Genomic DNA, 144,179 nt, shown 5'->3' on the forward strand with positions numbered 1-144,179 from the left:
AGGCCCAAATCAATCTAGGGCTAAGGTTTAAGACAAGGATGCTTCACCAACAAACCAAGGGCTGATACTTTGTGAGTTTCTGGACCAAGATAAGTCTAGGTATGAAGTAGCAACCTCAGACCTAGACCCCTAACCCGAAATAGATCCTTAACATGCCAAAATGGCCCCAAATCTCATTCTTGAATAGATATAAATGCAATAGAGTCAAGGTAACAGCTTGTTACCTCCACTGAAGTAGATTCTGGATCTATACCAATCCCTTGATGCTAGCCTCTTGATCTTCAAGCTCCCTTCTCAATATTCCTCCTCCAAAGCTCAAATCTCTTTAACAATGGAAGCTCACATGATTTTAGGGTTTACTGACTCTCAAGGGCAATAAGGAGGCTGAAGGGAGGACATATGGTCCTTTAAATAGGGTGCAACCCTTAAGATTAGGGTTTTCTCTTTTCAGCACCAACTCGTCGAGTCCAGCTACCGACTAGGCGAGTTGGTCACTTAACTCGCGACCAGAACCCGCTCCGACTCGACGAGTAAGCATACCTACTCGTCGAGTACCTTCTTCAATTTACACTTAAGTCCTTCAATCATACTTCTAAATTTTGGGATGTTACAACAACCCATGCGGATATAAAACTCCCCTGGCACTTCCGATGACCAACAACTGCTCAAGCAACTGACCCACCATCTTCCTGCTACCGCTCCCTTCCTAGCAGCGGCAGTGTTTGTGACATCCCCAATTTCACGGCCAGAAAAGACCGATTTGTTTATGCTTTGTTTGAAAAATCAGAGTAATCTTTTAAAGAAAACGGTTGCGGAATTTGTTCCCAAAGAAGATATGATAAAACTTTATCAAAACATTTCTCAAAGAGAATGTACTTTTCATTAAATAATAAAATCTCGGGATGTCATGTTCCGATACAGACCAAAAGCATAAACATTATAAAATAGACCTTACAACAGTTATTTATAACTACTGATCTATAATCCAAAATCTCTCGTCAAGTCCACCAACTTATACTCTTGTGTCATTACCTGTAATGCAAAGAAAACTGAGTGGGTCAGGCTTGGGAGCCTGGTGAGCATGTAGGGTTTTCAACCCACAGTAATATAATTATTATATTTAATCATCAAACAATTAATCCAATTACCCATCCCCATTATCTTCTTTGTTTCTTAAGGTCTTACCCTAAGAATCCACTATCCTTCATTCATTCGTTCCTAAGGATTGACCTAAGGAATTGGCACAATGTCCATTGTTGCCTGAGGTTCATCTACACAGTACTAAATCCATAGCTACCATGGTTCATCTACACAGTACTAAATCCATAGCTACCAAGGTTCGTCTACACAGTACTAATTCCATAGCTACCATTGTTCATCTACACAATACTAATTCCGTAGCTACCATTGTATTTATATAAGGCACTAAATCCATAGCAGCCAGGGTTTTTAGAGTTCACCGGTGAACATCAAGTCCACAACACCTACAAGTTGCGAGCTTGCTAGTGTTCCACTGGACTGTCTAGAATAGTCCGTGGTTGTCATCCCTACTCTGCTGAATGACGGGGGGCATCGTTTGGGTAAAGGTTTCACTCATTTTTCACCTGTCACCCTCATCTCACGACCTATATCATCTTTCGTCTCATCCTCAAACTCATCTTTCCTTACACACCAACTATTCCATCTACCCATGTTCTACCCAACATATTTGTAGATATAAATTACATATATAGTTTAAATCATTTAAAAACCTGTATAAAACATTCATTCAACAACCATCTCAAGTAAACAAACAACGTATAAACACATAACACATATTTCATAGCAAATACTTCATATCTATGCGGTAGAAGAAAGTAACTACACACTCACTTGATACGACGATTGTCGGACAGCACTACGGCTCTCCAAGTAGTAACTCTTCGGTGAAACCGGGATATCTTCTCACACCGGGTTTCTCGCGGGCAGAGCTTCGGCTTGAAACTCTTTTCTTCTCGGGATCTTCGGAGCTTCGGGACTCGCTTCGGGTCTCGGGATAATATCAGGGCTTCGGGAGGGCTTCCAGAAGGCTTAGAGAGGGTATAGAGAGTGGGAGAGTAAGAAAATAGCAACCAAAACCGGCTGCCCTTCGATTTCTATTTATAGGGTCATTTTTTATGGATTCACGTCGTGAATCTCAAAAATTCACGTCGTGAGTTCAATAGTCATCAGGTGCGTCATCGCCACTTACGTCTGTCAGGCTCCAGAAGTCATAAATACTGAGTTCACGTCGTGAACTCTGACACAGTATCGGGGTTCGCGTCCCGAACTTCAGAAATTCATATCTTTCTCATACGAGCTCCATTTTCGACGTTCTTTATATCCACGTGTAGGTGAGATCATGCTCTACAACTCTCGTTTAGACTCCATTGGCTAATTTTGACTTTATTTTTATTATATTATTTTTAGTAGGCCGGGATAGGAAAACTCCGTTACAAATCCATAACTTCTTCATCTGACATCCGTTTTCGTCTGTCTTTTTACCGTTGCACTACTATTGACGAGATCTTCGATTCCCGTTTAGATTGTTTCGGCTAAAAATCAACCGATCTCAAAACCGAACTTCGGACTGCATACTGTTAAGCTGAAACTTAGAAAAATCATAACTTCCTCATACGAAGTCAGATTTTGACGTTCTTTTTATGTACGCTATCGGTTTAACGTATTCTACAACTTTCGTTTAGATCACTAAGGCTAAAAATCGCTCTATCGTAAACTCACATTTTACGTCGTGCTGTGTCGTGCCGGTTCTGTCGCGAAACTTCGACAGGTCATAACTTCTTTGTTATAACTCGGATTTCGGCGTTCTTTATATGTACAGAATCCTTGTAACATATACTACAACTTAGTTAAGATTAATCCTTCTAAATAATCTTCCATCAAAAAGTCATTTTTGATGTTTATCGTCTCTAAATTGACTAGCCCGGATCTACGGGCGTTACAGTGGTTGAACCCTGCAACTCTTCCATAGGCAACTGCCGCTCCTACCAGAACAAATGCTGAAATCATTGAACCCTGGCGATACTAGAGAAGTAACCCGCTGAATCCTGACCAAAGATTTTCCACACCAAAACCCCTGAACCGATCTTGACCAAACCCAAAATAACAATCAAACACATTGGAACCCGCTACACAAGATACAACCCCTCAATGACCCACTAATGATTCATGGCATGCAAGAGACATGAAACAATTCCCGAAGATATAACCCAACAATAACAGATCAATAACCCGAAGATAACGCTTACCCAAATCAATATAAAATTCCAAGCAATAAGAAAACTAATAACAACCGAAGAAAAGAAAAAGACAACATACCCGCAATATAACCTGCTGGAGCAGTGGCCTCTCCCGGTCCGACACTAAAATAACTGGCTACTCTTTGCTGGGGATCCTGCCCCACCCTCATGGCTATCAGAAATCTGCAAATAGCCGGATCAGGTGCACTCACTGCTCCTCCCCTCCTCCTCGGACAGACGGCCCCCTTCTCTCGGGCTCTAGAAATCATATCATTCAGGGTCTTACACCCTGAAATACTCTCAAACTCCCTGATATCATCCCGCCACATATCATGATACGTCACCTTCTTAATTTCCTCGTCTACCGCATACTGTGGAACCAATAAAGTCCTCTCCCGGAGCTCGACAGTAATCTCTGCCTTGGTCTCAATAGTCTGGAGGAGATCCTGAAACTCTCGCGTCAACTCCTGCACCTCAATCTCTAATGCAACTCAACTTGGAACATGGTCAAGAAATCATCCCATGACATAGCATCAACAACATAATCTCTTATCTTACGACCAATCTCTTCCCGCCAATCCCGCGCCCTAACCTTCAATAGGCAGGGAGCATATCTGACCCTCGCGTTCCTCGAGCAGAAACTCGTCCTGAACGCGGTAGCCATATCCGCTAACCACCTCCTACTCGCAACGGGTGTTGGATTAGGTGTCTAAGCCCATAACTATTTTTGGTATGTACTTGATTTGATTATGAGCACGGTCCTTTTGGGTTGCCTTCACTCATGCAACTTGATAGGATGACAAGAGGAGAGAGAGAGTAGAATTTATTATATGAATAATAAATTGGTACTCAAAATGGTTTTATTAATATATTACAAGATTAATTTATTATTTGGAAATCATATTATTTAATTAGTATTGATCAGAAATTAATTTGAAATTAATTTAGTGGTCTGATTAAATAATTGGGGGACTCGTCCTGAACGCGGTAGCCATATCCGCTAACCACCTCCTACTCGCAACGGGTGTTGGATTAGGTGTCTAAGCCCATAACTATTTTTGGTATGTACTTGATTTGATTATGAGCACGGTCCTTTTGGGTTGCCTTCACTCATGCAACTTGATAGGATGACAAGAGGAGAGAGAGAGTAGAATTTATTATATGAATAATAAATTGGTACTCAAAATGGTTTTATTAATATATTACAAGATTAATTTATTATTTGGAAATCATATTATTTAATTAGTATTGATCAGAAATTAATTTGAAATTAATTTAGTGGTCTGATTAAATAATTGGGGGACTGTTAGGCAAATCATTGATAGTTGCATAAATGTGCTGATTGACTCCATAGAGTGGAGTGGACGGAATTTATGGGGAAGCCCATAAGATTTCGTCCATGGGCTCTAAGGAAGGAGTTCATGGGCTGCTTGTTGCCTAAGTTAGGTATTAGGGTTTCCACCTGAAAACCCTAGCAGCCACAACTATATATAAGACCCTATACAAGGGGATTTTCGGCCTAAGCATTCAAGAAAAAAACCCTAGCCGAAATCCTTCTCTGCTATGTCATCCTCCTTGCATTGGGTCTTTGTGACTCCATTAGAGGTGCAACACTTGGGGCACTAGGCTTTCAGAAGTCAAGATCAAGAAGGATTAAACTTGTTATTGCTACATAACAAGAGAGGTAAAGATTCTAACCCTAATCATATGTGATTTTCGATATATGTATGCTAGTCATATGGTTATTGCTTTGGTATTCATAGTTGTATGTTCAAATAAGAAAAACGTAGATCCAAAGCAATTAGGGTTGCATGTACACCATAGGAATGATGTTATGCTAAAAACTTTATAGTGGTATCAGAGCCTAGGTCGTTTTTCCATTGTATAGATACAAAAGTGAACTGCCAAAGGATCAAAAAGTCAAAATTTTGCTGTCAGACAGGTCTACTCGACGAGTTCATGTATGGACTCGACGATTTGCATGAACTCGACGAGTTCCAGAGTGGACTCGACGAGTTGAGTGATCTGTTGCCGGATTTTTCGATTTTTTGGCCAGATTTTGATTATGATAATTACCAAAACTCGTTTTTATTCCCTAAAATCGATTTTTATGATTGGTATGTGATATCCTTATCAAAATTGATGGATTTGGTTAAATATGGATAATATAGGAATATTATGATTCAAATATTTAACCTAGTAATTTTCAAAAAGTTTTAAATTACACCCTTTTGGTTTTATAGTTTAAATTTGAAATTAAAAGTTTTAGGTTTTGAAAAATTTAAATAGTTAAACCATAATATTTTGAAAAGTTTCAAAATTTTGTCCTCAAGTTTTGGAATTTAAAATTTGATTAAAAAGTCTTAATTTTGAAATATTAAATTCTAAAACCCTAGTGTTTTGAATAGTTCAAATTACACCATTATGAATTTTATTAAATTAATTAAGTGTTTAATTAAAAGAGAGAATTAATAAATCCATAATAATATGGTTTAAATTTAATTAAATTAAAAGTCTAATTTATAGTTTAAACCACCTAGTATTATAAAAGTGTAAAATATACCTTATACTATATAAAATTAAAAGTCTAACATATTATATATGTATAAGTAAAAGTCAGTCTTACCGTTAGTAGGCCTCATTCACGAAGCTGGTCTATAAGAGGTGTTTAAGGAAGCGGCCTGTAAAATGACCGTCACTGGGTATCCACTCTTACCCACCGCACCCTTGACTAGTGGAGGGTCGTTAGTCGAACGGGTAGGATAGGACACAACCTTCCATTAAAAGTATAATGAAATACGAAGTAACTAAACACTTTTATAAATTCCTAAATCTTAGTTACTATAGGAAAAAATGTGAATTTGGTGCTAATCCATGAAATTGCACATTGCACCTTGTTGGTTGTTAGTGGAGCGTGTGTGGTTAACCAACACACTAATATGGGACTAATGAAGGATGACAATGGGTAGCTCGTAGATTATCATAGATCAATGGAGCGTGTGTGGTTAACCGACACATTGATTAGGTGATAAACGTCTTCGAGAGTACCAAGCAAATTTGCATGGTTATTCACACCATGTTTGCGATCCTCGGCATCTCAGTCACAAACTTGAAGGGCATAATCGAGATTAAACATGCCATTGAAAGGTTCAATGAATCTCAAAAGATCTAGGAATTTCAATTCATTTAAAAACTAATGTTCATTTTCGTTTTTCATGGTGGAAATTGGTAAATCGTCATTTACCTACCTTCAAATATTTTGCAACTGGATTACGGCATCCCTCTTTCGAGTTGTAGAATATTGTGTTGAGTCATAGCCTTAATATTTCATTTGGGTGATATATTAAGGACTTAAATCAACTAACTTGAATTTCTCCCGTTTTGTAGATGTCAAATTCTAACAACTATGGTCTTCCTGAATCCTTTGGAAAAAGCTTTCCACATGAAGACGATGTTCCACGATTGGGTCGTGGAAATGGAAATCATGCTTCACTTCCTCCGCCTCCTCCAATAATTCTCCCTAACCCACGTGTCCGTCGACTTGAAAAGTTCAAGGTCACTCAAGCCCTGTTGGCAAGCAAACACGAAGATGGAAAGTCTATATGTGCTTACGTCTTGGACATGAAGTTGTATATTGATAAGTTGGGAATGATGGGTGTCGTTGTTTCAAGGAAGCTGGCTGTTGACTTGGTTCTTCAATCACTTCCTAAGTCATATAGCGGGTTCATTAAGGACTACTATATGAAAGACCACGACGTGACCCTTATCGATCTCACCTATTGTGAAAAAGGAAGTGAGCGGACGGAATTCCCCTCCCCAATCGGGTTGTACACTTTTGAGTTTGGTGTTGAATTGTCGTTCAACCATAGTAGTGAAATTTGTAAATGTAGAGTAAACATCAGATTTCTGTGCAAGTGGGTAAAACCACATGTATCTAGTGTAATGATTAACACATAAGAGAAAATATTTATGACCATCAGAAGAGATTGTGGGAGAGGGTCCCCAAACATCACAATAAACCAAATCTAAAATTTTATTACTACGAAAAGTAGAGTTATGTAATGAAAGCTTAGAAGATTTTCCCAACTGACAAGAAGTACATAAAGAGGAATTGAGTTTTGTAGAAACTGGCAAAGAACAACTAAAAACAATAGAATTAAAAACTCGTTCGTGTGGATGACCGAGACGTTGATGCCAAATGATAGACGAAGCTTTGATGGCTGTGAAGGCGAGCTTGGGATGGGGTTGGAGTTGAGGAAGACGAAGCGAGTAGAGCCCGTTATTGCTTAGACCCGAAAGAAGGATAGTGTGGGTAGCCTTGTCCTTCACAACGAAGAAAGAAGTGTGAAACTCAAAATAAACATCATTATCTTGACAAAATTGTTGGACATATAAAAGATTCTTGTGAAGTTGAGGAACATGGAGAACATTTGTAAGATTAAAGATTTTGTTAGGAGAAAAATATTTTGATGAACCAATATGAAGAATGGAAAGAGGGTTACCGTCACCAACAGAGAGTGAGTCATTACCATGATATGCTTCAGAGTTGTCTAGGTTTGATAAGTCAGGAGTAGCATGACTGTTTGCACCAGTATCTGTGAACCATGTGGCTGCTGATGTAGATGCAAAATCAGAACAAGTGGCGATATTAGCTTGAGAGTTGGACCTATTAGGCTAATTTGGGCACTGAGATGGTAGGTGACCTATACCACAACGGTTGCAGTGACCATACACAGTGTTCTGAGTGGATGCCCACTGAAATTGGCGAGTGTTGGAGTTGGTGTCACGACTTCAGTAATGCTGGTTACCTCGTGAGTTACCACGAAAAGTGCCTCGGCGGTTTTGGTTACCTCGGTTGTTTGATGGCCGGGAGGCATAGTAAGCCTGGGGCTGGGTGTTTTGTGAGCCCATAGGATTTAGTTGACACCCTAATTGAGAGGCTAACAGCTGCAGGTTGTTAAGTTGAGACTGAATAACAGCAAGATCAGGTAAAGAAGTAATAGAAGTACCTCCGGTTGTGGCAGCATAGACCTGTGGTGAAGTGATACTAGATAAGGAGGCTGATTTGTTAATCATGTAGTCATGGTCAGACAAGAGGGCATGCAGATCATTAAAAGTGACCGGTGGTTGACGTGCCAAGAGGTTTGATTTCAAACGATTGTACTCATCTCGTAAACCTGAGATGGTGAGCATAACTAAGTCTTTTTCCTTCATAGGTTCGCCAATGTTGGCGAGAGCTAATGCATATTCCATTGCACGACTGAGATATTTAAGTGAAGTTTCGTCTCCTTTCATCTCTATGCGAAGTAGTTGTGTCTTTAACGTGTATTCACGAGAGGCAGAATTTGGTGCATATGCACGTTCTAAGGAAAGCCAAAGATCTCTAGAAGTTGTACCTTGAACATGTTGGAAGGATGCTTCTGAAATTGTCGACAGAATGATCATTCTAACATGTGCATCGTTAGCAATCCAAGGGAGATAACTAGGGTTATCAGTTATTGCATCTCCTGTTTTAACTTTCTGTTCAGGGCGTTGAATGGTGCCATCTACATAGCCAATTAGATGGTTACTAGTTAAGAATGGACTATATTGACATTATTATGAATAGATAGGATTCTATTAAGAATGAGTTGCCATATGGCAAATATGGAAAAGTTTCCATAATGGGAGTTGGATATTAAGAATCTATGTGTAGGTTAGAAACTTTTATGCGAGAAGGATGTTCAAAGGAATGTACTTTGAATATGAGACTTCATATCTATGGAGTTGTCTTGCAACAATCTCCAATAGAGCACTTTGTAATATCATTGACAAAGTCTTTGTGACTTTGGTGCTATGACGTTACAAAAGGATCATTGTGTATAATGTTAGAATCTAACACATTCTAATAGTGGCAATAATTTGGTATTCTTACACTTATAATAAGGATTAGGAATTGTGAAATGAGTGTCATCGGAAGTGTGTTCAATTGATCTGTTTCACAAAGTAAGGACCATAGGTAAACATAGTGTGCATGCTTGGAGCATGGGATGACTATTGTTTCAATTCAAGTATTAAGTTGATTATCTGAAACATTATACAATGAATAATGTGTAATCAATATGATGACTAAATAATAAGTGTTTTATTTATACTCAAGAGTTTGAGGCCATATTGGATTCGATTATTCGTGTGTTTCACTTCGCATGTTTTGACTTCCCGAATAACTAGGTTATTCAAACATCCACGGTCAATCATACTTTGGAAGTAGGTAATGAGGTAAGACTGTCATGAATCCGACTATAGATTGTCTAAAGTGTTTAGACATAACAAAAGTATGCTACAATATTCATGAGTGCTCATGAAATAAGATTTGAGTATTGGATTAAACCCACGCTCACGTGAATCACTTCATGGATTTTATCACGAGTGATTGTGAGACGATAATATCTTATATTCTTGAAACGAAGAGATATGAGTTATTGTTTACAAGTCAGTTGCACATTGATAATACGTAAACGCACCAGTAACTTGATGTTATAAAACGTATTGTTGTGTGTGATTTGATGAGTAAATAGTGCAAGCATATGAGTCGAAGTTTATCCGTTCCTTTTACCAAAAGTGGGATAAAAGCGATATATGTGGGCCCCTCGATGATTTAGTGATGACCCCTTAAGCGCTTGGCCAAGCCTTGACTAAGTTGATGTGTTCAACTGAAGTCTATTGTCAGTCGTCTTAAATCGGAAATTGGGAAACAACAGATAGACAGAGAGAATGATTATAATCCATGTCTTATGTCTATACGATATGGGGAAGCCCATAAGATTTCGTCCATGGGCTCTAAGGAAGGAGTTCATGGGCTGCTTGTTGCTTAAGGTAGGTATTAGGGTTTCCACTTGAAAACCCTAGCAGCCACAACTATATATAGGACCCCATACAAGGGGATTTTCAGCCTAAGCATTCAAGAAAGAAACCCTAGCTGAAATCCTTCTCTGCTATGTCATCCTCCTTGCATTGGGTGTTTGTGACTCCATTAGAGGTGCAACACTTGGGGCACTAGGCTTTCAGAAGTCAAGATTAAGAAGGATTAAACTTGTTATTGCTACACTATCTAATTATAACATTGAGTTTAAAAAGTTTTCACCATCTAAACAAACATAAATGTGAATATAAACTACTTTTCACAATTATATATTTTTATGTTTGTCCTTGTGGGTGGTTTTATATGAACCGATAAGTTGACAATGTTGACTTTCAGCTTTATATTGAATAATATTTGAGTTTTTGACTCTTCAATTGACTGCCTTTTTATGTTATATTATGTATGCAACACAATTATAAATATTATTTCAAGATATGAAAGATAATTGGATAGATTTGTCATGTATATTGCTAATATAGGAACAAATGAAAGAAATATGCTATAAAACCAACTAAAAACAATATATTGTTTATATATTTGTCAACCTGTCCACCGGACGGGTATAACACTAGTTATATAATGTTGTAAAACATGGCGGCAGCATCTCACGAGGACAAATAGACAAAAACCTAGCCAAAGTATTATCTGATGTTTAGAAAATTATTATTTAATTATTATTATTTTTGTTGCCAACAAACCATATTTAGGCTCCTATAAAGTTATCGGTCTTATCATTATCAAGGAGGAAGAAGGAGAAATGATATGTAAGGAGGGTGTTTTTTGTCAAATGCAACCTATTATAACTTGTTCCACCCTTTTGGGTAGGACTAAAATTTTATAAAATAGTCTCATTTGACTTGGCAATAACGGATATTGTTTTTTGTTCTAGGCATGCCAAATGCTACTCAAAAGGACATTGTTCTATCTTATCTCGTTTAGTCTCACCCGCCAAACGCTACCTTAAGGTCCAACAATATTTGTATGAGTCTCCAAACAAATCAAGTCATTAATTAATTAAAATTCGAGGATGTCAATATCCCACCACGAAACAATTTGTCTCCAATTCGCAAGAGCTATGCGATTAGGGCCAGCCCAATACATAACGTAAGCCTTGTGGAAAAAAAAAGAGACCAAAACTATTACTCTCTCCGTCCCAAAATTATTGTCCACAGACAAAAAACACAAAGATTAAGAAAACATTAATTACCACTACTTTATTAAATGAAATGACAATTATACTATTTTTTTGCATTTAATTTCATCATTTCGTTGCATTTAATTATATAGTAAGTTAACTAATAATGAAGGATATTTTGGTAAAAAATATATTTATTTTTAGAAGTAGACTATTATTTTGGAAAAAAAAACATGAACTATTAATATGGGATGGAGGGGATATGAAATAGTAATTGGGTAGAATTTTTTTAGAAAAACTAACTTATATACCCATGTAAATAGTAATTTGCTAGATTATTCTATTTAAATTAAAAGAAGTCCATTAAACAATAATTTGAAAGGATTCGAACAAAGTTTCCAATGGTAAGGAGACTTCATTTCCTAGTACCACTGCGAGACCTAATCCCATCACATATGGCAAAAGTACAAGTCAAAGTATTTTGTAGAGCTGACAAAAATCGATCCAACCAACCAATCCAACCCAAAATTAGTAGGTTGGGTTGAGATTTTCAACTCATTTAAGTTAAATGAGTCAACCCATCTAACCCATTTAATAAAATAGGCTGGGCCATGTAAAAATTATCAATTTGTTTTCAACCCATCAACTCATTTAACTTTAATTTATAATTAATTTAATAATTATTTATATATTATCATGTATTAATCTAAGTATTAGTTTATAAATTACAATGTTCCTATTATTATTTATGTTTTTAAAAAATGGAATCCTAATTCCTATATTTTTTCTTGGCACCGACAACATTAGTCACTTTCCAAAATAACACTAGTCACTCTCCAAAATACTTAGAAATTACATATCTTTAATTGAGATTGTGCTTTTGTCATACTTTGAAATTTTTTTTAAATCTATAACTAATTTAAATGGTGTAATCTTTAGTTAATTTATTTATTTATTTCTATTTTAAATGGATCAACCCAAGTTTAACCCATTACTTAATAGGTTGGATTGAAAACTACATAAACAGATCAACCCGATGACAACCCATTTATCTGAAAGATTGGATTGGATTGAAAATATCAACCCATTTAAATAAACAGGTTGGGTTAGATTGAAATCTTTAACCCAATTAATAAATGGGTTAAACCCGAACCCAACCCATTTTGACCCATTGCCAACTCTAGTATTTTGTAGTGGACATGTATTTCGCAACACTTAGCACTACGAAATACTTTGTTGGAAAAAATCATTTCACATCAAAAGGCATCTCACAATATAATACAACAAAACAAACAACTTGTGATCTAGTTTAAATTATATTGATTTCTCTTAAACCTAAGTTAACTTCATCACCCTAAAACCAAACAAAACTAACAACTTATGATCTAGTTTGAATCATATATACGCCACACACGGTTGCAATAGACTTCAATTCCTAGAATTGATTGGTTTGTTCAAGTCACATACAAATTTTCTTTTACTTACAAATACATGAGCTATACATATGTGTGTGTGTTCTTTTACTTCAATACATAAAAGAAATCAACATATATAGTTGAGGAAATGTGGGTTTTTCCTGTTAATGTAAAGCTTTTTACTTGGATATTTTTCATACATCATTTATCAAACAACACTTAATGGGAAAAGAAAAGACTGTTATGGATGTGTAAGGTTACATACATGTCTATTTCTAGAGCATAAACGAGAATGTTGTTGAAAAGTTGAAATAGACAATATTCCTATTCGAATAATATATATGAAGACTAACCAGCAAGAGGGTTAGCATGGATTGTGATACGGTTGATCCTAATCTCTGCCAAAGGTCGATCCCCAGCTCCTGTTGGAGTCTACACAAAATAAAATAAAAATCAAATTTGTATATATGTATCTATGAGTATTTAGATTTTAGATATAATAATACAGAAAAATACAATGTACTTTTTACTATTAAATCAATTTAGCAACTTAACTATTCTTTTGCTGGGATTAAAAACATTAGGCTTTCATAAATGTTTTTTAGAAACATTTTTCTCTGTTACTCGTTTGGAAAAAAGGTTGAAATATTGAAAAACAAAATGTATTTTTGCAATTATATCAATTTCGCCACTAAACTATTCTTTTATTTTTTTTAAGATAAGATTATTATTAACAATTCAATGTATAAAAAATAATGGTTTCGTAGCTAGATTGATGTATATACCTATGTGTGTTGTGTATTTAAGTGTGTATGTATATGGCAAAATACAGAAAAACACAACGTGCTTTTAGTTTTACTATTCTATTGATTTAGCCACTTAACTAATTTTTCTAGGGATTAAAACATTATACTTCCTTTACCTTTTTTTTTTTTAGAAAAAAACATTTTTCTATGTTGCTTGGTTTTGGAAAATGTTGAAATATTATCGATTTAGCCATTGAACTATATATATATATATATATATATATATATATATATATATATATATATATATATATATATATATATATTTTATGATTATTATTAATAGTTCAATGGAAAAACCTACAAAAAATAATAGTTTAGTAGCTAAATCGATATATAGACCCATGTGTGTTATGTATTTAAGTGTGTATATATGGCAAAACACAAAAAAATAATAATAATAATTGTAGTAACACACATGGAAAAATACAAAAAAATAAATAATTTATCGATTAAACCAATGTAATTTCTTTACCTTTTTATAAATAAAAAAAAATTTCTTGGTTACCAGGTTTTGAGAAAGATTAAAATTTAGAAAACAACAATGTGCTTTCACCAATTATCGATTTAGCCACTAGACTAATCTTTTTTCCATGATTATTGTTAAGGAGTTTAATGGCTAAATAAATTATAAAGTAATAGTTTAGTGGCCAAATTGATACAATGATGAATGCATGTTGTGCGTTTCTGTATTTTGCCCTTTGCCCTTAATGCGATATCAGGTAACTTAGTAAAAATAAAATTCATGATCAAAAAATGTATGATGGATTAATCACTACAAAACTTTAAGTGAATTTACCTTTTCCATAAGATCAAGAACTTCAAATCCATGAATCACTTTGCCAAAAATGGTATACAATCCATTCAGATGCGGTTGCTTAGCGTAAGTGATGAAAAACTGGCTCCCATTAGTGTTTGGCCCGCTATTGGCCATTGATAGCATACCTCTTGCATTGTGCTGAAGTAAGCACAAAAAGAATAAAAAAAAAAAAGTCAAAGGCATTAAAAAGATTACTGAAGATTGCTAATAACACTTCAAATTTTGCAAGTGGAGTGTATGTTTATAATAAAAGCAATTTTCAAGCTATAGTCTATATATACTTAGATAGATTTTTCCTAATATAATGTTCTTTGTAATAAAATAAATTGAAAAAGTACAATGGTATAATTGGGTAGACTTTTCAAATTACATTGCTTTAATAAGAAAAAAAAGCTGAAAGTCAGATGCTATAATGCACAAATAAATGAAACTATGATGCTATTTTTAGCAATTAGCCCTTTATAATATCAGTACTTAATGTCAACTCAAATAATCATCAATATATCACTATGAGGCTGCATTTGTTATATGATTCAGAATTGAATGATACGAGCTTTATAAGGCTATTTCCATTAATGAGGATGAGAAAGGGTGTTCCTTTTGACTTAACGCAAAAAGAATGACTTAATAAAGAAAGTCAGAAAAATGAGGGTTTCCCTGACTTTTCACAAATTTGTTCTCATTTACTTTTTCCTTCCATTTCCCCAAAAGTGCATCATTTTCTTAAACATTACTTACAACACTTAATAGAAATATTAAAGAAACATGGACTTTTTAATAAAGATGAATAGATCCAACATTGAAATTTTACCTTGAGAGAGTCACGTATCTCGTCATTGAACTTTTTACCCCAAATACTTGTCCCTCCTTTGCCTGTTCCTGTGGGATCTCCGCCTTGGATCATAAACCCCTTTATGTTTCTGTGAAAAATGGTGCCATCATAGTATCCACTTGCACATAATGCAAGAAAATTCTGTTCACATCAAGTATTACAATTCCATTAACAAGGATGCATGTTATCTGTTATGTCAGAATTCCTACTGCAAGTAGTATTAAATACGACAAAGAGTAAGTTGTCATTCAATACTATCAATAAGTCACACGTTGGGATTGTTAATAAGCGTAACCTAACAATCAAGTCTACTCAGGGTTGAAGAAATAGGGTTTTGAAAAGAAGTGTTGAGGGATTTGGTTATAGAAATTCGAGATTTTAGTGAAGAGAAAAAAATCGAGAGTGTACGTCTACCACAGAACTAACCTCTGATGCTTTAGGTACTTCATCACAAGCGATTTCGCACTTGATGTCGCCGAGATTAGTGTGAAGCGTAACTGACTACAGAAATAGAAACACAAAAAGATTACACAGAGAACGAAGCTTCTTTTAAACGCAATGTAATGATGCAGATTATTTGTTCGACGAAATGCTCAAAATGAAAAAAGAAGTTCAACAAACCATTTAGGTCTTCGCGTGCGATTCTGTGGTATTCGAACGTTTAATCGTTAGCTTCCTTTGCTTGAAGCGTCGATTTCGTTGGGTGGGTTTTACGGGGGTTCGTCGTTCGTAAAGCTATTGTCGAATGGTTGGGTAGACTCTTCTGGACCTAATAAACTGCGTGTAACAAAAAGATTTACAGGTTAATATTTACACTTCACCCCCTCGTGATTTTGGAAAGTGACTAAATACCACCCCAACAAGCAAGCAAGCATTCTTTTACTCTCAACAACAACATATTTACATTTTTTGCCGATAGTTCTAACACGAGACTCACAAAATGTACTTTTTTTTTACTCATAATAACAAAAGGTATGAATTAAACTAAAGATATTTTCGAATAGAAGTATTATATGAAATTGGAGTTAAGTTGTAAAAAAAAAAAAAAAAAAAAACTAACCATTATAAATTTGAGGTTTTTTAAAACAACTTATTTTTGGGTTATTTTCTTTAATATTAACTTAAAATGTGGTTAGTTTGGTTAATATCCCTAATAACAATGTATTTACATTAATATTTACATACTTAAATTTTTCACCCATAATAGCAACATACTTAAAATTATCTACCAATATATATCAAATATCAATATGAAATCTAATACAGGTGGCATTTTACAAGTTTTAGGCTACATATTGCTGTTATCATATTAGAAATGAAAGTACTTCAAAAAAAAACCTAACCTTGGTGTATGCTGACGTGGCATTATTCCAATTGATCAAATGGCTGCTGTTAGTCTCCTCTTACCAGATCTTTCTAGTTCTTCCTGCAATTATGGAAAAAATGTTTGTTAAGGTAAAAACTAGTTCCAAATTTATTGGAATAAAAGCCAAGAAGTTTGTCTTCTAGAAGGGCACCCACAACAATTTCCGGAAACAACAACACCACCTACCTCTGCCCATTTGACCAAAGGCAACCATCATCAGACTTCCGATCACCAAAACCAAAACTCCGGCAACCCTGCCGGAGATCCGGTGAGTTCCCTGGCTGGAGTTTTGGGCATCTTCCTGAGAAATTTTAGCAGACTGTTGGTTTATTTTAGCAATCAAAAGTTTTTTTTTTTTCTAGTTTAACCACTGAGTTTTTTTAAAAAAAAAAAAAAAAAAGACACTCTGAGTTTTTTCCATTAATGAGTTGCGAAAAGCAAAAGGAAGATTATTTTTTAGGTTAAAGATGTTTTTTTTAAATCAAACTTTCAATGGTTAAATCGAAAAGAAAATTTTCTTTGAGTGGTTAAACCGAAAAAATACTAAAATATAGTGGTTTTTTATAGAATTCAAAGTTTTATGTAGTAGTTTTTTAGGAAAAAAAAAAAACTCAGTGGTCAAAGCAGGATTTTTTTTTCTGTGCTTAAACCAAAAAAAAAAAAAACTACAGTGGTTTTTATGGAATTTGCCATTATAATAAAATAATAAACCGGTAAGCTTTAAGATGATGAAGAATAAAAACCTGAGCCTTTTTTTCTCTAGATTTGCGTAGTAGCTTCAGTTCTTTCATTCTTGCTTTCCTTTTGGCGTCTTTCTTTGCCTAAAAAAAATTGAATAAGTGTGTGGATTAGTTATAACCACAAGAGACACATATAGCTTGTAACTTATGTTCAAATAATTCATGTATTTTGTGTTTTAAAGGGTATTTAGATGTTTAATAAACAGTTGTTGAGTTGAATATTGCAATTCTCGTTGAAGGAAGAGAACACAAAAAGTTATGTTCCACCACATCTAGAATAAAGACAACATAGGTGGATCACCAATAAAGGTGATAATTAGGACAATAAGGAGTTGTTTATATTTGCTGATTGAGACAGTTATCTGACTGAGTCAAGGTCTAACTGAGTAAGACTTAGCCCTAAATCTGACTGAGTAAGAGACATTTTAGAGGAGTCAGAGGCTTCTAAGTGTGGTATCAAACAGTCTGTCTGAATCTGACTGAGTCAGACCCAACCTCTTACCAGACTCAATAAGAGGCATATCAAAAAGCCCCTTATCTACATTTGTAATAGTTAGATGTGGATATTGATATTGTCATGTATGCATATGTAGATATCTCATATTTCATGTAATATATTCAAGTAATAAACTTCATTTTGTTATAATAATCCGATTATAGAAATAAAGGCTAAATACAAGAAATAGCAATATACTTTCATTTATTTATTTTTATTAAAGCATCCTACTTTCATTAACTAGATCAATAGCTTTTTTGGAAACTCATCTCTTGCTTGCTTCTTTCTATTAAATCATTGTAATTTCAACTCTCTTATTAAAGCATTATCATTTGGAAAATCCACCCAACTATAGCATTGTACTTTCAATTTTTTTTTCTTATTAGGGCAATACACTTTGAAAATCTACCCATTTATAGCATTGTGCATTTGTGCTTTCATTTGTTTTTCTTATTAGGGCATTATACTTTGAAAAATCCACCCAATAATAGCATTGTACTTCCATTTTTTCTTATTAGAACATTATACTTTGAAAACAACAACACTACTACAATCAAGTAAATTTTTCACAAAACAACATTATCAATATCATAACATAAGAAAGAAACAAAAGTAGGTGCTATAAATATAATAAATAAATCAATGAAAGTAGGTTGCTAATCCATGCATAAAACTAACCTGCTTAGCATTCTGAGATTCTTCCATTTCTTTTGTCAGAGGACATGGCACTTTAGCAGCCTCCCAATCCCACTTATCAAAATTCATTGCCATAAAACGTCTAAATGCATTCCTAACTTCCTTATTAACTGCAACCTTATAAGGAGTTTTCCCCCTTTCATCCAACACACAAGGATCCAAACCTTGTTCTAATAATTCCATAACTTTATCCACATTTCCAGACTTTGCAGCTTCATGTAAAGGTGATAACATAACAAAAACATCTTCAGAGATATCACCATTTTTTGAATTATCCATCAATTTTTCCTTTTCAAGTGTGAAGGTTGAATCTTTTTTGATGATTGGGAGGACTTTTTCTTGATTTGGTTCTGTGGAGATTTGTGTTAAGATGTTGTAGAGTCGTTGGGCTTCCTTGAATGATGGTTTTCTAACAGTTAATGGGATGTGTTTGATGATATTTTTTTGACAAATGAAGAGTGGATTTTCACCATTGAATAGTAGTTTGTGGTTGTGTGAGGGGGCGTGAATGAAAATAGAAACAGAAGAATTGAAATAAGGCTTCCATGCATCGAGTAGCTCTTGGATGTCCTGAATTTAAGTGAAAATTAGTCGAATGATTAAAGAAACAAGAAATATAAAATATGTGATAAAATGTAGAAACTAGAAAATACTATGCAATTGTCAAATCCTACATCTTTGCTCTTTTAATTGTACTACCATTTCATTTTGAATTTGATAATATATATTCAAAATTTCAGGAAGAACAATAATTGTGTCAAAGGATAATTAGGTATTATAAATAAATAAAAGAAAAAAAGAAACGGTGATATACTTGTTTTAGATAACAATATGAAAATAGTTCATGTCATGTCGAAGAAAATAGTACTTTTGATGGACCCTGGATAAACAATATCTAAAAATATTTAAGTAAATGACAACACACTTAGCGAAATGGAAGGAAAAATAAAAGGAGGGAATTTTTAAAAAAAAGTTATGACTTAACAGGGAAAGCCTCATTTTCCTGACTTTATGTATAAAGTCTTTTTTTTTTAATGCAATAAGTCAAAAAGCAACACCCATATATAGTGTATCAGATTAAGTAATGTCCCCATTGAGTCCATTAAGTGAAATAGAAATAACAGTTTAGTGATATTGCAAACAAAGTACAAACATTGGTTATTCCTGTTTAATACCTTCTTTAAGGCATGTTCATTGTGTCGCCTAATAGAAGCTCCTGCAGAATTTGAAAATTTGCCAATACCATCTTCTGATGATTGTTTTTTACCAGACTTTGCCCTTGTAACATATCTACATGAAACAAGTGGGCATTTTTAGCATTTTACCCAAGATAACTCTGACTGTTTGATAAGCAAAAAGGTTAGTGAAGGCATTAAACCAAGAATTTTAAGTAGAAGTAAAACTATCTGTTTGGTTGGATGAAATGAAATGAAATGGCAAAGGAATGGGTGAATAAGTCATTATTCCTTGATCATATAACTTTCTCTTCTGTAAGCATGAAAATATCATTGATCCTTCTAATTACAAATTCCTAACTAGATATACTAATTATTTAATGATTGTGGTGTTGACAAGGATTAATTCGTTTCAAGCATATACAAATGAGGATATTATATGCAACTAAATTACATGAACTATATTTACAATCATGGAGGTAAATAAGGTACATATTTAGTTCTGGGCAAGGATGTATTAATTTTAAGCTCAATTATTTTTTGGAGGAAATTAAATAGATAAAGAACAGACCTGTGGAATGTTTTGTGGGCAACAATGGAGTTTCCATCAAAGACACACCCAACAAAATGCCCACCAGTAGCAAGCAACATAACTCTGAAACGGGTGTTGTTTCTAGGTTCATGGACCACATTCAGCAGTCTCTCAGTCACTTCCTTCACTGTCACACAAGGGGTATTATCGTCCTTTGTAAACCCATGTAAATCATGTTCAAAGAGAATTTTCTCAGAGTCACCAAGAAGCAAGCACTTCCAGAATGAAATCGTTTCTCCATTGGATAACTGCATAAAAATCTTCTGCTTCATACTTCCCAACAATCCCTTAGTTGAATCACTGAGGCTGTCAAATTCTCTGTTTTCTTCATTTTCTGAACCTGATATGCTTGATATATCATAATCTTTAACTATGGAATTGGAACTCAATTCATCAAAATCATCCTCCCTAACAGTATCCTTTCCAGCAATGCTTGACTTTATCTGAGATAATAAACATTATGCATATAGAAACAAAGTAAAATATCAGAGACTCTAGGAGAGGCACTATACTGAATTTTTTTTTTGTTGTATTCAAGTAAATCTTAAAGGAAAACTTATAGAATTTTAACCAGTAACACAATATTTGGCTTTAAATTCTTATACAGTTCAAATATGCAGTGGACAGTCTTTATAAATTGTTGAAAATCACAAACCTATAATAATTAATTAATCATACTTCATGAAGCATATGAAATTTCAATAATATGATATATACGAACTGCACACTTAATTAAGTTAGGTCAAGAGAATTTACATTGAAAAGATGAAAATCGGACTTGAAGTGAGACCGTTGATCATGAAGCGACTCAAAACTGGATTTACAAGTATTACACGTCAATCTCTCACTAGGACTAGCATTCTTCTCCGGCGCCACCTCTGTTTCTTCTACGGTTTTTCCCCGAGCAGTAGCGGGGTTGTTGGTGAGTTCAGGGGTTGAAAGCCATTCAACGAAACCGCAGGAATCAAAGAAATTCGACGGGAGTTCAAAAATTGAATAGTTTCTTCTTTTATATTCATTTTGTTTGCCTGAATTGGCGTCGGCGATACGGCGGCCGGAAGTAAGCTCCATTTCCATCTCAAACGCGATATCAGCCTGTGATGAGTGTTATCAATGTGGAAGGAATATCAACTCGTTTGATTCAGTGGTGTTTGGTTGTGAGTTTTAAAATGATTATGTTCAAAAATGGAAACAAAAACAAAACACAAATATCTTTTTATAATAATTATCTATCAATATTATTTCGGTAATCTTTCTTCGGCTTAATAGTAAAATTAATTTTTGGATGTGAGTTTTAAAATGATTATCTTCACACCTGGTCACAACAGTAATATTAATTTTTGGATGGTTCAGAGTTTAGATAGTAAAATCATATGGAACCGATTAAAAAAAAATACAAATTGCATGTATAGATCTGAACAAGGTTTGGCAAGCAAACGAAGTTGATACAGAATACCACATGTATGGATCGGATCGAAGCTTGGAGAAGCAATCGACGTTGAGACTGAATATGGTTCACGATTATTGTTTTTTTTTTAATTTAATTTGTATTGGGCTATTCATATTGGATTATATCTTAAACAAATTTGGACTATTAAAATATAAAATATGGGCTGTATCTTTTTTTTTTGCCAAAAATATTAGGGTAGTTCACCATAAATATTTAAGATAGGTCACAAATTTAATTTTATTTAATATTTTATAAAAAAATGTATAGGTGGGTCAAGTAACCCCCCTTGGTTACATTTACCCTCGCCAATGAATGAGTTGGAGGGAAACACCCATGTATGGATCTTATAGAGTTTCCCTCTCATAGATTTGAGGAGTGAGGTTTCACTCTGAGATATGTTGCTTTAAAAGTTACATCATCCAAGGTCACAAATCACAAGGAAACGTGTATGAAAAATCAATATGTGTTTGTACCATTCGTGTTTGATATTTTTGCTTTCCTTGCACGAAATCCCTTAATAGAGCCCAACAAGCTATGTATACTAATGCTATGACCCTTAGATTTTTACATGTAGCTTTCAAAAGAATTAGTTTTGCAATCCATAAAAGAATAGCAACAAAGTTTGTTGTCCATTTACCTTTCAGGTCGATGTAAAAACTTTTAGTTTAAATATAAATAAAATATAGATGTAAAAACTTTTAGTTTAAATATAAATAATATATAAATTATTTTAACGTGGCAGCTAAGAGGGGAAATAGGCTAACCCCTTCACATTTGAAAAAGTGGCTTCCCTAACACAAGCCATGACAATTTAAGCACCTAGACTACATACAAAAATTAAATGAAGAACCTTTTAACAAAAAACCTAATAGGTGGCATTAACGCTATTTTAAAATATATTATTTCATCGAAATTTATTAATATTTCATCGGACCTAAGTTGAGACTCGAGACCAACAAGCATGCGAGATATGGGAAGCAATCTTGCACATTTCAATTAATTTACTGCATTCACTTGTCTACTACATCATTAGGCTATTCTTTATTTATTAATCATTTAATGAATGAATTAACACAAACAACTTTAAGATCATGGCCGCTTCAATGAAAGGGGAAAAAGAGCAATCATCTGTATGCCAATGCGAGACATATGAACAGAATTGATAATTTCCCATGCATATTTTCCTATCTGCAAAGTAATGCAAAAACGTTTAAGATGCGTTTGGTTGTAGAAAATTGTTCTCATTTTCCAAGAAAATGTTTTCAGAAAATAGAGTTTAGTTTTCATTTTCAGTTTTCAAAGAAAATTTTAGAAAACATGTTTGGTTGGAACCGGTGGAGTTTATATTTTCCATTTTAGAAATTTAGAAAACTTTGAAAACTGTAAAAATCACTTTTCTAATTTACATACAATTTGGAAAATAGAAAATTTTTATTTTCTGGGAAAAAATTAAAAAACTGAATCAACCAAAGGCGTTTTCAAAATTTTCATTTTCATTTGAAATTTTTTATGGAAAACTAGAAAATATTCCCCAACCAAATGCACTCTTAGCTTCTATTTGTTGATATGAAAACTCAAATTTTGGAGAATCAGAGAACTCGATCTCGATCCTTGGATGAAAACAATCAGTGGATGAGATAACATGGACGGTTACAAAATGGTTAGCCCTTTACAAATCACATTTATTGGATGAATTTGATCTGAGGGTCGTGATTGAATTCCTTGGTTCTCTCCATTTAATGTACTTTACCCTCAAAAAATATGTATTCTTGTGACAACTCCTCAAGGGTTCCTGAAAATTTGATTATTATGGCCTAAAAACCAGAAAATTAAAATGAGAATTAGGTTTACTAAACAAGGTTACAGAAATTATTACTTTTATGGTAAATACAAAACCTTGTTTTATCGATTTAGCTCCTTTAACTATCTTTTGTAGTGATTAAACTATTATTATTTTTGACTGTTGAAAATAACTATTTTTCATAGTTACTGCCCTACTGGGTTTTGAAAAGGGATAAAATACAAAAAACAACATGAATTAGAAAATTACTTTCACCATTTAATCGATTTAGGCACTAAACTATTTAACTTTTATGATTATTCTAATAAGAGTTGGGTGGCTAAATCGATAAATATAAATTAGGGCTAAATTCAAGAAATAGCAACATACCTTCATTTATTTGTGTATTATAGTATGTCAAACTTTCATCTTTTTCTATTACAACACTGTACTTGCAATTTTTTTTCTTATTATGGCATTGTACTTTGAAAATTCTATCCACCCATAACATTGTACTTCCAATTTATTTTATTTTATTATAGCAGAAAGAATTGTTTTGCATTTGGTTTTACTCCATAGATTTTTCATAGTATGTTGTAATAGGAAGAAATGAATGTGAAATGCTATTATTACCAATTCAATGAAAGTAAGTTGCTATTTCTTGCAGTTAACCCTAAAAAAATAATAGTTCAATAGCTAAATTGCTAAAATGGTGAAAGTACATTATGTATTTTATATTTTTTTTTTTTTTTTTGTATTTTGCCTTGATATCAAAGTTAGGGAAAAAAGATTTTCTATAAACCGTCAAAAAAGCATAATGGTTTAATCACTACAAACAATAGTTAAATGGCTAAATCAGTAAGCAATGTGCTCATCCCCTAGGGGGCGTTTGGTTCCCAGAATGTTTTTGGAAGGAATGGATTGGGATTCAATAATAAAAAAGTTAATAATTATTAAATTATTATTTTATTCAAATATTTTTGTTCGTTACAAATATATATTGAACTATTTTATATTTTAATTTATTTCAACATATATAACAGTGGTATTTTAAAGATCGGAACCAAATCCCTTCCACCCTCCCCCTCGGTGAAATCCATAAAACATGGAATTTGAAGGATTCCAACGAAACTGAATTTCGTCCATTTAACAACCAGACATGCCACGGAATGGAATCTCAAATTCCAATTCCACCGGTATCCATGAACCAAACAAGTCATGGAATGGAATCTCGAATTCCGATTCCGTCGGAATCCCGAAACCAAACGCACCCTTACTTGTTCACTATTTTGCGTTCATGGGCCCATAAAATGAAAAACGTAACGAAAGAATAAAACCTGGAATTGCAACGATTAAGTGCGGAAATTAAGGATTGAAAAGTTTACGGAAGGGTCCATCTTTGCGGTCTTTTGCTGCTTCAGTCAAAGCAAGAAACCTTTTGAATCCAGTTGTGGCGGCACCTCTTCCAAGTGCCGCTGCTCTAGTAAGCACATCTTCTCTTGATGCGATACCTGCAGCTGAAGGTGGACCCGCCATGGGTGGTGGCACAGGAGTTGCCACCGCATGTGCCACCTGGACTGCTTGTGTGCCCATTGGTGATTCCGAAATCCCGGACCCGCGTTTGTTGAAATCATCCAGTATTGTTTGTTGGTCGGCCTTTTTTAGCCCCTTTGAAGTAAAAATGATTGTCAATGATATTGTATTAGTGTGTTTGTGATAGAGAATGTGTTATGGGCCTTATATAAATATATGGGTAAACATGGGGGACTTAATTGTAATATCTATTATTATCTATTTTGCACCCTATCTAGAATTATCTCAAGAATAGCATAAATAGAGTAGTGATAGGAGTAATGAGGCATTCAGTATTTTGTAAGCTTTGAGTATCGGCATTAGCTTGGGCAGGAGGTTTCTCTTGAGAGAACTTTTCTGATTAGGGCAGGAGGACAATCATTTGGATTTCCTTTCTGATTGTTTGAATCATTTGCTTAGATAGTTTCCAATTAATACAAAGGTCTCTTTTCAATTCCATTTACTGTTTTATAAGTTGTTGAGAATTCAAGTTATCAGTTTCTATCAATTTGGTTAGATGTTTAGTTTTAACTTTTAACTCTACTTTATAGATTATTTGATTATAATTTGGTTAGCCCCTGTGCAATAAAAATGTTGGTCAATGATTCTATATTTGATTGGCCTATAGGAATGGAATTAATTTTTTTTATGTATGTTTAGTTTTAACTTTTAAATCTACTTTATAGATTATTTGATTATACTTAATAAATTTCTTCTTTACAAAATGAATAAAAGCTCATTAAAACACCAATAAGATTATAATAATAAAGAAATTAGTAACTTTTAGAAAACAAGATTGTAATTTATTTAAATTACACAAATAAAAATAGGTTATATTATAATTTATAATTCCATTCCATGAGAACACAAAACACCCTTTGGCTAAGAAATGAAAATTTAAAAAATGTAAGGATTTCTTCAAAAATTGTCCCTTCCCTTCCAGAGAAAACAAATAGTTTTTGTTCATTCCAATGGAATGAACCATTCCATTCCTTCTCCAATTTCGCCATTACCAAACGTTACTTGAGAGTAGCAGTTGGTGAAAGGGAGTACAGCCTCGAGCTTTAGGATACCCTCCCTCGTCTCCAATTTGTGGGTCCCATTTCCATTTCTAGTCATGAAATGGGACCCATAAAATGAAAAATAGGAAATGAAAGAAAAAAACCATAATAAATGAGGAAAATTTTGTAAACCGTTAGGACTGAAGGGGAAAATCTCATTTTCCTGACTTTCTTTATTAAGTCGCTTTTTGTTTTTTTTAAGTAAAAAAACAACCATATATAAGCTTACGTGATTAAGTTTTGTCCTCATTAATTCCATTTAGTAAAAAAAAAAACAGAATCTTAGAGTAGAAATTAGTGATGAATGACTACAAACCTTGAGCTCTAGAATTCTCTGAAACTCGGAAGGTGTTCCCTCGGGTAGAAGTGCTCCATATGTATCTGCTACAGAATCAATAGGTGACAATATAACCTGTATATAAACATATACAACAGAATAAGTACACATGTCAACCATAATGTTCTTGAGGCTGCGTTTGTAACACAGGGCTATTTTCAATGATGAGGGTACTCACGTCTTTTGCAAAGATGAGAACAAAAATTCTTATTTTCTTTTTCCATTGATATCAGTCCAATGCATGCCAAACATACTACAAAGTCGTTTTGTTTTGTTTTGTTCTGTATTTATTGTTGTGTTACTCACCTTCAAGAGTGCTTCCGCTTTGCTCATTTCACGGCTTACAAATTTTGAATAGCCAGCAGCTCCTATTGCCTGTTAACAAAAAACACTTTCTAATTAGTAACATGACAATCTTATATAAAATGTGACAAATGAGATAAAAAAACAGCTTCAGATTTGCATTTTCTCCATCTAATTCTATCACACGAACAAAAATCGTTGAACCAACTGTTAGTTTATTAAATTGCAATATTCATTCTGACTAGGATTTAATGGCCAACCATGAAATTCCCAAAATACCCTTTCAACTTATGAACATGCATGATTCATATTTGGGTCCTACATGCCACTAGATTCAAAGGTGGGTAAAGTGAAAAGAAGCCTAACAACTAATGGAGGGCATTCATGTCTTTTTGTATTGGGCAAAACAATTGCAGTTGGATGGCAAATAAAGTTTACCTGTCTTCCAAGGGATGGAATATCTAAAAGAATTGTCTTTACGGCTTGAGTATCCAATAACATCTGCACAAGAATCACATGTTAAATTTCATATATTGATTTATTTGCAAAATGCTAATAGGAAGAAAAAAGAAGAAGTTTAAGATGATTGATACTTGTTGAGCTCCGGTTTCTGATATCTGCTTGCATTTGAAGATATTGAGGTAGAAACGTGGACCTAGAGATGAAGCCAGCTGCACCATATAATGAGATGATGATTTAAGTGATGAGCACTTTGAAGTTACAGTTTTTTTTTTTTTCATGAAAACATAATCGAACTGAAAAACCCAAAACGCTGTTGTTCTGTGCATAATTAATTGATTAAGTATTTCTAAAACTAAAATACTGAACATGCATTTATTGTTTCCTTTGAAAATTAAAATATGAGTATATTACATTTTTGGTCCCGAGTATAGCTGTTTTTTTTCAATTTGGTCCTAACAAGTTTTCTTGCAGTTTTGGTCCTTATTTGAGATATTTTTAATGTTTTGTCCTTATTCCAAGTAAAATGACTATACTCTGGGGAGTTGGGACCACAATTGCAAAAAATCTGCTATACTCAGGGACCAAAAATAGTCATTTTACCAGGTACAGAGACCAAAAACGTTACAAGATCCTCAAATAAGGAGCAAAGAAAACTTTTTGGGACCAAATTTGCAAAAATCAGCTATGCTCAGGGACTGAAAATATAGTTACCATGTCTTTACGATCCTCTTGCATTATTTTTAGTAGATTACTTGTTTTTTTTGCTAAATACTATTCCAATGGTTAATAAAAAAACATAAAACTGTTAAAAAACCAAAAAGAAAAAACAACCACTTAGTAAAACTTTTAAGAGTATATTACATTTTCTGTCCCTGATTATAGCTGATTTTTGCAATTTTGCTCCCAAAGATAGTCATTTTACTTGAAATGGGGATCAGAAACCTCAGGGACCAAAATTGTAATTTACTTGACTTCTATTGACTTGGAAGTAAAAAAAACAAATACAATTGTCTGTTTTAAAAAACCAAACTCTAGGAAAAATTTAGTAAAACTTTTAAGTAGGAAGTGTCATCAGGGAAATAAATAATGCATGGAATAGAAATCATTCACCTTATCCAAGAAGAACTGAAAGTAAACTGGAGAAAGAAGGCTTCCAAGTACAGGAACACAGCCACTAAGAATCATATTTATGCTATTGACATATCTGCAACACAGTGAATAGATCATATCATATTCATGCATTTGGTGTTATAAAATATTGAGAAATTAAAACTCCCTTGTAAAAACCCAAGGGTAAAATGGTAATTTACTCACTCAATCCAAAAAAGAAATAGAAACAGGCCCTTACCCTGATTGGTCACCCACACTTTCAAGCATACCCCAAGGAACACGTGTCATTGCAGCCATTTCAACCTCAAATTTGGTCTCTACGCCATGCACTAACGTGACTAATGCTTTTGTTATAACTGATGAGAATTCATCCTGCATAAATAAAATGATCATTCTGAAAAAGGGTATTTACATCTTTTCAAACCTAAAGCAAGTCTCTGTCCCACCTTCAAAAATTGCAATGGTTGTTCCATTGACATGAGTCCCATCCAATGCAAGTCAAACATAGTACAAGGTGGTCATGTCATGTCAAGAAAAGACTTATATACCCTTGGTTTGTAATATTACCTGGACTTCTGACATATCCACTGAATCAGCCAATTGGGCATCTATAATTTTTGAGACATTTTCAGCCAACTCACCAGCCTGTATAAGTAATGAACTCAAAGTTACTGCTATATAGATTAGAGTAAATTACACGAATGGTCCCTATGGTTTAGGGTAATTTGCACGTTTGGTCCCTAACTTATTTTTTTAACTCGGATGGTCCCTACTGTTTGCTTTTGTTACGTGCATGGTCCCTATCTTAGCTAAAAAGACTATTTTTGCCCTTGATTTTTTAATCTATTTAAATAAACACACCTCCAACCCCACCCCTCACATTACCTTACATAACCTACTATTTTTCTCTATTTAAATAATAGTCTTTTTAGGTAAGACAGGGACCAAGCGCGTAACAAAAACAAACAATAGGGACCAAACGAGTAACAAAAACAAACAGTAGGGACCTTCCGAGTTAAAAAAATAAGTTAGGGACCAAACCCGCAAATTACCCCAAACCATAGGGACCATTCATGTAATTTACTCTATAGATTACTCAGGAAAGGCTTTCTAACAAGGATAAAACATTTGTATCCTTATAATGGGGGTATTTTAGTCTTTTAAAAAAACACTGTACTTTTTTTTTACAGTTTAATCATGGAAGAATTTTTTTCTGACCGAGAGTTTTTTTTTTTTTTTTTTTTCTTCCATAAAACCACTTCACAAAACATTGAATTCTGTAAAAAGTAAAAACCACTATAGCATTGGAATTTGTTCATTAACCATTTGAAGAATTTTTTTTTTACGATTTAACCATTTAAACTTTAAATAAATAAAAACTTTAACTAGCAAAATATTCTTCCGATTGTTTTGCGAAATTCATTACCAGAAAAAACTCTTTCAGTGGTTTTTTAAGAAACAAACTCTCAGTGGTTAAACCAGGAAAAAAAAACGTCTTTAGGTGGTTAAACCAAAATAAAGAAAACAAAGTACAGTGGTTTTTATGGAATTTGGCCAACAAAAAGGGAAGGGTTCCTCCAAACTTGGAAGGAATGGTGAATTCCATGAAGGATGGAATGTGAAGGATTCCGACGGAATCGAGTTCTCTCTATTTGGCCACCAAACATGCCATGGAACAGCATCTCGGATTCCAATTCCGTCAATCCACAAACCAAACTCCCCCTTAGAGTAAAACTCTATAACATTTTGAACAATTACAGAGTTGGGCTACATATTATTCTTAAGATTTTCATCACAAAGTCAAACCGATCAACTTTTGTTTTTTGACAAACATACCCTGATGACACCTAATCGAAACCCACAAACGAATTTGTGAACTAACCGTTTTATGACAATATTCAGCAGTGTTGACTATATAGCATATCAGCCTTTCGTCTTTATCAGATGTCTGTATTTAGAGGCATATAATATGTTGGCATAATAGCAGAAAAAACAGAAAGCAACAAGATAAAGTGGTAAAAAAAAAATAATAAAAATAGTGAATTATACCTTGATGTGTCCATCCATACCGGTGGCAGCTGCAACAATCCCCAGACCACCTTTTGGCAGCTTCATGAAAAGCTTTGTAGCATAGGCTCTAAGAACTCTCTTGAAGACCTGCCACCCAAAAACCATACATTTTTCAGTTATTAGAATAAAAAAAACACAATTTAAATCCCCAAAATAAAAATCTTTAATACGCGTAAAAGAAGATATAGTAATAGCACCAAGTAAGAAAATTTAAGAAAGAAAATGTAATGTACAATAAGTGTTTTCCCCATGCAGCCCACATTTTTCCCCATTACACCCCTGTATAATATTTCAATTACCTCTATATTTATCACTTGAAAATTCATAATTTTTTTTATACTAAAACACAATTATAAATTCATTATATTTTTCATTATATATAAAATCTAGATGTTCTATTTAAATAAATGTATTAAATGCTTATTCCTTTATCATTATGTTAGGCATTTGGTAGTTGATATTAATTTACTAATTTGTTGTCATTAATATTATATTAACAAAACTTTTCTCATATGCTTAATAACATATGATGTATATCAGTTTTCACTGTTTTAATTTTATAAGAGGTTTTTCTAATATGTGAATATAACTTATATATTAATATGATTTTCTTGTCTATATCTGAATATTATTCTTAAGTTTTCATTTAGGAATTAGATACTAGAGACTTAGAGTTTATGGTTTTTTGTTAGTTTGACGTGTACTGAATCAGCGTTTCAATATTTATTTTAATAATTTAAAGTTGTAACTATTTATCAAAAGGAGATTATTAGGTATAGCATTATAATGAATACATAATTTTATAAATTGCATATTTAATTAAACCAAATACTAAAGCAAATTCTAAGACCCGGAAATCCAAACCGATAATTCCTGATATATTCGGATAATAGGTAAGAGCATAAAAATAAAATTTATATTCTATAAACTAAATGTGTGATTAACAAACAAATGGGTTCACATTAACTAGATGTTGATAATTTGCAGCCCTCACTATCCTTGATATATGACTATGAACAACATTCAAACAATTTATCCATATTCATAAATACCTTGAACAAATTTAGGAGTGTCTGGTTTCTTGTCAAGGCACAACAGCGTTTCAAACTCCTTCTGATGATTAAAAAGACCTTTAGCAAGAAAAAAATTGACCAGGTTAGCAATTTGTCAGAAATACTGAATTTGTGAGACTACAGAATATTATAGATGTTGGAAAATGTCACTGCATCAGTGTCAAATAGGTGGGAAAAGTTAATTCTTTAATAAACTTCCATACAGTGGGAGATTTAACAAAAGCATAACGGAAATTCATTCATAGATTGATCGAAAAAGAAAATGAACTATCCAAATCTTGAAAACTCCTCAGGGAAAAATATATCTTAAGAACTTAATGTTACCTGCATGCTACTGGATAATATATTAGTCTGACTTCCATCATCCATATGCCATGTTTCATCCTGTAATTAATGCACACGTGTCAGCAAGCAAAAGCAAAAGACCAAAAGCTTCCGAATGAAAAGGGAGAGTGATATAATGTAATATAATACCTGAACAAGCTTCTCCAGATGCTCCATAAGAGTTCTCTCTTCTAATTCTACATATACCATCAAGTGTGGTTCAAAGCAAGACGATATAATACCACGAAAATTAAACTGCAATAACCATGGAAAGAAACTAATAATTAGCAGCAAATACTTGAAGAGTTGTGTCACAAATTATTATAGATGTTGGAAGATTATAATTTCTTCAAATATCTTCATTTTTTTAAAATCATTTGCCTGATGCCATGAGAAAACACGTTCACTGAGCCCATACTTAAAAACAGCATATGATAAGAGAAAATTGCATGGATGAAAAAAAACTTCATTTTGTTTTTGTTTTCAATGTCATTTCGGTATTTTCATTCGGTTCAGTTTTTTCAGTTTATATATTCTAAAAAAAAAACAATTTGAACCTATCAACCTAAAAAATCGGTTTTTTGAAATACCAAAAACAAATTGTTGTTTTTCTGTATCGGTTTTTTTACACACCCCTAGAAATTTGTGTCTAAATGGATAACACCTTTTTTCTGTAAGTACAAGTTCACATCAAACACATAATAATAATAATAATAATAATAATAATAATAATAATAATAATAATAATAATAACAGTTATAATATATAATAAAAAGAAAATGTACCCCAGCTCCAGGTACAGCCAAATCTTTATTTGCATCTTTATCCTGACATCAAAGAGGTAGCATGTAAAATATGATCCTAATTAGAACTAAAATTTGAAAAAATGAAAATGTAATTAGTAAAAAGGAACTAGTGTCACATACATCATCCTGGTTTCCTTGATGTGCAGCAAGTTTTCTCTCATATTTCTTTCGAATATCCATCACAATTTGGGTACTGTTTTCCCCTTTATCTACTTCCTCAATGTCGCTCATAACACTTTTGGTACTACTGCTACCGAATTTTTCTGCTAACTCTTCCTCAAACTCTATTGTCCGTTGCAATGCCTGTATGCATGTTCAACCAAAATAAACACAAGGAATTAAATAACACATGATTTTTTCAATCATTTTGGCTTAAGGAAGTAACAATATATAAATCTTGTATCCTGAACTTGTTGGATAGGCTAAAAGCAAGAAAAAATGTCATACAGTACAAGGCTTAGCAGAATCCCAGAACGACTCTAGAAAATGATGAAAAACTCTTGTGGATAAAGAGATTATTAACCCAATAACATGTCAGGATGAAAATGTGGAATCAGAAAACTAATCATCTCTTCATATAAACAAATACCATTTCCATTGCAATAGTGAGCATCAAAACAGAATAAGGGTCCACTTGGTATGATGGAACAGAATGAATGACAAAGGAATGGAATGAGCGATGTAATGGAATGGAACATTGATTTCCATTGACATGTTTGCTTGGCTTGAAGGAATGGAATGAATCAGTCGAACGTGTACGTATAATTAAAAAACTGCATAAAATTAAACTGATAAATAGAGAAAAAATATTATTTTTGAAAAAAATTAATCAAGTAAAGATATATTGTTTAATAAATTGCATATGAACATATTTTATGTCGTTTGAGATATATAGTATGTGTATATTAAATAGCCAAAAAATTATTTGTTTACAAAAATAAAAAAGTAAATACCATGCATGAAATCAGAAACTAGAATTATAAAAATACTTTCAGTTATTTTTTAGAAAAAAAAAACATAATAATTTGATTGAAGTTTTGCAATTTTATAGAAACATTAGTGTTATTGAAGATTATATAAATAAAATTAAGTAATTCAGAAGAAAAGGACCTTCATATTGTAGATGAAAACGTACAAGAAAAGCATTCTCAAATATTGAACAATCCATCAAATGCCACACAAAAGAATGCAGAGCTGAAATGAAGTTCAGTAAATAAAGATAACAGTCAGATAATGTGAACTTAATTATTAGTATTTACCAGAAGTAGTGTTCCAACATCCGGCTTCTCTTTCAAATTTTGAAAGATCTCAATAAGTTGTGTCCTGAAATCAAGGAAAATCTGGTATAGCAATTTATATAGAAGAAATAATATGAGCAATGATGCATGAGATTGATAAATACAGTATAAAACAGCATATGTCCTGAAAGGAAAAGAATTTTTTAGGTACTCCAAGTTTATAAAAATGGACAAATAACAGCACTAAATTTAAGAACCTATATATTATTTATGCAGACATATTGAACATATGCATACAAATGTCCTTGTAAAACCATTAGCAAATCATAATTGTTAAAATAATCCAAGACAAATCATATATACATTATATCTTTGGACATAAAGACACAATGACCTTTCTTCACTTCTAACTTGTTAACTATTTCACATTTTATATTGTATAGGTTTAGGTTATATGCACTAAGTCTAAACCTAATATAGGTTTAGACAAACACTTATTTTGTACACAAGAATATACGATTCACGCAGATTAAGAAGTAATAAACCTGTCCTTACATCTGGGAAGAAAAAAGGGAAAATTGCAGGAAATAGCAATGTACTTTACTCTGTTTACTAATATAATAGCAATATACTTGCATTTATTTACCCATAATAGCAACATATTTACATTTCTTACCGATAGTAGCAAATATATAACTCATAACAGCAATGTACTTGCATTTTTTAACATATAAAAAGCAATGTATTTACTCGTATTAGCAACACACTTACATTTGTTTATGATAATAGCAATATGTAACAAAAAAGTACAATGCTCATATTGGTATCAAAATGCAAGTACATTGCTATTATAGGAGGGAATAAAAAAATACATTGTTAGTATGAATACAAAGAAAGTAAATTGCCCATATTGGTAGTGAGAGTAAAGTATGTTGCTATTCTCTGCAATTTTCCCAAGAAAAAACAAAAACAACAAACCTTGTCAATTTGCAGAACTGAATACAAATCAAGTAATCGACATGCCATGAAGCAGGAAAAGTTTTCCATATTTCTTCATTTGTACGTAGTCGGCGTTTGATCCAAGCATATCTCCTCTCTGTTTTATCTAACTTTGCCAGCTCTGATAAAATGCAACAAGTCTTCAGTTGAATGTATATCAATCTAAGAGCATCCACACTGGTTAACCCTTTAAAAAAGCTTATTTTATTTGCCACAACAACTTCCCACTAACTTTTTTTAACAAAATCCTATCTTTATAAATCTTCGCCCCCTGTTATTAAACAGTTATCCTCAAATGTTTTACAGGATCCCCTCATTAATTTTGTCGTTTTTTAAGCACATGTCATATTTGAAATTGGTGTCATTTTGATAAAAATATGTTGTCATATAAATAAAAGACTCTACAATATTATATGTTTTTTCGTATTTGATATTGGTGTCATTCTGATCGTCTTGACAAATGCCTTTTATTGACATTTTTTCGATAAAAAGATGTTCATTTTCAAAAGATAATAAAGATTTACAATAGAAATATGATTAAAAGTGACAAAAGGATAAAAACAAAATAAGCGCTTACGAAGAAATAATTGTTTTTTTTTAATAAAAGTTTTCTTCTGCATTGTTAATAGGCTTTTGAAAAGCTTGTAATAGTAAAAATCTTAAAAAAAAAAAAAAGTATATAAACTTGAAATGGCAGTAGGAAGATAAATAGTTAGAAGTACAAACCAGCTCCTTCAAATATCTGTTTGTAAGAAATAAGCTCCCAGTTGCAAAAGTTCTTCACCAACTCTTCCCTCACTGATGGCTCCAATGCATCAACAACCAAACAAGCATCTGATAATTGCTGCAGCAAATTACTTTCCTCAGCATCTTTTCCTGTACCTAAGCTGGGATATAGGAAATAAGGTGCTTATAAGTTCAACAATATACACACTAACTTAATATAATATGAATACTAATGCTCTGAATATGATATAGAAAGAGTGTTTGAACTTTGAAGGGGTAAAAACTAAAAGCAGGCTAGTGTTTCCTATGATGGAATCAGGAAAGCAATTCCATAGGAATGGAAAAAAAAAAAAAAAAAAAAAAAACCTTGTTTGCTATGCTTACACCTGATGAAATGAAATGGACCAATCTTTCCATTTTGTTAATGTTCTTTCCTTAGTCCTTTTTTTTTCATTCCAACATGGATAGGAATGAAAAAAATGCAATATAACCCATTTTTAGTGACACAACTACTTTTAATTATCTAAATCAAATTACAATTTTATGTTTATTATAACTTCTTTGGGGTTTAATGAGTTTTACTATGCTTAAAACTTTTCTTTTTGTAAATAAAAATTGTTTGATTATATTTATAATGATGTATATAATAGAGATCAAATTATATATATATATATATATATATATATATATATATATATATATATATATATATATATATATAACGAAACATGATCATGGAATGTAATGACTCATTCCATCACCTAGCTTCCTCATTCCATTCCATCCAACCAAACTCACCCCTATAGTCTACATGTACAGACGATTAGCAATTTTTTCCAAGAAAACTTAAAATGAAAATAGATCAAGTCAAAACCTATTCCACAAAATTTCAAATTCACAGACCTGGAGAAATCAGAGAACACGTGAGACTTGAGAATTTGTTTGATGTTCTTGAACTTGTCTCTTAGCTCAGTGATCTTGGGAATATCTCTGTAGGCATCAAAATGACTACATAACTGATTGACAGCCTAAAACAAATTAAAGCATATATATATATTAGACAATTAACACACTTTCTTTTGGCAAAAAGTAAAACAACATAAGGTAAGCTAGCAACTTAAATACACTAAACTTAATAAACTAATGGAAAAGATAAATCAAATACCAAAGCTAACTAGAAGAGTTCTTTTTTCCATGTTTTTTGCATTTTAGGCAACCGACTATTCTTCTGCCACTAAAGGTAACTAACAAGATAGTTGGTTTCCTAAGATGGAAAAAACATGGAAAGTTGGTTGCTATTACAAGTAATTTATCCTATTTATAATGCTATCTAGTGGCTAACATGGTAGCATTATACTTTGAATCCTTAAGGGTGCGTTTAGTTGCGGAAAAATGGGCCGTTTTCCGGAAAAATTTTCCAAGAAAAATGAAAATTTTGAAAACGCGTTTAGTTCGTCTATTTTTCTAAATTTTTCACGGAAAATGAAAATTTTCCGTTTTCTAAAATTACAAAGAAGTTGGAAATTTTTTGAAAAACGATAATCATTGTTTTCCACATTTTACTAATTCCAAAATTTTTCCAAAATATAAACACACACTCACTCTCATCTCTACCTACCCCCACCTCTACACCTCCAACCCACCACACCCCTACCTACCCACACCCACCCACTCCCTAGCCCACCCCTACAAACACACCTACCCCAACCCCCACCCATACCCCCCCCCCTCCCCCAACACACACACACACACTCACACAAACACAAAGCCACCCCCACCCCCACAAACAGACACACACACACACACACATAAACAAACACTCACCCCTACCCCCAAACACACACACACACACCCATCCCACCCCCACCCAATCCCCCACAAACACACACACACACAGACACACAAACCCACACCCACCCCACCCCCACAAACACACACACACCCACACCCACACCCACACCCACCCCCACCCCCACAAACACACACACACACCCACAAACACACACAGACACACCTACCCACCCAACACCACTACCACAATCACCGACATACCATCACCACCACCACCACCACTACCCCATCAACACCACCACCACCACCGCCTGTCATCACCACCACCGCCGCCGACCCGCTACCACCGCCGCCCTCACCCCCACCCTACCACCACAACTGTTTTCTAAAAATGAAAACCAATAGAAAAATACACATCTAAACACGTTTTCTAATTTTCTAAAACTGAAAATGAAAAATGAATAAGTTTTAACTAAACGCGTTTTCTAAAATTTTCAATGTAAAATGAAAACGGAAAATGAAAACTGAAAAAGGAAAACGAAAAATAGAAAATGAAAACTGTTTTTTCGTAACTAAACGCAACATAAATATTTGAATGTCTATGTGATACAAGTGATTCTTATGTAATTATTCTATTGGAACTAATGTATAACCAGCTTACATACCTCTACCTGTGCAGCAGCCTCTTTATATTGTCGTTTTGAAGCCATTACTTGAAGTTGCTCGATTGCAGAGACTGTCACAATTAGCACAGGATATTGCAGTAAGAGCATGCAGACTCAAAATCAGTCTCTGTATTGATAAAACACCTTCTGAAGGAATACTTACTTACAAGTAAAAAACATTAAAGCACTTTGTCAAAATAGTGATTTAACCAACATTACTTGGAAGTTACATCTAGACTAAATAATTTGCAGCTAATCCGACTTTTTTTCTTTTTCTTCTGTCACTACCTAACTTGTAAAAAATCAAGAAAAGATGCAGTAAACATTTTATTTCTGGAAGTGGTTGAAAGAGATATGTTAACACGGTGGATATATATCAAGTGACTAGTTAGTTTTGTCAAGTAAATACAATGGAAAGGTAGCTTAAGCAGAATCAGGTCATTCCTACAATAAAAATACATATTGACAAGATGAGGAAAGCAAAAGCAGATAGAAGAATCCACATTGCATGTTGAGGATTAGGAGTCAAAGGGTAACTTTTTTTTTTTTTTTTTTTCCTTTTCTTATATTGAATTTTAGAATCAGAGTTCACTTCTCCTTTGACCAAGAATGTAAATTTTTTGTTTGTTTATTTTCTTCAAGTGATTTCCACTTTCATTGTGATGATAACAATTTAAAACTTAATCATCAAAAGGTGTTTTTTTTACCAGGATTATACATATTTAACCATGGAACCAAAGAAACCAAAAAGACACTGTGTTTTCATCATACACAAATTTCTAGTCACTTGATGTTTTGCCTAATAAAATATAATTATGCATGATGATCACATAGAAACAAAAATGTCAATAAAGTTGCAAAACTTATATAGAGTCTTCATACAGAAAAACCAACCTAGCATAGTAAGACGATGGAGTGCTGTGATGGTGGTTGTTATGTGCTTTTTTGCAAAATCCAGTTTTTTAATGTCACGACATATTTCTTGAACCATTGTTTCACTTTGCTCAGCTTTGGTTTTAATTTCTCTTACTTTAAACATGAGTTCCTGCAACAAAACCCAAGGTAGCACATGAAATATAACTCACTAAAACAAATGAAAAACAATTCTTGATTGCCAACAAAACACTGAATGCTGACAGACCTTCACAGCACTTGTAGCTGCAGCAAGATCCTCCTTTGCTTTGGTTCCTGATGTACTCTGCAAATGAAAAGTTTAGCAATCACATTACTTAGGTCACCCCAATCAAGTAAATGAATGGAGACATTATCATATATTCAGTTTAATAGTAACCGAAACTTTAGGGTGTAACTATCTTAAACTCTCAAGTGTAATATATGTTTATAACTTTGAGAAAAAGAATCTAAATGGAAATGTTATATAACCTGTTGACGAACAGCTCCTAGAATTTCAGCATCCACAACACGGATTTCATTGTGTATTTTCTTCATCAGTGGCTCGACTCCCGATAAAGATGCTTCTGGATATGACCAAATGTTAGTCAAAGAACAATAACTTGAATATAAGAAAAGACATAAAGAAGATCAAAACAAGATGGAAGATAGGAGATTATGGTACAGCTTAGTAGCAGTAGCTTCAAATAATATTAAAATGATATATACTAGCAATTGTAAGTGAACTGTAACATAAAACAAAACAGGTCTAATACTATAATTTTTGATTTTCTTTTTGGAGTCTTCAAATTTATTATATGTTTAATGATATAGAGGTTTTCATCTGTCTATGCTGTTAAGCTTGACATAACTAGGTGCTGATGACACATGGTCTAAAGCACTTTCCACTCTCCATCATACTAACTGAGGCAATCTGGGTGATTTGTGGCAATCTGTTGACTAGTCCATTGCTGATGTGGCAATGGCAGCTAGTTTGTTGTTCAATCCTTGCAATTAGTTGGTTCATCAATTAGTTCAAGGAGTTATTATCTTTTCATATGAATGATAGGTCATTTATGCTGGTGGATGGTCATTGGAATCGCATATGAAAACTCATATTCTCTGAACCATTGTCATCTCTATATTCTCATGTTGTTAATGGAAGATTGCTAGCTCTCCTTCCTATTCTCCATTAATTCAGGCAATTACCTGTAAATCTTGATTACTATCTTTCTAGAATTTCCTTCCTGTGTCACTGAATGTGTTCAGAAGCGAGCAATGATAACAGAAGGGAAAGAACGCTCATACACAGTGAAAGTAAGGTAACAAAAAAGTACGTTACTATTCCTCCACGGTAAATCATAGTAATAATAGTCTCAATTTACCAATTATCCGGTCCATCTACTACGTGAAGCGTTTCATTGACCAAAGAAACGAAACTAAATTCACGTCGTTCAGGTAGGTTCAAGTGTGAAATAGCTAGGTTCACTGCGTTATGTCCTTCGAGTACACTATGTTTTATGGATATTGCGGAAACAGTATCTCCGTATGATCTGATTTCGAAACATACACGCAAACAGGAGCATACAGAAGGTGAAATAAACTAACCCGTAGGAAACATCTTGTTAATGTACTCCACAGTACCACTACCAGCCTTCTCCATTTCGCTGCCTATCCGATTCCAAAATTCTATTTCTGCCAAATTCAGAACAGCAAATACAAAATCAAGACGAATTTATCAATGATGAAGAGCGAAGTAATTGAGCTTCAAAAACAACACATCAGATAATGCAAGTGATGTCTGGGTTGATGCACCGGGTTTTATACCCATGTGGGGCGTGAGGTCGGGAGTTCTATTCCCTTAAACTACCGTGCCACATGTGGGGAATTTTTCCCTGAAAATCCCTATGGGACTGGGTTTGCCCGAGCTCGAACCCGGTGCTCGTGCTCCACTTAATTCCTTTGCCGTTTCCAACAAAAAAAGATAATGCAATAATGTCGATGAAATTTAACACGATCACACGTATACATATACGAAATTGACGCCCATAGTAGCAGAGATCTAAATCACCTAATTCGCCAAAAAGAAATGCATGCAGTCGTTGAATCGCAATTGAGGACGAAAACGTTGGAATCCGGTGGCCGGTGTGGGAGATTTCGGAATACAAGTGAAACATGATATTAAGAAATAGGGCAAATGCCATAATAAAACCCTAAACTATTTGATCATTATCAAATTTTGTCACAAACTTTGAATTATTTCTCAATTGGACCTTGTACTTTGATTTCTTTCCGGTTTTCCCACAATCTAAAACTTCAAAAAGAGGGAGAATTTCATATATACCCTTATATATTAAAATCTTCAAAAATAAAAATATAACAAAATGGACCATAATACCCTTCACTTCTAAATCAGATCCATTACCTGCTTGTGATTTAGAACCACGATCGATATCTTAACCCTGCGTCTTTTTTTTTTTCGCGCCTTCTGCTAATTCTTTGCTGCAACCGGATAATCATCAAGTAATTTTATGTTTTGTATTTGTTAATTGATTATTCAATTCGTGACTCCAACTATGTACAACTTCAAAAATCGCAGGAACTCATAACACAATCAGCTATAAAACTGTAGGTGATTGTAATTCCATCGTCCTCCTTCTTTCCCTTTCTCAATCTTCAATTTCCGTTTGGTTGATGTGGTGAATTCAGAAGAATTCAGGGATATTGTTGATGTTCGTTTGGTTGTTGTACTATAATTTTGATTTCTACTTTTGGTGAATGATTGATTCCCATTCATGTTATTTGTTTTGCCAAAATTAAACAATTTTGTTATCTCCACGGCTTTCTGGGCGTATAAGGTAAAGAATCTCATGTACTTCTTCTTACTTTCTTTATAGATTTATTCGACTAGTACTATAAAGTGGTTATTGTGTGTCAAAAAACATAATCATATTCAGGTGAGGGTACTAAAATAGTGATTAAACGTGATTATTTATAATATTTTGCAGATCATTTCGCCTTAAAATCTGCCGATTGATCCCCAATGTCCTTTATTTTTGCAAGATGGGTAAGCATTCATACACGTAATTTTGACTTTTCAAGCCATAATTATCATATGGAAGCTAAAAATTAGGTTTTACAAAATACAAAATGTGTTTATCTTTCATTTTCTTGGAATAAAGTAATGATTAACATCTTTGTTCTATAAGATAATTCTTTTAGAGGAAAGACTGTTGATTTCTTTTATATGATCTTATTTGGTGCCACTATTTTGATCACGTTTGTACTTGTTGGAGGGATTTCTTTTAAGATATCGATCGTGATTCCAAATCTCACAGGTAATGGATTGTTGTGATTTAGAAGTCAAGGGTATTACGGTCCATTTGATTATTTTTTATTTTTGATGATTTTGATATATAAAAAACTCTCCTTAAATAATAAAAATTGTTTAAAAAATAGATTTGGGCAAATCCGATATTTTAACACATTAAGAAGGGCAAATACGATATTTAGAGTTTAGGTCGGATAAATACGATTTTAGATGTTTAATAAGGGTATATATGAAATTCTCCCTTAAAAAGATAATAAGAGGACATTTGGTTTGCTGTATTTCATAAGATTTCACTGGAAGGCGTATTCATTTCTCATCAATTTTTGTGTTTGGTTCAAAAAGTGCAAGAAGTTCAATTTTTTTTTTAAAAAAGTGAATAAAATAACTTAGAACCCGTTTGATAGGCATCTTTCCAAGTCCAAATAAATCTTTCTGGCTGAATAGACCGAAAAAACTATTTGATTTGCACAAAAAATAGGTATTTCTCGGTAAGATATGTCTTTCCCAGAAAGCTCCAAAATCATATCTTTTTGGCTGAATGGGCTGGAAATACAATTATGTCCCAAACTTCGCATCTTTCTTTCTTTCTCGGATTATTAAATTTTTTTAAATAACTTTTTTTAAATTGATTTTTTATTGAATTATTACTTTTTTAATGTATTATTTTATATTAAGAAATATTATTTTAATATATAATATTTATGTATTAATAAATATTATTTTATTGGATTATTAATTTCTTTTAAATAATTCTTTTTTTTTTAATTTCCTTTTTATAGATTAATTCTTTTTATTGGATTATTATATATTCATAAATAATATTTTATAATATATAATATTTATATATTAATAAATATTACTTTATTGGATTATTAATTTCTTTTACTTAATTTTTTTAATTCATTTTATTGGATTAGTTCTTTTTTTGGACAACACCACCACCATCCTAATTTATTTTAAAAAATCTCATCCATCCCACCACTATCGGACATAAACCAAGTCATTTTTCATCATTTAGCACAGTCAGTCAGATGTACAATCAAACAACATGATTTCTTTCCCAGTCAGAAAACTTTCCCAGACAGAAACTATCAAACTGGACCTTACTCCAAAAACAATTTAACAATCCACCGTAACATGGATAAAAATTTAATTCCTACAACATTCTAAGTCATAAGATATTAGAGTAAACTAGAGTGATATTACCCCTGTTTTGCGGGGCCGTAATCTCTTTTATTAGGCAAGGGCTATTTTTTATTTTTTGAAATATATAAACCGTTTCTGTAAAAAAATATGCACATGGATCCTTTCTGTAATACAAAGACAATTTTTGTAATTTATTTTTTACACAGAGACCAAACCTATCAACATACGTAGGGGTGGGAATCGATTCGATTTTTTGGTTTTTCGGTTTCCTTGGTTTGAAAACTTTTTTTGTCCAATTCGAAAACCAAACCAAATCGAATTCAAATTCGCTAGACCAAACCGAAAACCAAATTCTAATTCGGTTTGGTTCGGTTTGAAAACCGAAGAAACCAAATATTAACTTAAAAAAATTTAAAACATAAATTAAAATGTTTTTAACATAAAAACCTAAGGTTGCAAACAGAAAGATCTAAAGTTTCATACAAAATGATCCAAAGAGTAAATGGGTTAAAATGAATTTTACTTTATAATTAATACTTTTATTTAATATAAAATATAAAATATATATTTTAATTAATTGATTTATGAAATTCGGTTTTTCGGTTCGGTTTTGTTTAAACTTCATGAGACCGAAACTCGAACAAAAAACCAAATTCACAATTCGGTTTGGTCTCAAACCAAACCAAAAACCGAATTTGAATATGGTTCGGTCTGAAATTGATTTCGGTTCGATTTGGCTTTCCGGTTTTTCGGTTCTGGACCAAATAATTCTCACCCCTAAACATACGAAAGTCTTAAACATATGAACCGTTTCTGTAAAATAAATTGCATACCTTTTCTATAAATTAGTATATATTCATTTCCCGATTGTAATTAATATATATAATAATTACATAAATGGTCATTGTGCTTGTCAAGTAATTGTATTGTCAAGTCAAATATTTTCTCTTCTAACCATATGATTCGTATATTTGTCATTTGTTACAAAGAAGGTCGGTAAATTAACTATGGCATAAAAATGATTGAAGTATGTTTATTTATTTTCTTTTAATATATTTTTACTATTTTTTTTAAATGATATTAAATGTAACCCCCCCACCACCCCACTCACTCTTACCCTCCCTCCATCACATATCTTTCTCTCCTCAACTAATCACCATCATCTCTTGCTCTCTCATCATTCTCAAACACATTATCTCTCGCTTTCTACATATTATAGAAACGGTTAAGCTGAGGTGCAACTATAAGGTTGTGGAAAACACGTATAATAATTGGATTGAACTGGTTAAGTAAGTTGGAGGTGAAGTCATTTCGTAAGTTTGTGTGTGTAAGTTTAAGTGTAAGTGAGTGTGCGCGTATGTGTTTTTTAGTTGTAAGCAATTACACTGAAATTGAAGAAGTCGAATGTAACAACAAAGTATTACTTATTGTACTCTTTTACATCAAGTTTAGTGGTTGAACCTCGAATGGTCCACGCTGTAGGTTGAAACATGGTTAAATTTTTGTCCAACAATGCTCGTTTGATCGGTTGTAGGAAGCAATGAGGAAGACGCTTTGAATACAAAAAAGAAAGAGGGTTAAAACTAATAGGCATAGTTACAAAGACTATTGGCAAAATGACGTTGTCCTCACATAAGTGAGACTCAGGGTCGACCCTAAGCATATGTCGGGTGTGCAACCGCACAAGCCAGTGTTGTTTAGGGGCCTAATTTTGTATTTTCTATACTATATATTTTATATATAAACATTTTTTAGAATCATATAATAAAGACCTAGTTATGGAGTTGGATAAAACGTCTGGCTTTCAAAGCTTGTGGTGCAAGTTAGAAACTTGGTGGTAACGATTGTGGTTTTTTATTTTACGTTTTTATTCCACCTCCATCCCTGAAATTGAACCATACATTAGCATATTAGTTTAGATTTTTTATTTTTTATTTTCTAATTATTACTTATAATTCATGAATCATAATTCTTATGTATTAATGAATTCAAATGAAAAAATATATATATTTAGGGGTTATTTTTTAGTCTTTGTATAGGGACCCTAAACTCAACGGACCAGACCTAATGGGACTAGAAATGATAGATTTGCACTCGTTTGGTAGGCAGACGAACATCAAAAATCAACAACATTAAAACCCATTTGGATTTCAAAAAAGAGTCTAAAAAAGGCAGAAGAATGTATCGAACCTGAACAACATTAGTAACAAACACCTAAGTTTTTAAACGATTTGTGAACTACCTTGTACTTATCTCTGGCGGTGAATGAAGCATGCGTGAGTCGCACTATCGTAGGGCAGAGTCCCAAAAAAATTATACTACCATTTTTTAAGGGGTATCCCAGGCTACCCCGGGCTCCAAGGTGGATCCACCTATGTTGGTGGGTATACAGTAACGCCTAGTTTCCGAGTTGTAGCAGAGAAAAGAAAGTAAGGAGGAAAAAGAAAAGAAAGTAAAAGAAAAAAAAAATCCGAAAGAAGTGGAAATAAAAATTAAAGATTTTGTTATTTCTCTCCAAATTCTTTAAAATCGGAAGGAAAGTGATCATTCCATTTCCTTACACTTTCTTCACACTTCCACCAATTTTGTTTTATTTTTTATTTTTTTTCCTTTGTTAACTGCCAAAGCCGAAAGAGATGTGAAGTGTGGTGTGCTCATGTGGAGTGATGTGAGGCAAGGTGAACACTGCCCCTTTTTTTTTTCCTAACCAGGGTAAGAATCACTACACTCCGCCACAATTTCCCTCTACTTTTCCATTTGTACCATATAAGAGATTTTAATATATAAAAATTAATAGATATTGAAGTAACAGAAAAAACGTAAAAATGATACAAGATTTTACACCCCACAACATTAGAAAACATAAGGGTATTAAAGACTACACCCAATAGCATTACAAGTTTCTTTTATTTTGTGATATTTGTCATCCTCTCCCATAAAATATAAATATCATTTAAGGGTTAAGTTATTCTTAAATGGTCCTATATTTGCATTTGCATGTTAACTTTTTTCTGTCTAAAATCTTTCACTCCAAACACCTAGACATTTCGTCTATATATAATATGTACATTTTAACATTCATATATACATATTTACTCTTATGCATGTTAAAAAACAATTTTTTTTCTTTTGTGTTGCCGAGTTGAAGAGAAGTGGAAGGAAAGTTAAACATTTTGTTCTTTCTTTCAAAATCCTTCCAAATCGGAAGAAAAGTTAGGAGGGAAAGTGATCATTCTATTTCCTTCCACTTCCTTATAGAACTCGGAAACACAAATTTCTTTACTTTCCTCTTACTTCCACCAATTTTCTTTCTTTTCTCTCCTTAAATTGAACTCGGGAACAGGGTAAATGCTATTTATCGAAACAACTTTTAGGGGGTGTTTGGGTGAGCTTTTTCTCTTTAAAAGTCATTTTCACAAAAGATCTTATTGACTTTTAACTTTTGCCAAAAAGAAGTTTTAAAAATATGTTTGGAATAACTTTTAACCTTTTACCTTTTAAAACCCCAAAAGTCAACAAAAGTTAGCATTTCGTGACTTTTAGAAAAGGAGTATTTTCTTCTTGGCCAAAAGCTATTCTAAAAGAACTTTTAAAGTTCTCAAACATTTTATTAAACTTTTTAACTTTTTAAAAAAGAAAAAGATAAAAAGTCATTTTAAAAGCCAACCCAAACACCCTCTTAGTGATTTTATTTTTATAAATCTCTTTTTACGAATTTACCCTCAGTTCTTCTCCCATCTCGCAGACAGCAGACTCCCACCCTGGCCTTCTTTCCCTTTCTTTCAGCCGCATCCCTTCTCCCCAGTTCTTCGCCGTCGTCTCCATACATCATTCCCGTTCTCCGCCGTCTCCATTCATCACTCTATTCATCGCCTTCACCATTACATCGCTTCCCTTCATCGCCGTCGCCATCATAGTTGATGCAGATGGAAACCTGGCCATAGTTGCATATGATCGATCAGTCCGTTGAGTTTTTCTCCAATATTCTCACCATCGGCAATTTCTTTTCATCATCACATATGCACAATAGTTCTGCAAGTTACAATTTACCAAATAGAATTGAAATTTCAGAGAGGGAGACTAGGGTTTCAAGTTAAATCAATTAATTTTCAGGTATGAATTCTGTAGTCTTCGGTTTAGTTTTGTTGAATCAAATAATAAACTTTGTCACTGTAGTATACCAGAATCCTTTTTTTAGGATATTCCTAGTCCACTTGTAAATTTAGAGTTGGACATCAACGAAACAATTGCTCTGTTGTGGAGTAGTTTTCATGTACTTTAGTACTCTTATTGATGCATGACATGTTGTAACATGAGACTCTTTGAAGATTTGGCTTTAGCTTCTAAGCAACAAATTACAAAAAATATCTAACCAACATTGGTTGCAATTGGAGATGATGAAATAAATGATCATGATCTCAACTACGATTAATGTGTAGAGGTAATGTCATTAAAATAATGATCGATATATTTAAAATGGAACAATTTAGGATGTAAATACTTAGTATGCTTTGTTTAGTTTTACCCATTTGACGCTTTATTAATAACATATACAAGAAAGAGCAAACATACTTCCATTGCTTTGTTCATTATAGCATCTTACATTCATTTCTTTCTATTAGATTATTACAACTGTGTACTTTATTTTTCTTCTTATACAAATCTATCCAGTTAAAGCATCATGCTTTTAATTTTATCGAACTATAAATACTTTGTATATGGATGACACTGCTGTAATTAGGTAGTTTTGTCAAAGTACAATGCTGTAACAGGAAGAAACGAAAGCAGGATGCTATAATAAACAAATAAATAAAAGCACATTGCTATTTCTTGCATTTAACCCTAAATTGTAACCCAAATCTTTCTGTTTTCACCTAAACATGGTTGAAATTTCCATCAGTTATCATTGAAGGGATATTGTTATTAACACAGGATCAATGGAGGAGTCAGCACAGAGAAAAGAAAGACTAAAAGCCATGCGAATGGAAGCTTCTTCTCAGGAGGGGCCCACTTACAATGAAGGGGGTGAGCCATCAGCGGTTAGCCTCTCGAACCCACTTCTTGAACCCATGGCTAACCCCAATAGTCAGGTGCACCCATCGGGTCAGAGTTTTAATTATTACACTAACCCAATGGCTGCATACTCTGGGAACAAACAGAAGACCAAGGTCAACCCTCAGATATCACACGACTATTCATCAACACTGCCAAGTAATACCATTTTCTAATCTTTTTTTTTGGTATCTTTCTTATGCGTGACTTATCTTGACTTAATGGACTTAGTGGAGACATGACTTGATCTGATAAGCACTTAAGCTATGTGAAGGTGTTTCTTTTGACTTAATTCAAAAAGAACGACTTAATATCAGAAAGCCATGAAGTCCCAACTTTTTACAAATTTACCCTCATTTATTTTTTCTTCCATTTCCTTTCCCAATGTGTGTCGTCTTTTTCTTAAGTAGTTTTTAGACATTATTTGTTCAATTAACTTTTTTATGGGGAGAAAATATTCGAGAAAATGACTGCACTTAAGGAGCACATAAATGGGGGCAAATATAATTTTTTTTAAACAAGTTGATTTAAAAGAACACCAAACTATGCAGTGTTTCATTTATTTTTAAACGCAAGGGTAAATGATTTTTTATTTATATTCAGACGGTTTATTCAGCCCAAAAATGAAACATATTTTATAAAGATTTTAGTTGATAAAGAACAGCCCCTAAGTCTTGTCTCCATTAACTAAAAAAGAAACAACACTTTATTACACTTTGACATAACATTTTATATTTTTACTCTCATTTATATTTTTCCTTCTATTTCCCTGAGCATGTCATCATTTTCTTAAATATATTTTCAAACAAAATGGTGCCCATAATTTTAAAATATTATATATTCAAAACATAATAGTCGTAGCTTACTTACAATGATAGTGAATTGTTCTTGTTAATACTATTAAAATTATATATATTTTTTCAACAGGGCCACAAACGAATGACATGTTTCCTTCACCTTCCTTCCAAGCCCGTTTAAATCACTCACCAATTCCCAGAATGCAGCCACCACCACATGGACAATATCAAAACCCTAATTTTTCTTATACACCCAATACCCCACAACCACAAGGTGGGTACCCTAGCCCTGGACCCTACCGTGGTCCCCACTTCACCAGTGGGCCAGACCATGGCAACTACCCTAGTCCAGGGCCAAGGTACCCTTTTCCTGGCCCTAGTCCAGGAAGAGGGTACAGATACCCTAGTCCTGGACCCCACCTCAACCATGGTCCAGGTCCAGGACCAGGGTACCCTACCTCTACCTATGGTCCTAACCAAGGACGAGGTCAATGGTTTGGGAATAACATGAGCTCGGGCAGGGGTATGGGCAGGGGTAGGTGGTCAGGACAAGGACAGGGTGGAGGGCGTGGGGCCCACAATAATGTGACGGCAGAAAATCGGCCGGATCTTTTTTACAACAAGTCAATGGTGGAAGACCCATGGAAGTTTCTAGAACCTGTGGTTTGGAAGTCACAAAAGAAACCAAAGCCTTGGCTTCTCTATTCTTCTAACACAAAAAAACAGAGAGTCTCACCTTCAAGACATCAGCAACAGCAGTCTGGTTCTCAACCAAGCCTTGCAGAAATCTTGGCTGCATCGTTTAATGAAGCTGCAACTGGTGAACAGGATGCTGCTCAATGATTTTTTTAGGGTTGTGAATATTTGAATTTTTGGTTGAATTTGTTTTTGGGAAATTAAAGTAATCCAGTAAACTTGTATGGATTTTTTTTTTAGTTTGTAAGTTTTGTTGTTTAGGAAATAGTTTAACTGTGACAAGAGTATGTAGAAGTTTATTTGAGCGAGCCTATGCAATCATTATGAAGTCAATAGACTTATGTTAAGATGATGTTAATTTTGTTTAGTTTGTCAGATAAATATCTTTGTTCAGAATGTGATAATATTTTTATATATTTTCTTTCCATATGTTTTTAAAGAGACATAATATATGATTTAATCCTAAAACAAACAACTTTAACGGGTATGAGAGGACATATATCAAGCTTTAGTAATATTTAGATATTTCTTTTAAAATATATATTAGTAATCATCGGCATAATAAAAAAAACTCTCTCATACCCGTTAAAGTTGTTTTCCAAAAACTTCAAAGGTCTTAATGTGTTTTAGGGTTAAATCATATTTTTTTTTTCATGTAGTTAAAGATGTTAAATTCTATTTTATATAAATTTCATGCTAAATGATATTAAAGATGTTAAATTAATTACATATATGTTGCATTTCATACATGGGGTTCATGACTGAGATGAATTTGTATGGGTTCGGATACTTTACAAGGTGTTTATACTTTACAAGGTGTTTGAGTGTGATCACTCATGCACCTTCTATGTTCATATGCCTGTTGCATCCCTCATGTTTGTTAATCTCCATGATTTTGTTTGTGTTTGAGTGGTCATGACATTTTTATGAAGTTGAAAGTTTATCGAGGTCGTTGACGATTCTACATAAGTTTACGTTGGAGATGCGGTATATGAGGACGAAACATGCATATGGATATGTAAGCATACATAGGATGAAACATGTTTAGTAACACGTAATGGGAATATGGATGAAATAAGCCCAACATGCAATAACTCAGAGTACTGATATCTAAGCATACATCATCCTAAGTATCTACGTATACAAACCAAATCCTATTAGTTGCAATCACTTGTATACCATGGGCATGTCTTATCCCATATATTATATAACAGATCCCTAGCAAAAACTTATCTAGAATAGTTAACATCTCAATAAACTTCAAAATCGTCATAAAGTCGCCATTAAGTGTTTAGATATCACAAAACCTGTCTAATGATGTGTATGAGGCATGAGGGACGAAACATGTCTAGGAACATTCAAAATGCATAAATGATGAACCTCAAAACCTCATAAAATAAATGTCCCGACCATACAAAATCATTTCACCCATGAACCTTATGCATAAGATGCAACTTATATATAATTGACTTGACACCTTTGACACCGTTTATCATGCAATTTCATAATATATAAATTTACCATTTAAGCGTGCCAAACATCATAATCATCATAGTCATTACAAACTCATCATCAAATCATCATATAATAGTGTCTAGGTTTAAACTGAAAAATGTCAAAATGTTAGATTTTTTGTGAAGAAAATATTGGATCTTTTATTAAAAAAAAAAGATCCAAAATGATTATTAACTTGGAAACTAGCTAAATTTGCCAAGCTGAAAAGGTTCCCTACTTTTGAAGGCCTTTTTGAAAATACTGAACATTTATTTTTAATCGAAAATTCACAAATTGTTGGATTTTTCAATGTAATTAACCTTAAAAAAAATGACACTGTAGCACAACAAAGTTTCGACTTCGTCCCGGATTGGTCACTAAAGTTATTTTTTGTGCAATTAGTCTCTAAATTTTCAAATTACTTGTCAATTACACCATTTTGAGCAAGGCAACTGGATGATCCGTTTAGATTGCTTACGTGTAAATTAGAAATACGAATAAAAAGAAATTTATAGGCCATGTTGTAATGTCACGTAATTATCAGCGTAAATGAGAGGAACTTTGTAACATCCGAAATCTTGAAGAGAAATTGTTGAGAATAACCCTATTTCTAGGTCAACTCGACGAGTTGGAGGGACCAACTCGACGTGTTGAAGATGGATGGATCGCGAGGGTTTAATGAACCAACTCGACGAGTTGGCAGCTGGGAAGGAAACCCTAATTTTTAGGGTCTTGCACCCTATTTAAAGTCCTTAAGTCCTTTTTCTGGCCTCATCAGCCTCTATTGTTATCCAAACCCTAAAACGAGTTGTAGCCTCCATTATCAAGTTTTTGGAGCCTTGGAAGGAAGTTTGGAGTTCATTTTGTGCATTATGAAGGAATTAGAAGATCTTGAAGTTGCTAGCTTGGAGAAGGAAGTCTTGGATCCAGAATCACTCCATTTCTTGCAGTCACTTTAAAGTATCAAGTTCATACATTGACTTATAGATGATTAGATCTCTCTCTCTCTTTTTTTTTTTTTTTTCTTTTTTTTTGTGTTTTGGCCTCTTTTTGGGGATGATTATGGAGTAAAGTCATTTTAAGGGTTGTTCCTTCATATCTAAGTTGGTTTTGGTACCCTTGAGCTTAAAGGTGCAAACTTTATGAGGATTTTGGTGTCATGCATGCATTAAGTCAATTATTAAGTCCATTCCAAGCTTAAGAGTTTCATTTAGACATACATGAACTTAAAGTTGGCAACTTTATGTGGCTTTCCAGCTTAAGGAAGTCAGGTCTATGTTTTGGAGTCATGTCCTTATGGATTAAGTGTTTAATGTATTAAGAGGTGGGTTTTTGACAAACTCGGCGAGTTGGCTCGGTTTTCCCTAACATTTACAGATTTATAGAGGAACTCGACGAGTTGACTTGGTTTTCCCGATATGTGCAGATTGATGGAGAAACTCGACGAGTTGAAGGACAACTCGGCGAGTTGGGTCAACTTGGACCGTTGACTTTGACTTTCGATTTATGTATTTGACCAAGTTTGTCCCAAGGGATGCTTGATGGTAATCTGAATTGTAATAAGGAAAATTATGGGCTTTGGATAAGGCCCATATGGGGTTGGGTAGTGAGCCTTGTGGATCTTTTGGTTTTGGGGCTCAATTTTGGTTTATGTTGGGTCAGCGTGGAACCCAATTGCTAATTGGGTGTGTTGTTGGTTTTGATAGCTCGGGAAGCCGACAGGGTAGCATTTAAGGATTTCTTTCGGGGAGTTTCTGCATTCGAGGTGAGTTCTTCTCACTGTACTTTTGGGTCGAAGGCACCAAGGTCGGCCCATTGGATTAGATATCCTGTTATGTGATAGTATGTTATTGTTCAGTAGTGATCTGTTAGATCGGTATCCTGTTTTATAGGATGATGCTATGAGTAGTGATCTGTAGATCTACCTGTCTGCCTGTAGACAGTTTATATGTTTATCTGTTATATGTCGGCATGTTGCGTTGGGTTGAGGTTGTACTGCTCCGTGCTGTAGCCAACAAACCCAGGAGCATTCCAGATACGAGATGAGGACCGGGCGGTATGCCAGACTCGTACTGAGGGCTTGAGGGTATTCTATCCCAAGGATGACTAGACCCATTGTGTATTGGCATTCCAACCCGAGGGTTGATTGGGCCTGGGGTATTCGAACCCGATGGTTGATTGGACCCGATATAATAGTATGGATTGCGGTGAGACTGGACTGCTTTGTGCGTCAGTCAACAGGCCTGGGGTATTCCAACCCGATGGTTGAATGGACCTGACATGTTTGGTATTCCATCCCGACGGTTGATTGGACCAAACTACTTATGATACGAGGGTATTCCATCCCGAGGATGACTAGCCCATCGTAGACATGCCTGGTATTCCAGCCCGAGGCTGATTGGGCCACGCATGAGTATTTGAGCATTCTGTTATTTGTTTATTTTATCTGTTTGGGTGTTGGTATTTTGGGGGAACTCACTAAGCTTCGTGTTTACAATTTTGGTTTATGGTTTCAGGTACTTCAGCGGATCTTGTTTGGGTGAAGGCGCGACCGTACATATCCTCGCGTTTTTGGATTTATGAGTTATGGGATACTATGATAATGGCAAAGTTTTGAAAATTTGTTAAGAACGAGTCTGGTTTTAAATAATGTTTTGGAAATAATAGGTTTTGTAAACACTTCTATAGAAAAAGGGTTGTTTTGAAAAGTTTAAATTTATGAAATTTTATGGATGTTACAAGTTGGTATTAGAGCCTTGGTTTGAGTGAATTGGAGGAACACTCGTGTGAATCCAGTCTCAAACTAAGGAAAAAGATTTTCAAATGGTTTTCAAAATACTTAAGGAGGATGCGATGTGTACGATCAGCCGGAGCCAGTAAGTTGACCCCAAAATACCATACTATTATTTGATATTGTGATATGTTAGAACAACATGCTAGTAATAGGCTAGGGATCTTCAGGAATTGCATGATAGAATTGCCTGATTATGTGATGCCTTAGTTCCTATTGAGTTCCCATGTTTGGCTGTTGTGTGACTCTTTCGCATGTGATCTGGCTATTGAGTGGATACACTAAGTGACATGCTACATGGTTTAAAGGATCTTAGGCTGAGGGGTTTGGTCCTACTTCGCAGCTCTTGTCTGAGTCCAACCGTTGTGGGATTGAATCTTTTAGCCTAAGATTGTTTAAATTGTGGGGCATGTGACTGTATTCATGCGATAGTCTTCTGTCACCAATGGAGAGTCGTGTGGAAAATTATGGTATGGTGAGTCGTATGGGATCAGCCGGCCAATCGCGTTATTGGATGAGGTAACGGTGGTTTCCCTGGTTTGGGCGCGGTTCATAGCGGGTAGGCATGAGGAAGGATTAGCCACTCTTGAGAGAGTGAGGGCAGGGCGAAGATACGCGCGAGATGCTGGGAGTCTGAGATCGAGGATTTCATAAGAGGATCTGTCAGACCTTATTGCATTTTAGTGTCAGTCGACTCCTCTGCACGAATGCTGCTTGCTTTGTGCTTTGTGGAACTCATGAGTGATGTGAGTTAGCATTTAAGTGAATATGTCAAGTCACATGTGAAAAAGGTTGGATAATCTCAGAGTGACGGATTTGACCCTGCTGCGCAGCTCTTCTCTGAGTCCAACCGTTTTAGGGATGAGTCTGTTACTCGAAGGATTATCTGAGCTTTGTTGCATGTGATTGTATTCATGGAATGGCTAATTGACATTATGGGGAGTTCTTCAGCAGCTGATGGAAGAGAAGTGTGGAATCCTAGGATAGCCTAGGGAGTCCTTTAGTGCGGTTGTTTCGCTGTTGAGTAGGTTTCAGGAATATTTTGTGACTAGGTCGTAGAGGACCCGAGATAATTCTTGAGGAAAGTATGGATATGTGTGGAAGGTAGTATTGGGCTCGTACTACTGAAATCACAGGATCCATACTCGATTCAAGGAAGATTTCGAGGATTCTAAGGACTGGTCAGAAAAGATAGCATGGTTGGATACCATGGTTCGAGGCAGTGGTTCCGTATCTGTCGATCTTTTGGCTTCGGCTGCTCAGGCGAGGATGGGTTTTGTATTTGTTCAGGCCTCTGTGGCGATATTGATGTGGGTTGAGTGGTTTAGGATCATATGAGTATGTTGGTTAGAAGTATCGAAGGTTTGGCTAGAGGTCATGCCTAGGGCCTCGAGGCACAGAGAAGAAGCGGTTTATATGATCGGTTTAGAATTGCATCTGGAATTTAAGTGGCAGATTGTCGAATTAGCTTGTCGTGATTGGTGTCAAGGATCTTGCCCTATAGTTTTTCCGAGTTAGAAGGAGTGGGCAGGCTTGTGACCTCCCGATTTAGGTTGGATTCTCAGCTTGAGGTCTGTTGGTCGCAGTGGTTGGCGACAACATGTCAACGCTGGTGTGCGCAAGTAGTTTGATGTGGCATGAGTAACTTAACAATGTGAGTATCCTTGGGAGATGGGAAAGCCAGGTGCCGGATTGTCGTGTGGGTTGCAAGCAAGGGGTGTATGTTTGGATCATAAATCGGTAGTTGCTTATGCTTTGTAAGTGGTTATTATTGGAAATTAGGAGGTTTTCAACTAGAATTCAGGTTTCTCTTGGGGTTCGTTCGGTTCGTATCTGGAGGACTATTTTGCGTATGATATTTAATCCATGGTTAAGTATGGTTGTACCTGTTTGGGCCGGTTGGGTTATGTTTTGGTTTCACCACCAGTGGGCGATGGTTTGAGTTCTAAGTGGGGGAGAATTGGGATTCTCAGGTTGAGCGTCATTCATTGAGGGTTCTGTCAGTTCGCTGTTTGGTTTGCTGCTTTCAGATTGTTGGGTAGATGTTGATTAGTGATCCCTTTCCAAAACGGGTATGTTCAGCTCTAGGTGGGTTGTGGTTCTCTGGTTTAGGTGTCAAGGTGTCCTAGACTATTGGTCGTTGAGTTCGTCTTTCAGCGGGAATTCTTCGAAGGATTCAAGTGGTGACAGTTTAGAGCAAAAAATGCGTCACCTACCCTCCTGTGCAGTGTGTTTATGTTCCCTTGGTCTTTGGGTATGTTTACCCTTAATGGTGAAGTGGAATTATGATTCGTAGCAGAATCAGGTTTTGGTACCTTGTAGGATCATCTTGGAGGTCTTTTCGAGCTAGTGGTGTAGTGATGGAATCCGTTCAGTCTCAAACAAGTATGGGGTCTTGTTTGATTAGTCATGAGGATGTTTTCTGTAAGGTGGCCTTTCAATTATCTCTGGTGTTTCTTTTCTTTTCGGATGAGATTATGGGTTCTTAAGTATGTGTATGGGGTGCTCCTTGTGAGCTGGGCAAGAGGGATTTGGGGCTCTTGGTTCGAATTATATGCATGGTTCTCTTGGATTTCAGCTTCCGAATTGGATCAAGAGTGTAACTGTTATCCTATCCGCGAATCGTGTGAGACTTTGTTTTCATAAGGTTTTGCTTCGCTGCTGTTTTGTGGTGCTTAGTTGGCATTGTAAGGGAGTTGTTAGGTCCCTTCAAGGTAATGGAATGAGGTGGGTAACTTCAGTTCTGGAGTGTTGGGCCAATGATGCGATGACGACAATGTCAGTTGGTTATCGGGAGCATTCAAGTCATAGGCTGTGGTCCTAGTGATCTTAATGGTTCATTTCTTCTGCTTGTAGTACTTTCGGTGTGGACGCGTTGATGGGGGTCGGGCGAGTCGTAAATCGGTTGGTTGGATAAAGGAAGCAGTAAGGATTGAGGAAGTATCAGTCAGGTATTAGAAGTCTCTACAGGTTGTATTCATTATAATTCCAGTTGTTCACAAGCTGTTGTTAGATTGTGATTCTCACGTTAGAAATTTCTTATGCAGTCGTAAGTAATAAAGTTCTTGGTGATTGTATCGAGTGGATGCCAGATGGGGGTGCACCGAAGCCGGTAAGGGTTGGATGTATCGCAGGAGTTCATGGTTTGATCGTCGTTGCTCGTCGAAGTATTGGTTGGTAATGGCATAGAAAAGAGTCAAGGGTTGTTAAGATTTTGGGTTCATCATATGGTTCGGTTTTGGGTTAAGTTCGCGGTTGGTGTGTTTCGAGGATCATTCTTCATGGTTCTGGTAATGCCCAGTTAGGGTCTGGGGGTAGATTCAAATGGATATTCATCAGTTTAAGGGAAGGTTCCGTGAGGAGGTATCATGGGTAGCCATTCTCGAGAAGGCTTTTTGGTGGGAACTTCGTACAAGGTCCGTATCTAGAGCGGAGGAGGTTAAGAAATCTGTATATCAAAGGCATCAGTTGGAGGATTCAAGATTTAGCTTATGTGTCTGCACTCCAGGATGGCTTCATCTTGTGAACGAAGGGCAAGTGATGAGGTGTCGGGCTCCTAGCAGCAGTGTATCGGCCCGACAGTTGAGGTGTATCTCTTGTGTGTTTATGGAGTTGTTATCATCAAAGGTTGAATAGATTGTTCGATGGATAAGTGTCATGGTTTTAGCAGTTGGTTCAGTTTGGGAGGTCTATCAAGGAGTCAGACCAATTCGATACCCAAGTTCGGATATATACGGTTGGGTCTTTGCATAGGATTATGGGTTGTTCTTCTTCAGGTTGGCAGTTTCTATTTAGGATTGATTGTTTTGGGAAGGTCGTTTATGTACAGAATTTTCGTGTGCATTCCTCAAGTGTTTGTTTTGGTTATGAGTGTTAGTATGGAGCGATTTCAAGGACAAAATCTAATTTAAGTGGGGGAGAGTTGTAACATCCAAAACATTGAAGAGAAACTGTTAAGAATAACCCTATTTCTAGGTCAACTCGACGAGTTGGAGGGACCAACTCGACGTGTTGAAGATGGATGGATCGCGAGGGTTTAATGAACCAACATGACGAGTTGGGGAGCCTCAACTCGACGAGTAAGAAGCTGGAAAGGAAACCCTAATTTTAGGGTCATGCACCCTATTTAAAGACCTTAAGTCCTTTTTATGGCCTCCTTATCAGCCTCCATTGTTATCCAAACCCTAAAACAAGTTGTAGCCTCCATTATCAAGTTTTTGGAGCCTTGGAAGGAAGTTTGGAGTTCATTTTGTGCAGTGTGAAGGAATTAGAAGATCTTGAAGTTGCTAGCTTGGAGAAAGACATCTTGGATCCAAAATCACTCCATTTCTTGCAGTCACTTTAAGGTATCAAGTTCATACCTTGACTTATAGATGATTAGATCTCCTTATTTTGGTGTTTTTTTTGTGTGTTTTGGCCTCTTTTTGGGGATGATGATGGAGTAAAGTCATTTTAGGGGTTGCTCCTTCAGATCTGAGTTGGTTTTGTTACCCTTGAGCTTAAAGGTGCAAACTTTATGAGGATTTTGGTGGCATGCATGCATTAAATCAATTATTAAGTCCATTCCAAGCTTAAGAGCTTCATTTAGACATGCATGAACGTAAAGTTGGAAACTTTACGTGGCTTTCCAGCTCAAGGAAGTCTGATCTATGTTTTGGAGTCATGTCCTTATGGATTAAGTGCTTAATGTATTAAGAGGTCGGTTTCTGGAAAAATCGGCGAGTTTGTTGGATAAACTCGGCGAGTTGGCTCGGTTTTCCCCGAAATTTTCAGATTTATAGAGGAACTCGGCGAGTTGGTTGGTCAACTCGGCGAGTTGACTTGGTTTTTCCCGATATGTGCAGATTGATGGAGAAACTCGACGAGTTGAAGGACAACTCGACGAGTTGGGTCAACTTGGACTGTTGACTTTGATTTTCGATTTATGTCTTTGACTAAGTTTGTCCCAAGGGGTGCTTGATGGTAATCTGAATTGTAATAAGGAAAATTATGGGCTTAGGATAATGCCCATATGGGGTTGGGCCCAATTTGGAAAATTGGGCCATTAGTGGGCCTTATGGATCTTTTGGTTTTGGGCCGTTTTGGTTCATGTTGGGTCAGGGGTAAAATGGTCATTTTACCCTAAGTAAGGATTATGGATTATAGCGTGGAACCCAATTGCTAATTGGGTGTGTTGTTGGTTTTGATAGCTCGGGAAGCTGGAAGGGCAGCAACTAGGGATTTCTTTCGGAGAGTTTCCGCATTCGAGGTGAGTTCTTCTCACTGTACTTTTGGGTCGAAGGCACCAAGGCCGTCCCATTGGATTAGATATCCTGTTATGTGATAGTATGTTATTGTTCAGTAGTGATCTGTTAGTTCGGTGTCCTGGTTTATAAGATGATGCTATGAGTAGTGATCTGTAGATCTACCTATCTGCCTATAGACTGTTTATATGTTTATCTGTTATATGTCAACATGTTGTGTTGGGTTGAGGTTGTACTGCTCCGTGCTGTAGCCAACAAACCCAAGAGCATTCCAGATACGAGATGAGGACCGGGAGGTATGCCAGACTCGTACTGAGGGCTTGAGGGTATTCCATCATGAGGATGACTAGACCCGTTGTGTATTGGCATTCCAACTCGAGGGTTGATTGGGCCTGGGGTATTCGAACCTGATGGTTGATTGGACTTGATATGATAGTATGGATTGTGGTGAGACTGGACTGCTTTGTGCGTCAGTCAACAGGCCTGGAGTATTCCAACTCGATGGTTGAATGGGCCCGACATGTTTGGTATTCCATCCCGACGGTTGATTGGACCAAACTACTTATGATACGAGGGTATTCCATCCCGAGGATGACTGGGCCCATCGTAGACATGCCTGGTATTCCAGCCCGATGCTGATTGGTCCACACATGAGTATTTGAGCATGCTGTTATTTGTTTATGTTATCTGTTTGGGTGTTGTTATTTTGGGGGAACTCACTAAGCTTCGTGCTTATAGTTTTGGTTTATGGTTTCAGGTACTTCAGCGGATCTTGTTTGGATGAAGGCGTGACCGTACACATCCTCGCGTTTTTGGATTTATGATTTCTCGGATACGCTGATAATGGTAAAGTTTTGAAAAGTATGTTAAGAATGATTCTAGTTTTAAATAATGTTTTGGAAATAATGGGTTTTGTAAACACTTCTATAGAAAAAGGGTTGTTTTGAAAAGTTTAAATTTATGAAATTTTATGGATGCTACAAACTTAAGCTAAGTTGCTCTTTGTCGTTTTCATTCTTAGTACTCTAAAACTTCGAGAAAGAGCTAGAGTTTTCAAGTCCTCTACAGAACGAAGTGAAGTAGCAGGCAATCAGTAACTATGTCAACCTCAAAACCCGCTGTGATGTGTCCTATACTGGAACTCAACTTTAACGAGGTTTTTATTTGTCGTCCTTTCTCTTACACTAACGGTATGAAATTCACCTTCACAGATCATGATTTTTCTGGTATGATAGAGTGTATTAATTTTCTCAAACGTTTTATGTAATTAGATTGTAAGAAGCTATAATACTGTGAGCCAGGTCCTCCCCTTTTGATTGACATTATGCCTATTGCGAATGATATGGACTATGTAGGTTTCATCTGTGATGTATATGGAACTTGAAAGGTCCAGTATGCTCAAGAGTCATATTAAAGTGATATTGCTAAATAATATATGAGACTAATGGGTCACACTAACAACAACTTGATACAATTGATTATTTATTAGAAATTGATTTTAATAAATATTCAATAAAACTCTTATGATTAAATTGGAAATTATTTATTTCATGTAAATAATAAATTCCATTAGCAAGTAACTTAATATATATCGTATGGTATGATTTATAAGTCATGTACAAACTTTTGGACTAGTTGAATCCTTTTGTCTTTTTCCTAAAAGACAAGGTTTATATTTTATAAAAAAGTTTATAAAAGTTTGACTTTCTTTCTTCTTCTTTATTTAATTTTCGAGATATGCATAACAAGAAGAATTGTATGACTTGTCTAATCATGCTTTAAAGGCATGGGAGACATACTTATGAAATGGAGACAAGTTTGTCTAAAGTTGAAGGAACCAATGATTAATAACTTCACTTTTAGGCACTATAAATATGAGGCTTCCACTCTTGAAGTTCTTTCCCCATTCTATCTTGCTATGGCTGAGAGTTTCTCCCTCGCTCTCCATATCTTCTCTAGTCTTGCACTTTGAAGATTTGATGCTTTCATTTTGCTCTCTTTGAACCATACTTGGGTTTGGTTCAAAGCTTAAGATTTTTATACAAAGAACTAGCATTCTACATCAAGTTGAGTCATTGTTGGTGTCTCAAAGGTTCCACATTCTTCATCAACTTCCAAGCCTCCCGAGAGGACCCAAAGAACTACAAAGGTTGTTATTTATTCACCTCTTCTTTGGTTGGTGTTTTAATCTTTCTATAACTTGCAAGAAGATCCTTGGTGGGTATAAAATGTTTATGTTACTTCAAAATTAAAGTCTTCCGTTGCCATATTTTTCATGTTTATGAAACTACTTTTGAACTAAAACCCAACAGAACCGATGGTCAAATATCCTTTTATTTCGACCATATTGATGATGGAATAGAGGATATGTTTGAGTCTAAAGGAGAAGATGATGACCATGATTTTTGTATCATTGGTGGGGATGATGACATAGGTACCCTTAGGGACGTGACAATGGATTTTAATGAGGAAGTAGTGAATATGAATATAACATATAATGATGAATTTTTGTCTAAATTGTGTGCCTAAGAGGAGGGGGAATAGGAGGATACCAACTACGATGTAGAAGATGAGGATGAACATGAACCCACAATTCAAGTTCATGCCATTTTTAATGAGTTAACACACTGGAAGAACCAAAAGCCCATACTTGGTATGAGATTTAAAGATCCAAATCAAGTAAAAACTATGTTGTGCAACTACGTTGTAGCCAATGGCTACCAATTGTGCTTTGTTAATAATTACATGCAAGGATTGTTGGTACAATGTTGCAAGGGTGAGTGTACCTTTGGGTTATGGGTCTTATGGATAAGTGATGAAGACAACTTCCAGATAAAATATTTGAACTTAGAACATAATTGTGCTAGGAACTTTAAGTTAGGTTCATTGGTTTCATATGCATGGATAGGAAGTCATTATACCAAACAAATCTTACATAGACAAAAGATGAGTGTGAGAAAAGTAAGATTAGAAGTTATTAGGAAGTTTGGATTTTATGTGAGTCTTGGGCAATTCAAGAGGGCTAAGAAATATGCTTTACAACTAATAGATGGAACTCTTGTGGAACATTATGCAAAGTTATGGTGAGAAGAGATTAGGATATCAAATCCAGGTTCTACTATGAAACTTGATATCAACTACATGCCAGATGAGAAGAAGTGTTGGAATAGTGTCCAAGGTCATTAACTATTGGTAATATTTCTAATAATAGCAGGGTCCTTTTGGGTTGCCCTCAAGACCCAAATTGAGTAGAATAAATAAAGGATAAATTGGTTTATTAATTATTATGGTTATTAATTAATTAGAAACTAATTGGAAATATATTTTGGAAATTAATTAACAGTTTAATTAATTAAAGGGTTGAATGTTCATTAATCGATAGTTGGTTAATCATGAATGTTCTAGAACCCTTATGGAATTAGGGTTGGATGAAAATCACTCCATCCCACATGGGAAAGGAGTGAAATTTCGTGGTTAGGCCTCCATCCCACATGGGAAGGAGTAGTAAACCCTAGGAGGGATCCAAGGCTATAAATAGGGCCTTAGGGATTTCATTCCTCCTTGTACCTTGGCTTGAAGTATTCGCCAACCCTTCTTCCTCCCCCTCTTAGGGACGATTTCTAACCCCTTTGGGTTTGTGAAATTGACCCTTCTCCTAGTTATTTTATTCCACTCTTTGGTGTCATTGAGTGTGATGAGGGATTCTGGTTTGGGTCCTTTCATCCAAGCAACTTCATGGAGGTTCAAGATCTCAAGCATGGAGATCAAGGGCTACATAAGAGGTATGTTTTCTCACTTATGTTTTAGTTTTCTAGGGTTGATGTAATTAGCATGAAGCTATAGATCCATAGGATGCATGTACACTTAGGTATATCGTTGTTTCGATTTTTCCGCTGCCTAATTTTAGAATGTATTTGATGCATATAAAACTCAACAGTGGTATCAGAGCCATTGGTTCATGGTTACTTTCACCCTAGATTGTAACATCCCATTTTTCGAGTCCAAAAATTTCAATTTTGACATAACAACATAGAAAAACATTCATAAGAAAATATCATGAAGTCATATTATTTCGTAAAAACCATAATCTCATGTCTGAAATCATATCATAAAAGTAGTGACAATGTCAGAGTACAATCCCAAGAAATCTCATAATGCGGAATCCAATGTGTGTATGATGTGCAGCTACCGCGCCGACTCCTTCCCCTTTGCTGAAGAGGTACCTGAAACAAAACTGAAAATTGTAAGCACGAAGCTTAGTGAGTTCCCCCATCGTACCACATAACATACAATCAGATAGCATACATACTGCCGGGCAATTCTGGGGTGCCCGACCTACCCGTTACGGCCATTCTGGGGTGCCGACCTACCCATCAAGCCATTCTGGGGTGCTGACCTACCCGTGTCAAGCCGTTCTGGGGTGCTGACCTACCCTTCGGTCCTAACAACCGAACCTCAGGGACTATTCCCCTCCTACTACCGCGATCACATATATCATATCATGCCAGCATATAAACATATCATCACATACTGTCAGACATAACTGGGATGCCTAACCTACTCTTCGGTCCTAACAACCGAACTCTACTACTATCACATATAACATATCATGCCAGTATATAACATATCAGGTAGTAGCAACCCTAGATGATATCACAAAGACAATCATCTAACATACAGCTCCTACTGGTGGGCCGACATTGTGGCCGTAGACCCACCGCTACTGGAAAGTAACTCACCTTGCAAGGCTGACTGCTGAAAAGCTGATCGGCAGATGTCTAACTGCTGCTCCGGTGATCCTCCGGCTATAAATTCATAAAACACTTAATCAGACATTGATAACTACTCTTAGGGTAAAATGACTATTTTACCCCTGACCCAATCAAAGTCAAAGTCAACCTCCAGTTGACCTGACTCGTCGAGTTGGGCCGCCAACTCGTCGAGTCCCTATCCCTTCATCTGACCTTCCTCAAGCCCCTGCTCGTCGAGTTTAGCAACGACTCGACGAGTTCTCCTTCTAAAACATCCTCGAATGAACCTTCATCCGACTCGCCGAGTGATATGAACAACTCGTCGAGTTCATCCCCATCCTATGACCAAGCCTGCCCTTGACTCGCCGAGTTGTATGAACAACTCGTCTAGTTCATCTTCGAACATTGGGAGATTGCCTTGGACTCGCCGAGTCTGTTCATATACTCGCCGAGTTCTATGATCCCCAGGACTATGGCTAAGTCCAATGCGTTGGGTCATTCCCCCGGACCCCTCTCAGACCACTCTAACACTCACTGGGTTCCTTCGAACCATAATAGAAAAGGGAAGTCAAGCCATGGACTCGCCGAGTCGAGAACGACCAAGTCTTATTTCTCGATTTCTGACGTACAACACTTGACCAAAAGATAGATCTAGGCTTCTAGGTTCCATCTAGCACGTAAATTTACAAAATTTACGTGCATGCATGGGACAATGAGCTCAAATGGCCCTAAATGAGACTCTTATGGTGCATGGGGCTCTCTAAGGCTCCAAAATCAGTCCTTTTCTGCCTTGTAACCCCTCAAAGGCCTTGGATCTGAAGTCTTAGCCCCCAACCATGCTTGCACTCATGGTTGGTCACCAAGAATGGCTCCTAAAAGCCCTAAATCACCCAAAAAGGGATCTAAGACATGAAAGAGAAAGGTATCAGCTTTATACTTTTAAAGAACTACAGAGGGTGCACAAACTCGAACTCCTCTGGCATCCTCTTGATTCCTCAAGCCTTTCTCTTCCTTCTTATGTTCCAAAACCACCACAAAGGCCTTAGATCTTTACACAAACGATTAGGGTTTGGTATGGAGAGTTCTGAGAGCAATAGGGACGAAGGGAGGCTGAATGAGATGTTTAAATAGGGTGCAATCCCTTAAATTAGGGTTTTTGTCTAGTCAGGGCCTACTCGTCGAGTCTGGATGCCGACTCGTCGAGTAGGTCATTAAACTCCCGGGTCCAAGTCGCTCCTACTCGTCGAGTTGGCCATCAACTCGCCGAGTTCTAGGAAAAAAAAATGAATAATACTTGAATGAAATTCATACCAGGAACCGGGTGCTACAAATCTCCCCCACTTATCTTAGACTTCGTCCTCGAAGTCTGCTGCTCGGTCCTGAAAAAGCTCTGGATAATGCTCCATCATCTCGTCCACCGGCTCCCACGTCCACTCCGAGCCCTTCCGGTGCTGCCATTGCACCTTCACCAGCTCGACCTTCTTGTTCCTCAGATCCTTCGACTTCTGGTCGAGGATAGCCACAGGCCGCTCAATGTAGTTCAAGCTGTCATCAACCTGTGTATCCTCCAGGGGCACCACTGACGAGTCGTCCACCAGACACCTTCGCAACTAGGAGACGTGGAAAGTGCCGTGGATCTGACTGAGTTCCGCTGGTAAATCCAGCCGATATGCCACCTTGCCCACCCGGGCCAAAGCCCTGAAAGGCCCGATATACCTGGGGCCCAGCTTGCCCCGCTTCCTGAATCGGATGACGCCTTTCCAAGGCGACACCTTCAGGAGAACCATATCCCCGACCTGAAACTCCAGGTTTGAACGGCGCTTGTCGGCATAGCTTTTCTGCCAACTCTGAGCAGTCTGAAGCCTACTCCTAACCTGCTAAATCCTCTCTGTCGTCTTGAGCACCACTTCGGTGCTCCCCATGACCCTCTTTCCGACTTCAGCCCAACATATCGGGGTCCTGCACTTCCTCCCGTACAACATCTCGAAGGGAGGACGATCGATACTCGGGTGATAGCTGTTGTTGTAGGAGAACTCAGCTAATGGAAGGTAAGTATCCCAGCTACCACCGAAATCTAGCACACACGCCCGCAACATATCTTCCAAAGTCTGGATGGTCCGCTCGCTCTGACCATCCGTCTGCGGGTGAAATGCGGTGCTAAAGTGCAGACGAGTACCCAACTCGTCGTGGAACTTCTTCCAGAACCTGGAAGTAAACCGCACATCCCTGTCGGAAATCACGGAGACTGGCACTCCATGCCGAGCCACCACCTTTTGAATGTAAATGTCGGCCAGCTTCTCAGCCGATATACTCTCCTGGATCGGTATAAAATGGGCGCTCTTGGTCAACCGATCCACGATGACCCATATGGAATCCACTCCCCGCGCGGTCCTGGGAAGTTTGGTGATGAAGTCCATGGTAAGATCTTCCCATTTCCACATGGGAATATCCAGCGGCTGCATCTTGTCGTGTGGCCTCTGGTGCTCGGCCTTGACCTTCCTGCAGGTCAAGCACCGCTCCACATACCATGCTACATCCCGCTTCATGCAGGGCCACCAATAGTCAAGACGAAGATCCTTATACTTCTTCGTCGCTCCGGGATGAATAGAAAACCTGGATTTGTGCGCCTCCTCCATCAATATCCGACGCACGCCTCCATGATAGGGGACCCACACCCTACGGTGAAGGGTCAACAACCCTCGGCTATCATAGTCGAAGGAGGAAACTTGACCCACAATACGCTCGCTCTTTCGGTGTTCCTCCTTCATCGCCTCCTGTTGGGCCTCTCGGATCCGCTCCAACAGCGGAGCCACCACGATCATCCTCATACAGATACCCCTGATCGGCGCTGCCTTGCGGCTAAGTGCGTCGGCCACAACGTTGGCCTTCCCCGGATGGTAGAGGATCTCGCAATCATAATCCTTTACCATATCAAGCCACCGATGCTGCCTCATATTCAGATTCGGCTGGTCCATGAGATACCTCAGGCTCTTGTGGTCCGTGTAGATGGTACAACAAACCCCATAGCGGTAATGACGCCAAATCTTGAGAGCAAAAACAACAACCCCCAGCTCCAAATCATGCGTCGGATAATTCGCCTCGTGAGGCTTCAGCTGCCTCGAAGCGTAAGCAATAACATGTCCTCTCTGCATCAAAACTGCGCCCAAACCCGAGATGGACGCATCGCAGTATATGACAAAATCCTCTATGCCCTCTGGCAGGGCTAAGATTGGCGTCTCGCACAATCTCTGTCTCAATGTCTCAAATGCAGCCTACTGCTCAGGCCCCCAACGAAAGACTACGGCCTTCTTTGTTAGCCGAGTCAAGGGTACGACTATCTTGGAGAAATCCTGGATGAATCTCCGATAGTAGCCGGCTAATCCCAGGAAACTCCGAATCTCTGATGGAGACTTCGGAACCTCCCATCTCATCACGGCCTTGGCCAGGTCAACCAGAATCCCGTTCTGGTTGACAAGGTGCCCAAGAAACTGCACCTCGCGTAACCAGAACTCACACTTGGAGAACTTGGCGTACAAGCTCTCCCTCCTCAGAGTATCCAGAACCTCTCGCAGATGCTCCTCATGCTGCTCCTGTGTCTTGGAGTAAACCAAAATGTCATCAATGAAAACTATCACAGACCGATCCAACATCGGTCTGCACACGCGGTTCATGAGATCCATGAATGCGGCAGGAGCATTGGTGAGCCCGAAAGGCATCACCACGAACTCATAGTGACCATAACGCGTCCGAAAGGCAGTCTTCTGTACATCCTCCTCTTTGACCCTCATCTGATGATAACCTGAACGCAAATCAATCTTGGAGAACCAAGATGCTCCCTGTAGCTGGTCAAAGAGGTCATCGATCCTCGGGAGTGGGTAACGGTTCTTCACCGTTACCTTATTCAGCTCCCGATAATCTATACACATCCGATGCGACCCATCCTTCTTCTTTACAAACAGAATCAGGGCTCCCCAGGGCGAACTGCTCGGTCTAATGAATCCCTTGTCTAACAGCTCCTGCAGCTGTGTAGACAACTCCTGCATCTCAGGAGGAGCCAACCGATACGATGCCTTGGCTAACGGAGCCGCACCAGGGACTAGGTCGATCCTGAACTCCACCTGCCTCTCCGGAGGTATCCCAGGCAGCTCCTCGGGGAATACATCCGCAAACTCTCGCACTACTGGCACATCACCCACCGTTGCTGTCACACCCCCAAACCGGAACGACGAAAACGTTCGGGGGTGGTTGACGTCATGCGTAGTATCACAAAAATTGTATCATAGCAAGCATAGTAAACACAACCAGACATTGAATACATATATGAAAAAGGTTTACATTGTTTAATACATAGTTTTGTTCATATCAAAAGTAAAATAGAAGGACGTGACTCTAACGCTCCAACTTCTCCGAAACTCCTGGAAGTACCTGTCTACTAATTCCCTGAGAATACAAGCAGTTTTGAAAGAATATCATCATAAAGCTGGTGAGTTCATAAGCATTTAGTTTTGGTGGGAGAATGTTCTTTGAATCCTTTTAAAAAGTATTCTTCAAGAAAATCCTATATTTTCTTATGAAAAGCGTGTTTGAAAACCCATTCCTTCCATGACTTCTCGGTTCATACTAGATATGCACAATTCAAGGAGTCATGGAATTAATTTGAATATCCATTAGTAGGCTAATAAATCATCAGTTTTAGAAAAGCCGGTATTATCCCGGGAAAATCCTATATTTTCCCTAAAACAGGTTATCCGTCCTAGAGGTAGAGATGTAAGTTTAGAAATCCCTGATTACTATCAGTATATATATAAAAGTAGTTTTATTACTCAAAATAAAACAAATGAAGATTAGAATCCGTAAACCAAAGTTAGTTTATACTTATTTGCGAGTCGTATAACCATACTTGATATTACGTGGAGACCTTTATAACGTTCTTCAGGCGTTTAAGCTAAATGACATTTGTCCACGACAGGTCCACCACAGGCATGCCTACCTAACTGTAGCTAGCAGTTATGGTGTGGGATTGTCAGTCCCGAATAGATCTATTCACAAATCTCACGCTCTCCCTCCAGGAGACTCTGGTTATACTGAGATAGGATTTAACCCTGTACACCTAAGGGTACAGTATTGAAGTAGAGCCTTACAATTATGTATAATATAGTTTACTAGCGAGAAACAGTATAAAACAATAATTATCCTTGAATAAATATACTTTATACTCCTGAGAAAATATATAACATAAACTAAATCTGCCATAGTTTATACGTATTCATCCATGAAATCTGATTTGGTAGAAACTGCCTAGAGGGTTATCCCAAACTATACCCATTATAGTTTATTAGAATTGTTATGGAAAATGCTTTGTAAAAACGTTTCTGAAAGCTATGTAGTTAGAATTCCAAAATAAAGTTTCCCTTATGCTCAACATATTACAAAAAGAGATAAAGTATCCGAATGTGTAATTAAACGTGGAAATCGTTGGACTGTATTAAGAAGTTTAAAACTTAATAAAATACTTTGAGTTTGGCTTGTATTCCCCCCTGAAAACATTAAAAATACGGAAAATGTAGGGGTATGAACTGACTTCGGGTATGTGGTTTGATTGAAGGATCGATACGGAAAGCTGGATGTTCAAGTGAAGCCTTGAACACGATTTGATCCTAATTAACACGTAATGACACATAAAGGAGTCAAATGAAGGTGTTTCACCACTAGATGTGATGGAGAACCACTCTAGGGACTTGGAACTACTTGCACTAAGTGTTAGGACCTTAAAGGATTGCATGAGGGAGGTGTATGGCCACCTTAAAGGTGTGTACGACCATGGGTGTGCAGCCCAATGGGTGTGCGGCCGTACACTCATGTTGGCAAGTGTCTTTGAGGTGTTTCAAGGTCCATACTTGCATCCATGAAGTGTTCTAGGTCCATACTTGGTTGTAGCACAAGTTTAGGGTCTTAGAAATGAGTTTATGGTCCTAAGATGTGTGTGTGTGGTCGCACACAGGAGTGTGCTGCCGTACACAGGAGTGTGCTACCGCACACAGGAGTGTGTGGTCGTACACCCTTCAAGTTTTGTGTCCCAAAATGCCATTTCCAAGGTGTAGCAAGGCTATGGTCATGTCTAACTCGAAGATGGAAGTCCGACTCTCACTTTGGAGGGTCTTTTAAGAGTGTGCGGCCACCATATGTGGGTGTGCGGCCGCACTCACTCAAAGGATGAAGAACATGACGGGACTTGATGATTTAAGGCTTAGATCAAGTGGTTCTTCAAGCATAACAAGTTAAGGGATGGATTACTCACGTTTTTGAGGCCTTGAGAGGGTTTGCGGTTGAAGAATCTTGAGAGAAAAGGAGTTGTGTGCTGCCAAGGTGTTAAAGGAATGAAAGGAAAGGGGTCTACCCTTTATATAGGGGTGGGTGTGTGGTACTGGGGGGTGTACGGCCGTACACCCATGTGTGCGGCCGCACGCTCCTCTAAAAGGGGTGTATGGTCCGGTTTTGCTACTATACGCCTTGCTGACTCATTCCTAACCTCAACCTTGACTGTACCCATGCTTAGAATACTTAAATGGACCCTGAAACAGTGCTAGAAGTTAACAGTGCAGGCTTAACATTGATTGAATTGACTAAATGTACAATGAGAAAGTTCCGGGTTGTCACATCATCCCCCCGTTAGAGGGAATTTCGTCCCGAAATTCAAGAATAAAGATGTAACTCGCGGACTTGGAAATGATGGGGGTACCTCTGTTTCCTTGTATTCTTGTGCTCCTAAATGAATTCAAGTTCCCGCTTGGCATTCCAGCGTACCATCACTATAGGGATATGATGTTACTTCGTTCGATTGAATTCCTGTTCCATGAATTTGAATGATTCCCCCCATGAAGCGTAGACTCTCGTCTTAGCTCGATATCGTCGAGGGAAACCACAAGTGTCTTATCTGACAGACACTTATTTAGGTTTGACACGTGGGAGGTGGGATGAACGCTGCTAAGCGCTAGAGTTTGTACGCTACGGGACCGATCCTAGCAAGGATCTCATACGATCCAACGTATTTTGAATTTAGCTTACTACGCTTTCTGAAGCGTATTAGGCCTTTCCAGGGTGATTTCAGGACTCGTGAGAGTACTGTCGTGGACTTGACTCTTGACTAGTTGCATGTTGCCCACCTCAGCCCAGCACAGAGGGGATCTATACTTACGGCCATAGAGGCTTCGTACGGCGCAGCCTTGATGCTATAAAGGTCGCCGTTGTTGCAAGAAAGTTTCACTAAGGGTAGATGAGTATCCTACGACGTATTTACAATTGTACGGATTGTTCTCTTACTTTGTCCATCTCTTTGTGAATGATACTCTTCGTATGAATACTTTCGGGTTTTCGAAGAGAGATGAATTTTCAAAGTTCGTATCTAGTTTGTCGTTACGAGTGACAGAAGTTTTGCGATCGAACGATTTAAGACAAAAGGGTTTGGTATAACATAGACTCAGTCGGACTAAGCGGGACGACGTCGTAGAATCGCGCGTTAAGTTAGTTTGGAAGGATCGTTTTGTTAGGACATTGCTGCCCTTGGATGAATGTCTCTGGTGTTTGCTGTGTTTGACTAGAAGTTAACAGGTACTACTAACACGAAGGTTCTGATGTTTTGAACTATGAACTTTCATGAAATGGTTCTTACTAGATCTCTCTATGATCGTTTGGTGTACACAAGCCGTGTATAATTACAACTGACCCTAGCGTATTTACTAAGCTATCATAATTTGCTCATTAGGGCTTTAAACCTTATAAGGATTTCATGATTTAATCCGGACGAGAAAGTAATCACAATTATGAACAATTATTGGGGTTTTCGAAAACGTACCAAAACAAGGCAGGGTCCTTCGATGCTTCCTCCTTCTCTGAGGTCAGACTCCTCCTGTTTCCTCATTGGTCTTCTTTGTTGGGAAGTCTCTTTTGAAATGTCCTACACTTCCACAGAGGTAACAGGTTGGACTTGTCCCAACATTGGTAGTCGGAGTGATGAACGTGACTAGGGTCCTACAACCGCGGGTGGTGTGTACCTCCCTGTTGCATCTGGTGCAATGCAGCACTCGGAAGACTCCATGATGATGGTAGGTGCATTTGCTGCAGTGCGGGAGATTTCCAGAGTAGGGTATGGTTGGTGTTGGAACAGTAGGGATGACTGGGGTACTGACTGTCCCAATTCGTTACCTCTCAGTAGGTCTTTGGGTCGAACAACTCCCTTTGAACTTTCGTTTTAGGATGTTAGGTTGGAGATTAGGTGTGTCCTTTCTAGTAGACACTTGTTGTTGAGATTGGTTAACACCAAGATTCGGATTGCCATTAACACTTCCACCCATATTTGTGTTGTTAGCGTTAAGAACAGCTAGGGCGGCTGCCACCGCTGCTTTGACAGTGGCTTGGAACGTAGCTAAGTCCATCTGGAGGATTGGAGTCTTACCTGTGGGTTGGTTACATTTCTTCGGAGGCATGATTCTGCTACATGTCAAGAAAGAAGCTTGTGAGCAACAATGGTTGCCTCTGGATGTATCCTAAATGTTTATCTATGCATTAAGATTTCCCGTTTTTGCTATCTGATTCTCATTGATTCGACCCACATCCCCATGATGTGGTCCTAGCAAGAATAGAAAATGATTTAAACGCAATAAAGTTCACATACAATAAACTTATGAACTCCTTGTTGTTCAGCTCATTGCGCTGGCTGGATAACTCTCACATTTTCGTCGGCTCTAGACGATATGGAGATTTAGCTATAAGGGTAGTTCCGGGGATCAAGTCGACACGGGATTCAATTTGACACTCGGAAGAAATCCCTGGAATGTCTTTGGGGAAGTCATCAGGGAAGTTGCAGACTTCGGGGATGCTCTCGAGGTCTTTAACTTTTTGCGTCTCATCAACCACATGAGTCAGGAATACATAACATCCCTTTCGCAGATACTTCTGGGCCTTGGCGCAGGAAATGATACGAAGGTTCGAACAAATTTTATCACTGTAACCAGTGAGGACTTCGTCAGAGGGAGGGTTGAGACGAAACGCCTTCTCGAAGCAAAGGACATCATCACGATTTGGGGCTCACCTATCTCATGCCGATTATGACATTGAATCTTTTCATGGAGATTGATATGAAATTGATGAGGAAAAGGAATGATCGTCTAAGTACATCCTATGATACATGTTTTGAAGACAAAACAATGATAGGACTTTGATAAAGTTGCTTAATTTGCATGTTACCGATCTAAGGTATACTTTTGACAAAGTTAATCTTTAACTGAAATATGATTGTTGCCATCATAACTGAAACTGAGATTACACATATTTCGGAACCCCTGACCTAAAAATAGATCTAAGTTATACTAACAAGGAGAAAATCTTGGCAACATGAGAGACAGAGATGTTTACGAAAAAGAGCTACCTAGAACATAAATACGAAAGTCATTCCTTTGGCCAAAAAGGAAGGTTGAGCAGAGCATTCCCCTATCGGCGACGGGTACTCCTCAAGTGAAACCTTAATTCGGCCAGCTGGCATTCCACACCAAGCAGGCGTCTCTCGTACTCTGACTGGCGTGCTCGGAGCTCTATGACTTCCGCTCGGGTTGTAGCTAACTCTCGCTGCAGAGCTCCATTGTTCCTTGCAGCTCTCGCATGAGCAATCTCGAGGAGACGAATGCGGTCCGTGCTGGCATTCGAATTCGCTTCGAGCTCCACAGTTCGCTAAAGGGTTGCCATTCCTAGCTCCACATTGCGAGCCACTCGGCATATCAGGATTGGAAGGGACCTGTCCCCGGGTCCTCCTTAGTTCAGATTGTAGAAGTTGCGGTTTCCGTCGTATGGGAGGGGTTGGTCTTGCTCGTGGCTCCACCTATTCAAACTCCTGACCCACATGGGCGTTGGACTTTGGAATTCAACTTGAGGGTTAGGATTTGGTATCGAGGCTACTTGAGGTAGGTTCTCGACTTCAGGTTCTGAGTCAGTCTCTTCAGGAAATGGTTCAGCGAAGTCATCGTCTGAAGGAATTTCATGGTTTCCTTCTGGCTCCGGCTCGATCCATCCGTCATCTCCTTGGTTGGGAAAGTACGGGTCGCCAGGAATATGGAATCTAGCCATGCTATCTGCGCGAGGTGATGGTAAAGGGATAGTTAATAGGCATCGAATCTATAATACTTCCGATGTATTATAGTTACATGATTGATTCTCGAGGGATGGGTTATTGGGTATGTTTCTGGTTCGGTCGTTATAGCATCTTAAAATACTCCTATAGTATTTTAATCCTTATGTTCGGTTCTAGAACTCTTCTGGTATCTAGGTAAGTTTTAGGCTTGTTGCAACACCACAGTCACTCCCAAGCACATGTTGGTCATGTCTCGAATGAATATAGTTGATCATACTATATTGATCCTAGACATGATTACATAACTGCCCAGGTTTAACCGCGATATCCAACACCCAAATACTTTTGTTTTGTTCTACTTATGACATGGATTTTGGTACTCGGGTATACTTGTATACTTTTATAAAAATACTTATCTTTTTGAAAGTATACTTTTAGCTTAGAGCGCTTAGGCCCCTTAATATTTATAGTTGTATACCATGTAAGGTTCGGTATACTTAGTTCGCTATAAACAAGGTCTCTGATACCAATCTGTCACACCCCCAAACCGGAACGGCGGAAACGTTCGGGGGTGGTTGACGTCATGCGTTGTATCACAACAATTGTATCATAGCAAGCATAGTAAACACAACCAGACATTGAATACATATATGAAAAAGTTTTACATTGTTTAATACATAGTTTTGTTTATATCAAAAGTAAAATAGAAGGACGTGACTCTAACGCTCCAACTTCTCCGAAACTCCTGGAAGTACCTGTCTACTAATTCCCTGAGAATACAAGCAGTTTTGAAAGAATATCAGCATAAAGCTGGTGAGTTCATAAGCATTTAGTTTTGGTGGGAAAATGTTCTTTGAATCCTTTTAAAAAGTGTCCTTCAAGAAAATCCTTGCTAAGCCTTAGTTTCGGTGAGTTCATAAGCATTTAGTTTTGGTGGGAACATGCCCGAGGAATCAGGAAACTTCTTGCTAAGCGCAAGGGAAACAAACGATCGGGTAGCGCCCGAATCAAACAACACCTGAACTGGGATACCGTTCACATGGAATGATCCTAAACATATATATATATATATATATATATATATATATATATATATATATATATACACAGAGCATATATCAATATCATAAGCAACATATGAATAAATCAGGGAGAAAGAATCATACCCGTCACCACATCGGGTGCGGCGCGTGCCTCCTCGGTAGTCAACTGGAAGGCCCGACTCCTCACCAGTGGAGCCTCTGTCTTGCCCTGCCGGCCATCCTTAATTCGCAGGGTCGCTGGAGCTGGCGCCTTCACTGGCGCTGCTGCTGTCAACTGGGGGCAATTGGCCTTCTTATGGCCCCTATGGTTGCAGTGGAAACACAACAACTCGGATGTCTGGAAAGTGGGTGTAGGGGCGGTACACTACCTGCTGAAGTGCCCCGTCTTGCCGCACTTGTAGCAGCCCGACGATCCCAACCTACAAGCTCCCTCATGTGGCCTGCCGCATTTCCTGCAGCGGCCCTGTCCTGACTGGCCTTTCAGCCTAGAGTCTGATCCCTTGGGCTTCTTCCTCGAAGCCCCAGTCACCTGCCCCTCCTCGGCCTTCCTCTTCCGGATGTGCTCCAGGTCAATCTCCCTCTCCCTTGCCCTGGCAATCATGGACTCCAGGGTAGGGCGAGCTGAAAAACTGACATGCTCCCAAATGTCGGCTCGCAGCATGTCATGGTAGCGGGTCCTCCTCATATCCTCGTCTCCCGCATACTGGGGCACCAGTAACGCCCTCTCCTGGAACTTGGCGGTGATCTCCGCCACTGTCTCCGTCGTATGTCTGATATCCAGGAACTCCCGGGCCAACTGCTGGAGCTCCACCGCAGGCGCGAACTCAGCTCTAAACCGGGTCAAAAAATCCGTCCATGACATAGCCTCAATAGTCGAGGCTCCCAGAGAGTCACCAACCGACTCTCACCAATCCCTGACCTGGTCTCTCAAGCATCCTGCTGCATATCGTACCTTCGACCCCTCGGGGCAGAAGCTAGTCAACTGTGCAGACTCAATGTCTGCAATCCATCGTCTGGCAGCAATGGGGTCCTTCGCCCCATGGAAATCTGGCGCACCACTGCCCCTGAAGTCCTTAAAGGACAGTGTGCGTGATCCTGACTGGCTGTTCGCCATGTCACTCCTGAACGCGCTGAGGCGATCTTCCATCAGCTCGATGATCCCTTCCTTGATCAACCCAAAGATGACCGGGGTCACATCAAGGATGCCTCTAGTGATCTCGGACGCGATGAACTCGCGTAGCCTCTCATCCACTGGTTCGGAACCTGAACCCGAACCCGAACCCGATCCCTCTCCTGAACTGCCAACTGCTGGCCTAGAGCGTAGCACCACCATTCTGAAAACACACAATGACAATCGTCAGAAATACTGATATATCCAGAGGGATCACATCTACCACAAGTTTCCTGGTCTTGTCTCAGCCTTCCTCGATTCGAGTACGAATCCTCTGCTTTCGGTAGTACGGTCCCATACTACCTTCCACATCTATCCGTACTTTCCTTAAGAACTGCCTTAACTCCACCAAGTCCCTTCTACTGCTACTGATCTCTGCTATTCTCTTCCTAGGCTTGCCCTAGGGTAATTACCAACCCAAACTCAGTCCTCAGCTACTGAAGGTATCCTCATAATGCCAATTAGCCACTATCTGAATACCATCACATGTGACGAGGCTCAGATAATCCTTCGAGTAAAGGACTCGTCCCTATAACGGTTAGACTCAAACAAGAGCTGCGCAATAGGGCCAAATCCAGCACACTGAGATTATTCAACCCTGATCACGTGTGACTTAACGTATTCACCTAATGGATAACTCTCATCACTCAGAGTCCCACAAAGCACAAAGCAAGTAGCATTCAGACGAAAGGGAAACCTAACCACATAACCCAATCATACTGCTCTATCCTCTACTCAGGAATCTATACTAGCATGCAATTCATAAGGCTCATACACATATAATAGACACATATGGCATCCTACTAGATCCTTAGCCCTAATCTAGCATGCGGTTCTAATAAGCATATCGTAATATAACTTGTATGGGTATTTCGGGGTACTTACTTGAGCTCGGCCTGTCGCGCACATCACACACCTTGTTCTTTCTCAAAACTCTTTAACTTAGATTTTAGAAACCATTTTCTTTGAAAAAAAATCTTTTAATCCCTCGGTTTGAGTCCAGACACTCCTGAGGGTGTGTCCGAATCCCTCAAACCAGGGCTCTGATACCAACTTGTAACATCCCATTTTTCGAGTCCAAAAATTTCGATTTTGATATAACAACATAGAAAAACATTCATAAAAAAATATCATGAAGTCATATCATTTCGTAAAAACCATAATCTCATTTCTAAAAATCATATCATAAAAGTAGTGACAATGTCAGAGTACAATCCCAAGAAATCTCATAATGCGGAATCCAATATGTGTATGATGTGCAGCTACCGCGCCGGCTCCTTCCCCTTTGCTGAAGAGGTACCTGAAACAAAACTGAAAATTGTAAGCACGAAGCTTAGTGAGTTCCTCCATCGTACCACATAACATACAATCACATAGCATACATACTGCCGGACAATTCTGGGGTGCCCGACCTACCCGTTACGGCCATTCTGGGGTGCCAACCTACCCGTCAAGCCATTCTGGGGTGCTGACCTACCTGTGTCAAGCCGTTCTGGGGTGCTGACCTACCCTTCGGTCCTAACAACCGAACCTCGGGGACTATTCCCCTCCTACTACCGCGATCACATATATCATATCATGCCAGCATATAAACATATCATCACATACTGTCAGACATAACTGGGATGCCTGACCTACTCTTCGATCCTAACAACCGAACTCTACTACTATCACATATAACATATCATGCCAGTATATAACATATCAGGTAGTAGCAACCCTAGATGATATCACAAAGACAATCATCTAACATACAACTCCTACTGGTGGGCCGACATTGTGGCCGTAGACCCACCGCTACTGGAAAGTAACTCACCTCGCAAGGCTGACTGCTGAAAAGCTGATCGGCAGATGTCTAACTGCTGCTCCGGCTATAACAGAAAAGGGAAGTCAAGCCATGGACTCGCCGAGTCGAGAACGACCAAGTCTTATTTCTCGATTTCTGACATACAACACTTGACCAAAAGATAGATCTAGGCTTCTAGGTTCGATCTAGCACGTAAATTTACAAAATTTACGTGCATGCATGGGACAATGAGCTCAAATGGCCCTAAATGAGATTCTTATGGTGCATGGGGCTCTCTAAGGCTCCAAAATCAGTCCTTTTCTGCCTTGTAACCCCTCAAAGGCCTTGGATCTGAAGTCTTAGCCCCCAACCATGCTTGCACTCATGGTTGGTCACCAAGAATGGCTCCTAAAAGCCCTAAATCACCCAAAAAGGGATCTAAGACATGAAAGAGAAAGGTATCAGCTTTATACCTCTAAAGAACTGCAGAGGGTGCACAAACTCGAACTCCTCTGGCCTCCTCTTGATTCCTCAAGCCTTTCTCTTCCTTCTTATGTTCCAAAATCACCAAAAACCACCACGAAGGCCTTAGATCTTTACACAAACGATTAGGGTTTGGTATGGAGAGTTCTGAGAGCAATAGGGACGAAGGTAGGCTGAATGAGATGTTTAAATAGGGTGCAATCCCTTAAATTAGGGTTTTTGTCCAGTCAGGGCCTACTCGTCGAGTCTGGATGTCGACTCGTTGAGTAGGTCATTAAACTCCCGGGTCCAAGTCGCTCCTACTCGTCGATTTGGCCATCAACTCGCCGAGTTCTAGGAAAAAAAATGAATAATACTCGAATGAAATTCATACCAGGAACTGGGTGCTACATAGATCCATGTTTTCTGTAAAAACTTGTTTGAAACTGAATGGAAGAAGAATAATTGAAAAATTCGTAATGTGTTAAAACCTTAGTCGTAGTTGACGACGTGAACTAGGAGTTCACGACGTGAGCTCAGCAGAATTTAGGGTTTCAGATTTTTTTGCCATTTTTCGAATATGTAGCTTTGATAAACATGGATAAATACCTAAATTTAAATTGTTTTTGAATCTGAAAAAATTGATAAATATTATTTAAATGTGTTTATTTGAATTTGAATATTTATTTGATAATTGATATATATTTTTTAAATGTGTTTATTTGAATTTGAATATTTATCTGTTATTTGAATAGTGAATTTAAATATTTAATATTTTTATAATAGAGATTTATAAATTTGAATATTACACCCTGGTGATTTATTAATTGTTACATTGCGTCCTCGCAATTATTTAGAACTAATAATAGACAACTAAATTTAAAGAGTTTTAAATTTACTCATTGTATTTATATATATTAGAATTGTGTCTACTATATGTATAAGAAAGTTACAACATGCGCCCTCGCTTGTTTAAGTTGGAAAGATGAGCTATGGGCTAGATCTGAGGTTGTAACTTCAGATCTGGACCCTCCTTGGATTCTAGAAGCATAAAGTTACAATGTTGGTCATGACTGAGGTCCCTCTTGAGCATAAAGCTCCATTAAGAACTTAAAATAGGCATTTAGAGCCTTTATAGCCATGCATGCACATAAAGTTTGCAACTTTACGTGATAAGCATGCCCTAGAAGCTTGGATCTGTGATTTGGAGCCGCTGCATAGCTCAAAACAAGTCTGTATGGAAAAAGGACTGAATGGACTCGGCGAGTCGCAAGGTTGACTCGGCGAGTCACATGAAGATGGCCGTGAACTCGACGAGTTGGATGAACAACTCGGCGAGTCCGATGAAGATTACCATAAGACTCGACGAGTTGATGAACAACTCGGCGAGTCGGATGAGTTTTCCCTAGGATATGTATGCGTGTGTATCCGTCGTGTTGCAAGAGGGAAACTCGACGGGTGGCCTTAGAATTGGATCAAGAATCGGAGGAACTCGACTAGTCACCTCGATGACTCGGCGAGTTGGAAAGTGCTTCAAGGAACTCGGCGAGTAGCCGAGGGTACTCGGCGAGTTAAGGTCAACATGGACTGTTGACCTTGACTGAGGACTTTGACTTTGACCAGGGGTTGACTAGTGGGTTATGGAGTACCTTATAAGGTTAAGGACTTATGGGTATATTGTGCTATGGTAATAGGTGGTGGAGCTTGTGTGAAGTGATTTGAGAGTTGGAATCTATCTACCGAGTCGACATCTGTGAGGTGAGTTATCCTCACTATATCGATAGGGTCTAAGGCACCAAGGCTGGCCCTGTTAGTTGTTATCGTTATGGTATGCTATATATGGATATGATCTGTTAGATCGGAATCAGGATAGACAATATGTTATGCTCTTATGATCCGTAGGGATTAATATGTTAGTGACCTGTTAGGTCAGTGCTCTAGTTATGAGTGATTATGTAATGTTTGGTGATCAGTGAGATAGATATGTTTGATGATTGTATATGTTGGGTTTTGAGCATTCTAACACTCCTATGGTGTACATGCAACCCTATAAACCTTGGATCTATGTTTTCTCTATTATACATGCAAATATTAACTATTCCAAGGTTTCATCCTAACTAGCATATTATGAAGCACCTATACTACAAAGTTCGAGTTAGATGACATACCTTTTGATGTAGCTTGATGTCTTTAAGCTTTAAGAGCTTAGCCCCAATAGTGTGGAAGCCTCAAATGGAATCACAAATCACCAAAACACCTTGGAAGAACTTGAGAGAATATGTATGCACACTAAAATCGGCCCACTCTTATTTTCACACACTTGTGCCAATTTTCTAAGCCAAGGACCCCTTTATATATTATGGAGGATTAGGGTTACATCCATGTAAAACCTAATACCCATGACCTTTCATTTACATAGGATCCATGGGTTAAAAGCTCCATGGACCATCCATGAAAGCTTAGCCCAACTTAAATGAACTTGGCCCATTCCATATATATAAGAGTCCATATTTAATTAGTTCTTTTTTGATCACTTAATTAATTCTAAATTAATTCTTGATCAATACTAATTAAATAATATGATTCCATATTAATATATTAGAACTTATAATATATTAATATAAATCATAAATATACTATTCTCAAAAGACTATCCATATAAATTGTGCCGGTGAAGTGCAACCCAAATGGACCATGCTGGGTCGGGTCAAGTACATACCAAATATAGTTATGGACTTAGACATTAATCCAACAGTCTCCCACTTGGATAAGTTTAAAACTATTATTGAGTATGACTTCAAAACCTAACTGGCAATCGTAGCTCTTAAAGCCGCTGTCGAACTCTGACCTTGTCAATGACTTGTCCATTAGATAAGGGATCATATATTCCTCCATTCTAGATATCATATGGACTGAGACATGGATTATAATCATTCTCTCTGTCTATTTGTTGTTTCCCGATTTTCGATTTATGATGACTGACTTATTGAACAAATCAAATCAGTCCTGGCTTGGCCAAGCACTCACATGTGTCATCGCTAAATCATCGAGGGGCCCACATATATCGCTTTTATCCCGAAGGTAAAAGGAATGGATAAACTTCGACTCATATGGCTTGTTCTACTACTTGTTGAATCATACACAAAGGCACGTTTTATAACATCGAGTTACCAAATGCGTTTTCGTGCAATCAATGTATAACCAACTCATAGTAACAACTCATATCTCTAGGTTTGAAGAATATAAGATATTATTGTCTCATGATCACTCGTGATAAAATCCATGAAGTGATTCAAATGAGCACGGGTTGAATCCAATACTCAGAACTTATGAGCACTCATGAGTGTTGTAGCACCACTTTGTCCACCAACTTGGACCTCTACAAACCAACCCATGACAGTCTTGATTCATATCTACTTCCAACATATGACCGACTGTGGATGGTTTGAATAACTTAATCATTCAGGAAGAGCGACTTAGTTATTCTGGAAGTCAAAACATGCAAAGTGAAACACAAGAATAAATGAATCAAATATGGTATCAAACCCTATGAATATAAATAAACACTTTTATTTATCACCATACTGATTACTCATTATTCATTGTTTCGGTTTTATCAACTTTATACTTGAATTAAAAACACTAGTTGTCCCATGCTCCAAGCATGTACACTATGTTTTTCTTAAACAATAGCTTTGCCATACACCAAGTATGCACTCTATGTTTGTCTATGATCCTTACTTTGTGAAATAAACCAATTGAACATAATTTCAATGATTCTAATTTCACACTCCCAAATCCTTATCGAAAAATGTGAGAATTTCAAATTCCTATCATTTATCGAAATCTGTTTAGATTTTAAACTTATATGCACTGACCCTCCTGTAATGAATATGTACAAAGTCACAAAGACTTGTCAACAGTCATTATAAGGTATTCCAATGGAGATCAACTCCATGGAAACTAAGTCTCATATTCAAAGTACATTGCTTTGGACATGCTTCTTGCATTAAGTTTTCTAATCTTACACATATAACTTCCACCTATGGAGACAACTCCATATTCTCATTTTGACTATCACTTCTGAATAAGAGATGCCTCTTTTCAGAATATGTCAATATGGTCCTTCCAAAATTAGCACTATACTTCCAACTGTCCCTGAGCAACCAATCTTTGGTAAACCTCAGATTGTCCTCGACAATTGCTTAATCATTTTAGTCATATCCAATTCTAGACCTTTTCCCTTCTTAATGCCTCTGGGCATTTGGAAAAATTTAGAAATGACAAATATTATAGCACATCCAATCGATCCTGTACCCAAAGCAAATGGTACACGATTCATGATGTCTCACATAAAGACATGATTCTAGACCAGTCTTTTGCTACAATATTTTTATTTGCCATGTTTTCAAAATTTGACTATGAAGAGGGATGTCGTACTCATAATCGAATTTTGAGAACGCAGTATATAGAATTTCCTTAAGTTGAACCAATCCAACATGAAATTCATATATATATTCTTGACTAAAGATGATTAAGGTCTCAATCTAAGCCTTTAGAACTGAAATGAAGTATATCCTCTCCCTTAATTATAGCAAAACAACTTTTTCAATCCTTGCAACCTCACGAATTGAAACTTTTGTTTTCTATAATTAACATTGCTAACTTGCAACACTAACAATAATTATCATGCTCCCACTAACATGATGATTATTAGCATAACACTTATGCTCCCACTAGCTTTGACATGTACTCAGAAATCAGCTGGACTTCTAGAAATCAATACTTTATTGACTTTCTTACCAAAGTTCAGATTTCTGATACGAGATGCTTTGATAAAACTTTATCAAAATCATACACCTTTCCTTAGATAGCATGCATGTGTGTCTAAACAATTTCAGAACTATGAAAAGGGATGCCGTAATCATAGTCTCAATTGTTTAGACCTTTTGCTATCTGCTTCAAATCTACTTGGTGGAAGTGTTTCCTCACCATCATTTTCATGAATCGGAGAGAAACCTTATGACCCTTAGATTTTATGGTGTATGTGTTCTTATCTATGTGAATCGTCAAAACCATAGTCACATGACAAGGATAATGACAAATTCAAACTCATATGGACTGAACTTATGCAATCTTAACTTCTTGCCATCTGGCAGTACAGGGCCTGCCATTGCTTCCAAGTTGTTATGCAACCAATTGAGAACTTTCAGAACTCCTATGCAAATCCAACTTTAACTGGAATGGGCACAGAATATGTCAACACGATAAGTTATAAACCTCAAGTCGTGTGCTAGTGAAGAACCTCAGGTTTTATTCTTGATTAGTTCTTGAAATTCTTTTTAGGATCTTTAAGACTCCCACTATCCTCTTGACATATAAGACTATCTTGCCAAATATTCAAGAGATAGTGCGGATTCTTTATCAAGACAAACACTTCACACAATTGGCCTTAGTTGGTCTTTGTTTTATCCAAAACATCACAACTTACCAATTTCAAATGTACAAGAGTAGGACACTTTTACTCTTACATTTGACAAGTGTTTTAAACCTTTCTTTAAGATATGTCACTCAAGTTACAATCTTGGAGTATGACTCTAAGAATTGTTTTGGAACGAAGTATGACTCATCTTCCTGATCTAACCATTTCAACAATTCATGACTCATCTTCTTAGTCATAAGAATGCACTAAGATGACCTTTAGAGGACTAATTGTGATATGCTTTCTAAATCATTAAGATGATCACAAACATGATACTAAAGTACTCTCCCATCTTTTCAGATTTGAGAAACTTTTATCTTTCTGCCTAATTTGATTCTTCCCATTCGTTCTGCCATACATTGAGACTTTTCCAATGTTTCAGAATTATACTTAAACTTGTAAGTATAACCATATTTACTAAACTTTAGTAAATCAAATAGTCTTAACGAGCTTTGTGGTGGACATGACCAGTGCACAAGAATGTGTACTCGATCCCTTTAGTCCTTCACTTGACTCACACATCCATGTGAACAAGTAATTAGTCTTGATTTTCCAATGCTTGAAAGTTCTCATTCATCATACTATTCAACTTGCATGATTCCAAGTTTCGGTCCAATTGAAACTTGGGTGATGAGGAACTTTCCTGATTTGGTAAATTTAGACATACCACAAATGAAAGAATCAAATCGATTTTCCAATATTGCTGTCAGTGGAATCATATAAGCAACAATTTTCCACAAATGCCATTGTAAGGATACTTCAAATAAATAGAATTAAACAATTTTCTTTTATTTTAAAACTTTGCGGAAAAACTTATCCTTACAATCCACATGGAAAATTGTTGTTATCTATTCCTTAGCAATATATCATAACTTCTTAAGCAACTGCTCAAAATTCTGATGCGATCGAAATCCACCTTCGCGATCAGAATCATCATATACTTCCTTTAAGATTTCTCTCTATTCTTTGATTCTTAAAACATCAACATGTGACCCAGTCACATCATGTAATGAGGATCTCAGAATAGAACTTAACAGAGTTAGATAATGGGCTCTACCTGATGTAGAGTCAAACTTATTGACTTTAACATCCTTAGGTAAATTTGGCAGCTTTGCCAACAACGCCCCTTCCTTTGGCAAAATAAACATATGGACCCTTTGGTAATGGGACTATCTCAGACTTAGCCTTTCTCTTTACTATTTGGTCAACCGGGTTGACTATGGCCAATCCCTTTCCATTGGGAAGAGAATGCTTTTTCTGGATTTCCAGTGTCACCATTGTCACTGTCCATAAAGTTTTTGGGAAGTTGATCTTCTAATGAAATTTGCTTTACTATCGTTCCAAATCATTGCTGATTCAGCAGCACCAAGCAAATAGATATGATCATTAAGGTTCATGTCATAGTCTGTTTCATAGTAGTCCCAAAGGAACTCACTATGTGACTTAGAAAGTGATTGAACATCCAACTTTCTCAAGACTTTGACACCCAACTCTCCCGGCTTGTCAATATGTGACTTCATCTCTAAGATGTGATCACACATAGACCTTGCTTGCCATTAGGGCTTGAGTGACCTTGAACTTGTGGGTTAGGGAGAATAATTGGAGGAGGTGGAGGAAGAGAAGTATGACTTCCATGAGCCAAACTCGGGAAGTCATATTCATTAGGAAAGCTTGGTTTGGGAAGATCATTGTTGTCTAAACCAGACATCAACAAGGGGAGAAATTCACGTAAAGTTGATTTAAGTCCTTAATATAACACTCAATATGATATCTTAGGGCTAGGACCCAACAAACTATTTTATAACTTGGAAGAGTGATGCCGTAATCCAAGCTATAAAATATTTGAAGGTAGGTGAATGACGATTCACCAATTTCCACCAAGATAAACGAAATGTATTATTAGGTATTAATTGGTTTTGAAACTCCTAGATTCTTTTGAGATTCATTGAACTTTTCAATGGCATGTTTCAATCTCGAGTGTGCCCTTCAGGTTTTGTGACTGGGATGCCGAGGATCACAAAACAAGGTGTGAAGTAACCATGCAAATATACTTGGTACCCTTCATATTTACCCCTCAATCGATGTGCCGGTTAACCACACACGCTCCAACGATACTATGATAAACATTAAGTTACCCTTTGCCTACCTTGTTAAGTCCAGGTTAGTGTGCCGGTTAACCACACACGCTCCACTAACAGCTTAAACAAAGTGCAAAGTGTAATTTCATGGATTAGCACCTTATTCACATTTTCCTAAGTAACTAAGATTGGGAATTTATAAGTGTTTAGTTACTTAGTATTTATCATTATACTTATAATGAAGGGAGAATTATAGTCCTTATCCTACCTGTTCGGCTAATGACCCTCCACCGGTCAAGGAAGCGGTGAGTGAGAGTGGGCACCCATTAAACTGCCATTTTATAGGCAGTAACCTTATACCCCCTTATAGACCGGCTTCGTGAATGAGACCTACTAATGGTAAGACGACTTGCTCTTATACATATAATATATTAAACTTTTAATATTATAATAGTATAAGGGTGTATTTTAGACATTTAAAATACTTGGTGGTTTAATCTATTAATTAAACTAGACTTTTAATTTAATTAAACTCAAACCATATATTTATGGATTTAATAATACTCTTTTAATTAAACGCTTTAATTAACTATTAATAAAGTCCATAAGAGTTAATTTGAACTATTCAACAAAACATCATAATTCCAATTATTAAACTAAAAATTAAAACCATTTAATTAATTGTTTAAGTTATGAACCCAAGAGTTTTAGAATTGAATTCTTTTTTTTCATAAAAAACTTTTCTCAAATTCCAAACTTGAGGGCAAGTTTTGTAATTCTTGAAAACCTTTGGATTCCATAACTTATGGAATTAATGGTGTTTTATGATGAAACTTTCCCTGTTCCATAACTTAAGAACAAGTTATGGAATTCTTTAAAACATTAACACCAAATTTTGTAACTCCATAAAAACTTTGAATCAATTTTTTTTAAAAACTTTCATATCCATAACTTATGGAAGTTTCAAAAACCCTTAAGATCACAACTTTAAAAAAAACTTTTGAGCTCCAAAATTTTATGACAAAATTTGTAACTCCTTAAAACATTTAGATCAAACTTTTAAAACTAATAAAATAATCATATCATTTTATATTTTACTAAATTTGATCTAATTCAACTCATATAACAAATGATTCAAATTTTACAAATAATTCGTTTTTTACAAAACAAGTAATTATCTTAAAATTTGACAAACGTCATGTTTTTTTTTTCCTTTTTTTCAACTTGAAAATAAAACATTTGCATCAATATAACAGAAAACAACCCATGGCTCTGATACCACTGTTGGGTTTTGAGCATTCTAACACTCCTATGGTGTACATGCAACCCTATAAACCTTGGATCTATGTTTTCTCTATTATACATGCAAATATTAACTATTCCAAGGTTTCATCCTAACTAGCATATTATGAAGCAGCTATACTACAAAGTTCTAGTTATATGACATACCTTTTGATGTAGCTTGATGTCTTTAAGCTTTAAGAGCTTAGCCCCAATAGTGTGGAAGCCTCAAATGGAATCACAAATCACCAAAACACCTTGGAAGAACTTGAGAGAATATGTATGCACACTAAAATCGGCCCACTCTTATTTTCACATACTTGTGCCAATTTTGTGAGCCAATGACCCCTTTATATATTATGGAGGATTAGGGTTACATCCATGTAAAACCTAATACCCATGACCTTTCATTTACATAGGATCCATGGGTTAAAAGCTCCATGGACCATCCATGAAAGCTTAGCCCAACCTAAATGAACTTGGCCCATTCCATATATATAAGAGTCCATATTTAATTAGTTCTTTTTTGATCACTTAATTAATTCTAAATTAATTCTTGATCAATACTAATTAAATAATATGATTCCATATTAATATATTAGAACTTATAATATATTAATATAAATCATAAATATACTATTCTCAAAAGACTATCCATATAAATTGTGCTGGTGAAGTGCAACCCAAATGGACCATGCCGGGTCGGGTCAAGTACATACCAAATATAGTTATGGACTTAGACATTAATCCAACAGTATATGCCATTATATGTTAGTTATGCGTACATGATTAGTAGCTTGTTGCTTGGGTTGAGGCGGTCCTGCTCTGTACTGAATGCCGACACACCCTATGAGCGGTCCGGGGAGACTGTAGGCCCACGTGGTGGTCCAGTCATGCCGAAGGCTCGGTATAGATTCAGTTGGACTGTAGGCCCTGGAGGGCGGTCCAGTCAGGCCGATGGCCCAGTATGCATGTTGATTGATTGATTATTACAGACATGGTATTATCAGTGTGGTATTGGTATTTTGGGGGTAGCTCACTAAGCCCTCGGGCTTACAGTTTTCAGTTTATTGTTTTAGGTACTTCAGGAGTTCATGGCAAGGCGAAGGCATAACCGTACCGCTCCTCATCCTTATGATCTGGCTTTTGGGACACTCTGATTGAATAATGAATTGAAAACACTTTTGTAAACAATTGCTATATGGTTTTATTTATGCTTGAAAAATTTAAATTTGGCATAAAATTTATGGATGTTACAGGCATCCCTTTACACATCATGGAGCCAAATATGGATCCTAGCCTTCTAAAATAATTTAGGGTGATTATTTTCTAAGGATAAGTAAAACAAACTATAATGGAATTTGTCATTGAATGATGTCTATAACCTTATCCACTAAAATCTACTGCTATAAAACCTTTGAAAGGATTAGCTATGAGGATGATCAATCTTGTCAATTTCGTAGTGTGGGAATAGTTCTCATAAACGAAAGGAAAGATCACGCCTTTGTTAAAGCTCTTCCTAGGTTACTTCAAACATTGCATTCTAAATTGTTAGAAAGAGCAGTTATCAAATGTACGTTGTAAATTGACATATTGAAGTAAAATGGAATTTCCTTGAGTTAGGAGTTGACTATGGTTAGTCGACTAGCTAACATGTACATATGATCAGTTCATTCTGATTTTGATATGAACCACTTGGAATGTCCATTAAGGAGTTGTGTAGCATGTTGAGGTTTCCTTTTGGAACTAGCATGGCCAATCATAGAAAGTCATACTTCAAAACACTCCCATATTTTACTATCATGAATAGAAGTGTCAAGATGAAGAAAGTCAATTGTCCATGGGTTAAAAGGCGATTAGTTTTGGTATACCTAATCTACGCCCAAATACCTAGGACAAAGGAAGGCTTATTCTGAGACATGTTCTGATAGTTGCTTGTTTCCATAACAAGAAAAGGACTAAGAAATCAAACTTGCCCAAATGCATATTTGAGGTGAAAGGACTGGAACATGAAGAAGTTAAATTTGATCATGGATCACGAGCCCATGCTACTTTCCATTGGATCAAAAGATAACTGGTTCTTCCATGTTTGTTATTCAATCAAATATATGGATTTATAATGCCATCAAAACATTACTTCTAAACCTTGAGTGTTTTGCTAAGGATTAGTGCTGACATTTGCAAGAATGTGCAGTCACTAAAATGAAGTAAGAAGACTAAATCATGGAGAAGATAATTTGATCATGAATGGCAAGCCCTTGCTACATTCATAGGATCAAAAAGACAACTCTTTTCAAAATGTTTAGTCTATGGTATTATAATTGAAATTGTTTATACTATGATTCATGAGATAGTTATGACTTATTTAAATGTGGAGCATTCTAACATGTTAAAAGAAAGTCATGAAATCTATGAAGCTAGTATAGTAGAAATAGTTCAAAATTGATTCGAATATTTGAATAAGGTGTATTATTGTGAATATCTGTTGATGTTAGTTCAACTAATGGATCGTTCAGATTGACCATAATAAGTACTTATTCAAATACATCCAAATGTTTGGGTGAAATGTATTTGTGGAATCGTAGTATTGGATACATAAATGAGAAATGCATTACCAAGTATCCAGTTGGATCATATTTTGGATATCATTTGACCTTGAATCTTATGATAAATGCAAATTTTGTTTATCAAGATAGATGATGAATGCGTCACTGGGTGATGTGAGTATCTGTTGGAATTAGTTCACACTAATGGACCGTTCAGATTAACCACGATACACAGTGAGACCAACTTCGTATGAATATGAGTTTGGAACCTCTCAGGTGTTCAGAGCTCTCATATAGCGAAGTTAAGAATCAATTGGGCAATAGGATGAGACACTCATAGTGAGAATCTCAGTCCAAACTTTATCGATCATCTAAGTGATCGTGAAAGAGTTTCATGATCTATCTCCGCTCAAAACACTACCACTAGGAAGTGTTAGTTGGATAGAGAAACAAATCGTTCATTGATTTTGTACTAGATGAGTCACACTGTGTTTGCTAACAATTCGTGGATTGTACCATGAATAATGTTACAAGAAGTCCTTTGGTCTTGTGCCAACTAAGTAGGTTCTTGAAACACTCTATGGTATGTGAAGTGGGATTCTATCCTCACTGCCATATATGGAAGTCTACGATTATGAGGCTTACGCTCGTCGTGAAACGCTCGACAATCTAGGACTTTGAATAGAGATGTGTTATCTCGTTGGTGAACCCATCAAGCATTTTGGATAATTGTTTAACAATCCTTATGAGAACAAAGTGTATGTTGCTCGAAGGGTAGTCTTCCGAGAGAGAGAGAGAGAGCTGATGTGACAGCCCAAAATTTCCATTTGAACAAACTCTACCGTCTAGCACTTCAATTAAAAGTCAAATTCTTTTCTGCTAGTTTTTAGCCCGGTTTAATGTTCGGTTGGGTATTTTTGATATTTATTTTCTTGAGAGAACACACACTAGTGTTTCGGGCCGAAAACACCCTTCTTTGCTTCCATATTGTAAGTATCTATCTCCTATACTTGTTATCTAGTAAGGATACTTGATTTAGGGCCTTGAAATCGTCATTTATCCAAGAACAAAAGGTGTTTTCGGTCTAGTGCATCTTCTTAGACCGAAAACCCTTATAAATGGTGCAAAATGACTTTAAGCCTTTCCTAATACTTAGTATTGAGTCTAGAACACTTAATTGATTGTTGAAAGCCCTTGGAAATCACCTTATGCATCAAAGACCATGGTTTTTCGGTCACCATTTGGACCGAAAACCATTTGGACCGAAAACCATTTGGACCGAAAACCTCTTTGGACCGAAAACTCCTTTAAGTAGCTATACAACCCTTAGATGCAACCCTTGGTACTTCTAGCACTTGAATCAAAGTGTTTTCCATGTCCTAGGATGTCTTAACTTGGTTAATTAGTTGTTAAATGACTAATTGGATACATATATGTGTCATTATATGTTAAATAGGATCCGTGTGTGTGCTCAAGTCTTCACTTGACTCTTAGCATCCTATACCATCCGTTCTTCCAAACCACTCACTACAGGTGAGTTCATACCCTTAATCAACCTTTTAAATGATTTTAAATGCTTTTACCGGGGGGGGGGGAATACAAGTTGAAATATTATAGTTATTATATCAATCACATGTGATTAATAACTATCGAACATATGGATTTTCTTACTTTTCAAGCTGTGTTATCAAACAAACTACTTCAAACTGTTTTGCAAACTCTTTTACATGTTAAATACTTTTATTAAACTCTTTTGAACTTATACTTTGTCAAATGTGTATCTATGTAAATATAGTTATATAAGTAGGATTGAGAGGACTTAGGACTGATAGCTCACCTTACTTCCTGTTCCTTGTTTGGTTGTGGACTTAGGGTATCTGTTGTTTGTCCGAAGGTCGTTTGGGTCCTAGTTATATATTATGTATATGTGTATAGATATAAAAGTTCCTTCATTCAGTTCAATACCTTTGGGTAGCAAAGGTATACAAACATGTTCATTCATACAAACAACATTACTAGTAAACTATAATAGGTATAGTTTAGGAAGTTACTAATACTATTTCTAGAACAATGAAACATACAATGAGTCAATTCATACATGAGTCAATAACATACAGATAGAGAATACTATGATGAGAAACAAACAGAGCATACTATGATGAGAAACAAACAATAACATACAGAGAGAATATACATACATACTAGACAGAGAGAGAGCATACAATAAAGCTAGTACATTCATTACAATAGTACACACAATACATATACAAGAACATTACAACAGTTATGTGAGCCACGTAACGGGGCATGACATCACCTTTCATGGCTCGTTTTGTATCCAGAGTCTCCTAGAAGGAGAGCGTTGAATTTGTGTATAGATATATACTGGATTGACTATCCTACACCTTGCTGTTCGCTACAGTGGGACTTGCAAGTCTACGGGTGCCAAATGTCATTTCTTCTGACGTCTTTCATCGTCTCGTTTCTAGTCGGTAGTATGGTACAGGCATATCACATGTTACTTTAAATAACAATTGGTTTAAGGTAATTAGTACAACAATAGTTACTTAATACAACACTACAATACTTTATTATTTCCCCATTGCATTCACTTTGTGATCTTCACACAATGAACGATAATGTAAAACTATATTTTATGTTAATGATAGTCATACTTGGGAAAATACACACTCTTACAAGAAACTAACATACATTTCATTTGATGCCTTGGTAGAAGGCTACGATTAGTAGAAAATATAGGATTTTCTAGGAGATACAAACATTTACAAACATTTAAAAACATTTACAAACATTACATCAAGTACATACAAACACTTTCATACAAAGAATGACACTAAAATACTTATGAGCTCATTAGCTTTAAAGCTGATAAACTCTTTCAAAATAACTTGTATTCTCAGGTCATCAGTAGACAGGTACCGATGCCAGGTTTTGAGAAGATGGAGCTCGTTCAAGACTCATCTCTTATATTTTGATTTACATTTTTGGTGTCTTATAACTTTACAGAACACACGTGTATGAAATTATATTATTAATGCAATGGATGATGTTGTTGCTTGTTTACTACTATTCTTTGTTGTGATACTGTACATGACGTCCTCCACCCCCGAACGTTTCCGCCGTTCCGGTTTTGGGGTGTGACAGCTGATTTCCAAAAGGGCTAGTGGGAGCCACATTGATCTTGATAAGATTCGAGATTCAACCAACAAAGAGCCTAAAGTTGGACATAGCATTCAATTTGAAATTGAACGAGCTATTAAGGAAACTGGCATATTTCTACTTTTTCCTTATAGATCTGATAGAGGACGTCATACACCTTGTTATATAAGATTTTATATTACTAAGGTATATGAGTCACTGGTAGATTGCAATCGGAGTATACCAACTATCGGAAGCTATGGTAGGCCCTAAAGGCTACATGGAAGGAAGACATGGAAAGCGAGATTCAGTCCATGTATGTTGAAACTTGGTAGATCAAGCACTTGACCTTAACCATTAGGTATAAGTGGATCTTCAATAAGAGACAAACATGGGTAGGAACATACATGTTATGAAGGATGTGTAAGCTTAATAAGTTCATTTATGGACCGAAATAAGCATCTCGAAGTGGGATCATTATTTCAATGGGAAAGTTCAAGGAGTTTGAATTTCGAGAAATAAAGATAAGCCATATATATGTTAAAGCTAGTGGGAGTAATTGGAATCTTTGTTTGAATGAGAAAAGTTCAAGGAGTTTGAATTTCGAGAAACATAGATAACCCATATATATTTCAGTGCTAGTGGGAGCACTGTAGTCACCCTTGTATTGTACATAGATAATGTACGATTCACAGGAAATTATATTCTAACTTAGCAAGTGTAAAAGCTTGGCTTGGTATGAGAACTGTTTCGCTATGATATACATGGGAGATACAAGACACGTGCATAATAAGGATCTATGGAGATAGATCAAAGTGATTCATTGGATTAAGCCAAAGTACATGGAATGTTGAGGAAACTCGAAAAGGAGTTTAGGCTTATTACAATATGGCATGGCATTGAGCAATGCTAATGTCCTAGTTCTACTATTGAGCTAAAGCAAATGATTCGTGTCCCACATGCTTCTGCTATGGGATCGATCATACATGCCATGACATGTACCACATCTAATGGCTTGTATACCTCGTGCAACACAAGTTGGATTAGTTCAATTTTGGCAAGAATCAATGAATCAAGATCAAGAACATTCTTAAGTGTCCTTGGAGGACAGAAGATATGATCTTGATAGTATGGAAGAGATCATTGTAAGAGTTACATTGATGCTAAGTTCCATACTAATAAAGACGTTTCCGTTTGCAGTCGAATTTCGTGCTTCTCTGAATGGTGAAGTTTTAGCTTGGAAGAGTACCAAGTATTACACCATAGTGGATTTTGCAAACTTAAAGTATGTTGTGGTTGGTTAAATTGCAAGGAAGAAAATGTGGCTGAAGGAGATTCATTAGTGACATCTTTATTGAAATTCAATCATTGATGGTCCTTATGAAGTCTCTTTGTGACTTTAAGGGTGAACTTACCTTGAGTATGGATCCCAAGTCACACAAGCTCACATGACATATACTCAGTATGTACCATCACGTTTGATAGTGATTCAAATGTGAAGACGTCATAGTCAATATGTCATATCGAAAGATAATATTGTCGATCCATTTCATAAGTCGATGTCATTGACCAAGTCTGACAGTCTGACATAGTCGAGAGACTTTAGATTTGCAAATGAATTGGCTTAAACACTCTTAGTTTGGTTTGTTTTAAAACCCGAGAACTTTAAGCAATATAAGTTTTAATTTGATTTGGCGATTATTAAGTGGTGATCGTAATATATGACGGGGTTCGGTCATTTCAATTAGCTTATCACTGCGTTCTCACTTTTGCATGTTTGGAACCCACTTCCCGAGTATTAATTTACTCAATAGTCCATAGTCGGTCATACTCTTGGAAGTAAGTAGTGATTCAAAACTGTCATGAGCATTAGTGGATTGTCCATATTGATTGGACATAGCAAAGAGATTGCGCTAACACTCATGAGTGCTCAATAGAGATTTAAGTATTGGACCAACCCACGCTTAGAGATTACTTCATGGATTCAGCCACGAGTAATTCTAAGACGATAATATCTTCTATTCTTCAAACATAGATACATGTGGGGTTTTGCTCTATGATTCTGTTATGCATTGGACTACTCCAACGCTAACCGTAACTGGTAGTTATAAAGGGTATGTCCATGTGTGACATGATGAAATAGACAGAAACTATGTAGTCGAAGTTTATTCGTTCCTTCTGCCTTAATGGAAGAAGCGATATCTAAGGGCCCCTCGATGATTTGGTGCTGACATCTAAAGTGCTTGGCCGAGCCCTGATTGGAATTGATGTGCTCAATTTAGTAGTCAGATGCAGTCGTCACAAATCTATATCGCGAAACATAATCTTGAATTCTTGAGATTGACCATTATCCATGTCTTGAATTCATACAAATATCATAGAACGAAGGGATAGTTGATCACTTATCTAAAGGCTGAATCTTGATTAGATCAAGCGTTTGGTAGTTGCATTGGATGGCTAACTCTCTGTTGATTATTGGAGAAATATTGGTCCTCATATAGTTGATGACTTGTCCAAGTGGGAGACTGTTGGAATAGTGTCCAAGGTCATTAACTATTAGTAATATTTCTAATAATAGCAGGGTCCTTTTGGGTTACCCTCAAGACCCAAATTGAGTAGAATAAATAAAGGATAAATTGGTTTATTAATTATTATGGTTAATAATTAATTAGAAACTAATTGGAAATATATTTTGGGAATTAATTAACAGTTTAATTAATTAAAGGGTTGAATGTTCATTAATCGATAGTTGGTTAATCAGGAATGTTCCAAAACCCTTATGGAATTAGGGTTGGATGAAAATAACTCCATCCCACATGGGAAAGGAGTGAAATTTCATGGTTAGGCCTCCATCCCACATGGGAAGGAGTACTAAACCCTAGGAGGGATCCAAGGCTATAAATAGGGCCTTAGGGATTTCATTCCTCCTTGCACCTTGTCTTGAAGTATTCGCCAACCCTTCTTCCTCCCCCTCTTAGGGACGATTTCTAACCCCTTTGGGTTTATGAAATTGACCCTTCTCCTAGTTATTTTTATTCCACTCTTTGGTGTCATTGGGTGTGATACCATTAGAGGGATTCTGGTTTGGGTCCTTTCATCCAAGCAACTTCATGAAGGTTCAAGATCTCAAGCATGGAGATCAAGGGCTACATAAGAGGTGTGTTTTCTTACTTATGTTTTAGTTTTCTAGGGTTGATGTAATTAGCATGAAGCCATAGATCCATAGGATGCATGTACACTTAGGTATATCGTTGTTTCGATTTTTCCGCTGCCTAATTTTAGAATGTATTTGATGCATAGAAAACCCAACAAGAAGTACTTCAATAAATTCTATGTGTGCTTCGAGGGAGTGAACAAAGGATGGATATAGGGATGTAGAAGGATAATAGGACTTGATGGTTGTGTTCTGAAATGCATTTTTATGGGAGACTTACTATGTGCTATTGGTAGAGATGCAAACAATCATATTTATCCCATTGCATAGGCAATAATATGTGTTGATAACAAAGAGATTTGGAAGTGGTTTTTAGAGAATCTTATTGATGATTTGCAATTGCATTTAGGTAATGGATACAAATTAATGTCAGATCAACACAAGGTATTTGCTACTTTTTTACTAATGTATTATGGATTATGTATGTTATGTTCTATTGGTATCTAATCTTATTAATGTATGTGGTTACAAGGTTTGATTGAGGCTATGAAAGAGATGCTACCCTTTGCAGAGCACATACAATGTGCTAGGCACACCAATCAAAACTTGTAGAAAAGGTATAGTGTTGCCTACTATAGTACTTTATTTTGGAGAGTTGCAAGATCAACAATTGAACAAGTGTTTAAAACTGCGATGAAAGAGCATGAGTTGTTAAATCGAAGTGCTTATAAGTAATTGATGGACAAAGACCCAAAGACTTGGTCATTGGCATTTTACCAAACTAGAAGGTGTTGTGTTAGTATAGAGAATGGTATGTGTGAAATCTTCAATTCCCTCATAGTTGATGCTAGGAAAAAGCCTATTATCACAATGTTAGAGGAGTTATGATTGTATATGATGGAAAGATTGTACAAATTAAAGTTTAAGGGACAAACATGGGGAAATCAAATATGTCCACAAATAAGAGAGCTATTCAATCAACTAAAGGTCCATCGATGAATTACACTGTACTACCAAGTGGCTTGAATTAGTTTAAGTAAAAGGAACTGGAGATGCATATGAGGTTGATCTAGAAAATATAACTTGCTCATGTAGGTGATGGAAACTTAATCGATATGGTTGTGTCAATTCTATTGCTAGTGTTTTGTATCTTATAGGAATGTAGAGGAGTCTGTGGACAAGATGTTTAGTAACAATACCTATATGAAATCATATATGTATATAATTGTAGTGATGAATGGGTGTAACATGTGGCCAAAAACTGAATACACACCACCTTTACCCCTGTGAATAGAAGAATGTATGGAAGACCAACTGTTAAAAGTAAGAGGGATGCCAAAAAATAATAATTTCAAAACACAGATAAAAAGAGCAAAGGTTCAACAGTTAAGAACGGAACCAAAAGGTTTCTAAAACTGGAAAGGGGGTGAAGTGCAGTATTTGCAAGCAACCAGGTCACAATAAATCAACTTGTTCTGTTGGAAGACCCCAAAAAACTTAATTTGAAAAGGACAAGGAAACAAAATGTTAATGTGAACCGGAAAGTAAATGTCATACACTAATAACAATTTAACGGTTTTGTAGGTTTTCATTCATTACATAACAATATTTTCCATGCTATACAGGTTGAAGGTGAACAACAGGAAGAAATACAAGTCATTCCATTAGAGGTGCAAGTTACTCCAACACAGGTTCAAGCTGAGGAGGATTTAGAGAAATTGTTTGATGATGTGCAAGTTGAAGACGCATTATGTAACATCCCGATTTCCAAGAGTGAGATTTTAGGGATTTTTATGCAAATAAGGAAGCCTACTCGACGAGTTGGAGGTCCCAACTCGTCGTGTAGAGAGTAGCCAACCCACGTGACTTTTAGCACCTACTCGACGAGTTGGAGGACCCAACTCGACGAGTTGGAGCTGGAATATGAAACCCTAATTTCTAGGGTTTTGCACCATATTTAAAGGCTCATTAGCCACCCTCTGCCTCTCTTATCGCCCCCTCGACCTCAGAAAACCCTAATCGTGTATTACTCCTCATTTTGTGTGTGCAAAAGCTTAGAAGGTAGTTTTAGTGAAAGAAACTTGAAGACTCAAGAGCTTGGATCAAGGAGAAGCTTGTTGATCTAGTACCTACTCCGTCTTGGCTTCCATTTGAAGGTAACAAGTTGTTACCTTGATCATTCTAGTGTTAGATCTCCTTATTCATGGGTTTAAGACCATTTTTAGCATATTTGTGGGTCATTTCGGGTATTGGGCATGATCTGAAGTTGTAACTTCAGATCTGGACTCCTCTAAGTCCTCATAGTCATAAAGTTATCGAAATTATCAAGCCTTGACCCCTCTTTTTGGCTTAAACCTATTCTTTAGCTTGGTTTTGGCATTTAAGGCCTTGCATGCACGTAAATTTTGCAACTTTACATGGTAACCATGCCCTAGGAGGTTAGATCTACAATTTGGAGCCTTAGTCTTGCTTAAAAGCGTCTGAATAAGAAAAAAGCTGAAGGGACTCGACGAGTTGCATGGTCAACTCGACGAGTCGGATGAAGATTGCTTGTTCGGTTCTGCATGGACTCGACGGGTTAGTAAGATGACTCGACAAGTTGGTTAGGGTTTTCCCGACATTTTGGACACTGCATGGACTCGACGAGTTGTCTAGAAACTCGGCGATTCAACTGGGGTTTTCACGATTCTTTGAGTTTGGCAGGAACTCGATGAGTCAGTGGATGTACTCGACGAGTTGGGTCAACATGGACTGTTGACCTTGACCATTGACTTTGACTTTGACCAAGGGTTGACCAGTTTGACTTCTGGGGGTATTTTAGTAATTTGGAAATTTATGGAAGTGGAACATTGGTGGATGTAGGTGTTTGAGTTTGGAGCTGTATTTGGGGAGTTTGACATTATCATCCCGAGCTACTTGTGAAGTGAGTGTCCTCACTATACTAACAGGGTCGAAGGCACCAATGGCGGCGCTTCGTTTGGATTGTTATCCTGGTTAGTGCATGGTGATATGCTTAGTGATCGGTTAGGCCGGTATTCTGGTATATAGGATAATGTTATGTTAGTGATCTGTATGACTATCTGTACATGCTAGCTAGCGTATGATATTTATGTGAACATGATTGTTTGATTGGGGTTTGGGTTGAGGCGGTCATGCTTTGTGCTTGCGCCAACATACCCAGGGCAGACTGGATAGACTGTAGACCTGGTTAGGGCGTACTAGTCAGGTCGAAGGCCCGGCCTGCGGTCCGGATAGGATGAAGGCCCAGAGAGGCGGTCCAGACGTGTCGATGGCTCGGAGAGCGGTCCAAATAGACTGATGGCCCTGCGAGGCGGTCCAGTCAGGCTGATGGCTCATTATGCATGCTGTTTATTTTCTATGAGATGGTTATGTTGTATGGCGTTGGTATTTTGGGGGAACTCACTAAACTTCTGGCTTACAATTTTGGATTTTGTGTCAGGTACTTCAGATGACCGCGGGAAGGCGAAGGCATGATCGTGCACCTCCTTGCATTTTTATGATTTGATTTCTGGGATACTTTGATATGAAGCTATTTTGAAAACATTTTGTAATAAATAGTGGTTTTTGAATGTGTGAAAAAGTTTTAAATTGGATTGAATTTTATGGATGTTACAAGTTAGTATTAGAGCCTTCGTTTGAGTGAATTGGAGGAACACTCGTGTGAATCCAGTCTCAAACCAAGGAAAATATTTTCAAATGGTTTTCAAAATACTAAAGGAGGATGCAGAGTGTACGATCAGCCGAAGCCAGTAAGTAGACCCCAAAATACCATACGGATATTTGATATTGTGATATGTTAGAACAACATGCTAGTGATAGGTTAGGGATCTTCAGGAATTGCATGATAGAATTGCCTGATTATATGATGCCTTAGTTCCTATAGGGTTCTCTTGTTGAGATGATCCGTGACTCTTTCGCGTGTGAATTGGTTATTGAGTGGATACGCTAAGTCACATACTGCGTGGTTTAAAGGATTTTAGGCTGAGAAGTTTGGTCCTGCTGCGCAGCTCTCGTCTGAGTCTAACCATTATGGGATTGAATCTTTTAGCCTAAGATTGTTTAAACTGTGGGGTATGTGATTGTATTCATGCGATAGTCATCTGGCACCAATAGAGGGTCGTGTGGCAGTTAGTGGTAGGACGGGTGGGTTGTGCGAGGTCAGTTGACCAATTATGAGATATTTAGCCTCCCTTTAGGAGTGAGGATTGAGTGCTTGCCATGCTTATGTATATTGTTAGGGCGTTGTGATGATACTTGAGACAAATATGGGTAGGTGTGGAAGGTAGTATGGGCCCGTACTATTGAAAGCACAGGACCCATACGCGTAGCAAGGAAGTCACAACCCCCAGGGTTTTGTTGGGAATTGGCTTCCCTGGATGATATGCTTACATCTAATATTTACCTAGTTTATGTTCAGTGTGGTGATGACGAGACGATTTGAGGTCGGATCCGGGTTAGGATCAGGAGCTGGTAGCCAGGATGGCCAGCGTTGACAGAGGACCGCGTCAGGGAGATCATCCGGGAGGAGGTGTTTGAGATAGTCCGGATTCAGATTCCGAATATGTTCGGGTCTATCAAGACCGCGATGATGGAGTATTTTGATGATAGGTACGCAACCATTGCTGAGACTGATGCTGCTGCAGCCTCTGCAGCTGTGGCGACTGCGGGTATTGGGCCAGTACGGGTATTTCAGTATCGGGACTTCGATAACACGAAGCCCCCGACTTTCGAGGGAGATCAGGACCTAATTGTAGCCATGAGGTGGCTGTCTGATGTGGAGGGATGTTTCTTCACTTGTTCCTGTCCTGCTAACCAGAAGGTTAGGTGTGCTCTTAACCTGCTGAGGTCCGAAGCAAAGGAGTGGTGGAGGTTGATTATTGGGACGTACTCTGGCAAGCTGAGAGTTGCGGTTACGTGGGATCAGTTCAGCGAGCTGTTTCGTACTCGATAGATTCACAGGTTGAGCGTGAGCGGTTGGCTTAGGAGTTTTTGGAGCTGAGACAAGGATCAGAGCTGGTGACGGAGATCATCCGTATGTTCACTGAGAGGGCGATGTTTTTCCCTGAGACAAGGATCAGAGCTGGTGACGGAGATCAGAGATGTGATACTTTGCTAGAGTTACAGGAGGCCGCCAGGCGGCATGAGTTGGAGATTGAGCTTCAGTTAAGGGAACAGAGGCAGGCTCCGGCTCAGTTACAACCTACGCCGAAACGGTTTAGGGCCGCTATATCCAGGCAGGAGAGTCATAGAGGTCGCACTTGTGGGAAGTGCGACAAGGCGCATGGTGGGGTTTGCCGGTCTTCTTCAGGATGGCACAAGTGTGGCAAGGAGGGTCACATCACGAAGGATTGTAGGCAACAGACTTCAGATTCTGGTGTCAGACGTTGTTACCATGGTGAACAGGTGGGCCATATGAAGGCCCAATGTCCCCTGCTAGCTGCCAGGCCAGCGCCGACTACCTTGAAGATCACAGACGAGATTCAGGTTAGAGCAGAGCCCCCGAGGGCTCGTGGACGCACATTTCAGTTCACTGCTGAGGAGGTCAGGACAGCACATGAGGTGACGACTGGTATGTCTTTACCTCTTACCTTATTGTTATGATTGAATTGTAAACCTTCATATGCCTGCTGCATGAGTCGTTAAGACATAGAAGGTGTCAGGGAAATTAGTATCGAAGGGTCGTAGATGGTTAGGATCCAGGGATGTATTTGAGGATGAGAAGTTAGGATAGACAATCACCATTCCAGGGTCAGTAGTTGTAATTTGGAAATTCAGAAGTATTCAGCTAGGATTCAGGTTTCTCTTGAAGTTCGGTTGCTCCGTGCCGGGAGGATTGTTCTACGTAGGTTATTCATTCTAGGCTTAATCATTCCATGTTTAAGTATGGTAATACCTGGTTGGTAAGGTTAAGTCGTGTTTTGGTTTCACCACCAGTAGGTAGTGGTTAGTGTCCCAAGTGGGGGAGAATTGGGAATTCTCAGATGGAGCATCAACCATTGAGAGTTTTGTCTGTTGCTGTCCGGATAACGGTTTCCAGAGAGGGTGGGCGATCAACATGAGGTCAAGGGTTTCCCCTTGTACGCGCATGCATGCGATTTTTTTTCGAGTGTATCTGTAGGTGTTCAAGGTAGCATTGGGGTTTGTGTCACACCCCCGAACCGAAGAGTATGGCGGAAACGTCCGGGGGTTGAGGTAACTTCATCTTGTAATATCATCACAACGAATATAATTGAAACAAAGCATGCATCATCATCACACGAGAAATAATACAACAATACTGAGTTTATATCATTGTAATTGTTTACAAGAGTTCCATCCCAAAATATAAAGGTTTATAATAGCAACAAAATGCAACAAATTTCCTCATATTCTTGATGCCCACATGCTTAACGATTTCCTGAGAATACAAGTTATTTTGAAAACGTCAACATATATAATGTTGGTGAGTTCATAAGCATGTTTGTATGAAATGTTTTGTATAAATTTGTAAACACCAGAAAATCTGATATTTTCTGTAAAATGGTTGAAAGTATTGTGCCGAGTCATGAATTTATGCATGTGTGTTTCCTGTTTTAAAAAAACTTTATAAAACAAGTATTCCAGAAAATCCGATGTTTTCTTGTAAATAGAAGGTGACGTATAATGTACGTTTTTCCCAGAAAATCCAATGTTTTCTGCTTGTAAAAGTGTGGTAGAATTAAACTCAAAGACCGTGAGTTGGTATTTGTATAGAATTATAATTGTAGAATCGCTTATGTATTCCGTAAGTTTTACAGTGGAGTTAATTTATTTGTGAGTCGTTATAACCATACTTGATAATGACTGGTCCGCCCGTCATGACGTTTTTCCGACCCCGACTTGTTTAAGGTAAGGTTTGTCACCCTAGATTGGCCTAGTCTAACTGTAGCGAACAGCTTAGGTGTGGGGTGTCAACCCCGTATAGATCTATACACAAACTCTCGCTCTCCCTCCAGGAGACTCTGGTTATAACTACAGGCTACGGTTGTACACTAGATAGGTGTGAACAAACGAAATGTCTCACAAGAGTCTTAACTGAATTTACGCAAATATTCAATTGCACAGTGTATATTGTTTCCGTATATGTTTTTAGTTTATTAGGCTCAACAAGCATGTAAATGGGCCACAAAGGTCCAAACAACATGTAATGTATATTCCAGGCCCAGTAAGCATGTAAGTGGGCCACTAAGGCCCAATAGACATGTAATGTGTATTCCGAGACCAATAGAAGTGAGTTTGACGTAATTGACTCGTTTGTTATTGTATTGTTCGTTATTGTTCAATTATTTACCAAAATGACATAAAAGGACCACTTGTTGTAATATTGACATTTTTGGTCCATTGGACTAAAAATTTACAATTTAGGCATGTTTTTGGTAAAAATGACACTTTAGGTCCCTTAAGACCAAAAGTTTACATTTAAGGGCTTGTATCAAATAAAATAACATTTTTAGCCAACTTTTGTCAAAATAACATTTTCAGCCCAATTTTATGAAAATTTACATTTTCGGCCCAAATGCATAGAAATTATCTTTTTCGGCCCAAGTTTAATAAAATTGTAGTTTTTAGCCCATAAATCCAAGAAATAACCTTTTTGGCTCAAATTTATTCAAAATGACAATTAAGTCCACAAAAGACAAAAATTTCCAAAATTAGCCCATGAAGCCGTGAGGCCCAAATTGAGGCCTATTTGTGAAAATTTACACTTTTAGCCCTTTTAACACCATAAATATCATAAGGATCCATTTTTATTTAAAATAACCCTTTTTGGTCCTCTCAAAAACCGTGAGTTACATAAGAACCTCACTTTTGTTCATTTTGTCAATTTTGGCCCCTTACATGATTTTTCTTTGTTTCAAACATCCTTAAAGTGTTTTTAATCCTTTCATTTTCATGATAAGATGCATCAAGTGTTTTATTTTACAAACATCATCATGTTTTACTATATCTTTTGAGTTTATGAAGTTTTCAACACATAATCACAACACATATCATGAAAAGCACACATACACATGCATATATACATAGATCTACACAAAGCAACTTGTATTCTCCCCCAAAACAAAGTAAAAACCGAAAATAGGGGGTATGAACTCACATTGGGTTGATGGATCGGCTTTTGGAAAAGTTGGAGGAGTTTTCGGCTTAGCACACCTCTTTGAGGAGATCTTAGAAATTACTATGATTCTAGAAGCATAAACACGAGATTGGTGATGTTTTAATGAATGATCTTAGTATATAGATGAAGTAAACCAAATCAAGTGTGAAGTAGCTTACCAAAAGAGATGACTTGATGAAAACTTTGTTGAAACACACTCTAGTTCACGAATTTTAGAAGAAAAAGGGTAGAATATTCTTGGTGTTATAGAGAGATATGAGAGGATTTGTTAGTGATTGTGAAGTGGAAAATGGGAGTGTTGTGGGTGCTCTCGGTCGAGACTAGAAGAAGAGGAAGGGAGAGAATGGTTGGGTGGTTATTACATGATGGATTATCTCTAATCCTAGAGATTTGTTGGTTAATTAGCCTAGATATCCCACATATAATATTGAGGTGTCATGGTCTTATTCCATCTTAATTTTTATTTATTTATTTATTTTTAAAACCGAGAAAGGGAAAGAGAGGGTGAAAGAAAAGAGTGGTTTGGGCTTTTATTGAATATTCTTGAAATTACAAGGCCCAATGTGGAAGTTTTCGGCCCATCGGGCCCTCTTATAAGTTTACAGCCCAAAAATGATAAAGGAATTGGGTTTACGGCCCAATAAGATTCAAGAAAGTTGTTTACGGCCCAATAAGGCCCATGAAAGCATAGTGAGACATTTGAGGCCCAATAAGGCCCATGAAAATTCTTATGGCCCAAAATGCTATAGTTTAATGAATGTGGGTCCACTTAGAGCCCAAATGGGGTTCCTTGGCCTAAAATATCCAAATTGAGAGTTTATTGGCCCAACAGGCCCAATAAAAGGATCCTGGTCCATTCCGTGCTTGAACCGGGACATTAGGGTTGCAAAGCCACAGTTGAAATGCATTGAATTAGGTTTTGGGCTTCATGAGAGAGTTTTTGATTTGAATAGTTGTTTTTAAATAAGTATTATGTATATCATCAACTTGAAGTCACAAGATATAACAAGAGTGGATTACTCGTAGACAGAATTTCCTAGCCCACAGATGCTAGTTGTGACAGTTTGGCTCGACTTACGTGTATGGTAGGGTCGGGATTATAATCTGCAAATTGGATCAAGAGTTCGAACCCCAAGTGGGGGAGAGCTGGTTATTTATGAAAAGGGCACCAGGACGGGTTCAGTGTTTTGCTCAACAGACCTAGGGCAGCCCGGATAGAATGAAGGCCAACGGGGCATACCAGTCAGGCCGAAGGCCCGGAGAACGGTCCAGACAGGATGAAGGCTCATAGAGGCTGTCCAGACATGCTGGAGGTTCTGAGAGTGGTCTAGATAGGCTGAAGGCCCGGTGAGCCGGACCAGTCATGCTGAAGACTCTGTATGTAAACTGTTAGATCTACGTTATGGTATTGAGCATGCTGCTTTGTGATAATAACCTGTAGAATCGTACATTATCCGTACTTGCGGGTTATCACTTATAGAGTGCCCTTAGGGACTGTCGGTGGTCATGTAGGAGAGCCTGTAAACTCTTGGGTAGCAACTTGTTCCAAAAGGGAATCATGCGTGGTAGAGTCAGTATTGCGATGCTTGTTTGGTGATGTGAGGAACGTTGATTAGGCCTTTTGGGCAATGGAGGAAGGTGGGTACCTTCAGGACTGAAGGATTGGGCCACTGACGAGATGACGACGACGTCGATAGGTTATCGAAAGAGTTCCGGTCATAGGCTGTGGGCCTAATGATCGTAAAGATTCATTCCTTCTGCTTGTAGTGTTCTCGAGATTAACGCGTTGATGGGGGCCTGGCGAGTCGTAAATATGTTGGTTGGATAAAGGAAGCAATAAGGACTAAGGGGAGTATCAGTCAGGTATCAGAATGAATCCGGGGAATGTTTGCCCCGTATTCCTGTATGTTCGCAAGTTGTTGTTGGATCGGATGTAATGCGAAAGTTCTTGGTTGATCATCTTCTTTCGTCGCTCCGGAGATTGGTAATGGCATGGTAATGAGTCAAAGGTTATACTAAGGTTTTGGTGTATCATATGGATTCGGATTCTGAAAGGTTCGCTATCGACCTGTTTGAAGATCTTTTCTGCATGATTTGTGGTAGTTTCAGTCAGAAACTTGGGGTGGATTCATGGACGGCCATTTCGGGATGGCTTATAGTGGAAACCTGCGTTGGGGATCGCAAGTGTATCCGTGTGAGGCATGCACTCTGGAGGTCGGTGAGGTAAATGGGGGAACCTTTTGGTTTGTGGGGTGAATCGTGAGTTGCAGGCGAAAGGTATGATGTCGTCAATGGGAAATCGAGGGTTGCTGATTTGGAGCGTCCCTGTCTTTCAGGTTCTAAGAACCGGGTTAGATCTTTCTCCTGATTATCTATGGCAACACATTGTGTTGGGAGGGTTGAGGCGGTCCTGCTCTATGCAGTAGGCCAAGATACTCGGTGCGGGCCGACTGTAAGTCGTAGGCATGGAGACTCAAGAGGAGCAGTAGGGTTGAGGCAGTAGGCCTAGATAACAGGTGCGGGTCGATTGTAAGTCGTAGGCACGGAGACTCAGGAGGAGCAGTAGGGTTAAGGCAGTAGGCCAAGATACTGGTGCGGGCTGACTGTAATTCGTAGGCGCGGAGGCCCAAAAGGAGTGGTAGAGTTGAGGCGGTAGGCCGACAAACCCTGAGAATTTCAATCCGGTGGTTGATTGGATTCGATATGTTGATATTCCAGCCCGAGGCTGATCGGGCCAGTCATCGTGTTTGTGGTTATGCACTAGCAGTTGGCTGTTACTGCGTGTAGGTTCGGGAGCTGAAGGAAGTATTATACTGGTAGCACGAGAAGGGTTCATCTCCCAGTTTACCTCCCGTTGTTCGTGTTATCCCTGAAAGTTCGGTCATTGAATGATCCTTCCCTTGAAAGAATATATATAATCTCTTTTCCAGCAGAGAATTAACGGCAACCGCGTATGATCCATGACTTTGTTCCGACGAAAACTTTAGGTTTTCAGGATGTGATCCGCTTCAGGAAGAAGAGAAATTGGGTTCTCGATATATCGGGCCATTCGAGTTTTTCAAGGTTGGCAAGACGGCGTATCGATTGGGTCTTCCGGAGGAGCTCAGTCAGATTCATGGCACTTCTCATGTTTCGCAGTTGCAAAAGTATGTGTCAGACGAGGATGGCGTGGCATCATTGGGTGAAATTCAGGCCGAAGAGCGCCCGAACTACGCAAAGAGACCAGTGGTCGTTGTGGAAAGGAAGGTGAAGATTCTACGCAGCAAGGAAATACCTTTGGAAAGGGTGTAATGGGAGCATCGGAGGGAATCCAAGTAGACTTGGAAGCCGGTGGCTGTGATGCAAGAGCGTTATCTGAATTTGTTCACCGCAGCAGGCTTCGAGGACGAAGCGTAGTTTAAGTGGGGGAGAGTTGTAACATCTCGATTTCCAGGAGTGAGATTTTTGGGATTTTTATGCAAATAAGGAAGCCTACTCGACGAGTTGGAGGCCCAAACTCGTCGTGTAGAGACTAGCCAACCCGCGTGACTTTTAGCACCTACTCGACGAGTTGGAGGACCCAACTCGTCGATTTGGAGCTGGAATATGAAACCCTAATTTCCAGGGTTTTGCACCCTATTTAAAAAGTAACAACACTATTTCATATTCCAGCATGGCAATGATATGATATGGTTGTTTTATTAAAAAGTAACAACACTATTTCAATAAGATAATTATATTACTATATACTATACAATTGTCTTCGATTTGATGGGATTGTTGCTAACGTTAATATGACCTATGGAATAATCGAATAGTTACATGTTTAGTCTGTTGGATTAACTTCATAGTTACAAGTTTTGTCCCTGTAGTTTATAATTTTAAGAAAGATCACCATAAATGGTCCATATGGTTTTCCCATAATCTGGGCTTTAGTCTGTAACTTTTTTTGTATTCAAGGAAGTTCATGTGGTTTCAATTTCAATCATTGTTGGTTCTTCACCCATATATAAAGACATTTATACCATTTTTTATTTTATATTATATTTTCTTTTAACAAATTTTAAATTAAAAAAAAGAAATTAAAACCCCCATCCTTACACCTTTCCTACCCCACCCCTTCTACCTTTTTTTACTGCGTCCTCTCCCCTTTCATATTGAAGCCATCACCGCTGTTGAATATGACGTGCTGAATCCGACTACCTCTCGACTCTGAGGAAAAGACAACAATGTCAATGATGTTTCTCTGTCCTTCATCTCCGACAACCATGCCATTGTTTTCCCTTCTACCCTTTTGACAATTGTCATTTCATCCACTATGCGACACCACCTCCAAAATCAAATTGACAGGGGCTGTTGTGTGCTTTGTTCACACATGTATCAAACAAGAAATCAGACCCCCCCTTTTTTCTTCTCAACATCGCACAAATCCACACCATCTTCTCCTTTTAATTTTCGAGTTTTTGGTTCTAATTTCTTGCTAATATGAAAAATACGAAGATGTGGTGATGGTGGGTTGGCGATTGTTTGAAAAAGATAAAGGGTGGGATGTGGTTAGTGTAGGGATGTTGTTCAATCTCTTTTTTTTCTTGGCAAATGTGGTGTTGGTTGATTGTTTGACGGTGATTATGGTGGTCGATAGTGTTTTAATGATGGTTGTGATGATCTACAAGTAAGGAGAGGGTGAATGAGGTTGTAAGGATAGTTTGTTTGTTATGACTGAAGATTGTCGTGTTGGTGATTTCTAGTGGGGGATGAAGGTCTCGAAGGTGTTTGATGGTGGATAGAATGAAGGGACAATGGTCATTTGTGGTGGTAGAATGTGGCAACTTGATGGTGATATTGGCTAAGTAAACAGGGAAGAAGGGTTGAAATCAACGGTGGTTGTTGGTGGTGTTGAAAAGAAGGTGAGTTATGGTAATGTAGGAATCTGATATCGAAAACGATTACTAGATCCGACGATGACAATTGTTCTTCCAGTAGTGGTGACGGTGACTTTGGAGAGGTTTCCGACGGTGGTGTATTTGGTGGTCCATGTTTAAGGTTGTTAGTGTAGAGTGGGACCCAGTGTATATTAAATAATTTATTTCATTATTTTAAATAATTTTATTTAAAGAAATTAACAAAGGTGTATAAATATTTTTATGTGGGTGATGGACCAACCACGATAGAAATTAAAGACCATAAGGACTTTCCTTTTTGGAAGTTAGACACTAAAACCCAAATTTTGGAATACCACATGAACCATTTACAAAGTTTTATCTAATTTTATTAACTACAAATTTAGCCTCTATAGTTTTTATTTTTAGTAATTACATTTCAATCATTATAATTTATAATTTTCATTAAATACTTTGTTCATTGTAAGATATTAGTTTAAGAAAAGTATAGTTTTAGTCTATATAGTTTTGGATTTATAGATTTTGTTCCTATAGTTTTTAATTTTAATAATTATTGATTCAGTCCTACAATTTATAACTTGCATTAGTTAAAACTTTGGTCCTTATAATCTAGTACACCCTTAGTTTAATACACCCCAACTAGTTTAATACATTAGCCATTATTAAAAGGGATAACGACTTAAAATGGTAACCTATTTTTTGATGAGAAATTAAATATCTTCCTACCTTTTAACCCTACCAATCCTCCTACCCATTTAAATGATGACATGTGTCATATGAGTATCCTAAAATATCATTAAATCTCATTAAATAAGCATTAAATGTTACACATGTCACTATTTCATTGGGTAGGAGGATATGTAGGAACAAAAAGTAGCAGGATATTTAATTTCTCTTTTTTGATTTGTACACATTTAGATACTGAGTTTTTTTGTCTATATTTTCCCATTGAACTTATTTGAAGTGTTCAAAAAACATTCTTATGACATGCTATAGTAGGTTTCTGGAATATTTGGCAGCTTCGATGATCTTTACAACTCCAACGAGACCCCAGTTATCTTCTTCAACGATTTTCGGGCCAACAATGCTTTTTCCGGTGAGATTTCGGTCATCTTCTTCGGCCAACATGTTTTTCCAGCAATCATTTCTCCGGTAAACATGATTTTTCCGGCGTGACTCCCTTATACATAGGTTGTTTGATGGGAAGCAGTAAGAAGCATACACACATACACATACTATATGTGTGTCGATCGCGGGTAGAGAAAAAGGGTAAGAAATAGAGGGTTGGAGAGGGAAACGAGAGAGATCGAAACAGGGAGGAGGAACCGAAAATTTGAGAAAGAGGGATGTGTTATGAAAGAAGAAGAAGGCCGCATATGGCGGTATAAGGTGTCCGGAGGATAAGATGATGGTGTCCGATGGCGATTGAAAGGTGGTCTTGGGGTTCCGACAAAGCAGGTAAGGTGATTGATGGAAGCAACAATGGTGGTTGTGAGCTTCGGTTGTAACAGATGGCGATGGAAGGTGTTGGCAGGTGGTTTGTGGTGGTGAAGGTCTCGATTGTAATGGTGGCTTGGAGGTTGAAGACGATCAACATTAAACGGTTTTAATGGTGGCCGGAGAAGATGTACATAATCTTGCCAGAAAAACATTGTTGGCTGGAGCCTCGTTAGAGAAGATAACAGAAGTCTCGTCAGAGCTGCCAAATATGTTAGAAACCTACTATAGCATGTCATAAGGATGTTTTTTTAACAGTTCAAACAAATTCAATGTGAAAATATGAAAAAAAAAAAAAACTCAATGACTAAATGTATACAAATAAGAAAAGCAGATTATATTTTTAAGTGATTTTCCGTTACTAAAACCATAAAATATTACTTTTCCTTTTCTTTCTTTCATTTATTTTTGAATTCTCATGCCGCAACAACTTTATATTAAACAATCTAAATTACATATTTCAAAACGCAAACTAAAAATCCGACTACAAAATTTTAGTAAGTAATAAAAAATAGTAACGACATATGATTTAAATAGTAAACATTTTAAACCCAACGGATTTGATTTTCCAAAATTTCTAAATCAGTCTAATACAAAACGTTAGCGTGTGCGTTTAACATTTTCCGAATCAATATCTATTTATACATAGAAACAATTTAAATTCAAGGATTCTTTAATAAAATTTAGAAAGTTACCATAATACTATGTAATTATTTATGGTAAAAATTGCAAACATAACAGAATTAATTTTCCAAAATTTCCATATCAATCGAATGCAAAATGTTAGCGATACGTCTGTGTTTGATAGAATCAATGAGATGTATGAAATGCGATTCACATGAACATGAACTTCAAAAATCACTAAAAACCATTGTAATTTCCAAATTGATAATCATAACCCAATTAATCACTAATAACCATTAAAATTCCACAAATCAAACTAAGAAAATCAAGCATTAAACAACAATCAAAATTCAAAAGAAAATACCCGAAATTGATACGATAACCAGCACTAGGAAGATCGCCGGAACTTTACGTCTATCACCACCGCTTACATTGTTGCTTCCCATGTCGGCGGTAGGGTTATCCGCCGGTGGAGCACCACCAACCGGTGATGAATCTGGAGGAATCGTAGGAGCCGGAGGTGGTATCACCGGTTGGGTTCCGGCAATATGTGCCGGTGAGGGAGCAATTGGTGTAGGACTAGAACCCGGCGCTGGAGCAGATACAGATGGCGGCGAAGATTCCGGGGCCGGCGGTGATGCAGTGGCGGGAGCTCGTCGTTTGGCGAATAACTCCATCGGAAGAAGAACCTTATCAATCATGAAAATGCACACCGGCACTGCATCACTAACCATCTTTAGAACACGCGAATCGTCAACACCAGAATTGAGCATTAAAGAATTCCCGTAGGTTTGAATCGTGAAAGCAAACTTTCCGGCGTTGTTTGTGGCAAGCGTAGGCATTGGATCCTTCTCATTTTCCAAAGTAATTTCAGGAACATAACTTGGAATCGCATGATACAGTAACAACGAAACAAGCTCAGCGTTCGTCAAGTTGTTCAAATCCGGTGCTCCGGTGTACTTAAACGCTAAATCCGTCGGTGCAAACACCGTCAGCGCCTGCTCCGCCACCTTCTTGTAAATATCCAGTACACCGGTGCTTTTAAGCAACTTCAAAAACGTCCGACACCTCACCGCGTCCAACAAAGTACTAAAATTAACATCTGATGGCTTTGGTAAAATCTCAAGATTAATGATCGGTGAATTAATTTCTAAAACAGAAATATTATAAGGAAATTCTTTCACGCTTTTGGTATACAACGATTCGATCTTTGATTCTTTATCCGCCGATCCGAATTCGATTTTACCACCTTTCAAATCTGTAATATTAACAAATCCGGTACTTCCGGCGGCATTTCCGGTGGTCTGGTAGAGGGTGGTGGAGATCATACTTCCGCCGCCAATCGTCAGAAGCTTCGCCATGTCAAAATAATCCAAAAGAACATGAATGCTTAAAGCAGGTTTGACGACGGAAAGCGATTGATTCGCGACGAATTTTGTCATGACGGAGTTGTTCAACACCAGAACAGTGATTGTTTCTCGTCTGTTGATCTCGTCGTCGAGTCTTGTTTGTGTGAGGTAGTCGTTGAAGACGCTGTATTCCGGAAATTCTGACAAGATATCGGTGATGTTGTGACCGGAGACGGAGGAGACGGCGGCGGCGATGAACCATAGTGTGAGGACTATGATGCGTAAACGTAAAGGATACATGGTGGCGCACTTAGAAACGAAGGGGAGGGGGTTACGAATTAAAAGGAGGAATATGATTAGTTCAAATGGTTTATGAGGGTTTAAGAGATTTTAAGTTTTTAACCAAGAATAGGTTAACTAAACTATGGTAAGATTTAAAAGTGGCCTAATAAAATGGAAACCAAAAGAATTAGCAACCAGAAACATGTCATTTGACAAAATTTATACATACAAGTATATTTGTATTTTTCAATTAAATATTTATATATAATTGTAATATTTTTATTTTTGTTAAAAAAATATAAATATGTATTTAGACCATCTCCAACTCTTATATAGTATTTGATAGGGACAGGGACAAAAATAGGGACAAAAATATGTTTGGTGATAGGGAAATGTAACGCTTATCCGGAGTAGGATAGAAACCCACGCATGGAAGCTTAGGTGGCATCCCAAAAGACTCGTGAACACCGCCCCAAAGGCTGGTGGTTTAGGTGTGGAGTGAATGCAAAGACGAACGAAGACAGTCAATGAGATTAAAGATGTGTCAGATTCGAACGTTTTGTGGGTTGTGGGTTTTTAGCCCTTGGGGTAACATCCCGAAATCAGGTATATTTTATTATCTCTTGAATCTTTATCAAAAGTAGCACATTTGGTCCCTCAAAGAAAAAAGCTTGCAAAAGTGGTAGTACGCAGGGCGTACATATGAGTACGCGCAGCATACTCATGCAGTGTGCATGATCGCGGATGGCCAGCTAGTACGCTGCGCGTACATGTGGTACGCTGGGCATACTAGCCTAGATGTTTAGCCCTAATTTTAAGGGTTGCCCCTATTTAAAGAACATTATGACTTCATTTCTGGCCACCTTATCAGCCTCCAACCCTCTAATATATCCTAATCTCGTGTGAGTTGCTTGTGTGTGAGATATTGCAAGTTTTGAGTGTTCTTGGCTCTTGTAGTAGAAAAAGGAGGTTAGAGAAGAAGAAGAAGGTACTAGCAAGCTTGAAGATCCAGAAACTTCCCATCTTTGTGCATCACTTTCAGGTATAAAGTCTATACCTTGGCAAATTTTCTTTAAGATCTCTTTGGTTTAAGATTTATGAGCTAAAAGTCCCCAAGTTTGGACCTTTATGAGTTTGGGACTCTCCAGAAGGTTTTAGTTGTCCTTTTAAGCATATTAGTGTTGGATTAGGTGTTTAAGCCCATAACTATTTTGGTATGTACCTGACCCGATTATGAGCATGGTCCTTTTGGGTTGCCTTCAACATAGCAACTGATAGGATGAATTAAGGAGAAAGAGAATTAATTATGATTTATTAATATATTATGTGAATAATATATTAAAAGAGAAATCATATTGTTTAATTAATATTGATCAAAATTAATTTAGAATTAATTTTGTGGTCAAAAGAGATTAATTAAACTTGGGGGACTAATATTATAATTATAAGATAATTGCATTGTGGGCCGAGGAACCCTTGGAAAGGGGTTGGATGAAATCCTTATGGATAGCCCATAAGATTTTGTCCAAAGGGAGATTCTGGAAGGATCTTGTGGGCTGCATAGAGCCTAAGCAACCAGATAAGGCCTTTTAGTGAAACCCTAATTCCTCAGCTATATAAGGATACCCCAGGCATCCTAAAATCGCCACTTGAAACCCTAGAGGGTGTTGGATTAGGTGTCTAAGCCCATAACTATAATTGGTATGTACTTGAATTGATAGCAACACAATCCTTTTGGGTTGCCCTCAACCTAGCAACTGGACAAGGAAATTATGAAAAGAGAGATATTAATTTATAAGATTAATAAATTAATATAAATGATTTATTAATATGTTAAAAGATTAATATATTAATTAGAAATCATTATGTTTAATTAAAAGTTAGCCAGAAATTAATCAGAATTAATTTTGGGGTTAAAAGCATTAATTATAAAGTGCAGGGACTAGTTTGCAATTATCTAATAGTTAAGTGGAAGACTCCAGAACCTCCTTGGAAGGAGGTGGACGAAATCTATAGGGGAAACCCTAAGGATTTCGTCCGAGGGGCTTTGGATAAGGCCTTTGGATTAGCTTAGGCCCCAAGCAAAGGAGTATTAGGGTTTTCCCTAAACCCTAGATCCCTCAGCTATATAAGGAGCCTCCCAGCTCCTAAATTCGGTGACTCCTTCTTTGGTGAAACCCTAGGGCCGATTTTGCATACTCTCTCTCTCTCTCCTTCAAGTTTCCTTCTTGCTAGTTCTTGGGTGTGATTCCATTAGAGGCATTACATTTGTGGTGCTAGGCTTCCAAGAAGATCAAGTTCAAGAGGATTATCAATTGTTTACTATAACAATTGAAAGGTATGTAACTCTTAAACCCTAGTTAGTTATTTTCGAAAATAGCCTCTCTCCTCTAGGGTTCTTGTTTGCAATTCAAAGTTATATGTTCAATAGTGAAAACATAGATCCAAAGTAGGTTGCATGTGAACTTAGGAATTGTTTTCTAGTTTATTTGTTTTACCTAAAACCCATCAGAGGGAACCCTGGACGATTTTGTGCCTCCTCCTCCTTCTCCTAAGTCATCTTGTTGCTAGTGGTGTTTGTGACTCCATTAGAGGTGGAACATTTGCGGCACTAAGCTTTCAAAGGTCAAGGATATTCAAGAAGAACTTGTTATTACTACATAACAAGAAAGGTAAGATCTAAACCCTAGTTTATATGTCAATATGATTGTTGTATGCTAGTTCTTAGGATCATTGCTTTGGTATTCAGTGTTGTTATGTTCATAGTAGAAAACCTAGATCAAAGCAATTGGGGTTGCATGAACACCATAGGAATGATGTTATGCTCAAAACCCATCAGTGATATCAAAGCCTAAGTCGTTTTTCTAGTGAATAGATGCAAAAGTGGATTGCCAAAGTTCAAGAAAATCGATTTTTTTGCCTTCTAACTGGCTGACCCACCGAGTCCATGTATGGACTCGACGAGTAGGTCCTACTCGACGAGTTACATAGTGGACTCGACGAGTCCAAGGGTCTGTTGCCGGATTTTTCGATTTTCTTGCCAGATTTTGTTGAGGATTACTTCCAAAACTCATTTTTCTTGCCTAAAATCAATTTTTTTATGTTTGGAATGGTTATCCTTATCAAAATTGATGGATTTGGTTAAAAATGGATAATATAGGATTATTATAAGTCAAATATTTGACCTAGTAAGTTTGAAAAGTTTCAATTTACACCCTTTAGATTTTATAGTTTAAATTTGAACTTAAAAGTTTTAGTTTTTGAAATTTAAATAGTTAAACCCTAATATTTTGAAAGGTTTCAAAATTTGTCCTCAAGTTTTGGAATTTAAAATTTAATTAAAAGGTATTAATTTTGAAATATTGAATTCTAAATCCCTAGTACTTCGAAAAGTTCAAATTACACCGTTATGGTTTTATTAAATAAATTAAGTGTTTAATTAAAAGAGATAATTAATAAATCCATAATTATATGGTTTAAGTTAATCAAATTAAAAGTTTAATTTATTAATAGATTAAGCCACATAGTATTTTAAAATTGTAAAATACACCCTTATACTATATAACATTTAAAGGTTTAACATACTAAATATGTATGAGTACAAGGTCAGTCTTACCGTTAGTAGGCCTCATTCACGAAGCTGGTCTCTAAGGGGTGTTTAAGGAAATTGCCTATAAAATGGCGATTGAATGGGTATCCACTCTTACCCACCGCACCCTTGACTAGTGGAGAGTCGTTAGCCGAACGGGTAGGATAGGACACAACCTTCCATTATAAGTATAATGTAATACAAGTAACTAAAATTTTATAAATTCCCAAATCTTACTTACTTAGGAAAAATGTGAATTTGATGCTAACCCATGAAATTACACTTTGCACCTTGCTGAGACGTTAGTGGAGCGTGTGTGGTTAACCGGCACACTAATTTGGGACTGGCAAGGATGGCAGAGGGTGACTCGATGTTTGTCATAGATCAATGGAGCGTGTGTGGTTAACCGACACATTGATTAGGTAATAGTGACATTGAGGGTACCAAGTATATTTGCATGGTTATTCACACCTTGTTTGTGATCCTCGGCATCCCAGTCACAAACTTGAAGGGCATAATCGAGATAAAACATGTCATTGAAAAGTTCAATGAATCTAAAAAGATCTAGGAGTTTCAATTCATCTAAAACCTAAATTCCTTTTCGAGTTTTTTATGGTGGACATTGGTAAATCGTCATTTACCTACCTTCAAATGTTCTGCAACCGGATTACGGCATCCCTCTTCCGAGTTGTAGAATATTGTGTTGGATCCTAGCCTTGATATTTCATTTGGGTGTTATATCAAGGATTCTTATCAACTAACTTGAATTTTTCCCGTTTTGTAGATGTCAAAATCTAACTATGGTCTTTCCGAATCCTTTGGAAAAGGTTTTCCACATGAAGATGATGTTCCACAATTGGATTATGGAAATGGAAATCATGCTTCACTTCCTCCACCTCCTCCAATTATTCTCCCTGACCCACAAGTTCAAAGACTTGAAAAGTTCAAGATCACTCAAGCCCAATTGGAAAAAAGACATGAAAATGGAAAGTCTGTATGTGCTCACGTCTTGGACATGAAGCTGCATTTTGACAAGTTAGGAAAGTTGGGTGTCGAAGTCTCAAGGAAGTTGGCTGTTGACTGGGTTCTTCAATCACTTCCTGACTCATATAGTGAGTTCATTAGAGAGTACTATATGATGGAACACGACATGACCCTCATTGATTTGGCTTATTTGCTTGTTGCTGCTGAACCAACAATGATTTGGCGCACTGGTCAAGCAAATATGTCTAGTAAATCAATGTCCCAAACTTCCATGGACATTGACAATGGCAACATTGGAAGTCCAAAAGGATTTTCTCTAGGCAAGAGAAAGGCTAAGTATGAGATTGTCCCGTGTACCATTCTAAAAGAGTCCATTTGTTTCTATTGCCAAGAGAAGGGGCATTGGATGCGAAGCTGCCAGATTTACCTGAGAGATCGCGAAGATGAGAGAGTCAAGATGTATGACTCTACTTCAGGTAAAATCCACCATCTAACTCTATTAAGTTTTCTATTTTAGATTCTTAATACATGATGTGATAAGATTCATTTTGATGTGTTGTAGGATCGAAGAAAGGAAGCTTAAAGGAAGAAGTGAGTTGAGTCTGATCATGAAGAAATGGATTTCGATCATATAATTCGATGATCGGATTTTTGAGCTGCTAGTTAGAGTTATGATAGATTGCTTAGGAATATGTAATAGCATAGTTTTCATTTGAATTTGCGTTGTAAGGACAAGTTTTCCGCACCTTTTTATGAATAAAATAAATTTTGAGTTTTGTCTTATTTATATCTCCTTACAATGTCATTTGTGAAAATTGATGCTTGTGTGTTTCTATTATAAGCAATATTGAGTGGATGTGATTCTTAGTTATGTTATATATGGTAGTGTCGTGATTTTCTAGAGTAAGGAAAGATTCACATCGCCCAAGTTTCAATTGGATAGAAGCTTGGAATCATATGATTTGAGTCATGTGATGTATGTAAATCTTGGTACTTAGAAAATTAAGACTAATTCCTTGTTCACATAAGTATGTGAGTCAAGTGAAAGACTAGGAGATCTGGTACGCAATGTTGTGCACTGGTCAAGTCCACCACAAATAACAATAAGATTATTCGTCATGATTTACTAAAAGTATAGTAAATGTGGTTATGCTTACAAGATTAAGTGTAATTCTGAATCATTGAAAAGTTTCAATGAATAGCAGAACGAATAAGAAGAATAAATTAGGCAGAAAGATAAAAGTTTCTCCAATCTGAAAAGATGGGAGAGTACTTAAGTATCATGTTTTATGATCGTCTCACTAATTATGAAACCGTATCACAATTGATCCTCTAAGGACACCTTAGTGCATAAGTATGACTAATAAGGGGAATCGGGAATTGTTGAAATGGTTAAATCAAAAGGATGAGCCATACTTCGTTCCAAAATCGAGTCTTAGAGTAATACTCCAAGATTGTGACTTGAGTGACACATCTTAAGAAGCTTTAACACACTCATCAAATGTGGAGTAGAAAAATGTTTTTCTTGCTCTTGTACATTTAAAATTGGTAAGTTTTGATGTCTTGGATAAGACAAAGACCAACTAGGACCAATTGTGTGAGGTGTTTATCTTGATAAGAAACCGCACTAACTCTTGAATATTTGTCTGACAAGAAATGTTTCTTGACAAAAGAATCTTATATGTCAAGAGGTCAGTGGGAGTCTTAAAGATCTTGAAAAGTTTCAAGAACTAATCAAGAGTAAACCTATTGTTAATCACTAGTTGACACAATTTTGTTTCTATGCCATTCTAGTAAAGTTACTTATGCATATGAGTTCCACGAGTTCTTAATTGATTGCATAAAGGCAAGCACCTTGTTCAATGAAAGTGTATTGACTAGTATAGGTGAGCTGCTCAATAACTTGGAAGCAATGGTAGGACCCTTGAATGGCAAGAAATTAAGAATGAACAAGTTCTGTCCATAAGAGTTTGGATTTGTCACAATCCTTGTCTTGTGATTATGGTTATGGCAAATTCACATGGATAGGAACACATACACCATAAAATCTAAGTGATAAGGTTTATCTCCACTTCATGAAAATGATTGTGAGGAAACGCTTTCACTAAGAGAGATTTTAAGAGATAGCGATTGTGTAAATTGCATTCTCAAAATCGATTATGATTACGACATCCCTCTTCATAGTTCGAATTGTGAGAAATGACAATTAGTTTGAACATTCGAGACTTACTGTTGTAGGTTCTGAAATCGTTTAGATACACATATGAGCTATCTAAGGAAAGGTGTATGAGTTTGAGAAGCTTAGATAAAGGCTTATCGAAGCATATGGTATTAGAAATATGAACTTTGGAAGTCAATAAGTATTGATTTCTAGAAGTCCAACTGCTTTCTGAATACGTGTCAAAGCTACTGGGAGCATAAAGGTTATGCTGGTATGGATATAATTATCATGTAAGTGGGAGCATGATTATTATAAGTATTTCAAGTTAGCAATATTAATTATAGAAAACAAAAGTTTCAATTCACAAAGTTGTAGGGGTTGAAAAGTTGTTTTGCTATAATTAAGGGGGAGAATATTATACTTCATTTCAAAATCTAAAAGCTTGGATCAAGAAATTTTAATGAAATTTAGTCAAAAGATATATGAATGTTATGTTGAAAAGATTCAACATAATAGAATTCTATATATGGAAATATTAGTTGCGTTCTCAAATTCGATTATGATTACGGCATCACTCTTCATAGTTCGAATTGTGAGAACATGACAAATAGAAATAGAAATATTATGGCAAAACACTGGTAAAGTATCATGTCTTTATGTAAGACATTATGAGTTGTGTCCTATATGCTTCGGGTATAGGATCGATTGCATATGCTGTAATATTCGACCGTTCTAATTGTTCCAAATGCCTAGGGCATTAAGAGGGAAAAAGGAGTAGAACCGGATATGACTAATTTTAAATTAAACAACTGTCAAGGACGATCTAAGGTTTGCCAAGGATTAGTCGCTTGTGGGCAGTTGGAAGTATAGTATTGGATAGACCATATCGACATTATCAATAGATAAGATTCTATTAATAATGAGTTGTCGTATGGCGAATATGGAAATGTTTCCATAAATGGGAGTTGGATATTATGAATCTATGTAGATTAGAAACTTTTATACAAGAAGGATGTTCAAAGGAATGTACTTTGAATGTGAGACTTCATATCTATGGAATTGCCTTGTAACAATCTCCAATAAAGCACTTTGTAATTTCATTGACAAAGTCTTGGTGACTTTGGCGTTATGACATTACGAAAGGATCGTTGCATAAAATGTTAGAATCTAACATATTCTAATAGTGGGAAGAATTTGGTATTCTTACATTAATGATAAGGACTAGGAGTTGTGAAATGAGTATCATTGGAAACGTGTTCAATTGATCTATTTCACAAAGTAAGGACCATAGGTAAACATAGTGTGCATGCTTGGAGCATGGGACAACTGTTGTTATAATTCAAGTAATAAGTTGATTATCCGAAACATTATACAATGAATAATGAGTAATCAATATGGTGATTAAATAAAGGTGTTTTATTTATACTCAAAAGTTTGGGGCCATATAGGATTAGTATTATTCTTGTGTTTCACTTTGCATGTTTTGACTTCCCGAATAATAAGTCTATTCAAACCATCCACAGTCGATAAATACTTTGGAAGTAGGTATTGAAGCTAGACTGTCATGAATCCGACTGTAGATTGTCTAAAGCGTTTAGACATAGCAAAAGTTTGATGTAGTGTTCATGAGTGCTCCTGGAATAAGATTTGAGTATTGGATTAAACCCACGTTCACTTGGACCGCTTCATGGATTTTATCACGAGTGATTGGTGAGACGATAATATCTTATATTATTGAAACGGAGACATGTGAGTTGTACTTTGCAAATCGGTTGCACATTGACATATGTAAACGCACCAGTAACTTGGTGTTATAAAACATATTGTTGTGTGTGATTTGATGAGTAGGTACAAGCGAGCATTTGAGTCAAAGTTTATCCGTTCCTTTTACCCAAAGTTGGATAAAAGCGATATATGTGGGCCCCTCGATGATTTAGTGATGACACCCTAAGCGCTTGGCCAAGCCTGGACTAAGTTGATGTGTTCAATTGTAGTCTGTTGTCAGTTGTCATAAATCGAAAATCGGGAAACAACACATGAACAGAGAGTATGATTAAAATCCATGTCTCAGTTCATACGATATCTAGCATGGAGGAATATATGATCCCTTATCTAAAGGACGAGTTTATGATAAGATCAGAGTTCGACAGCGGCTTTTGAAAGCTATGACTGCTAATCAGGTTCTGAAGTCGTATTTGCAAAATAGTTATTAGACTTATCCAAGTGGGAAACTGTTGGATTATGTGTCTAAGCCCATACCTATTTTGGTATGTACTTGACCCGATTATGAGCATGGTCCTTTTGGGTTGCCTTCACCATAGCAACTGATAGGATGAATTAAGGAGAAAGAGAATTAATTATGATTTATTAATATATTATGTGAATAATATATTAAAAGAGAAATCATATTGTTTAATTGATATTGATCAAGAATTAATTTAAAATTAATTTTGTGGTCAAAAGAGATTAATTAAAATTGGGGGACTAATATTGTAATTATTGTTGGATTAGGTGTCTAAACCCATAATTATAATTGGTATGTACTTGAATTGATAGCAGCACAGTCCTTTTGGGTTGCCCTCAAACCTAGCAACTAGACAAGGAAATTATGAAAGGAGAGATATTAATTTATAAGATTAATAAATTAATATAAATGATTTATTAATATGTTAAAAGATTAATATATTAATTAGAAATCATTATGTTTAATTAATAGTTAGCCAGAAATTAATCAGAATTAATTTTGGGGTTAAAAGTATTAATTATAAAGTGCAGGGACTAGTTTGCAATTATCTAATAGTTGAGTGGAAGGCTCCAGAACCTCCTTGGAAGGAGGTGGATGAAATCTATAGGGGAAACCCTAAGGATTTCGTCCAAGGGGCTTTGGATAAGGCCTTTGGGTTAGCTTAGGCCCTAAGCAAAGGAGTATTAGGGTTTTCCCTAAACCCTAGATCCCTCAGCTATATAAGGAGCCTCCCAGCTCCTAAAATCGGCCACTCCTACCTTGGAAGAAACCCTAGACCGATTTTGTATACCCTACCCTCTCTCCTTCAAGTTTCCTTCTTGCTAGTTCTTGGGTGTGATTCCATTAGAGGCATTACATTTGTGGTGCTAGGCTTCCAATAAGATCAAGTTCAAGAGGATTAACAATTGTTTGCTATAACAATTGAAAGGTATGTAATTCTGAAACCCTAGTTTGTTAATTTTGAAATTAGCCTCTCTCCTCTAGGGTTCTTGTTTGCAATTCAAAGTTATATGTTCAATAGTTAAAACATAGATCCAAAGTAGGTTGCATGTGAACTTATGAATTGGTTTTCTAGTTTATTTGTTTTACCTAAAACCCATCAGTGGTATCAGAGCCATTGTTTGTTTTAAATTGAATTGCTGTAATAGTTGAATTGCAAATTAGGGTTTATAGCCATTAAACCCTAAATGCCAAAATTTTCGTTTTTAGGGTTTTTGGTTCAAAGGGTTTTTCGAAAAACCCTAGCCTCCATGAACCCTAATCGAAATTAGGGTTAGGGTTTTGGAAAACCCTAGCCTCCTCCCTTGAATTTCGAAATTTGCTTGTTGTTTTAGGGTTTTATCTTATTTTGGATAATTATTACTTGATTGGATAATTATTGCCTAATTGGATAATTGAAAAAAAATAAGGAAATTATCCTTTACCCTAATTTTTGAAATCTAGAGGGATAAGGATTAGGATTAAATTAGTTGTTTAATTTGATTAGATAATCCTTACAAGATTTAATAGATTAATTAAAAGTTAAGTAATAGATAATTATTAAATCTAGTTATTTGGTTTATTTTAAATTTAAATTAATAGTTTAATTTTTCGAAATTTATATATAAACCTTAAAGTTTTAAAAAGTTTAAAACACACCTTATATATGTATTATAATTAAAAGTTTAATATTATATATGTATAAGAATATGGTCAGTCAAATCGCTAGTATGCCTCATTCACGAAGCTAGTCTATAAGGGGGGTATAAGGAAACTGCCTATAAAATGGTGGTTGAATGGGTGTCCACTCTCACCCACCGCTTCCTTGATTAGTGGAGGGTCGTTAGTAGAACGGGTTTGATAGGACAACTACATCTCATTAAAATTATAATGTTATTAAAGAAAGTACTAGAACATTATTTTACAAAATCCCAACTCTAGTTACTTTAGGAAAAATGTGAAAAGTATGCTAATCCATGAAATTACACATTATGCTTTATTGGTCGTTAGTGGAGCGTGTGTGGTTAACCAGAACACTAAAAGGCACTAATAAAGAGTAGTAATGGGTATCTCATAATTTTCATTTTGATGGAGCGTGTGTGGTTTACCAGCACATCAATAGTTAATGATAAAGACAATGAGGTTACCAAGCACATTTGCATGGTTATTCACATCTTGTTTGTGATCCTCAGCATCCCAGTCACAAATAGAAGAGCATAATCCGACATTAAAACATGCCATTGAATAGTTTCAATGTATCTCAAAAGAATTAGGAATTTCACTTCGTTTATTTTGTCTAATGGTGGAATTGGTGAATCGTCATTCACCTACCTTTATGAAATTTACACTTGGATCTTGGCATCCCATTTCTAAGTTGTGAATCTTCATAGTTGGATCCTAACCTTAATATTATATCTTTGGGTTATTATATTGAGGTATCTTGAAATCTAACTAAAACTTTCTTTCCTTTAAGATGTCTACTCCTGGAAACACTTCTGCTTCATCATCCTCCAACCACAACTTCTCTTTGCTCAACATTTGCTCCAAAGTCGTTATGGATGGCTCTAACTATAACGATTGGATGCGTAACATCAAGATGGCGCTTCGATTTGAGGACAAAGAATATGTCCTTGAAAAGGAGCTCAAAGAGCTTGATGAGTCTAAAGCTACTCCTGAAGAATATGCTGCCTACAAGAAACATTATGATGATGCTACCAAAGTGGCATGCATCATGGTCGCAACCATGTCCCCAGAACGGCAGAGGTACTATGAGGACTACTGTCCCTTTGAGATGAACAAGGACCTTATGGAGAAGTACCATAAGCGAGCTCGTCAAGAAAAGTTTGAAGTAGTCAAGTCACTCATGGCTTGCAAGATGAAAGAAGGGGAGTCGGTTGTGTCTCATGTGCAAAGAATACAACGCTACATAGAGCGTTTGGTCAAGCTCAACATTCACTTTGATGAGGAATTGGCCATTGACATGGTCTTGAACTCATTACCTGATTGTTATGGTCAGTTTATTCTAACTTACCATTTGAACAACACTGAGCAGACACTGGCCCAATTGCACAACTTGTTGCAGACAGCTGAAGCAGGGATGAAGGGTAAAAGTATAGCCTCCATTCCTGCAAGTGCCCCTGTCTTGGCTATTGGACAGGGAAAGGGGAAAAAGAGGAAAGGTCCTCCTAAGCAAAACTGGAAGAACAAGGCTCAAGTTGGGTCATCTAGTAATGGCCCAAAGGCTAAGCCCAATGCTACCATTCCCCATGTTTCTGATCCAAAAGATGCAGATTGCTTTTATTGCAATGACAAAGGGCACTGGAAGAGAAGCTGCCCAAAATATCTGCAGGATATCAAAGATGGCAAAGTGAAGCCATCTTCAGCAGGTATTTACACTATTTCTTCTAATAACTCATTATCTTCTCGTTCATGGGTCCTTGATATAGGATGTGGTTTTCACATCTATTCTGATTTACAGGGGCTAAAAGAAAGTGAGGAGATAGAGCGAGGAAGGATAAACTTGATCATGGGAAACAAGAAGTCTTCACCAGTGACCAAGATCGGAGTTTAACAACTTTTGCTTAGTAATGATGTTAGATTAGATTTATTAAATTGTTGCTATTCGTCTGAGATGACGAGAAACATTATTTCATTTCATGCATTGTTCAGACAAGGTTTTAAATATTCTTTTAATGATTTGAATGGTTCAATTTCTGTTTATAAGAATGGTGTTTTTGTATTTGAAGCTTTTCCTTGTGATGGTGTGTATGAAACAGTGACTTGTGTTGATAGCTTAGGAAATAGTGTATTTAATATTGACTTGTCTAATAGTGTAGACAAGGCATGCTTGTGGCATTGTCGTCTTGGACACATTAACAAGAAACGCATAGCCCAACTCCAAAAGGATAGAGTGTTAGAATCATTTGACCTAAAATCAGATGATATGTGTGAATCTTGTCTTTTGGGAAAGATGACAAAATCACCATTCACAGGGTCATGTGAAAGAGGTGAAGGTCTGTTGGATCTCATACACACATATGTGTGTGGGCCCTTCAGATCAACTACAAGGGATGCTAATCGATTCTATGTGACTTTCACTGATGATTATAGCAGATATGGCTATATCTACTTAATCAAACATAAGTCAGAAACCTTTGAAAAGTTCAAAGAGTTTAAGCATGAGGTCGAAAATCAATTGGGCAGGAAGATAAAGGTACTTAGATCCGATAGAGGCGGGGAGTATCTTAGTATGGAGTTCAACGACTATCTGAAAGAATGTGGGATAGTCTCACAATTAACTCCTCCTAGGACACCACAATTAAATGGTGTAGCTAAGAGGCGTAATCGAACCTTGTTAGACATGGTTCATTCTATGATGAGTCATGCTTCGCTTCCTATTCACTTATGGGGGTATGCCCTAGAGACAGCCGCCCACATCCTCAATCTTGTCCCTACAAAGAAGGTTGCCAAAACACCTCACGAAGTGTGGACGGGGAAAGTTCCCTCGTTAGCACATATTAAAGTCTGGGGTTGTGAAGCTTTCGTAAGACGGGAGACTTACGACAAGCTAGCAGCTAGAAGTGAGAAATGTGTTTTCATTGGTTACCCAAAACAGTCTTTTGGATATTTGTTCTATAGACCTAGTGAAAACGTGGTCTTTGTAGCACGAAGAGGAGTCTTTCTAGAAAGAGAGCTCATATTCAAAGAGGACAGTGGGATCACCATTGACCTTGAAGAAATTCAAAAGTTAGCCAATGAAGGAAGCTTAGATGGCACTAGCACTCAACCAGAGGAAACAGTTCCTGTTGAACCAGTTGATAACTCATTACCTCTTCGAAGATCCGCTAGGGTGAGTGTGCCACCTGAGTTGTATGGTTTTCATATTACTTCAGATGGTGACACATTCATCAGTGATAGGACACTGGTAAATTTAGATGAACCAGTTACTTATAAGGAAGCAATGGCAGGCCCAGAGGCTTCCAAGTGGAAAGAGGCAATGGAAAGCGAGATTAAGTCCATGTATGACAACCAAGTTTGGAATTTGGTTGAAAGTGCACCAGGTCGTAAGACAGTTGGGTGGAAATGGATCTTCAAGAAGAAGACAGACATGGATGAAATATGCACACATTCAAGGCTCGACTGGTTGCAAAAGGTTTCACTCAAACCCCAGGGGTTGACTATGATGAGACCTTTTCGCCAGTAGCCAAGATTAAATCCATTAGGATATTGCTCGCCATAGCTGCCTTTAATGACTATGAAATCTGGCAGATGGATGTCAAGACTGCTTTCCTTAACGGGAAGTTGGCTGAGGATGTTTACATGAATCAGCCAGAGGGTTTTGTTGATGCAAAGTTTCCCAATAGAGTGTGCAAGCTTGAGAAATCCGTTTATGGATTGCAACAAGCATCTCGCAGCTGGAATCTTTGCTTCCATGAGAAAGTCAAAGAGTTTGGTTTCTCTAGAAGTGAAGATGAGTTTTGTGTGTATATCAAGGCTAGTGGGAGTATAGTAACTTTTCTGGTGTTATATGTCGATGACATATTACTCATTGGTAACGACGTTCCAACCTTGAAAGATGTTAAGTCTTGGCTTGGAAAGTGTTTTGCCATGAAAGACCTTGGAGAAGCTGCCTATATTCTTGGGATTAGAATATTGAGAGATAGAAAGAAGAGACTAATTGGACTTAGTCAGAGCACATACTTGGATAAGGTACTAAAGAGGTTTAGTATGGAAAATTCCAAGAAGGGAGAGCTACCTATCCAGAGCAATACCAAATTGAGTAAGACTCAATCCCCGAGTACAGATGAGGAAATAGCAGACATGAGTCGTGTACCTTATGCTTCCGCTGTCGGATCGATCATGTACGCTATGACATGTACTCGCCCTGATGTGGCATTTGCTTTGAGCATGGTTAGTCGCTATCAGGGAAACCCGGGTAGAGCTCATTGGATAGCGGTTAAGAATATACTCAAGTATTTGCGAAGGACAAAGGACTGGGTCCTTGTGCTTGGTGGCAATGATACTTTGAGAGTAGATGGTTACAGTGATGCCAGTTTTCAAACGGATAGAGATAACTTCCGTTCTCAATCTGGCTGGGTATTTTTACTGAATGGAGGAGCGGTTACTTGGAAAAGTTCCAAGCAAGATATGGTGGCTGATTCTACTTGTGAATCAGAGTACATAGCAGCGAGTGAAGCGTCGAAAGAAGCAGCTTGGTTAAGGAACTTCATCGGAGATCTCGGAGTTGTTCCAACCATCCAGGAGCCTATGGAACTGTTCTGCGATAATGAGGGAGCGGTTGCCTTAACAAAGGAACTGAGAGATCATGGTAAAACCAGACATATCGACAGAAAGTACCATTTTATCATACATAGAGTAGAAGAAGGCCATCTTGTAGTAAAGAGGGTGTCATCTGAAGATAACCCAGCAGACCCCCTCACAAAGGGTCTAAGTAGGGCTAAGCATATTCAGCATGCTCGGAGCATAGGACTGAAAGATGATATTAGTTTTAGTAGTTAGATTAGTTTTGTTCTGAAACTAGTAACAAAGTAAATGTAATTGACTTTTGGTGATTAAATAATAAAGTATTATTTATAAGTTTGGTTACTGCCTTTTGTCAATTGTTTATTATTATGTTTCATATTTTGCATGTTTTACTTCCCGAATAATAAGATTATTCAAACTCCACAGTCGCTCGTACTTTTGGAAGTAAGTAGTGAATTAAGACTGTCATGAATTGGATTGCAGATTGTCTAAGGATAGACATGGCAATAGAATGGCTGCAATGTTCATGAGTACTCAGAAATTGAGATTTGAGTATTGGATAAACCCTCACTCAGAGTATCACTTCATGGAATTCATCACGAGTAATACTGAGACGATAATATCTTATAATCTTGAAACGAAGATATATGAGTTGTAATTTACAAAGTCGGTTATACATTGGTGATACGAAAACGCATCAGTAACTTGGTGTTATAAAACGTATTGTCATGTATAATTTGATGAGTAAAAGATAAAAGCATATGAGTCAACGTTTATTCGTTCCTTTTGCCCTAACCGGAAAAGTGATATCTGTGGGCCCCTCGATGATTTGGTGTTGACTTATGTGCTGGGCCCAGCCAGGACTAAATTGATGTGTTCAATTAGAAGTCCTACATCATCACAAATCAAAAATCGGGAAACATAGATTCTGGACAAAGAGTTTGATTTCGTTCCATGTCTTATGTCTGGGGATATCTTGCAGAACAAAGGATTATATGGTCACTTATCTAAGGACACGTAACTGACTGGGTCAGAGTTCAGCAGCAGCTTTTGGAAGCTACAATTTGCTGGTCAAACTTAGAAGGCATACTAGCAATTATAGTTACAGACTTATCCAAGTGGGAGACTATTGGATTAGGTGTCTAAGCCGATAACTATAATTGGTATGTACTTGAATTGATAGCAGCACAGCCCTTTTGGGTTGCCCTCAAACCTAGCAACTAGACAAGGAAATTATGAAAGGAGAGATATTAATTTATAAGCTTAATAAATTAATATAAATGATTTATTAATATGTTAAAAGATTAATATATTAATTAGAAATCATTATGTTTAATTAATAGTTAGCCAGAAATTAATCAGAATTAATTTTGGGGTTAAAAGTATTAATTATAAAGTGCAGGGACTAGTTTGCAATTATCTAATAGTTGAGTGGAAGGCTCCAGAACCTCCTTGGAAGGAGGTGGACGAAATCTATAGGGGAAACCCTAAGGATTTCGTCCAAGGGGCTTTGGATAAGGCCTTTGGGTTAGCTTAGGCCCTAAGCAAAGGAGTATTAGGGTTTTCCCTAAACCCTAGATCCCTCAGCTATATAAGGAGCCTCCCAGCTCCTAAAATCGGCCACTCCTACCTTGGAAGAAACCCTAGGCCGATTTTGCATACCCTACCCTCTCTCCTTCAAGTTTCCTTCTTGCTAGTTCTTGGGTGTGATTCCATTAGAGGCATTACATTTGTGGTGCTAGGCTTCCAAGAAGATCAAGTTCAAGAGGATTAACAATTGTTTGCTATAAGAATTGAAAGGTATGTAATTCTGAAACCCTAGTTTGTTAATTTTGATATTAGCCTCTCTCCTCTAGGGTTCTTGTTTGCAATTCAAAGTTATATGTTCAATAGTTAAAACATAGATCCAAAGTAGGTTGCATGTGAACTTAGGAATTGGTTTTCTAGTTTATTTGTTTTACCTAAAACCCATCAATTATAAGTAATTGCATTGTGGACTAAGGAACCCTTGGAAAGGGGTTGGACGAAATCCTTATGGATAGCCCATAAGATTTCGTCTAAAGGGAGATTATGGAAGGATCTTGTAGGCTGCTTAGAGCCTAAGCAACCAGATAAGGCCTTTGAGCGAAACCCTAATTCCTCAGCTATATAAGGATACCCCAGGCATCCTAAAATTGCCACTTGAAACCCTAAAGGGAACCCTGGACGATTTTGTGCCTCCTCCTCCTTCTCCTAAGTCATCTCGTTGCTAGTGGTGTTTGTGACTCCATTAGAGGTGAAACATTTGAGGCACTAAGCTTTCAGAGGTCAAGGATATTCAAGAAGAACTTGTTATTACTACATAACAAGAAAGGTAAGATCTAAACCCTAGTTTATATGTCAATTTGATTGTTGTATGCTAGTTCTTAGGATCATTGCTTTGGTATTCAATGTTATTATGTTAATAGTAGAAAACCTAGATCAAAGCAATTAGGGTTGCATGAACACCATAGGAATGGTGTTATGCTCAAAACCCATATATTAGGACATTTAGATTCATAAAAATGCTTGTTTGATCTTCCCATTTGGCTTATTCATGAGTAAAGTAGTTTAGAATGGATGAAGTGATGCTTTGAGCCTTTCCTAGCCATGGAATTGGCTTAAAGCCAACGACTTTATGGATTAAGATGTCTTAGATTAGTCAAATCTGTGGTTGGGTTGGTTTTCTTAAAGGATTAAGACACTAACTTGTTGGAAATAGAGGCAGACGGAGTACGCCGGGTGTACTCCTAGCTACACGCAGTGTAGCCTGATCCTTCCATGTTGAGAGTTGGCTCCGTTGTACGCCCATCGTAAGGATTGATACGCTCAGCGTACTCGTTGAGTGTTGAATTTTGGTGACTTTGACCCTTGGTCAAGCTTTAGGGTTTTTGGACCATAAGAAGGGAAAAATGGTCCTTTTGCCCTTAGAAGGTTTAGCCATGGGATTTGGATTCGTGAGTTGGATTTTAGACCTTAATTGTTAATTAGGGTTAATTATTATGCTGATTAGACGGAGTCTAGTTCTGGCAGTTCGAGCGTGTGGTTTACTAGCTATCAATGTCAGGTGAGTTTTCTCACTTATTCTCACCTGTGTGGTAGAATAGAAGTATTTGTGATGACCAGTTGGGTCTTGCTGGTTTTATTATGTATTATTGATTATATGTGACTAAGACTGCTGATAGTTTCCAGGGTGGCTGATAACCCATCAGACATACTGTTAGCTCATTAGGACTGCTGATAGTCCCTAGGATTATTGATAATCTATAGTTGTTTATTTTATGTTGTGATGTATGTGTTATTTTAGGGAACTCACTAAGATTTGTGGTTACAATTGTTGATTATATGTAGAAGGTACTTCTAAGGACCGCGGGAAAGCGAAGGTCTGATTATACACACTCGTTGGGATGTTTGCTGATGGGACGGATGTGAACTCTACTATTGTGGAAATGAATCTTTTGAGTAATTATGTACTTGAAAACTTGTTTTGTGAAACACTGATTTTGGTAACTTAAAATGAAAATTTTGTTTTGAAATTTGAGGTGTTACAATTTGGTATCAGAGCCTTGGTTTAAGGGATTTGGATGAACCTCAGGGTGATCCCAAACTCAAACTGAGGATCTGAAAGATTTTTAAAAACTTAACAAGGAAATGAAGATTTTTACAAGAGAAAAACCCAGAGAAGCAGTGTGTACAATCATCTAGCGCTCGAGCGGCAGTTTCCCAAAATACCATATTCTACATTATGAATATTGCAGAGTAGATTTACTATGAGCCGGTAGAATTGCATGTTGGTTAGAGGTAGGCTAAGGAATCTTGCAGAGATAGTGTGGTAATGTTGCATGATTTGTGATGCCTTAGCCTAGGAGTTCACTCTTATGAGATTGAATCTGTCATTACTGTTTGCTCTATATATGCTATATAGTTGTATATGGTTAGGATTTTATAGCCTTAGAATGCCTGATTTAACCTTTCTTCTTGTTCCTTGCTTGGTTGTGGATTTGAGGTAGGATCATTATTCGAATGTCTATCGAGTCTCGTATTATGTACAATTGGCATACGCGAAGCAAATGGCAAGGACAACGGAGGTCTCGTGAGGCGGAGCAGTGCTGGGGAGAAGTCTAGAGATAGTGTGTAAATGCTTAGTAGTGGTTCGAAGGAATCTACAGTACGAGTTCTTAGCTGATGTGAGGGAGTAGAATCCTGATAACTTAGGGTCTTGAGGGGACAACTCGCGACAAATACGGGTTGGTGTGGAAGGTAGTATTGGGCCCGTACTACTGAAAGAATTGGATCCGTATTCGGCTCGGGAGGAACCTTAAGGAACCAAGGAGCTTGTAGGAGTGTGTGTTGGTTGTGCGCTTTAGCCTGGTTTCTGATGATTTTATTGTGTGTTTCAGTATGGTGGTTACTCGAGGTTCAGGCTCCAGCGACCCCGAGAGGCCGAGTGCCAGTGATGATGAGATCCACAGGATTGTTGCCGCAGAGGTGGCTACAACAGTTAGAGGAGCTATTCTAGATGTGTTTGGGTCTGTCAAGACCTATTTGATTGAGATGTTTGACGAGCTATATGTTGTTGTCACTGAGGTTGCTGCTGCCACAGCCACTGCAATTGCTGCTGCTGCTAGGCAGCAGGGGGTTGATTCGTTGTGGTACCGGGAGTTCACCAACATGAAGCCACCTGAGTTTGATGGGACCTAGGATCCGATTGCAGCTATAAGATTGATCTCCGATGTTGAGGGATGTTTTTATATTTGCTCCTGTCCGGAGAATTTGAGGGTTCATTTTGCACTGAACGAGCTTCGCTTGGGAACGAAGGACTGGTGGAAGTTTGATACAGCTGACTACACGCTTGCAAAGCATGCTGCAATGACTTAGGAGAGGTTTATTGCAATGTTCAAGGATGAGTTTGTACCCGCAGTTGAGCGAGAAAGGTTGGACCAGGAGTTCCTGTCCCTCAAGCAGAGGACAGAGACGGTGACAAAGATCATCAGAAAGCAGGTCTCCACGGAGCAAGCCTGTGTGAGTCGGTATTTGAGCATTTTGAGGAGGGATATTCACGAGTTTGTGGCGAATACCTTTTATCAGACATTGGTTGAGCTGCTGACCAATGCCAGGAGGAGGGAGATTGAGTTGGAGACTCAGGCTTGAGAGGAGAGTGAGACCCAGGGGAGACACAGGAGGCCAGTACAGTCGCAGCTGGCGACTAAGCGGGTTAAGCCCGCCGATTAGAGAGCTAGATCCAGAAGGGCCGCACTTGCAGAAAGTGTGGTAATGGACATGAGAAACCCTATTGATCCTGGTCAGCTTGCTACCTGTGTGGAAAGGAGGGGCATTTGGCTAGGGATTACCCCAAGGGGATTCGGGTTTGTTTCAGTTGCAACCAGACGGGCCACGTGAAGGCAGATTGTCCTCAACTTGCATTTAGGACGGTTCAAACCCTGGCTCCCGTAACCATGCACGTCACTGATGGCCGGTAGGGGAAGGCCGAGGCACCCAGGGATCACGGGAGAGCCTTTCAGTTGACAACAGAGGAGGCCCGTGCAGCTCCAGACGTCGTGGGTGGTATGTATTCTTTATATTTCTATTGATTTATTTATGTTGCTTATATTATCGGTTGTGTGGGTACTTTTCTTGTGAATTATATGCCTGCGTTTTTCTGTTTTTCATTTATTTTCAGAAAACCCAAAATCACAAAAATAATTTTCTTTTATTTTTTTTTCAGAAAATTTAAAAAATCACAAAAATATTTTCTTTTTCTGTTTTATCTTTTTCAGAAAATCCAAAAAAAAATTACAAAAATATTTTTCTTTATTTTTTGTGTGTTATTTTCAGAATATGTTCATGATTTGGGTACAAATCCTTGTTACCTCAATTCAGAATGATGGGGCAGGTATTATTCTGAATCTATGTATTAGCTAAGTGTCCCTAGAAGCATGTTGTTGCATGTTGTCTTAAGCCTCTGAGATTCTATGTTTGAAGCCTTAATGAAATTTTCACTCCGATCGTTTCTTCCCAATCAGGATGATAATTCACATAAGTCATTGAGCTACCTTACTCTTCTCACAATGAGTTAAGAGTTGACTGCTTTGTCACTACTTTATAGCAGAGGTACACTTTCTCTTTCGGAACCAACCTTATATTTTTTTCATCAAATTTCGTATTCATAAAACATAACCCTTGAGACTCTCAGCATTTGCCACTGAGGTTTATGGTTACACAACATCTGTGTTGATGATCTTAAAATCATTATTACCACGATTTGAGTAAAACCCAAAATCCAAAACCATTTCTGAATTGACGGTGAATAATTAAATGTTCTAGAATTTTCACTAATGAATTGATGATTAAAACCTCTTTGTGCCATTATCGTGTGAAATCTCTTTTTCTTTTTGAGTGATCTTAATGAAATGTTCTCGACCTAAGACGTTTCTTCCCAAAAGATCTAGTTTTTTATTTTTCTTGATATTTCCTTTATATCTAGCCACTTACACAATATGCAAAGCATACTTGTTCTTATGGCTACACTGGTCTAACAAGTATTTCTTTCAAATTTTCGAACTTATGTTGAGTTTCGGAATTTGAATAAAGCTCAAGCCACCCTTGCAGCCTACATAAAAGAAGCCTTTCACCATTTCTTAATAAATAGATGATCGTAATTCAACGGGATACCACACAAGCACTTCTGAGTCTCTCTTTACTCAGAAGGAAGAGATTGTCGCCCGGGATCCATCTAAATTTCATGTCATTTTTATTTGACATCACATAATCCCAAAAATTTAATTTTCTTTATTTCTTTTTCTTTGTCACACTCTGGCACAAAAATCTTTATGATTTTTCCAAGTTTGGTTCTTATTCCGATTGATTATTGTTATTCACAGAACATGTTATAGTGGAGTGATATCTTATTCCGAATGAGTCAAAACTAAAATGGTGGTTTCTTGGGGATAAGGATTCAAATCAGGCGCGTTTATTTCAAATCCCTAACATCATGCGTGTCTATTACAACAGGTCTAACACATGATTAATTGTCACACTATCTCAGGCTACTTTTACGGGATATGGGAGCGTCAAATGTCAATCTTCTCTCACCTCTAGTGACGTATAGAAAGGTTTTCGATGATTGATTTTCTCTCACAGCTCACAAAAACTCCCAAGGCAAAACCCCTTTCTCTCTCTACTTACTGTTCACCATCTTTTCGATTGCTACCATGGCCGAATCATCTGAAAAACTTCTTTTGCTGGTCAATCTGCTTCCATCATGATGTTGAATGTAAAGCCAAGCCATAATCTCACTCTTGATCTTGACTCATATTGCTACACTGAAGTCCTACGGCCGATGATTGAGTGTTTAAAGTTCTTGCCACTGGCTCAAGCCTTGACCATGGCAAAATCTGTTCCCTTGGTTCATCTTTCCAAGGCGTATTCCTATGCTATCTACACTCAGCAGGATGGAGTTATACATTTCGAAGTCGAATCTCAAAAATCTTCGATCTCTAAAGCCCGTTTTTGCAGACTTTTAGGGTTTGCTTCAATTAAAGGGCTCGTGGACCCTGACTCAATTTCCTCTACTGCTCTCATAGAGATGTTTTACCAGATGGGTGATATTGAGGATATCTCTCTTTTGTCCAAGTTTAGAAAGCCCAATCTTCCTCCAATGTGGAATGGGCTATTCACACTTTTTTTCAAGAGCCTTTCTGAAAGGGTAGCTGGATCTGACAGTGCAATTAAGTTGTTCTGTACATTAATCTACGGCCTTTACACTAGCGTTAGCTTGGATTATGGTTCTGTTCTCTGGGCACAACTTATTCAGATCACAGTCTCCACTTCTCGCCATTCAGACATCTCATGTGCTCGTTTCTGGTCTATTATTGTTAAACTAGACCTAACCCACTTCAAGGTTCAGTTGGTGGATGTGTTGTTATAGCTGCTATTCCGTTTCTGCAAACGTCAACTTTCATGATCTCTGATGCAAGCAAATTCAGCTTTGTTGGTTTTATTCTGGAAGCGATGTTGGAGAAAGTTCCTTCTGACAATGCAATTGTGAATGAGTATCACAAGTAGGATGTTTCTGGTACTCGCCCTATGCCAGACGACTTGCGAATGGAGATAGAGGAGGCCAATAAATCGAAGAGGGGTGCAAAGCAAAAGGGAAAAGATGCTCCTTATGAGGTTATCAAAACTCTGAAGAAGAAGATCAAGAAGCAAGCTCGTAAACAAAGATCACCATCTTCAGTTGTGCAGGAGGCTTCGAAATCCAGAACACAATCTGATATTCGTGAGGGTGATCCAGTTCAGAACGATGTTGATGACACAGCCACTACTTCATAACCACCTACAACCGCACCAATTCTGAAGGTATCCACTCCACCTACTTCTTCTACCCCTTTCTCAGACTTCTTTTAGATGAACACTCCACCATCCTCTCTAATAACCACTTCCACTCCGATCACTACTACAATATCGATCACTATTGCTCCACTACCACCGAAGATTTATGTGGGTGTTTCTCTTCCACAAATTTTTGTTCCACTCTCCACCCCATTATATATAGATTCAACCGCTACCACAAAAACCACTATTAGTACACCTGAAGTTACTGTCAACGTATCTGATACGGGGGCACATGTATATTTTCGTGTTACTATGGGTCCAGGCACATCTACAACTTCACCTTTTTGAGATGACGATCTAGACATCATTTTTTGGTGATGATCAGGAAGCTTTTCATGATTTTACTTTCATCCCCTTTACCATCCATCAAACCAGTGATGATGAAGAAGCCCCGATGACCCAAGGGCAATTTAAGCAGCTCAATGCCAAGTTAGATTCTATTTTGGAGTCATCTGTAACCTCATCCAACTATGAGTTTATGCTGAAGTCCCACAGAGCAACGGTTGAGATGCTCACAAAGGAGAATGCAAAAGTCTTTGCTGAATCTACAAAGATTCTCCATGCATCAGAGAAAACCATCTCAAACACGACCAAAAAAGTCGAAAAACTACATGATGAAGTGATGAAATTCATGGTTGAGTTACGTCGCTCTTCTGATGAAAACACTGAGAATGTTAATAAAGTAATTGCGAGTCTTGGTTCCACTCTGCAAACTGAGAAAGAGGCACTTTCCCGTGTTCGGTCAGAAATCAAGCTTGACAATACCGAGCTCAACACTTCTGTTGTCTCGAAGATAGACCAACTTCAGAAAGACCTTGCTGCAGAGAACAACCTCATGGATAAATTCGCTCAAAAGACTGAAAAAGCAAAGATTCTGTCGGCCAAGCTGCAATACGCGAACAAGCATCTAGATAGCTTGGAATTGGAGAAAACTATTCTTAAGATTTGTGTTTCGGAGGTTAATCAATACCTGTGAAGTATTATAGAGACTCGTGATTCACTGCTCACCATCTCGGTACGACAACATCTTGCAGACAAACATAAACCAGTTTTTGCTATGCTTAACAGAATTGAAGGTGTTTCAGAACGTGATGCTATTCCAAAACAAGGGGGAGATAAAGAAAAACTCAAACAAAAGACTGGTGAACCTACTGATGAAATTGAGCAAAAACCAAAACCGAATCCTAAGGATCAGAAGGATAATGAAGCTTCTGGTTCTAAAGGTAAAGATAAGGTGCTTGATGATGAAGAAGAAGAGGAAGAGTTATCTAAAGGTGAAAACACATAAGAAAGAAGCGTGATATCGAACTTGATGATCTCTTGCGAGTTCGCAAAGAGTTGGAAGATCAATAAATGGAAACCAAAGTTTTGAAAGTCACTCTATAAAGTCAGAAGTCGCTCTTTCCTCCGTGGACATTGAAAGAATTCAGAAGGAAGCAGTTGATGATCCGAGCACTCACTGGTTGGAGCCTTCGATATCATTCGAGCTGGATAATATTGCTGACTCTCAACTCGACTTTCCAATCACTCATAGGGCTTTTCTATTCCGATTTTTGAGAGGATTGAGAAAGCTCCACTTTCTGACTATGATGCAAATCATATGTTCTTATCTTTCTATCTCAAGTATGGAAAGCCTCAATACAAAACATGGAGTTTACAAAAGATTGTTGATGTGAAGGTCTTGCTGGATTAGGTGTCTAAGCCCATAACAATAATTGGTATGTACTTGATTTGATAGTAGCATGGTCCTTTTGGGTTGCCTTCATACTGGCAACTAGACAGGATGATTGTTAGAGATAGAGGTTGAATTTATTATTTGGAATAATAAATTGGTGTATAAAATGATTTATTAATATGTTATGTAAATAATATATTAATTGGAAATCATATTATTAATTAGTATTTAATCATAAATTAATTTGGAATTAATTTCGGGATTAAAGGAACTGATTAAAAGTACAAGGGCTGGTTTGTAATTATTTGATAGTTGGTGTTTTGGGCTCTTGGATCACCCTTATTAGGGTAGGCCGAAAATACCTAGAAGATTCTATAGGATTTCGTCCAAGCCTCATGGAGGGGAGTCCATGGGTTGCTTAGGGCCTAAGTTAAGGAATTAGGGTTTCAACCTCAAAACCCTAACTTTTGATCTAAGCCACCTCAACTATAAATAGAGCCTTCACCCTATGATTTTCGGCCATGCTTGTAAAACCCTAGAAGAGCCGAAACTTTGAGTGCATATCTCCTCTCTCCTCTCTCTCATAATCATCCTCTTGCCCTGGTGTGTTTGTGAGACATTAGAGGTACTACGCTTGTAGTGCTTGTTCTTAAAGCAAGGATCTTCAAGATTTCATTGTTATTACTATATAGCAATAAAGGTATGTGATATAATCCTTCTTATATAGATTTCGAAGTTATTAGCTACATGCTAGGGTTTCCAGTTTTTGTGTTCAATGCTTGTATGTCTAATTGTGAAAACATAGATCCTCAAATCCTAATAATGAAAACATAGATCCTCAAATTAGGGTTGCATGCGCACATAGTATTGTTTGCTATGTATAAAACCCATCAATGGTATCAGAGCGTATGGTTTTTTGTTTTCAATTAGATTTGATTAAAAAGATTGAACTTGACATGTAACATCCCGAAAATCATGACCAAAAATTCCATTTTTATTTATTAATAAAACCATAGTTATCAAAACATTCCATCAAAACATGAGTCAAAGTATTTCAAAGCATTATTATCAAAGTTTCCAAATCAAAACATCAGAGTAAACATCCCAGGCTAAATATCATGGTGTGTGCGATGCAGTCATCCCGAGCCCTTCTCTTTGCATCTAGAAGTACTTGAAACCAAAACTGAAAACCGTAAGCACGAAGCTTAGTGAGTCTCCCCAAACTACCACATACCATACACATAAACACATATACTGGGCCCCCGCCCCTTCATCGGGCCCCACCCGACATCAGACAGTGTCCAGAATCAGGCCCCGCCTGGCATCGAGCCCCCCTCAGTATACATATCTGTTTCTCCCATGCCCCGCCTGTCACTGGGTCTCGCCCGCTATACATATACAAACAATAACATATAATCATGCTAACACATAAAGAATCATACACAATATTATATGTTCCAATCCTAAGGCCTCGCCTATCATGGGCCCCTTCCCCTACTCTGCTAATGATGAGATATGGAACCTCGTCCACACTTAGCTAGTGATTAGATACGGGGCCCCGCCCACACTCACCTCCTTACCAGGCACATACAAATATTACAAAGACAACAAGTATAACTAAACATGCATACATTCATCGGGTACCACCCGGCATCGAACCGCAATCTAGAATCATATATATAAACATTCCTCGGGCCCAGCTCAGCATCGGACCGTAATCCGGAAAGCATACAGACATTCCTCAGGCATCGCGCAACATCGGATCGTAATCCGGAAACACATAACAAAATACGGGCCGGCATTGGTGCCTTCGACCCGTTTAAACAGGAGAAAACTCACCTTGCAAAGCTGAATGCAGAATCTCACGGTAAGGAATCTCTAACGGCTGCTCCGATGACTCCCTGAGCTATCATTACTAAAATAACACTTAGTCAAAAACCAATAATCGTTCTTAGGGTAAAATGACCAGTTTACCCTTGATCTATTTTGGTCCATGCTTAAGGCCCAAAACCATAACATGAAAGGCCAATACTAGGTAGACTTCCCAAGCCTACTAGTGGCCCACTAAAGGCCCAATTTTCTAAATTGGGCCCAACCCCTATAATAGGCCTTACCCTAGACCCAAAATAAGATATAGTCCGGTAAAGCCCAAAATGATGATCCACTAAGGCCCATAGTAGCAAAGTCCAAGAAAATGGCCCAAAACAGAAAGCCCAAACCCCAAAACCAAGTCCAAGGCAAAAAGGTCCGAAGTCCCCCTGATGCCCCGAACGTACGACGTACCCTGGTGGAGCGTTGGGCGTTCGCCACCGACTCAGATCACGGACCCAAATCGGAACACATGGCATTTCTCAACCCTACGCGGCGCGTTCGCATGTTGATTCCAAAAATCGGCCATTAAGCACTTAATGCTTAAGCCATGCTACCCAAAACGTAGATCCAAGCCATTTAGGACCTCTAGAACTATAAAGTCACAGACTTGGTGACTTTTCATGCCGCAGAAGATTCCAACTTCACAATATAGCATTCAACTCTCATAAGAGGGCTTAATTTCATGCATAGGGCTTACACAATTCTAAAGATGCAAACTTTATGAATTTACACCCTCAAAAACGCCAAGAGGAGAAACTCAAAGCCTCAACAATGATCACAACTACAAGATCTCAACCATGGGACCAAAAAGAGACATTATCCATGAGAACCTAGATCTATGATGTAGAAGCACCAAGATGAGAGCTTTATACCTTTAATAGGCTGGAAATGATGTAAAACCTATGGATCTACAAGCTCTCTTCAATCCCTTGCTTCTTCTTTAAACACCTTCTTCTTCAAAATCACCCAAATAACACCAAAATACTCAAGGTAAGCTCAAAATGCATGCAAGAGGCTTAGGGTTTCGTTCTTAGGGTTAGATAGGATGGAGGCTGAAGGAAATGAGGGTTGGAGATGAGTTAAGGTGTTTAAGTAGGGTTCAAGACCCGAAAATTGGATATGAGTTAAAGCGTTCCCTTGGGTAGATATCACCCAAGTACGCCATGCGTACATATCTCGTACGCCCCGCGTACCCGGTTCGGCCCAAACCCTTCTAACTTCAAATGGCCATAAATTCTTTGTTATAACTCTGATTTTGACGTTCTTTATATCCACAGAAAGGTGGCGAGAAGCTCTACACATCTATCAAATTATCCTCACCTCAAAACCCTCCGAACGAAAATACAAAATTCATAAAGAGCTCGAACTACCACTTTACCGATATACCCCTTCGCTCCAAGGCACAACCCAAACTCCCATATCACCTCAGTTATATTATCCGTACCTAAATGGGTCTAGATCTCTCTTTTTCAAAGGCCCTAAGCCTTATGATAACCCATCTTCAGGCCACAGTCCCGAATTAGAAAAGCGATTCGGAACATGACGTTACATGACAAATTAGGGTTTATGACATTTAAACCCTAGGGCTTCGATTTTTCGCAAATTAGGGTTTCACAACCCTAGTTTTAAAAATTGCTAAGGGTTTTTAAACCCTTTCCTTTGGCGTCCATATTTTCGAGATCTAGGGTTTCCTAATCCTGGGGTTTTCAAAAATTAGGCAAGGTTAAAAGCCTTGCCTTCCACCCCAGAGATTGGATTTCGAAAATCTAGGATTTTGGGTAGGTATTATCCTTTGTTATTATATTGTTAATGGTTTAATCGGATAATTAGAGATAATATCCCTTCCCAAAATTTCGAAATCTAAGGGATAAGGGATTAGGTTAAATTAATTATTTAATTTAATGGATAATCCTTATGTGATTTAATAATTTAAATTAATTGTTTAATTTAGATAATTATTAAATCAAGGTTTTTAATATTTAAAATTTTAAATTAAACAATATTAGTTTTCAGAAATTTTAAATTTGATTAAAAACCCTAGTATTTTAAATGTTTAAAATACACCCTTATACTATGTAAAATTAAAAGTCTAATATTATATATGTATAAGCAAAGTCAGTCTTACCGTTAGTAGGCCTCATTCACGAAGCTGGTCTTTAAGGGGGGTATGAGGAAACTGCCTATAAAATGGTAGTTGAATGGGTATCCACTCTTACCCACCGCTCCCTTGACTAGTGGAGGGTCGTTAGCCGAACGAGTTTGATAGGACACTTAATTCTCATTAATAAGTATAATGGAATATGTAAAATAACTAAATGTTTTTATAAAAATTCTCAATCTTAGTTACTTTAGGAGAATATGAATTTGATGCTAATCCATGAAGTTGCACATTGCACTTTATAAAAGTCGTTAGTGGAGCGTGTATGGTTAACCGGCACACTAATATGGACTAATAAAGGGTGGCAATGGGTAGCTCGTAAATTATCATTGATCAATGGAGCGTGTGTGGTTAACCGACACATTGATTAGATGATAAATGATATCGAGAGTACCAAGCAAATTTGCATGGTTATTCACACATTGTTTGTGATCCTTGGTATCCTAGTCGCAAATGGAAAGGGCATAAGCGAGATTAAACATGCCATTGAATAGTTCAATGAATCTCAAAAGATCTAGGAATTTCATTTAAAACCTAATTCGTTTAAGATTTCGTTTTTCATGGTGAAATTGGTAAATCGTCATTTCCCTACTTTTAAATAATTTGCAATTGGATTATGACATCCCTCTTCTGAATTATGAATTATTTAGTTGGGTCCTAGCCTTAATATTTCATTTGGGTGTCATATTAAGGATTTTTCATATCTAATCAAAACTTGTCTTTCTTCTTTTTCAGATGTCTACCTCAAACAACGCTTCTGGCTCCTCCTCCTCCTCCTCCAACAACAACTCCTCAAACACCTTCTCGCTCTTGAGCATCTGTTCCAAGGTCACATTCGATGGCACCAACTTTAATGATTGGATGCGAAACATTAGGAAGGAATATATCCTCGAGAAAGAGCTGAATGAGATAGATGAATATAAAGCTACTCCTGAAGAAATAGCTGAGTATAGGACCCACTGCAAAGATGCTACCAAAGCGTCTTACATCATGGTGGTAACTATGACTCCTGAGCTATAGCGGTTTTATGAGGACTATTCGCCTTATGAGATGTGCAAGGACTTGATGGATAAGTACCATCAAAGGGAACATCATGAAAGGTATGAGATAGTCAAGTCACTCATAACCAGCAAGCTGAAGGATGGAGATTCCGTCACGACCCACTTGCAGCGCATGCAATGCTATGTGGATCGTTTGCTGAAACTCGACGTGATTTTTCATGAGGAATTGGCTATTGACATACTCTTGCACTCATTGCCTTCTTGTTATGATCATTTCATCATGACTTATCATCTGAACAAGGAGGAAGTCACGTTGAGCCAGCTCCAAAGCTTGCTAAGAACTGCTGAGAGTAGAATAATGAGAAAGGGTATTTCCTCCACTCCTACTGCTGTTGCTCTAATCCTGGTAATGGGGCAAGGAAAAAGGAAAAAAGAGGAAAGCTCCCTCGAAGAAAAACTGGAAGGGAAAGTCCCAAGCAGGGTCTTCTAGTACTGGACCCAAAGGAAAATCCAGTGCTGACGCCCCTCCTGCCTCGGATCCAAAGGAGGCAACGTG

General features: G+C 37.4%; 4 protein-coding genes and 1 pseudogene across 8 annotated transcripts; 1 reads left to right on the forward strand and 4 right to left on the reverse strand.

Moving 5' to 3' along the window:
- Positions 1-12,869: 12,869 nt before the first annotated feature.
- LOC145167778 (Cyclophilin-like peptidyl-prolyl cis-trans isomerase family protein) lies at positions 12,870-15,958 on the reverse strand. The gene is made up of 5 exons (XM_079087029.1): positions 15,809-15,958; positions 15,614-15,688; positions 15,167-15,328; positions 14,335-14,493; positions 12,870-13,161 (listed from the first exon to the last, which is right to left on the reverse strand). Exons 1-5 carry the CDS (start codon positions 15,809-15,811, stop codon positions 13,078-13,080), a joined length of 483 nt encoding a protein of 160 aa, XP_078943155.1. The 5' UTR covers positions 15,812-15,958; the 3' UTR covers positions 12,870-13,077.
- LOC145167776 (uncharacterized) lies at positions 15,827-21,409 on the reverse strand. Of its 2 annotated transcripts, none has more exons than XM_079087027.1 (8): positions 21,009-21,409; positions 20,232-20,695; positions 19,661-19,775; positions 18,468-19,055; positions 17,297-17,374; positions 16,740-16,854; positions 16,531-16,613; positions 15,827-15,964 (listed from the first exon to the last, which is right to left on the reverse strand). In XM_079087027.1, exons 1-7 carry the CDS (start codon positions 21,327-21,329, stop codon positions 16,591-16,593), a joined length of 1,704 nt encoding a protein of 567 aa, XP_078943153.1. In that variant the 5' UTR covers positions 21,330-21,409; the 3' UTR covers positions 15,827-15,964; positions 16,531-16,590. The 2 variants fall into 2 exon arrangements, with proteins under 2 accessions (XP_078943153.1, XP_078943152.1); XM_079087026.1 differs by having other exon boundaries at positions 16,740-16,872.
- Positions 21,410-22,676: 1,267 nt separating this feature from the next.
- Positions 22,677-41,073, reverse strand: LOC145167779 (vacuolar protein sorting-associated protein 53 A-like). Of its 4 annotated transcripts, none has more exons than XR_013741429.1 (27): positions 40,982-41,073; positions 40,519-40,605; positions 39,403-39,497; positions 39,161-39,217; positions 38,914-39,064; positions 38,020-38,090; positions 36,467-36,591; positions 35,564-35,724; positions 34,817-34,958; positions 33,860-33,923; positions 32,721-32,903; positions 32,580-32,621; positions 31,945-32,049; positions 31,795-31,854; positions 31,450-31,527; positions 30,377-30,484; positions 30,210-30,275; positions 28,895-28,972; positions 28,566-28,699; positions 28,328-28,421; positions 27,349-27,426; positions 27,194-27,256; positions 26,759-26,827; positions 26,432-26,527; positions 24,820-25,150; positions 23,453-23,494; positions 22,677-22,890 (listed from the first exon to the last, which is right to left on the reverse strand). XR_013741429.1 is itself a non-coding variant. In XM_079087030.1 (26 exons), the coding sequence occupies exons 2-25, from the start codon at positions 40,571-40,573 to the stop codon at positions 24,848-24,850; spliced, it is 2,478 nt and encodes an 825-aa protein (XP_078943156.1). In that variant the 5' UTR covers positions 40,574-40,605; positions 40,982-41,073; the 3' UTR covers positions 23,238-23,494; positions 24,820-24,847. The 4 variants fall into 4 exon arrangements, 2 of the variants coding, with proteins under 2 accessions (XP_078943156.1, XP_078943157.1); XR_013741428.1 differs by having other exon boundaries at positions 23,453-23,516; XM_079087030.1 differs by lacking the exon at positions 22,677-22,890 and having other exon boundaries at positions 23,238-23,494.
- Positions 41,074-47,104: 6,031 nt separating this feature from the next.
- Positions 47,105-50,284, forward strand: SIC (hydroxyproline-rich glycoprotein family protein). Its single transcript, XM_079087032.1, has 3 exons — positions 47,105-47,500; positions 48,320-48,598; positions 49,367-50,284. Exons 2-3 carry the CDS (start codon positions 48,325-48,327, stop codon positions 50,077-50,079), a joined length of 987 nt encoding a protein of 328 aa, XP_078943158.1. The 5' UTR covers positions 47,105-47,500; positions 48,320-48,324; the 3' UTR covers positions 50,080-50,284.
- A 61,648-nt stretch (positions 50,285-111,932) lies between these two features.
- LOC145163200 (fasciclin-like arabinogalactan protein 10 pseudogene) lies at positions 111,933-113,367 on the reverse strand (annotated as a pseudogene).
- Positions 113,368-144,179: the final 30,812 nt, after the last annotated feature.

Source organism: Lactuca virosa, chromosome 3 (assembly GCF_052849685.1).
Source record: "Lactuca virosa cultivar CGN04683 chromosome 3, Lactuca_virosa_CGN04683_v6, whole genome shotgun sequence".
In the NCBI taxonomy this organism is placed as follows: domain Eukaryota; kingdom Viridiplantae; phylum Streptophyta; class Magnoliopsida; order Asterales; family Asteraceae; genus Lactuca; species Lactuca virosa.

Coding starts and splice junctions, on each gene's coding strand:
- LOC145167778 (XM_079087029.1), bottom strand. Junction 14,494..15,166: donor AGATACGTGACTCTCTCAAG/GTAAAATTTCAA, acceptor TGCTTACTTCAG/CACAATGCAAGAGGTATGCT. Junction 13,162..14,334: donor TTCTTGATCTTATGGAAAAG/GTAAATTCACTT, acceptor TATTTTGTGTAG/ACTCCAACAGGAGCTGGGGA.
- LOC145167776 (XM_079087026.1), bottom strand. CDS start 21,329: ATGGAAATGGAGCTTACTTCCGGCCGCCGTATCGCCGACGCCAATTCA. Junction 19,056..19,660: donor ATGAACATGCCTTAAAGAAG/GTATTAAACAGG, acceptor ACTTAAATTCAG/GACATCCAAGAGCTACTCGA. Junction 17,375..18,467: donor AATCTCAGAATGCTAAGCAG/GTTAGTTTTATG, acceptor AATTTTTTTTAG/GCAAAGAAAGACGCCAAAAG.
- LOC145167779 (XM_079087030.1), bottom strand. CDS start 40,573: ATGGAGAAGGCTGGTAGTGGTACTGTGGAGTACATTAACAAGATGTTT. Junction 31,528..31,794: donor TATTATCCAGTAGCATGCAG/GTAACATTAAGT, acceptor TTCTTGCTAAAG/GTCTTTTTAATCATCAGAAG. Junction 28,422..28,565: donor AGTGTGGGTGACCAATCAGG/GTAAGGGCCTGT, acceptor ACTGTGTTGCAG/ATATGTCAATAGCATAAATA.
- SIC (XM_079087032.1), top strand. CDS start 48,325: ATGGAGGAGTCAGCACAGAGAAAAGAAAGACTAAAAGCCATGCGAATG. Junction 48,599..49,366: donor CTATTCATCAACACTGCCAA/GTAATACCATTT, acceptor TTTTTTCAACAG/GGCCACAAACGAATGACATG.